Consider the following 117,462-nt stretch of genomic DNA (forward strand, 5'->3'; position numbering starts at 1 on the left):
AAGAAAAAGAAATGCAAGAAAGCAAAGCGACTGTCTGATGAGGCTTGACAAGTAGCTGAGGAAAGTAGGGAAGTGAAAAGCAAGGGAGAAAGGGGAAGATATATCCAACTGAATGCAGAGTTCCAGAGAATAGCAAGGAGAGACAAGAAGGCCTTCTTAAATGAACAATGCAAAGAAATCGAGGAAAACAACAGAATGGGAAAGACTAGAGATCTCTTCAAGAAAATCGGAGATCTCAAGGGAACGTTTTGTGCAAAGACAGGCATGATAAAGGACAAAGAAGGCAGGGACCTAACAGAAGGAGATGAGATTAAGAAGAGGTGGCAAGAATACACAGAAGAACTATACAGGAAAGATCTTAATGTCCCTGATAGCCATGATAGTGCGGTCACTGAACTTGAGCCGGACATCCTAGAGAGTGAAGTCAAGTGGGTCTTAGGAAGCATTACTAACAACAAAGCTAGTGTAGATGACAGTATTCCAGCTGAGCTATTTAAGATCCTAAAAGATGATGCTGTTAAAGTGCTGCACTCAATATGCCAACAAATTTGGAACACTCAACAAAGGCCACAAGACTGGAAAAGGTCAGTTTACATTCCAATTCCAAAGAAGGGCAATGCCAAAGAGTGTTCAAACTACCGTACAATTGTGCTCATTTCACATGCCAGCAAGGTGATGCTCAAAATCCTACAAGCTAGGCTTCAGCAGTATGTGAACCGAGAACTACCGGAAGTACAAGCTGGGTTTCGAAGAGGCAGAGGAACTAGAGATCAAATTGCCAACATTCGCTGGATCATGGAGAAAGCAAGAGAATTCCAGAAAAACATCTGTTTCTGCTTCATTGACTACGCTAAAGCCTTTGATTGTTTGGATCACAACAAACTGTGGCAAATTCTGAAAGAGATGGGAGTACCAGACCACCTTCCCTGTCTCCTGAGAAACCTGTACGAGGGTCAAGAAGCAACAGTAAGAACCGGACATAGAACAACCAATTGGTTCCAAATTGGTAAAGGAGTACGACAGGGCTGTATATTGTCGCTCTGCTTATTTAATGTATATGCAAAGTACATCATGAGAAACGCTGGGTTGGATGAATCACAGGTCGGAATTAAGATTGCCGGGAGAATTATCAACAACCTCAGATACGCAGATGATACCACCCTAATGGCAGAAAGCGAAGAGGATCTAAAGAGCCTCTTGTTGAGGGTGAAAGTGGAGAGTGCAAAAGCTGGTTTGAAACTCAACATTAAAAAAATGAAGATCATGGCATCTGTCCCCATCACTTCCTGGCATATAGAAGGGGAAGAAATGGAAGCAGTGACAGATTTTATTTTCTTGGGCTCCAAGATCACCGCAGACCGTGACTGTAGCCATGAAATTAAAAGATGCTTGCTCCTTGGGAGGAAAGCTATGGCAAACCTAGACAGCATAGTAAGAAGCAGAGACATCACCTTGCTGACAAAGGTCCGTCTAATCAAAGCTATGGTTTTCCCAGTAGCAACGTATGGCTGTGAGAGCTGGACTATAAGGAAGGCTGAGTGCTGAAGAATTGATGCTTTCGAACTGTGGTGCTGGAGAAGACTCTTACGAGTCCCCTGGACTGCAAGGAGGTCAAATCAGTCCATCCTAAAGGAAATCAACCCTGACTGCTCATTGGAAGGACAGATACGGAAACTGAAGCTCAAACATTTTGGCCACCTAATGCGAAAACTCTCTGGAAAAGACCCTGATGCTGGGAAAGATTGAAGGCAAAAGGAGAAGGGGATGGCAGAGGATGAGATGGCTAGATAGCATCACTGATGCAATGAATATGGACTTGAGCACACTCCGGGAGAGAGTGCAGGACAGGAAGGCCTGGAGTGCTATGGGTATGGGGTCACGAAGAGTCGGACATGACTGAACAACAACAACAATAAGACATCTGCCTCGAAGCAGTTTCCACATCCAGGTCTACGTTAGGTCTTCCGTAGTGCTCATTGAGAATAGGAATTGCTCAGTTTGCATCAACTTGCTTTTAGACATATACTTTGCCCTACCCTTTCAAGCTGCATTTCGCACTTAACTGAGAATTTTTGGGAGTTGTGGGGTGGAGGGGTTGGTGATGTTCCATTGAATATATACTCTGCTTAAGTGCAGAGAAAAGTAATAAGGTTGGGATAATGCAAATGCTAAAAAAAAAGTGCATGATAATGAAAAATTGATGAATTTCATTCCTGTATGTGTGTGGGGGTTAGTTTTGTCCTGGTGTACTTTTGCTTTGAATATCTTATCATCAAAACAAGTTAGGTTGAGCTCTGAGCGTGATGAACAGAGGACTGCCTTGAGGCTTGGATATAGGCATGGCAACATTCAGGGCATCACAATATTTTATACAACATTCAGATGTATAAAAAGAGAGAAGAAAACTCCCAGATTTTTCAATGAAGTAAACCAAATTCAGTGAAAAGATGAATTCTCCAATCTCTGTAAATGATTAAAAATATTGGCCTATATTTACAAATTTCGCCTAATTTATTTTGTTTCTGGTAAATATGGGGAGAAGGAAAGATCTGAACAGGGGACGCCCCCCCCCCCATTACCCTTAAGACTAATTCCACAATGGTAGGTAGGCACTCAGCCTAAGCATATTTCATTTCATTTTCATTTATTATATTTCTATACTGTCCCATAGCTGAAGCTCTCTGGGCAGTTCACAAAAATTAAAAACCATTATAATACATTATCTAAAGTAGCGTGGAGGCTGATAGCAACTTCCTCTCATAGCCTCTAGGATCATTTGAAGAGGACTTACTCCTTTCAGGTGGGTGAGAAAATGACCTATCAGGGCACGTGAGCCAGAAGTATACATCAAAATTAAAAGGTCATGCTAGCTATCTTGTGGCCCACTGCACTGAGTATCAAATAAAGCTTTACCATTCCGCAAATAACTCAACATCTGAAGTTATCATTTTCTCTCTGGCAGGCTTCCGAAATCCCCTTGTGACAGATATCTAGGGTCAGATGTGGAAACAGCTGGATCACTTGATGCCAGCCAAGAGAGAGATTAAGGCAATGACTGTGATTTTGAAGGATCTCAGTATGTCTCCTCTTAACTCCACACACTTCACTGATACGCAGTCTTTCCCAGCTGCAGGAATACTCTGATCTGAATGTCTTTTCCACAAAATATATTTTCTGCCTCACGCACACATAGCTACATACAGAGACACAGACACACGTATTCAGGCACATACACAGCAACTCTCCACAAGTAATCTCTATTATCCTGTCAGTTCAAGTTGCTGTCACAACTGCAGTGTGATATAATCTATCTAATCATTGTTTATTTAGCCACAATAGTCCATTTGTTGCAGTGTTGTTTTGGGTTCTGGTGAATGTTAATGTTATGCAGAACGTTTTATAGCTGGGAGTTTTATGCATGTACATCACCTAGTTGTAGAGCACATAACTTGCATGCATAAGATTCCAGACTCAGTCCCCGTCATTGCCTGTTAGAATCCTCTTAGGGTGAAACTACATGTTGTTATTTTTATTTTCTTTTGGCAGAAAAGTCAGCACATGGGACCCAGTCCAGACCAGAAGCCTAGCAGGGGTTGGGGGGTGGGGTAGAAGGGCTTTAATGCTTTGCCCAACTGCAAATTGGGTTCACAGTGGGGGGCAAAGGGTTAAAGGGGGGCCCCTTGCTAGGGTCCCAGGCTGGTCTCCTGCGCTTACTCTTGAATTAAAAAGATGTAGCTGCTAGCTATATCTTTAAAGTAACATGTAGTTTAACCTTCAGGTAGCGGAGCTGGTAAAGATACTGTCTGAGGGCTGAACTATTTATTTTATTTATTGCATTTATACCCCGCCTTTTTTCCTCTTGCAAGGAACCCAAGGCGGCTTACATTATCCTCCTCCTCTCCATTTTATCCTCACAACAACAACCCTGTGAGGTGGGTTGGGCTGAGAGTCTGTGACTGGCCCAAAGTCACCCAGTGACCTTCCATGGCCGAGTGGGGACTAGAACCCGGATCTCCCAGCTCCTAGTTCAACACTCTTGCCACTACACCACAATTTCATCCTGGAATTGAGATCTGAGCACTGCACAAGGCGTGTTCCCTTTTCTGCTACATAACCTCTAGGTGGCAGTGTGTTATAGCAGAATAGCAATGCACAAGCGGAAATCGTGCTTTCTTTCACTTTCAGAATTAAATGCTGCATTTTTCCTGCTCTAAAAAAACTTGCCAAAAGTTAGACACAGAAGCAAAACTGGAGGGTCATGACGCTGTCTGAAGAACCCATAAACAACCGTGAGTAGGGAATGATGACTGCATGATAAATGCTTTGTGTAGAAAAATTCAGAGTCACTGCCCTATGTCCCAGGAAACCTGCACTGATGGCCTCCCTAGCCCAGACTTTCCCAGCATGGTACCCTCCAGATGGCCTTACTGGTGCTGGAAATGGTGGGTGCTGCAATCCAATACATCTGGAGGGCACCAAGTTGAGAAAGGCTGCATTAAACTGACCAGAGAGGAAAGACATAGTTTAACACATCTCTACTTCAAAAATGTGAGCCTCTAAAAGTGGTAATAAAATCGCTGTCATGGAGATGGACAGTGTTTCACGGAGATGTGACCCTGTTTTTTTGAGAAGTGATAGTGATTTTTCTTTCCTTTTTAATGCCATTTTCTTTCCGCCTTGGTTCAATGTGAGTTCCCAGCAGGACTGCTGTACAATGCCATGAAGGTGCACGCTGTGAATGTACAATGCTATGAACCATGGTGCTTTTATTACTAGTGGCAATAGATTGGTCATCAGGGTACATCAGCCCGAGGAGCTGTAGTTCAAGCAAGGCATGGTCAGATGAGGACTATTCTTATAAAATCCATGCATGTGGTGAAATCATATGATCACTCCCGTCAGTCACTCAGCTAATAATCAATGTGGTTTGCATATTTTAAACCTCATCATGCAGTGACGAGTTGGATGAATTTTGAAGTCATCAGACCATTGCCTTGTAACAGGGTCAAAATAAATAAGAATTGGCTCAAGCCGCATCTGGCTACATACAGAGGAACGTGTCAACAAGCTAATGGAAAAACACTAAAAGGTTTGAGAGAAGTTTCCTATAATGCCCTTTAGCAATATATACAAATGGGGTGTTGTTGTTTTTTCCCTTTTGGAGTATTGGAGACGGCATGGTTTTATGGAGGGTGGAGACAGAAGGGGGGACTTAACATGAACTCCCTCACACATTCAGAAGTGTGCACGTAAGCAGCGTTATGGGCATACCAACCTAGTAGGTAACCCTCCAGGTATTTTGGACTTCAAAATCACTGACCATTGGCCATTGTGGTTGGGCCTGATGGGAGTTGTAGTCCAAAACATCTGGAGGGTACTAGGTTGGAGAAGACTGCTATAAAGTTTAGTGAAACTTGTTTGCACCTACATGCTCACACATTTGTTTTTAGGGCAAATAATGGTTATTAAATTCGTTTTCAACCCCATTAAAATATCTTTCTGCTGGGTTTTGTAAGCCCATCCTGCTTAATGAGTGCTGGTGAACAGCTGGATTGAGATCCATAAGATGCTTCTGCACCATTCTGCATTGTGGTGTGGATCCTTCTTGCATGACGAGTCGGATTATTTAGTGGGCACAGTTATCAGTACCACCAATCCCTCCCATTCTTTCCTTCAATCCTAACCAGCACCATTAAAATGTATGTGTGCAAGCATAGCTTATGTTAATATTCACGCAAGTGCTGGACATGGCAGCTCATTTGGGAGCTAGGTGTGTGTGCATGCACACGTGTGCATGCGCAAATTTTGTAGAGAGTACAATCATGCTGTGCTTAGAATGTATACCAATTAGATTCCCCCCCTAAATGGTATCTGACTAATAACTGAATTAGAGCAAATGAGAGTAACACAAAGTGAAAGTTATGTAGGCAGTTTTATCAAAGTTAACATTGCCGAGCAACAGAAGCCTGATTAATTTGATAACAGCCATGTACGGAGCAGGCAGCCAGAAAGCTGCTTCAATTAAAATTGAATTGTGACGAGAAAGCTGTTGTTGTGAGAAAAACTGGTAAATTTCAGGCCTAGTGGGCAACTCCAAATGTTGTTTTCAAGGCAAATTGGAAAACAAGCTTTGCTTTAGTCATCTTTAGTGATCTGTATTTATTTTCACAAAAAGGAAAACAAAATAAAGGTAATTTCATGCACAATTTTTAGCTCATAAAACTAATTGTTTCCCCTGGTAAAGAGCACCTCCAGTTACGATATGAATCTGAGAAAGAAAAATTGAGGGGCCAAGAGTAAGCATAAAATAAAATAAAATAATTTTCCTGATCTTTTCAAATCAAGTGCCTTTTTTTACAAATATGGCTTCTGTAACTATTTCCAATGTTTGGATAACTCAGCAAATCCATTTTACTCACTTTCCAGCTTATGTCTGCTGCATATAAGATAAATGGTTTAAGAGTTCTCCAGATCTTATGAATTATGAAGAGATCTGGCTTAATTTACCACATTTCAGATCAACTCAATGCACGTTTACTCAGAAGTATGTCCCATTGTGTTCAATAGGCGTTACTGCCAAGTAGGTTGTGCACAGGATTGCAGCCTGTGTCTAAAATGATGTTGAACATGGAGAGCAAAACCTACCAAGTCAGCATCACTTTAAGGTTCATAAACTGAGCTATATAAATATAAAACCTTGATACAAACGGATTTTTATATAGAGATATATATAGATATTATCTTCAAGGCACTAACGTGATGGCAGAACTGGGTTGGTATGACATCTTCAGTAATCCCGTTTTCCAAACTTGTGATGTTTTTAGGGACATCATGTGCTGATGGGCAAGTTTATAAGGAAAACATATTGCGTGGGCTGTCCAGTCCTGGGGTTGGCATGCCAAGATAGTTGCCCATCCAGTTGTTTCCATCAGTTGTCCTGGAGGTCTAACGGTTTCCTTTGGCTGTGGATTCATAACACCAGCTGTCCTTGCTCCAGTCTGTAATGGCATCTTACAATCTTGCTTTTGCCATGAAGGTATAGCTGAAGTGCATAGATTACATGAAGTCTTGGCTCTCTCCAGATTTTGTTCCATGTCCCTATGCCAGCAACCCCAGCCGGGTCACTTTAGCAGAGAGGAATGAGTGGATGATGAAGACAATGGTTTTGGGGCAGGAATGAAGATCTAGTTGCTGCAATGAAGGGAAACATTGACAATGATGAGTGGTTTATGCAGAGCATTTCACCTGTAAAAACTGGTCCTTTGCTACAGGTAGTTGTGTAATAAATAGTCAGCAATTATAGAAAATGGAAGCATTTGGGAAATTCATTAACTATCCACTGCATGACGCCAGAGAGGAAGTGGCTGCACCCAAGTTGACAGATAACGGACTGATACAGTTTCTTCTCCAACTTAATGGGAAGAAATTTCAAGAGAAATCTAGAATTTTAGCAGACACTGCAGAAAATTATGAAGGACATAGCACTGAGAGAAAAAGAGAGACTTGCCACTGGGTCCTGGACAGGTAGTAATAATTACAGAACAAGGACATCAGACAGTGTGTGATATTTGCCCATGCTGGATTCTGCTTAGTGTTCCGTACTTATGAAAAAAACACCCTAAATTTTAACCCTAACGTCCATGTGCAGTCCCCTAACTTGTTGGTGTTGGGGGACTTCAATGTACATTTGGAGGCCATCTTTGTGGGGGTGCCTCGGGACTTCATGGAGACCATGGCTTCCTGGGAGCTGCACTCTATTCCAACTGGGCTCACCCATGTAGCTGGTCATGCATTAGACCTTGTGTTTGTTTCCGGAGAGGCGGGGAGTGATCTGGAAATCGGGGGCATATCCACCACCCCCTTGTCACGGTCAGATCACTACTTGGTGGGGTTGGACTTCTTGGTTCCACAACCCCTCTGCAGGAGTGGAGGATCCATTGAGATGGTCTGCCCCAGGCATCTTATGGATCCAAATGGATTCCTGACTGTGCCTGGGGATTCTTTGGAGCATGCAAATGGCCGCTTGGTTGAGACCCTGGTGGAAGGCTGGAATGCTGCAATCACTGGGGCATTAGACTGGGTGGCTCCGAAACACCCTTTCTCCCTGAACAGAGCTGACATGGTTGCGAACTCTGAAGTGGGAGGTGAGATGACTAGAGCGCCGGTGGCAGAAATCTCGCTGCAAAGATGGTCGAACATGGGTTAGAGCTGTAGCTGCAGCCTACCACGTGGCGATATGAGCAGCCAAAAAGGATTTTTATGCCGCCAATACTGCGTCCGCAGAGTGCCATCCCAGAAGGCTGTTCCAAGTGGTCTGGAACCTGGTCGGTCCAGTTGTTCCGGAACCAATAGAGCATTTTAAGGCCTCCTGTGATGAGTTTGCAAAGCACTTTGCAGATAAAATCGACTGGATCAGGAGTGCTATTCTGTGTGCTGTGGATACAGTTAGTGAGTGAGGGGCGGCCAATGGCAGACCAGTTGAGTGGGATTGGTTCCAGCTTCTTCCTTCTGATGAAGTGGACAAGGTGCTTTCATCTTTAAGGCCAACCACATGCTTACTCGATCTTTGCCCATCTTGGCTCAGTACGAGCTGCAGGGAGAGACTCAGGGAGGGGATCAAGGCGGTGGTGACCACCTCCCTCGAGGAGGGAGTGATGCCATCAGCCCACAAGGAGGCAGTGATAAGACCACTGTTAAAGAAGCCCTCCTTGGATACCCAAGACCTAAACAACTTTCGCCCGGTCTCAAATCTGCCATTTTGGGGCATGGTGGAGGATATGAGGAGGGCTCTGCATAGGGGTGAATGCTCCTTCCTTGTTCTCCTTGAACTCTCAGTGGCTTTTGATACTGTTTGACCGGGGTATCCTCTTGGACCATCTGGAGGCGTTGGGCATAGGGGACACCATATTATAGTGGTTCCGTTCCTTCCTCTCTGGCAGGTACTAGAGGGTAGCTCTGGGGGAGGAGACTTCAGACCCTTGGCTGCTCACTTGCAGGTTGCCATAGGGTTCTATTCTCTCCCTGATGTTATTTAACATCTATTCGAAGCCGCTGGGGACTATCACCAGGAGGTTTGGGGTGCAGTGTCACCAATATGCGGATAACACGCAACTCTACCTCTCATTTAAATCCTCACCAAGGTTGGCTGTAGAAACTCTGTCCAAGTGTCTCGAGTCGGTGAGTGGCTGGTTGGAAAGGACTAAGCTGAAACTGAATGCCGACAAAACCAAGGTACTTTTGGTGGGAGACAAGGGGAGGTTGGGGGATGCTGACCTGGTGTTCCATGGGGGTGTGGAAGGACCAGGTCTGCAGTCTGGGGGACATTTTAGACTCCTAGCTGTCCATGGAGTTTCAGGTGTCAGCCGTGAGCTGGGCGGTACTGTACCAACTCCATCTGATACGGTGGCTGCGCCCCTACCTTCCTAACCATCTGCTCCCATCAGTAGTTCATGCCCTGGTCTCCTCTCGCCTAGACTGCTGTAATGCACTGTATGTGGGGTTACCCTTGAAGATGGTTCGGAAGTTGTAGCTGGTGCAGAATGTGGCGGCCTGCCTGATTAAAGGCAGCCATTGGCGAGATCACATGACTCCAGTGCTGAAGGAGTTGTACTGGTTACCAGTTGTTTTTCAGGCCCAATTCAAGGTGATGGTATTGACCTTTAAAACCCTATATGGTTCCAGCGCAGTCTATCTTAAGGAGCACCTCCAGCAATACCAGGGATGCCGTTCAACAAGATCAGCCTCGGAAGGCCTTCTCTCTGTCCCATCAGCCAGGAGAGCAAGGCTGGTGAGGACTAGAGAGAGGGCCTTTTCTGTGGTGGCCCTCACTTTGTGGAATTCCTTCCCTAGTGACCTCGGCCATGCGCCCTCTTTGATGAGCTTCCGCTGGGCTTTGAAAACCTGGCTGTTCAGGCGGGCATTTGGGGTGTTGTTTTGTTTAGTTGACTGTGTTGTATTTTGTGTTATTTGTATTGTACACCGCCTGGAGTGGCTGGGTAGCCGGCCAGATGGGTGGCTAATAAATAATAAATAAATAAATAAAAATCCTGTACTTGGAATACCTTATGCAAATTAAGGTTATCTGCATACGCCAGTTTGCGTAATTTAGTCCTGCACATGTTTTTTGTTTATTCTAGAAAAATTGAAATGGTGGTAGGGCAGAAAGGAAGAAAAGGTTTGGTGATTTGGGGTGGGGGCAAAGGCAGCTGAGAAGGGCAGGGATGAAGCCCCATGAAGGTGATTTAAAGAGCTCTCCAAGGTTCTGGAGACTTGATATCCCACCCACCCCCATCACTGGACACCCCCTTGTCCAGACCCCCTTCTGGTTTTTGAGCCTTTGGCTGAGACTGCCACCATTTCTTTCACACTCGTGAACATCTGGAAAAGTGTTTTCCTTCTCACTTCTCCAAACCCAGATTCAAACAAACCTGAGTGTCATAATTATTTGCTAAGTACAAATGTTACACTTCCAAAAGTCATGTATACACACAGTGCACACAGCCCTGGCTGTCACACTTATCCTCGATAGGAAAAACAGACTTTTCAAAAGCCTATCGGTGCCTTGCCTATCTGAATTCAAAATTATAGTCTTGGACTCCAGGACAGCACATGCCCTTTCTGGGCCTATAGGTGACTTTGAGCAAAGCTCTGTCTGCTCTCATGAGATGGCAACCCCTACAGACCACCATGGCAAATTTGGATCAGATGCCCTGTGGCTTGAGGAAAAAGGCTGAGATCAAACTCCTTCACAGAAGCCCTCTGGTGCAAATTTAAAGAGCCATGGAGGGCAAAATTCCCAATTTACAATGTACCTTTTGTTTGTGCTTTCTGTGGCTGTCTACAAATGTTGCAGCCACAGAGGCAGCAAGGGTGTAGCTCAGCACAGGAGGACAGCACGTTCACCCACATTCCCAGGCAAGGGGAGGACACTGGCCTTGCTTCCAGTGCTGTGCATTGGCCGAGGGATCTTCCAGTGGTATGCTGGGAGCTGCAATTCTAAGACCTCATTCTGTAAATCAGAGGTACCCATCTGGTGACCCCCTCAAGGATGCCCTGACTGATTTCCCTACTGCTTGTACCCTCCACTTCCCCAGAGATCCTCTACAGATGGTTCTTATCACTGCTAGCAGCAAGGAAGGAGCAATCTTCAGGATCACTGGTGTGTGTGGGGGGGGGGGGACCGGAGCAGGCATCACATGGGTCCCTCGGGGACAAAAAGGTTGTGCACTTTTGCTGTGAAGGAACAGGAACTTGAAGGGTCAATGATGAGCTCTCTTCCTTTGAGCCATGGTGTTCTGTCATGTTGCCACCACTTAAAGCTGGGATACAGAACCTCGTACTTGGGGTCTCAATCTGGCCCACCTGGGGCTCCAACCTGGCCCTTTGGGGTTCCCCAGATGGGTACACCCCTTTTCCTGGCCCCACCATGTTTCCCACCGCCACCAATCATTTGGTGGTTTCTCAGCTTTTGTGCAGTCCCGTCCCCCCCCCATTCTAAAAGGTTGAAATGCCTCTCTGAAAGCTTAGTTACCGGCAGTAAGGGCTTTAAACTAAAACAGGCTGGTATCTTTTGCATTTTGGCCCTGCCCCTGTTGCCTTTGGCCCTGCCCACCACTGGATTGTGGGCCCCTGAGGGCTTCTCCGAAACGGAAGTCATCCCTAGGCTGAAGGAGGTTCAGCGCTCCTAACTTAAAGCTTGTACCACTAAGATCACCTGGGTGAGCTCTTGGCCCACTTACGGTCCTGTCACTTCCATCCCTGGATTCTAAACACTCGTTCCCCAAGTCACAGGCCTTTCCCCACCACCCCTCAGTGACCTTTTGTGACATGCAAGTAATGATAGCTAGTAGTAACAAGAGCTTCCCATCACATGCTGTCTTGTGTGCAACCACTTTCTTACGCCATGGTCCTCTGAACACTCAGTACACTCAGTACACTGGGCTCTGCACCCAACAGATTCCATCTTTTATCACTTCCCTGGGAACCTACTAGAAGAGCACAGAACAGAAGCAAAACAGGAAGGGGAACCCACAATCTCTCCTTCTGAGCTGCCAAAGTCCAAGTAAAGCATCTTGGCCCCATCGTCCGAGGACATCTGCAACCTCTCGAAAGGTTGCTGCAGCAGGATGACTTTGGTGAGGCCTGGCTCCAGAGTGGAGATGGTGAAGCCTTTCTCGATGTGGATGGACAACGTACAGTCCCTCCCATTCCATGTGCATGCTGTGGGGGGGGAGAGAAATCAGGTGGAAAAAGGTTATAACTTGGCACTGAACTCTGCTTTCTTGAGAGGGGCTCACTACTCAAGTCACAGAAACCCACTGCAGGGCTGGTGGCTATAAGTACTGCAGGGCTGCTGGCTGTGCATACTGCTCATTTGAGAGCAGTATGTACAGAGCTGGGAAAGCCAAGAAAATGAGCACTTCCTAATGAATGCAGGGATCATTAATGTAAACTACTATTACCTCTTACTCAGGGGTAATAAATAATCCAGCAGATGTGAGCAGAAACTAATGCACAGTGTGTTTTATGATGGGGTGGTAAAGGTAGGATAACTTATCCCACGTTAATCCAATTTACCAGTCATGCCTGGGGGGCTGCTGGACTAAGGAGTGGTGTTGGGACTCTCCAAGACACCCCTATTTCTATGTCAATGCTACAATGCCAAATTGGCAAGTGGGAGTCACTCCCAAGCAGACAGGCCCAAACATTCGTTGCAGTTCCACCAAAAGCGTCAACGGCCAGTGCCCAGGTACAAAGCTCCATCGGCTTCCTGACCTGTTGACACTTCTTGGACACACTCGGCGGCATTGTGGCATCCATCCACCAGCATCCTTGTCCACGTAGCCAGGTCCCGGTGTGTCTCCACACTGAACAGGTGTGTCTCCACACCCTTCTTGGTTCCAGTCCGCAAAGCAAAGGAGAGCTCCGAATCATAGAGAAGAGAGCCCTTGGATGGCCCAGAGTGCACAAGCCTGCATGGATTGAGGAAGAAAAGGTCCTTTCAATGTGAAGCACATCCATGCTATATCCCCACTGTTATATTTAATTATTGTTCAGATTACCACTGAGCCAATTTGAGCCCATTCTGAGTACACACATTGCTATTTGAGGCTGGGGCTGGAATAGTGTGGGAAGCGAACAATTGTGTGTTTATTTTAAGATAACAGTCGGGTAGTGCTGTCCCAGAAGCATGCAGCCTAGGGTGGGCAGGACTGCTTAGATTCAGCACAGGGAAAACAAGGTTTGTGGCTTGGAAAATAAACTGAGCTATAAATAAGCTCAATTTTCTTTATTCCCCCACCCACCCCCAAATTAGAAATAGTTCTGCTTATTTCCTGAGCCAATCTGAGGTTCATAAGTCACCCAACCCCTCCTTTCCTCCCTCCCCAATCCCCACCCACTTTCCTCTGGTTGCTTTTCAATTAACCCATCATGCCTGGGGCTACAAGGCTAAGGAGTAGTAACTTACTTGTCCAAGGCAGCTGTGGTAGTGGGGCTCCAGACGCAGGATGAAGGGAAGAGAGAGATCTATTCTGTCCCCCCACCCCTCATCATGCACACCAGTGGCGAAAGTTTTAGTGTTCTAGAAGAATGCATTTTTTCCAAGGGCTAATACAACAGCAGCGGGTCTGACAGTGTCTGGACCACTACTGCTAACACCACTCCCTAGACAGGTAAGTTGTGTTGAAAGGGAGGAGGATCTGAGATGGGGTAGAACCAGGAATTGTTCTTCCGATCAGATTTTAATCCAAGTCAAAGAAGAATTTGGACACTCACAATGACCACCTCTTCTCTTTAGGTGTATTACAAGTGCTCGATGGCTTATTTGGGGGCCCAGACAACTTTACCTGCATTTGTACTCTTTAAAAGATGCATCAGAGGGAGATACCTCCCGCTACAGATTCTCCGGCCACAATGCTTCACTCATGGAATAAACTTAAAGCCACAGGAGACTTGCCCCTACCAAGTCTGTTCACTCAAACCCACTTTGTACCACAGGATTTTCTTATGCATCCCCTTTTTAAGCAGCTACACTTTAGCCTATGGTGTTTGGGCCAAGTCCACACTATCTAGAGCTGCACCTCCAAACAGAGGAGACTGTGGAATTAGCAAACCAGGCACACACTGCACCTTTCAAGTGGAGGCTGAAACCATGTAGATGCTCGTATAAGTACAACAACAAAAAGTGTAAAGGGAAAACATGACCAAAAATATGACAACATTTTAATATAAATACCAATATGTCACTCAAATTAAAACCAATAAATTAGCAGTCACAAATACCCAATCCTACATCACATACATAGGCTATACAAATTCACAATATTGATATCCCAAATATGTTTTAATCTATATGTTCTCTTCAGTGCCAATATGTGCAGTTTAAGCAAAGGGGATATCCTTCTAGGATTTTGAAACAACCATTGTATAAAGCTAAAAGCAGAATGTTATTAGAGCCCAAGCAAAAGCTTTCCCCCCCAAAATCGGGAAAGGCTTATAATACACCTTGCCTATGATGGACGTACATCACAAATCAGAACTGTGGTTTGTTGTTTTGTTAATTTTAATTTGGCATATGGCTGCTATGGGAGAAACGGATTAATCATCTTGGTAAGAATGCCCCATGTTGGCTTTAGAAAAAAAATTGGGTTGCTCTTTGGGATCTTTACACTAATGTTTTGTATTACGGTTTAACTATATAATAGATATAACAGGGAAAAGACAATTAAAAATCAACATAAGATTTTTTAATATGCTGCAGAATTCAGGAGGGCATACTCCCCTAGCCCTCCCACTTTTTATGCTGTTGTCAGCTGAATGGTGTGGATCTCAGTTTCTGCATATATAATAGCTGTAAGGATTTTCTTGGGTCTTGCAATTTAATTACTGATAAACTGATTCTTTTAATAGTATATATACTTATTGGATGATTATGGTATGGCATATTATCCCAGATATATTTAAGCTTGCATATTTGGTTAAGGGCTTCATTGATTGTTTATCTGTGTATTTTCTCGCACAGAAGAGGACCAGATGGGTCAAAACGCATTTGGGATATCAACATTGTAGATTTCTACAGCTTATGCATGTGATGTAGTGTTGAGTATTTGTGACTGCTAATTTATTGGTTCTAATGTAAGTGAGATATTGGTATTTATACTAAAATTTTGTCATATTTTTGGACGTATATTTTTTCCTTTAAACTTTTTGTTTTTGTGTATTTGCAAGTGGTGGAAGGATAGAGCTGTCAGGTTATTGATTGCATAAGTAAACATGCTATACAGATCCAATGGTTTATTTGTGCATTAACATGCAGTTGCATATTAGCATATAGTGAATGCTTAACCAACCCATGTATTTGTACTGGTTTACAGGGCTGCTTCACACATTATGTTCTTCTAAGGTATACACAGATGAGTTCTTTTTAAGTGTACCCCTAAAAGTGTGAATTCAACGAACATATGTATGTTATCGGACAGGTCAGAGAATTGGGATAGGCCCTATCAAATATACATTTGATGGCAAAGCCAGACTTGTTGCTGCATGAAGCGTGCAGTACCTGCGGACAGGAGCATAATTTTTATTTTGCTTTCTGTTATGGACCAGTCATGTGGGATAATGGCCACTAGAGGTCATTCTAATACCATTTATAACTCCACTTGCTTGACGCTTCATATACCCTACACTGCATAGCAGCTTCTACGCCTCTCTACTATAATACCATCTGCTGTGTTAAGTACCCTTTTCTTCTTCTGAAACCTCCCTTTCTTGCACACACGTGCATACATTCACACACAAGATGTAGCAGATAGCAAAAAAATTAAAATAAACTAAACTCTGGACTCTAGAACTTAAAACTTAAAATAGCTTCTTCTCAGTCTCTCCTAGCCATATCACATCACTTACTGAGGCTGCAATCCTGTACACACTTACCTGAATAAGACCCATTGAACTCAATGGAGCTTATGTCTGAGTAGACATGCATAGGTTTGCACTTTAAAAATGATTCTAACCAAGTCCAAGAAAAAGATTCCACGAAGGGTGAGATTTGACCACATTTAGAAGTGTGCTTACTGAGTTCGGAAGGGCCACGTGTACAGACCAAGCCCTTGAGGTACTCTGTGAAATTGTTCCCATGAAGTGAAATGCATTCTAACACAGCGACAAGTTTAGCCACAAAAGCTAAAGGGAACTACCATGTTTAGAGGCAATACATCTCTGAATACTATAAGCTGGGGAGCAAAGAAAAGGGAGGGAAATTGTCTTCCTCAGTGGAGGCTGGTGGCTCTGATGTCAGTAGGGTGGTGAATGGGTTTCAATCAGAACCAGTCAGAACTCTAAAGGATAGCTCCTTCAGAGTGCTGACTGAGACCTGGAGTGGATTCACCACCCCACTGACATTGGAGCCACCAGCCTCTACTGGTCTTCCTTCAGGCACTGCTGGTTGACTTCAGATGCAACCACTCGGCCACACCGGAGAACAGGATGCTAGACAAGATGGACCTTTGGTCAGGCCTTTTGTTATATGTTGGGGCTAGGGAAGCTGAATCATTTTATTCTAGGAAGAAACTTCCTATTTTTCTTTTATTCATCTTTTCAGACCTTTGACACAAGGGGGCAGTAGAACCTTAGAAAAGCCTCAGAATAGAGCCCCCACCCCACCCCAATATTCTCAAGTTTCTTCTACTTCATTTTAAGGAAATATAGACCACTCCATATGCGGTTGTATGTTATCTTTGGCAGACATACAAATAACTCCTCATATAGAACCACACAGTTGAACAGAACCCAGGTCCTGACATCCTGTTCCCTGTGCCTAAGCAGGATACTTCATATATTCCACAGATAAGCTAACCTACACAAGAGTGCCACAATCAAGCATTGGGAAACTGCCTGGAAAGGAAAGAGGACACAGACAGAGAGAGACAACCTACGCACTACAGGGCAAGACAAGAACCCCAAGAGTCACTAGCCATCAGGGCCACTTAACATATTGCTTATTTTTAGGTGTAGTATTTCTAAGATATTTGAAGTATATACCTGCTGTTTTGCTTGGTTGTTCTTAAGAGATGCTGGCAAATTTCTCCTGAGCCGGGCTCAGAAAGAACTTCAGCATCTCTCCCAGATGTGATTAAGTGCATTAAAAATGATCTTACTGTGGATTAGGAAACTTAAGTTTTTATATTCACTCTTTTGTTCACAAAGTGGTTAAAATCTACAAATTTCAGTGCATTTCTACAAAGCAATTATCAGAGTCTTAAGTTAATCAGTGTCTTTTATTAAAGGATAATTAATCTGACATATTTTTTCAGGAACTCACATGGTCTACAGTTTGTCACTGGGAATGAATTCAAATGCCCAAGTGGCTGCTGTAAACCCAGTCATATCAAAAGTGCATGTGTACTGTTAAGTCTATTGCAGCATGCTTACTGGCTCTCTATGTGGAACCTCCCATTCTGACAGAAGGAATGATTTACAACAGCATGGGAAGGAAAGCAAGATTTGCACTGAGCACCAGTACACGACAGTAGCACTCTATATGGAGTAGTCTCCAAAATGTTGGATTTAGAGCAGCGTTATGTGACTACTTGCTGTGTGAGTCCATTTATAAGAAGTGGGAAAAGCTACTACTTTTTAAACCACTCCAGTTGTAAGACTATTGCTCTGTACAAGCTTTTTCTTCAATGGTGCCAATGAGCTCCATCTGTAGCAACACAGTCTAGACAGTTACAGTAAAAGGATTAGAGAGGCTATGCAGAGCGAAGGAGGTATCAAGTTAAGGAGAATGATGTGCCCTGCAGCCAAGGTTTTGTAACCCAGCTACTCAGAAAGCAGCTTTACCAAACTACAGCCAACAAGAGTCCAATGCAGGGCATAGAGCAGCATGCGTGCTCCGAATTGCAGTTTGCATTACCTGGTGGCTATGAGAGGGAAGCTGTGTGTTGGCTTATTCAGGGCATCTCTGCTTTGTGGGAAACTGCTATAGAAAAGAAGCTCCTTCTCTGTGAGGATGGCAAGGATGTTCTTCGTCCCATCTCCAGGGAGCTGCAGACGAAAGGTAACTGTCACAGAAGCACAGCATGGAGGCAGACACCCAAGTTGCCACATCTAACAGAATAAATCCACTATAAGCAAGATGGTAATTTTGTTCTTGGTTGCCATCTGATGAGAAATGCATTTGAGTAGAGCAACCTTCCCCAGCTGGTGTCCTCCAGATGTGTTGGATTTCATCTTCCCATGTATTGGAAGTTGCAGTTCTATACATCTGGAGGCCACCAGGTTGAGAAAGGCTGGAGGAGAGGGCCCCAATGCACATCAGCTTATTTTGGAGCAAGTCATGCTAAGACTGAACGGCATCAGAATGGTTATATTTATTGCTTGAAAATGTACAAGGGCGCAATCCTGTGCAAGTTTAGACAGAAAAATGTCCTACAATTCCCAGCATGCCCCAACCAGGGCATGGGTGTGGCATGCTGGGAGTTGTAGGACATTTTTCTGTCTAAACATGCACAGGATTGCGCCCTTGTACATTTTCAAGCAATAAATATAACAGGATTGCACCCTAAACTGCTTTCTGGCCTAAAAAGGAAGCCCAATGTGGCTTCTACCATACACAGTCCAAAACATGGTATGATATATAATACATAATACCATCCAATCAAAACAGACACTGTATATTTAAAGGAACAAGTAAAAACAAGGTCAGACTACCCTGAGGTTCTGGGGTAACTATGGCTTAAAGAAGGCTCAGCTCTCTGTTACCTAGAGGTTAAGAGACCCAGATTTACACCATTTGAGAACTGCAGCTGATTAAATTTGCTCCCATTATCCTTAATCTTTGAAATTACGGGGCTGCCAGAGCCTTCTTGATGGTTCAAGCTGTTCGGTGGTGCTGCCTTGGGAAGCAGCAGACTCTCCTTCATTACAGGTTTTAAGTAGAGGTTGGATGGCCACCTATCAGGGGTGCTGTAGTAGTGGATATTTTGCATCAGCAGTGGGGTGGACTAGATGAACTTTGAGGCCCCTTCTAACTCTGTGATTCTGTGAGATGGACGTTTCCTCCCAAATATAAATCAGTGGTGAATTCGGAACGCCAGCTGCTCAGCTGCAGCTCAAGGGAAAAGCAATGTTGCAATCCCAGTGATGGCCATCAAAAACCATTCTGGATTTTGATGTGGATGAAACCCTACTCTGCTATGAACTGAGCAGGCTTGAGTGGATAATGAAGTTAATGTAGTTGCCAAGTTGGTCATATAAAGCCTTCATAAACATAACACTCTATTCGTCACACAACAGCCATAGCCACAAATGGAAGCCATGTGAAATGGATGTTAAGTGAGTTGTTTGAATCCATTCAGTCACCCGTCTGGTTTGATGAGATGATATAAGAACTCCTAAGGCACTTGGTACACCGAAAGGTGACAGCAATCATCATAAGTGTATTAAGAAAATTCTTGATACGGAAACACGCACATAATAATCATTTATCTTCTCCTATATATGCTGCACAAACCAACTAACACAGATGAGGTCACATGGTCTGGAGCTGGGGGGGAGGATTTTGTTCCGCCAGGTGGGCGCAACGTCAGAAATAACGTTGTGACAGAAGAGCACAACTGATCTGTGTATTGTTTTCACAAACAGGACAGATATCGAGCTGTGGGCATGCTGTGTATTCTTTTCCGGAGCATACTACCCTTAAGCTCAAATAAGAGGAGTGTGGTGGGGAGATGCTTGAACACATGGAATTAGAAAAGCTATCATTATGATGAATCTCAGCTATTTTTCATAGGGGAGCATCCAACATTAGTCCTACACAGCGTATGGGGCTTAAGTCATGACTAACTTGTGCCCCAATCATTTCAATGGGTCCACTTTACATAGGACTAACATTGGATATGGCCCATTGCCTCATTTTCCCTAATTCTTCTATTTTTAAAAACCACCGGTAACGTGATCTTTCCAGGAATCCGGGAACCCACCCTGCAGACTGAGTCAGACTGATCCGTCTGGCTCATAATTGTCCGCGCTCACTGTCTGTGGATCTCCTGGGTTTCAGGAGTCTTTCCCAGCCCTACCTGAAGATGCACCTGGGATTGTACCTGGGACCCTCTGCATGTAAGGCATGCGCTCTACCATGGATCTGTGGCCACTCCACTTCTGCTGTTTATTCGGTCAGTCGCTTCCGACTCTTCGTGACTTCATGGACCAGCCCACGCCAGAGCTTCCTGTCAGCTGTTGCCACCCCCAGCTCCCCCAAGGTTGAGTCCGTCACCTCCAGAATATCATCCATCCACCTTGCCCTTGGTCGGCCCCTCTTCCTTTGGCCTTCCACTTTCCCTAGCATCAGCATCTTCTCCAGGGATTGTACCTGGGACCCTCTGCATGTAAGGCATGCGCTCTACCATGGATCTGTGGCCACTCCACTTCTGTTGTTTATTCGGTCAGTCGCTTCCGACTCTTCGTGACTTCATGGACCAGCCCACGCCAGAGCTTCCTGTCGGCCGTCGCCACCCCCAGCTCCCCCAAGGTCAAGCCCGTCACCTCCAGAATATCATCCATCCACCTTGCCCTTGGTCGGCCCCTCTTCCTTTGGCCTTCCACTTTCCCTAGCATCAGCATCTTCTCCAGGGTATCCTGTCTTCTCACTATGTGGCCAAAGTACTTCAGTAACTTTATCACTACTATACAATAACACTGCTCTTGCATAATAACACATTATGATACTTACATGTTTGTCTTTCAAACCAGAACCCTTTTACTGATTTTTTTCTAGTATGAAGACACAAATAAAAAGAACAAGCACGCAAACCATTTTGTGCTTTGAACACAGAAAGCTTCAGGTTTAATTCCCCAGATCTCCACCTAAATATATCTCAGGAAGTAGGTTGGAGAGAACTGCTGCTGGTCAAAGTAAACAATACTGGGCTTGATGGGCCAATGATCTAACCCATTATAAGATAGCATCATATGTTCATGTAACTAAATACACAGGTGTCTGCAGAACTCCAGATCAGCCTTGACAATGAAGGGTGCAATCCTATGCACATTTAGACAGAAAAAGTCCTACAACTCCCAGCATTCCCCAGCCAGCATGGCTTTTTTTTTTGTCTAAACGTGCATAGGATTATACCCCAAGTCAATAGAAAGTACTTGTCCACAGAAATTTTTATCAGCCACCCACCTATATTAGTCATCTGTGGTGTAATAGAAGAAAAGAAACAACTGCTGTAAAGGTACCCTGCCCAGAATGTTGTTGTTTTTTTTTACGTACCACAGGCAACCAGGTGATTGGCTATTTACAAGCCTGCTCCAAGCATTATGCACATTTTAAATATGAGTCTGCAAATTAAGGAAATATACATACTGTGGTATAATTTGACTTTAATCCAATATTGCACAAGAAGATTTCCCCTTGCTCATCACCTCCTCCATGCAGTCCCCTGCACAGCTTTCAAATCTGCTCTAGAGGGTCCCCCAACCCTCTAGAACAGATTTGGGAGGCACATGAGGGGCTACAGGGGAGAGGGAAAACCATTCCGCCAGAAGTTTCTATTCCACTAGTGGATGTCCAGGGTTGGAGACAACTTTCTGAGTGTACAGTTGTTGGCAAACAGCTACATAGTAATAGGTTTTATTTATTTCTTATATTTTTGATCAGCCCAATAACCAATGTTGCCTCCTCCAAGTTGTTTGGTAGCTGCAGATATCTTTTTCCCATGGAGATCAGTGCAATTCAAACCAGAACACCCAGGATTACCTGCTCAGTAAGCCAGCCAATGTGCTTGATATCTCTGCTTCCTGCAATGGTAACTCCAGACTGCAAGGCCCTCAGCTCCTCTTTGACTCTTGGCAGCAGGGCACCGATGTTGCTATGAATGGCGCTGAACCACGCCTGGGCAGATGCTTCATCCTTCGCTCGAAGAAACAAGGGAAGCTGTCCATCTGCTGAGCACACTTCTAGGTATCTGCATGAAGAATTTCCCTTAACGTGAGACTGAAATCCTTCCAGCAGCCAAAACACAAGCTGTCGCAAAGCTTTGATGGGGATGGTTCACACAGGCTCATAATTTCAGGTATAGCCATAATCTGAACTAGGTACCCTGCCTACCTCTTCAGGAAGCAGGGGGATCAGATAATCCTAATATGGCATACTACAGCTTTTGAGTCCTTGCTCTACTAAAGCCTTAGCTTTGGAGACACTGGTACATGTATGTGGTCCCACTGAAAGCCATTTCCCGCTTTGGGGTCTCAAATTTAGCCCAGCAGCAATGCATTTGTAATGCAGGATCAACCCACAGTATTATACTGATGGAATCCACTTATTTGGGGCAGCTAGTAATACTTGGGATTCACACGGCTCATCCTGAGTATTCAAAGTACTTTAATACACATTATCTTGGCAACCCATAGAAAACAGCTCTGTAAGGCAGGCCACTCTTATCATCCCCACACTGTTGATGAAAAACTGAGGCAAAAAAGTGGCCAGTGAGTTCATGGTCACATTAGAATAATAAATATCTAGGTTCACAGCTCACTTTGTTAGCTAGTACACAATACAAGCTCAGTAACTGTTGCTCACATGTCTTTGTATTATGATGCTAATGTGGTTGTAGTTTACTCCTGAGGACATTTTTGTTAACATGTAGATTGCCTAGTGCATTCTGGGATATCTCTGTGTGTACACACGTAGATCTACGTATATACATGCTTTAATTGCCACTAATCTTCGGAATGGTGTGAGGTACAAACAAGTTTAAGTATATAAATAAGAAGGCTATGGATCTAAAGGTTCACATAAGCCCCAGAAACAGAGGGTTGAATACAAGATTTCAGAAAGGCAGTTCACAAATTTTGTTCCATATACCTGGCAAAGCACATGATTCCATGTGACTCTAATACTCACTTTAAGTCCACTGCCTTGCCTTCTTTTGCCTCTGGATTGCATTAATGTTGTATCACAGGGGCGTTGGACTACAACTCTCATCATCCCTGACCATGGACTATACTCATCAAGGTTATCTGGAGGGCCACAGAGATCCCCACCCCCTGCTTTTTCATATAAACAAACATCCCTACAGAGAGCTCATTAGAGCAGCCTTCTCCAATGTGGTGCCCTCCAGATATGTTGGACTACAACTCCCATCACCCCCAGCCAGCATTAGATCATAAACCCACTGCAAAAAAAAATGGGAGAGATGAGGGCATTAGCGGGTTGACTGGGTTACCTGTTTTCTGGATCACTCGGGAGACATTTCCTTGAAATGTAGCACATTTTTAATGGGACGTTCTTCCCTTCCTTGAGGTCTCGGAGGGAGAGGGTAGGAGAAGCTTGCTTCTGAAAGGCTGGTGAAGAGTCCCAACTTACAGTTGCACCAGTTGAGGAATTTTTAAAATAGGGAGAGATCTCCTTCATGTATTTGACTGGAACACAGAAAGAAGTAACAGAGCATTCAGTGTGCAACTGAAGGTTCCCCCCTCTGTAAGTCCAAGCCTGGTTTAAAGATAAAATAAGCAGGGCCTTTGACTGTTAGGATCTCGGCAGCACGCTGAGCAGGCACACAAGTCACCACCGTCTTCGCCACCAGAGAGAGACAAATTGTTTTGTAAAGCTGTGGGATAGTATTGACCCCTAATACCATTTGCTTGTCATGCTATTAAGAAAAGACAGTAATTTGTCTATTATGAAAATACTATGAAAATTAAATATTGGGGTTTTTTTTAACCCCTGTTCTACTTCTTCATGAAAAATGGAAAACAGGCTTTGGTCTAAGCATATGTAGACATGAACAATAACTAAAAAAATTAAAAGCATTTTGTGTGGTTACTTTGACCCCTAGCATCCTATGTGAGAGGTTTTTCATTTTTCTCCGGCATACTAATGACAGCGGAATTGACCCCAAATGCTGTGAAAACAGACACATTAGTTTTTAACTAGATTTTGAAGGGGCGGGGCTGGAAAATCACATGGCAATTCAAACCTCCAGGAATACCTGGAATATGGAATTGTAGGAGACTCACATAAACATTCTATGCATGTTTTCAGCACTGGCAGGGTTAACTTGACCCTAACTATTGACAGAAGGTTAAATTATGGCTCTAGGAAAATGAGGGGAAGGGTCAATTCTCTTAGCCAGAATGTGCATATTGACAAGGATGTTGGTTGGGTATGTTTGTTTATTCACGTAAGAAATGTCTTATCACACCTTTCACCTTCAAAAGTCCTCAAGGTAACTTATAAAAGGTTACAATATTAAAAAGCTAAAAACAAACACAAGCTAGAACAAGTTAAAACAGAACAACCAGCACTACAAAACAGAGCTAAAAGCAGGACTAGTAGCCAACACATCTTAATGGCTATCAGAAGCCCAGGAAAACAATACGGACTTAGCATGGCACCTGAAGCGGGAATTCCACAGACAAGGCCTGTCTTCCAGGCACCAACCACCCAACCTTTGAAGTCAACAGGCCTCTGTTGTTGATAATCTTAGGGTACAATCCTATGCATGTTTAGACAGAAAAAAGTCCTACAATTCCCAGCAACAACGTTACTATTGTTATTATTGACCCCTACAGTCCAGGGCAGGGTCTGAAGGCACACGATTCAGCCGCCTTGCTGAAGCTAAGCAGGTCTGGGTCTGGTCAGTGCTTGGAGGGGAGACCACCTGGGAGCCACAGATAGCCCACCTTGAGTTCCATGATGGAAGAAAGGTGGGATATAAATGGAATAAATAAATAAAAATTATTATTACATTTATATTTCACCTTTTTCCTCTTGCAAGGAACCCAAGGCAGCTTACATGGTCCTCCCCTTCTCCATATTATCCTCACTACAACCCTGTGAGGTAGGCTAGGCTGAGAGTCAGTGACTGACCCAAAGTCACCCAGTGAGCTTCATGGCCAAGTGGGGACCAGAATCCAGATCTCCTGAGCCCCAGTCCATCATTCTTAATCACTACACCGCACTGGTCTCTTGCTTGGGTGATGTAGGACTTCTTTGTGTCTAAACATACAGAGGATCGCACCCTTAACTGATGGAAAAGCTCATATGGGAGCAGGCAGTCCTTTAGAGACTGAGTCCCAAGCCATTTGGGCTTTAAATATTAGTCTGAATTGTGCCTAGAAGAAAAACCCTGAGAGCCAGAGAAAATTTTTAAGTAGTAGGAAAATGGTGAGGCCTAGTTAACAACCTGGCAGCCATATTTTGGACTACCTGGTTTCCAAATGCTTTTCAAAGGCAGCCCCACATATACAATAAATAGTTTGAAGTGGCTGTGTGATTACTGCTGCTTGAGCACACACAGCAGTGACGTCATCGTTTCAAACTCAAGCACCTGCAAGCAAACCTCTACTGACACAACAAACTTCCTGCAACCCTGTGGTGCCATGGTAAATATAGACTTGAGTTTCTAGCAGCATACATGGTGAATCAATTACACAGTGAATTTATCATATGCCAAAAACAAAACTCTGCCCGGATCTATTCAACCCACATTCTCAAAATGCCAATATGATTATACAAATACGCCAGATGGCAACTAACCCTAAACCTCTTTCTTTCGCTTTATGCCAAAATCAATATTGATAAAAAAAAAAGTGGTTGCTGCCTTAATAAAGTCTATTGGAACCATTTTTCATAAAAATGATTTGTCCCAGATTGCTCCTCTTTCTAGTTGGTGGCATCCTCATTCGAACACACAACCTTTCTATTTGGTGCACCTCTGGATGCGCTATTCAAAAGGATTTTGCCTGCCTCAAATACGCCATGTGCTTGTGCACCAGTAAAATGCACGTCCCATGTTTTTGTCATATCCAGGCAGGTCGTGTGTCTTTAGTGCGCTTTGTGGTTAGCATGTTCTTTGTACGTACTGAATGCTGTGTGGCATGCCTCCCAGGTGCTGTTTCTGAGGCAGGAAGGACACTGGAGGAATGGCAATAGGATACAATTTCAATGGAAACTATTTCAGATAGAAGTCACTGCTCCTGTCCATCTGTAAATTTGGCCCTCAAAGCCGAGCCCACAATTCTCCACATGCCACTCTGCGATCAGTGCAGTTCCTAACGACTATTTAAAGTGATGAGGGGCATTGGGAAGAAACCGGCAAAGCTGGGCAGATATTTGACAGTGTGCTAACTAGATTACTTTTTACACTTGTTCCCAATACGTCGGATAAATGTTCCCGCCTGTGCAAGCTGTTCTCTGACCACCAGCCAACAGGCATTTCAAAGGCACTGGGATGCCAGCCAAGATTGTTCCAAGTGCGGTCTAGTGGGAGCCTCTGTCACTGCAATGGATCCACGGATATAAAGGAGAGAAAAATAGCTTGTTTATGCAAAGCTATGCACTTCTGTTCATATTAACTAGAAGGGGGACATCACACAGTGGAAAATGGGTATTCAGGGAAACTGTGTCTCCAGCACCTGTGGGGGAATGTTTGTAGCATTCTGGCTAACAGACTGAGCGACAGATCAGAAACTCCTCCTTTGGAGTCTTGCTCTGGCAAGAATTCATGAAGTGGCCTTAAAGCCCTGACCTCTCAGACTGTCTTCGCACAACACAGTAACCCATGCTCAGTGGTTGAGTCTGGGTTGTTTGTTGAACCGTGGGTTAGCACGTTGTCTGAACCCAGGGCCCCATCTACACAAGCTTTTTACTCCGGGGCGGCTGCGAGTCGAGGTCCCTCGGGACAGACAACGCAGTTGCCACTTCACAGCCATCTGTAGCTTTCTCCTGGAAAATGCAGAGTTCCAAGGAGGCATTTTTCTGCGATGTTTCTCATTTGCTGTGGGTTTCCCTGCAGTTGCAAGCTATCTGTCCCTTCCCCAAACCGACTTCACATTTTGCAATGGGTGTGTTGTAGACGTGCACAGTGCTCTGTGACACCCCTTTACACCCTCCGTCCCTTTGCAGCTGTGCAGTTACAGAGGCACAGAGGGGCGTTTTCATTTATTTAATCACACTTTCGCACATTTTTGCAGCATCATATCTTCACAATGGTTGCTTTTGGACTCAGTGCCCAAGGGCTGGGGGAGTCTTGGGGGAGGACCAACTTCGCTCTGGCTACCATTTCAGAACGATGGGTGGGCACATACTGCTCACGCTTGTGAGTGCGAACCATCACGAGATTCTCAGGCTGGGGAACTGACAAACAGATGGTGTGGAAATGAAGAAGCAAAAATAAAGACACAGTGGAGTCTTTTAGGGAAGCCTGCAGTAAATTGCGAGTGTATACCACCAGAAGCTAATGTGAAGCTGCAATGCTGCGCAGTTGCAATGGAGCGAATGGTGAAAGCGGTGCCATGTGGATGGGGCCCAGGACATTTTTCGCAGGGTGGCTTGCTAGCCATGCAGCGTGGCTTATTTTTCTTGAACATGCCAACATGAGAACCCATGGTTTGTTGTTGGGTTATTCAAGGTGGTTCACAACTCACACTGCATGATTAACAAGCCACCCTGTGGAAAATATCCTGGGTTCAGACAACAGGCTAACTCACAGTTCAACCACTGAAACTGGGTTAGCGTGTTGTGTGAACAGCCTCTCAGTCTCAATCCCCCATTTACTCCAGGGTGGTAATACATATCCACCTTATGAGGCAGTTGTAAGAACGTCAAAAGAATGTCTGCAAAGTGCCTTGAATACTCAAAAAGCGCTATATAAATGCTATTATCATTGTTATTTCTTCTTGATGAGCGTGCCAATGCAAAGACCATCAGGATTCCTAGGGGCTACATGTTTAAAATTCTGACTACAGGACCCACAGCAGCTAAGAAGTATCACAGGGAATGCGGAAGACAAAACATTTCAGTGCATGTTCCAGGTATTGTTTAAGTGACATTTAGTTGAAAATTTTACATCCCATCTACGTTCAGTGATTCCCAAGACATTTTCTCAGAAGCTGCGCCAAAGGCTAAACAGGTAATATGTGTTTTAAACAGAACTCTGGCTTTCCTCTTCAGCAACAGGAGTTGCTGTAGTAGCAACAAACTTCAAAGAAAGCACTTTCTTCTTTGCACATACCTTCTTTGGAACACAGCCAGGCATATCAAAGGCAAAATTATTGAGAGATGCAGACAACAAAATGGCCACTCAACAAAGCAAATGGCATTGAGACTATCCACATGAATGGAAATTATTCAGTTGTGGTAGCCACTGAATAATTAAGACAAACCTGTGCTGAATTCTGCATTCAGTGGTTTTCAAGAGTACAAACTGCACTCAACAGCCCGCACACTAGTCAACATAAAGTTAGGATACTTGATCCATAATCATAAAGAACACAGAAATGTGAAAATAAGGTATTTGTACCATGATATTTTTTAATCACATTTGAACCTTAAAGGTTCAAATTTAAATTAAATTAATTTAATTAAAAGGTTCAAATTAATACACTTCATTAATGGTTCTGGAGACCTCTGTCCTTTTGAACACCGCATGTAATTATGCACAAGTTACGGCCATTGTGCTGGCCGCTAAGACCAGGACTCCTGTAATTTTGCAGCTCCCTGTCTTTTAACGTATCCATTTCCCAAACCATATGCCTGTGTGTTCCATGCTTAATGGAGCCTTTTTGCCATTGGCTAAAATATTCTTTAGAAATAACCAAACTGAAGTGCAACCCCCCCCAAAAAAAAACCTCTCCCCAAACCCCCAACAACCTTAGATCTGTGCCCAAATCTGCAATCTTGAAAATGGAAACAACTGTATGTAAAAAAAACATCAGTCAGCCAGCCTGGAGCCTTGTACTTTGTAGCGCCAAACAAACAATTTTAGAGCAGAGGGAATCTGGCCTGCTTTAACCAAATAATAATGCCGTTTCTGAAGTGGTAGGGACCTGGCCAATGACTCAAGCTTTCTTCAGATTAACTCAAATGTTTCCATGTGCTGCCATTTCCTTTGGAGTTGCATAGCTTCAGCTTCATAGCACGTGGCAGAAAGGACAGTTTCACTCTCTGGTCTAGTTAGAAGAACATTCTGAAGAACTGCTTCTTCAGGCTGTAGCAGAGAATTTGTTCCCCTTGGACGAAATCTGTACACTGCAAGGTTGATTTACTTTCAAATGTTCAAATGCTTGTAAATGTACAAACATCTCACAGGAAAGCAAAACAAAACACCACAAGGCCTGTGTTCCTGGAAGAACACTCTGCTTTAGTATATTGTTCTCATGTTCAGAAGCACATTGCCAATAGTTGTTTCCTTCTCCTCGAGCTGCATCAGCCATGCTCTTATACATACTGCAGGATCTCTCAAAGATAATTTGTAATATTGTTTTAAAGCCCACTGAATCACATCTCTCTGCTGGAGTATCAATACACCCAAGGGAAAAAAAATCATGTAATTTTTTGAACTCTTCTTTTTGCCCTGCCAGTGGCCTATACTGCCATTATGTCTTTTAAAACCCTCATTCATACCGAGTTAATTCCTATAGCTTACAGACATGTTCTTAAAGAGACAGGAGAAGGGGCAGGTGAAAATTTTGGCAGCCATGTTGGTAAGATTTGGAGCATGTAGAGTGATGACTCACCAGCTCAACTCCACCCCCTCATTTGCCAGTCTTCTTTACCCTCTCCCCATTCTCCACTTTACAAAGTGCAGAGGGAGGGAGAAACAGACAGAAGTGCCTTCAGTCAGAGCACAGAGCTTTCTCTCTGGCATCCCACCCTCCTCCTTTAGAGAGATGTGTGGGAGGAAGTGCTGGTTTTGACCTTTAAAGCCTTAAATGGTTTGGGACCAAGTTACTTGAAGGACCACCTTCTCCCATATCAGCCTGCCCACACTTTAAGATCAGAAAGAGAGACCCTTCTCATTTACCCACCCATGACAGCAGTCAGGTAGGTGATCACATGTGAGAGGGCCTTCTCTGCAGTGGCCCCACGCCTTTGCAACAAGCTGCCATCAGAGGTCCGCCATGCTCCATCATTGCAGACTTTTAAGAAGGCCTTGAAACCCTATTATTTTACCTTGGCCTTCTCTTGATATGAGTGCTATTGTTGCTGTTACTGCTGTTAACATTGTTGCTGGTTATATTGTTGGCTTCTATTGTTGTTTTTATTGCTTTAATGTTTTTATCACTTTTAATATTTTAACTGTTTTTATGTATTTTATTGTTTTAAGTCACCTTGGGAGGGCTTCTTCCCTGAAATATTTTAAATAAATAAATAAATAAATAAAGGAATGACCAAAGCAAGGGAGCAAGAAGAAGGCTTCAGCAGAAATGTAGGAGGATGGCAGCCCATGACTTGGCTCACTGCCTACCCCAGAACCCTCCAGAACTGCTCCTCTCCTCCTCACTGTCTCTGCCAGTTCATTTTTCCTCTCTGAGTGAGTGACTGAGCAGTGACAGGAGTGAGGAGGAGCAGCAGCCTCTGCTCGCCCTTTCCCTCTGGGCATCCATGCGGACTAGGCCCAGTGAACGGACAACGGTTACAGTGGTGAGGAGAAAGGAAGCCCACTGAGCACAACTTGTCCTATGTCGCTCTGAAACTGGCACTGCTAAACCGCACACTCTCAAGGTCAGGCCATACTATGTGCAGCAGATATGGCTGAGAAGAGGCCATCTTTATGTTTTTAAAGACACATGTCTCCACTTCAAAAACATCAGGATGTTCAGCAGGAGAGTTGCCTTAATGACCAGCAAACTCATTTGCTGTGCAATGTGAAACTCTACAGAGCACAGCGCCTGCATTCCTCCGCTACACTGTGTGTTTCATCTTTTGGCACCCTTACACATGAGTGGCAATTATTGGCCTCGTCCAGAGGCAACACTTAATTAAATGCTGTTCATCCCAACCTGACCCTACTGGCCCGACTTTCACCTCTGCCTCACCCGAGTTTGATTTATATTATTGCTGTCCACCTTCAACCTCTCTTCGGAAGCTCCTTGGAGGAGTTATGCCATCCATTTGTGGATTCTTTTGAAACATGCTCTACACAACCCACTGCTGTAAGTATGGTTGGCAAATTTTTAGCAGGCGCTTTCTCCTGCACTTTTAACAAAAGCTTGATCTGCAGACATTGGCTGGTTTGAATACTTGTCTTTATGCCCCTCACCCCCCATCTCCTGATTTCTGCAGATCAAGCTGTTCCTAGGGGGCACAAGAGCAGGCCAGTCCTGTTCTCGGCAACCATGACTATAAAATCAACCTGGGTCTTCCACCCAGTAGAGCTGCTTTGCATTTCACAACTAGCCTGGCAGTCACAGGTAACCAGGAATTCCACGCAGGTAAGTGAGGGGGTTGTTGGTGGAGGATCACTCTGTCCCTCCTCTACCAGTCTGTTTGGTTAACAGAGGATGCTGTCCCACTCCTCCACCAGTCCAAATTGTAGAAGGCTTTCCTCTTTCTTTCTTTCTTTCTTTCTTTCTTTCTTTTTGTACTAAGAGGCTAGTAGCCTGTGTTTTATTGCTAGTCGCAGAGACAGGCTAGTAACTTCTGTGGGCTTACTTATAAGACAACGCTGGAGATATGTGGGCCTTGCACAGTGGGCCATGAAGAGTTAATTCCCTTCATGGGTGGTTTTTGTTTCTACCTTCAGGCATACTCTCTCCCTGTTGCTCCAGAGCCTCTTTTGAGCCTTGCATACCAACAGGCAAGCCACCTTTAGGAATGACAAGCACAGGCTGACACTTAACCAGAGAATGGAACCTTCTATAAAAGGATAACACCACAGTTTGCAAAAAGCTGCTGCTGGATTGAGTTTCATAACTGAAGCCTCAAGTCCCAGAGCCTGGGTGGGAGTGAAGTGGATGGGGGATGGCAGGGGAAGGGCGAAGGGGGGGGAGAGGGGGTAAGGATCCTCATGTTCTTTGCCTTATGCTATAAATAGCAGCCTCACTCTTTCAGACATTTGATCTTTCCTCTGATTTCTTCCCAAGTCATTAATCCAGGCAGACAGTACTTGCCAATGATGATTACAGTGCTTGGAAACTAATTGGATTTTTAAAACACACGCACAATTTTTAAAATCAGAATGGAGTCAGATGCATGCACAAAAATTTCAAGCCTTTGGAAAAGAATTGTTTAACTGCCACAGAGGGACCTAAGATTCCATTCCACTTGTACACCTCATAAATCAAGAGATCAGCAGAAATATATCAGCATAAAACAGGCATGCAGGATGACAAGATCAAGCTCTTTCTAGACAAAGGCTTATTCAGACAAAAACAGGAGGTGCAGGTTGCAGAGTGGGGTGCTTATCATGTACACATCAATACTCCAGCTAAACTGTACTAGTAAGTTGGTGAATGCAGATGTCACAATGGTGTATCTGAGCTTCTGTCTACATATGCTAGGATGTTATGCAAATTAGGTGATCTACAAAGAAATCCTTGGAAACAGCCAGATTGAATCTAGGATAGGAATATGAGAATTGTTGCTGGGTTAGACTAAGGTCCATTTAATCCACCATTCTGTTTCCATCAGCAGCCAACCAGATGCCACTGGAAGCTCAACAGTAAGGAATGATGACAATAGCCATCTCCCATTACTTAGGGGCAGGGTACCTCTGAACACAAAATCTCCATTTCACCATCATGGCTAATAGCTATTTTGTCTAGGAAGCCTAAAGGCTACTACCAAATTTGCCCCAAGTTTTGCATTACATGGACTTCAGCAGCATCCATAACAGCTACAAATCTGTGAAGTGGGTGCCAAATTTCAAATTCAGTACAGTGTCTTTGGGATACTCTACTCTTGGTTATTATGAATAGGAAACGAAGTCCATTTTTGGATTTGATTTACAGGGCAGATGACACCCACACATCAAAGACTAGGTCACTAGGACTACCCATGACCAACATCTAAAAAATTGGAAGACAAATTCACCATTGAAACTAACAGTGTTCCCTAATGCTGTGATACACCAACTGAATCGCAATGTAAATGGGAGTTTCAACCTCCCTGCTCATTAATTTTTTATTGGAGAGCTCACAACATCTCTCAGCAGTTTCTTGAAAAGCAGCTCAGAAACTGCACAAGTGACTGATCCTTAAAATCGATCATTTCCCTAACTGGTCTGTAGTGAGCACTACTGCAAGCACAAAGCCTGAAGGCATCCACTGATACTATTAATTCAGAAGCGTGGGTTTCCTAAACACAAAATGCCAGATTTAAAGCAGACTATAAAAAGCATTGTGTTTTAATACACGATACTGTTTCTGAATGGAAACATTATTGTTAACTTTACTGATTCACTTCCCGAAGTCTCATAGAAAAATATGTCACAAGGGCTGTGATGACGGTACATTCATGTTCATATTGTGTCACTGAGCAATCATAGCATTATTTAAGTTCCATAGGCTGGTACAGGTGGGCTCAGGGTTCCCACCACCCCCATGACTGCCTTTACTTATTTTTTTTCATCTGACAGCAATGGGAAGTTGTGGCAAGCACACACTGGTGGGCTCCACAAGAGGAGGTAAACAAGTAATGAAACAAAACACCATCACGCAGTTCCTCTAATGTACAAAAGTGATTGTTGGTTGAAGGTATGTCCGGAACTCCAGGTGTTAGCAGCCTGGGGGCTGGAATTAAATCACTGCTGCCAAGCTTAATGAACTATTTCTATGTTGGGCTCTCATGTGGCTCTTGGAGACTGATATGGGAGGTGAGTGAATCCCTTTTTAGTGAAACTGTTTCACTTCCCCTATTATGCCAGTACTTTCTGCTTCCGGGCTCAATTTGAGGTGCTGATTTTGGCCTTTAAATCCTAAACAGCTGGGAACCCGGCTGGCAGAAGGATGGCCTTCTCTTGCATGAACCTTCCCACTAGATAAGATCTTCTGATGCCCTTCACCGGGTGGCCTTACTGCCCGAGGTCTGTGGGGTGGTCACCGGAGAAAGGGCCTTGTTGTGCTAGCACTCAGACTGTGACACTCTCTCCCAAGTTATGTTTGCCAAGCACCTTAATTAGTACCCTTAAGGCACCTGGCTGCCTAGTTCCCTGAAGCTTTTAATGGCATCTGGTTACTTTATGGTTTGTTTTGCCACTGAATTATCTGCTTTTACTTAGAGTTTTGTCTCTGGTTTTACTTCTTTTTAGTACTGCAGTTGGGCTTTTGTTTTTACATCTGTTACTGTTAGCTGTGTTGAAGCTTTGGTTGGACACCTTGAGGCTCTGGCAATGGTTGGATATAAATTTTGATAGAAATTATTTATGATGAAATATAAAGGTAACCCACAGCAACCGCCAATCAGGGTCAGGCCTTAGCTAGTTAACTGCTAATCAACACTGCAAGTATGCTTCAGTGGTTTCTTCACTGTTTCCAGTGCATCTTCTATAAGATTCTATCATAAAAATCATACTAATCCCAATATGCCTTCATTGGGAGCAAGCTCCCTCCAAGGAAGTTAGCCTGCAGCCCAAGATGAAGTAATCCCAGCTGCAGAATGATGGAATTTGCCTTGTGGAGCCATTTACACAGACCTCTCTTAATGCATACCAGGCTGGTAATTCTGGGTTTTATTCCCGGTGCCGTTTTCTAACTAATCCATGTTGCTAGGCACTTAAAAAGATTTGGGGCCCAGGCCCATAGGGCAGAAATCAGATTTATTGCAGCATATGCAGTTGTGGACTAGAGCCCACTTTGTTAGATGCATGAAGTGTTATCCTCAGTGGGCAGATTATAAATAATTACACCCCCCCCCCCACAGACAACTGGGGATAGAAACAGGCTCTAGTCCACAAAAGCTACCCCTCCAGAACTGACTCATAAGACCATCTTAAAAGTATTGCAGGCTGCAATCCTATGCCTACATACCTGAGAGTAAGCCCCATTGAACTCAATAGGCTTTTTAACTTTTAGGTCAAAAAGTATAGGATTGCACTGTCAATCTCCTGTCCTAACAATTACTTCATTTTAAAATCCCCATTAAATGTAAGTTTATTACATCAATGTAATAAAATTAAAGATGTAATTTATTACATCTTTAAATATAAACATGTATATTAATGTAGATGTATTTTAAAAGTGCGTAATTGTAATATCTGAGCTGGAAGATCTAAGTTTGGTAGACTATTATTTCCAAAACTTTAAACAGTATTGCCAGATACAATGCTTTAAACTTTAAAGTGCTGTATCTGGCAATATTGAAATTACTCACCTTTATGATGTTTTCTGTAGACTGAGAGATAGTTACATATGCAGGCTGAATTTTACCTGAACCCAGAGAAAGAGATGGTGAACTATTAGATTTTTTTACATTACTGCAAAAAGGAGTGGCAGGTTTAAGGGACGAATAATGGATTACATTTTTATGGTATGACATGTTTTAACTGTAGGAATCATGGTATTTTAGATGTCCCATCACCCCATCATTGCTAGAACATGTTCTATGATAGGGGTGGGAAGACTTCAGCCTTGTCAGATCTACTTTATTTTTTATGCGTGGTTGGATTCAGAGACTCAGTTTAGTTATGAAAAACTGAAATCAATGGGACTCTTCTACATAGAAACATAGGAAGAGGTCTTATACTAAGTCAGACCATCAGCCCTGGTGCACACCATTGTGTCACCCCCCCATCCCCTTCCCATGTTGCACCCCTGCCATTTACCCTTATCGGGTTGTCCTCGCTTCCCTTTAGCCATGTTATGCACCCACTTCCACTTACTGTACCTGCGTTGCACCCCCTTCCTGCATTGCATCCCACCCTCTCTTCAGAGAGCTAGCTCGGGCGAAATGCCTGCCTCAGAGGAGGTCCTTCCTCAGAGCCAGGCATGGGAGAAGTGTCCCAGGAGATTGCCCCCCTCAGAGCCAGTAATTTCAATGTGTTTGGCTTTCTGAAGAGCTGTACCAGCTGCTTTCTTGGCTGATGTGGCTATTCAAAGGGTGGCTGCTCCAGAGAGCCCTGCCAGCCATTCTCTCACTGCAGCAAATGCCATGGTGGAAGAATGGATGGTAGCGCTCTCGAAGCATCCTCTGAAGCCAGCAGCGCAGGCCCTCCTGGTGAGGATGATGGCAGGAGGGAGTGGCACAGTTCACTGCTCCTCCTGCTTTGTTACCTGAGGCAGAGGCTCCATCCCACCTTATGGGAGGGCTGGCCCTACAGGCCATTGGTCCATCTAACCCAGCATTATTGACACTGACTGGCAGCGGCCCGTTCAATGTTTCAGGCGGGATTCTTTCCTAGCCCTGAGAGCTGCTGGGGATCAAACCTGGGACCCTCTGTATGCAAAGCATGTGCTCTACCACTGAGCTATGGCCCCTTGCCCAATACTCTAAGCATGGCTAAATCTGGAGCCAACCCCAGAACTCCAAGATCCTCCAACCAGAACCAGGTGCAAAAGACATACCCTTAGAATTAAAAGCAGGGTGCCTCTGGGCACATTTTGAGCCTAGGAATTTGTTTTCTATACCAGAACTAAACTGAGCTCACAGTCCTTTCACACCAAAGTCTACTCCTGGTTAGCCCAAGCTCTCTTCAGCAGCCTAAATTAGATGAAAAATGTTGTTTAACTGAGAGTCAAAAATCCTTGCCAATCTGCTGCAAATTACCCCAAGACCTACCAGTAAATCCTGATCTAACTTTTGCCCATCCCTACTCTATGATCTCATCATTTAGGGCATTAATGTGCACTTTCAACACCTTCCCAATGCAATAAAGTCCTTCTTTCAACACCTTCCCAGTGTAATACCAGGGATGGCTGGTGTTTCTGGGCAGGAGGGACAACGAACATCCAAGCCTGGCTATGTTCTCCCTCCCCCCACTTCCCTTGCTAAAACTTACACTGTAGTAGCATGTTGCCTAGCAACTCAACCCTTGTGTAGTGTCCACCTGGCTGCTGTTACCAAGTATTTTTCCTCTGCCCAGCTTCACTATCTTCGTTTGCATATGCACGTGCGCGCAGCTTCACTATCTTCGTTTGCATATGCACGTGCGAGGCACGCAAGCACAGAAGAACTTCCCCATGAAAGACAGAGGAGGGGAAGGAATTGGGGAGGCCTGCCTGGGGCAACCTAACCAGCGCTCCTCCTGATAGGGAGCAAGTTCGGGGGGGGGGGAGAGAGGAAGCCACATTGCCCAGAAGCCTCCTAGCCAATCAAAACAGAGTTGGGGGGGGAGAAGTAGAAGGGGCGCTGGCTGGGCAACACAGAATTGTTCAGAGGATGGGCCAGGCAGCCAATGAAAATGGCTGTGGGAATGACTGGGATAGCTTTCACTTTCTCTTTCACTTCTCTTAATGCCACAGATCAGGTGCTTCTCTTCCCCACTTCTTAGAGGACTAATTTTTCATTAAATTCAAAACAATAAGTGTGTGTGTGTGTGTGTGTGTGTGTGTGTGTGTTAGAAAGAGAAAGAGAGCACATGCCTGTCTTGTTAGTGAAGTTCTTTTTCTTCTGTGTTTTCTGCCCAGCTGAGAAGAGCCAGCCAAACTCTCATGTAAAGGTTATTTCCCCTTTTATTAGGGGGGTGGGAGGTGCGATGGGGTGGGTAGGGTAGCTGACTGTTATTGCTGTGGGGCAGTGCATTTTTTCTAAGATATGGTAGCTGTGGGTCATTTTTTATTTTGTCTGAGCAAGATGTGGTGGCTGTGGGTCATTTCCTATTTTTTTTCTGAGCAAGATCTGGTGGTGGTGGATCATTTATTATTTTTCCTGAGCAAGATCTGGTGGCTGTAGTGTGGTGGTTGTGGGGCAGTAGCATTTTTCCTGAGCAAGTTATTGCAGTGGGCTTGGGAATTTTTATCAGACACATTTCTGCCCACTGCAGTATCTTGCCTGGAAAAAAAATGCTCCTGCCCCACAACCACCAAATCTTGCTCAACAAACAAACAAACAAACAAACAAGCAAGCAAGCAAGCAAGCAAGCAAGCAAGCAAGAAAGAAAGAAAGAAAAGTGTGTGTTTGTGTGTGCTTAGCCATGTGCTTAGGTGGGTCTGGGGTTGCAGGAAAATAGCTCTTTCTTTTTTAAAATGTATTTCAGTTTGTGACTGCATGGAGGAAAAGCAATGGATGCTTTGTTGCTTTTGTGTAGGAAAATTAGACGTTATTAGTCCCTTGACTCCGCCTCAGGTGATCTGCTCTCCACCCCACCATTTATGAGCTGCTACTGTGGAATAAATACTGTATTTCTTTCCATATCCTATATTGCATAGTACACATGAAAGGGAATTGTGCACACCAGCTTTTGGGGGATGGAGGTGTCACAACATGTGAGATTTTGAGAGACAGAAAATACATGGCTGTTCCCCACACACAATGTGCCCTATCTGCAGGAATGAAGTACATATTGCAATTACACTGTGAAGGTGGAGAAAGGACACTATTGTGTGGACTGTGGAGCACTGGGGCACAGGGTTGGACACAGAACTCTTTTGGGTTGACACTGCAGATAAGTCTCAAGCACTGAGCATTCAGAAACTCCATCCACAAGACTTACTGCAGGAAGGATTTTGCTTAAAAATGCTAATCGTAGTACCGAAGAGGGAGGGAAGTGGAGTTAATACTAGTATTACTTTCTTTTTGATTTCACAGTTCTCCTTCAGGCAAAACATTCCTTACTCTGGGGAATGGGATATATGTATGTATGTATATGTATATGTATATTCTGACTGGGTCTAGCATTGGAACACTGGGAAGTGGACCTCAAGCAAGCTGATTCAGCAGGACCTCACCTCCCCACCCCTCTCCTCTGTCACTGTGGCCTCCAAGAATGTCCCCGCTACGCCTGGGAGCCTGCCCGCCTTTGTTGAGATGTGCCATCTGCAGAACAACTCCCACTCAGTAAAAGCTAAGAAGTTCTATAGTTAGCATGAAACATCTCTATGGACTAGCTTATCGTATGCTCTGCAATCAATACCCACTGTTGTGTACATTCTGCTCTTAAACAAAATAATAAACCAAAATTCAGACTTTAGCTGACTTGGGGGATGGCTGATCCAATGCATGTGTGTGTTTGTCAGCCAAATTTTTCCTTTATCCTTTGGTAGAGCACCAGGGGTGGAGGTTAGAAGGCAGTGAGAGCAGAGTTCGGGGGGGGGGGGTCGGTTAGACCAGGTGGGCAAAGGCTTCCCCAGGGCACCAGACCCAAATATAAGCCCTGTTCCTCCTCCCTCCCACATAAGCATCCTAGTCGATACAACCAAAGTTCCCTCTGAACCTCCCGCTGCTCTTAGTTAAACCTTTTCCTTCAGGCATTGGCTTATGCCGAGGAAGTGGGCTTTGTACACAGCTGGATTCTGAAATGGCTGGGAATCCACACATGGAATATACCTAGAGGCTACAGCAACCCTGTGAAGTTGCTCTACTGTTGCTCCTAGCCAGACATTTCTGATGGAATTAATAGATTAACGGATAAGAGGATGGCAGCGGACTGCAGCGTAATTGGATTTCAGCAAAGCATTCGATACACGTGTCATGAAATCTTAATTGAAAAGCTAATTGAGATGAGCTTGGATAAGGAAACTGTCATGAGAGCTGAAAAGACAGTAAACACAGGGTCTCTAGAGGCAGCAAACCATCCACACCCAAATAGCTGCCCAGGCAGGAGTTTTAAGACTGTATGTAGCTGGGGCTGTTATTAGCAAGAGGATTATTTGTATCTGAAAGTGCAAGAGCAGAAACAGTACACATATACATTTTAGATGTATTCAGCTGGGAGCCATCTATTCATAGAGTGTCTGTTTGGTGTAACCGACAGAGTGGTGAGCATGGAACAGGGCATCCTGCATTCAACTCCTTGCTTTGTTAGGAAATTAACTTGGAGGCCTTAGGTAAATCACACTTTTTAAGCTCAACCTACCTCATAGGGTTGTTGTGAAGATAAAAGTCAGAAGGGCAGGATACAAGCAAGTCAAGCAAAGTAAGCTTTTAAGAACCAAAAGGTCATGATAAGAGTTCAGCTGTCAGTTTCCCATTTTTCTAAGCTTTTATCCGGCAGTTCTAGTTCAAAGATAAGATGGGGAGAAGCATAGTGATGGTTGGAAAAGCCCCACATCCTCGGCACCAAGAGCCATCAGCACCTGCCCCAATCTAGGTTGCTGAAGGAGCATCTTCCCAACCGACCCTGTCCTCAGGGATGAGACAGGCAGCCTGACTCACTTCAGATCCAGTTTTTAAGCAAAATTTTGAGGGAACCTCCTCTGCCCCAGTGAGACCAGGGCCCTCTAATGGAACCACCATTCCTTGAGGATGGTCAAAGCAGCTGGTCAGTCTCTCTCATGCACATGAATGATGGTTATGCAAGTGTTGTGCATCTCCCTAAATTTCATTAGAGCCTGGCCAGTTATACCTGTTTGGCCCCTCAGTTATTTGCATCAGAAGACCTCTCCCCACAACATAATTTCAAAAAATGGAAAAACTTGGCTGAGAAAGCAAGGATGAGAAAGTGATGAAACCAGACGTTTTACAATTCACCTTGCAAAAAGGGTAGCTTGTTCCAACGCAGGACGACAACCATCCTATCCTCCACCCCCCAAATCATTTGACACAGGTGCAAAAAGCTTGTTTCATTCATTTCATTCATTACCTAGAAGTTACTGAAACACAGAAAGCAGCTTGTGGAAAGGAGAATGATTAATGGGAAGAGGTGGCAATAAAATTGGACATATATAAAGAGTAAATCAGTTTGCAGTATAAAGGAATAACAAGCCTTGGTAGATGTGGGAAGCAAAAGAAGAAAGGGATTATTTGGTGTACTACACTGGGACCTGCTAGGAATAACACGCTTAAATTAAGAAGAGAAAAATCAGACAAGAAGGAACACCTTCTGGCAGCAAAATAAAGGATATGAAACAGTTTATTAAGGGAGTTAACTGAAAGCTGTCATTTTGGACATTACAAAAAATTGAATAAAAAGGTCCTGTAGGCACTTATCCTGCCTGCACAGCAAGGACTGGTAGAGACTAAATCATTTATTTATATAGTGCAAAATCCAACGGGGTGCTTATCCCCCGCCAATTCTCTTGCATCTTGCCAATTCCTGTCCATCAGTGGCGCCCACCACTTGTGGAACGAAGATTTAGCGTTTGGGGGCAGCTGGAAATGAGTGAAAACGCTTGTTTCTGGAACACGGCAGGTTGGCTTAGCTCACGTAAAGGGAGCTCTGCCGACCCGTCTCAATTGTGAAACAAGTATCTCTGCTCATTTCAGAGCTTCCTCTTGGAAGTGCTAAATCTCTGTTGCACAAGTGGTGGGTCCTGCTTGTGCAGCAGAACTGGCAGGGTCCACCACTTGCACAACAGAATCTGCAGGGCACAAGAGAATGGGATTCTGCCCATAGCATTTTAACTATGGAATGTGGGTAGTATTTTTTATTATTTCTTCATTTGATTTATTTGATTTGAACCCCACCTTTCTACCAAACAATAGCACTCAAGGCAGCTCAGGTGCAATTAAAACAGTAAAACAATACATTAAAATACAACATAACAATTGCAGAATAAAAAATAATTTAAAAAGCACCAACCCAATCTATCGCAAAAGAGCTTCCAGTTCCCATTACTAAAGTTCATGATTCTGCCGCACCTGCATTCCCACATGTGGGGAGGACTGTCTCCTTTTCAGTACATGTTAACACAGATACATCCCTTAAAAAAATGTCCTGGAGTGAAGAGACAGACACCTACAGAGCAGAAAAGCCACAGCCATGGGAATGCATTGCAGGATAGCTCCAAGTGCTGTGCTTGGGAGGGCAAGGGCAGCCTTGCTCCTACAAGGGTCAGTTTCTTTCTCAATGGCCCAGTTCAGACCTAACATCCCTGATTTGCTAAACTTTATCATGGGGCCCATACACGCTCCCACCCCCTCCACACAATGCCAGTCAGCTTAAATTACACTCCCCATTACATTCAAAATGGGGAACATAATTTACTATCCCATTTATGGTTTAACATAGTTTAAGAGCCCAGTTAGTAAGGCAACATTAAACCACAATTTCCCATTTTGGATGTAACAGGAAACTGTAGCTTCACGTAACTGTAACCAGGACAGGTGACCAAGGGAGGAGACAGGGCCGAAAACTCATTCCCAGCTTGCTAAACCATGGCTTAGCAAGCTGGGACCATTACGTCCAAAAGGGTCCTTTCCCTTTGTCTACAGAAATCCAGAGGAAATGCCTGGCAAGGAAAACTATTCACTCTGATAGAGAGAGCCACCCAGATCCAGCAAGGGAGATGTGCGAATGGGGAAGCAGGCTTCTCCACGCAAATTTCCCTGCCGGATGGGTAATTGCCCTCATAGATCAGGTGGAGCTACACATTGCACGTGTGCATCTAGATTTACAGATTCGGAGACAGCATCCTATACAACCTTCCCACTGCAGGCTGTTGATGGAAAAGCACCTTCTCATCTATTCTCTCAGGTTCCCACCTGTTGTGCATGACTGTGGCTGGATGAGAACCATCAAGTTGTGGAATCAGAGTCTCATCACCTTAGTTTGCCCAGGAATCATCGACACAGCAGCCAGAAATGCAGCAATGGATTTGGTTTTGAAGGATCAAAACAATAAGGGACATAAAGATTTTTGCTTTGCAGCACTTTTATTAAGCCTTGCCAATTATTTTTGCAGTGAAATTGCATGCTATCTGAGCAGACTGATTATTTACATACATATTAAAATACTCCAGTACACTGCATAGCCTCATTGCTGCTGATTAGCATAATTCTGGAATTGGGTTTATTTTTTTATTAATTAACATTTAAAGAGAGGGCAGGCTATGAATAGTCAAGAACAATCAGAAATATGTCCACAATATTCACTATTTAGGTCACATCTAGCGCAAAGCTAGGTCTGTTGCTCCAAAGCTCTTTAGATCTTGAATGCACTGTTGCCTAACCTCTATTATATTTCTTAAAGGGGAGCTTTTGCACAGGTCCTGGGGTACCATAAAGACTACCACTTCCATGGCCTAAATGGTTTTCCTTGCCAGACTTAGTGCAAAATCATGTACCCCATATAAGTAAGTGAAAGCGGTTTGTATGTCTTGGTAGGGAGCTAATAAACAGGGTTTTCCCCATGGAAATGGGGAGAAAGAAAAAATGAATCAACATACCTCCAATATAATTTTTCTGCTCCCATTTTCTTAAACTTGAAACAAGAATTTTGTAATTTAGAGCTGGAGAAAAGTGGCAGCTATATATTTAAAACAAAAATAAATAATTTATTCTCTTTAGAAAATTCCCTCAGACTCTTCCTGTTTAATTTTTCACTGTCCCAAGTAGCAACTTCCTGCAAATAAGAACTTGCTAAAATGCAAGTATGTACGTACACATACAGAACAAAGTGCATTTTTTGAATAGCTATATACTTTGCAAAACAAAAATCTCTGCCCAATGAATCACATCTGGATAACAGCTGGAAGCCCATGTAGGCTGCAGCATGACTGTCATACAAGATCAGGGATTTGGGTTTTATGAATCTCTCTGTAGCATTGCAGTGTCATTTTCCCCTGCATTCCAGAATATGAGACCGTATAGCATTAAAATTCATGATTCATGATGCTTGAACTGCACATTAATTTTTCACTATGGATTTTGCTACACTTTATGCGAGTATTTACATTCTGCCTTGTATACAGAAAACAAAATGAATCATTATAAAGATTTGGGGGCAGGTTTTGTACTGGTTTAATGTTGTTGTTGTTTTCTTGCTGGAGTGTAGAACACTAGGAGCGTATCTCTTGCGTATCCCATGTGAAGCTCCATTACATTCAAAGGAGCTGGCGTGCCCTTCAGCTCCAAATAAGCCTTTAGAGCTTTAGCACATGAAACGGTACCTATGCTTTTCTGATTGTATGGATGTCTTCACTCCAGCCAAGCATGTAAGCCAAATCCTTAACTTACTGAGCAAAGATGGCTCTAGAGACATTGCTGAGAGGTAAGTTCTCTCAAAGTTCAAGGAGCTGTGATGGCCAGATGGTGAAGGAATTTAAATATATCCCAGAACTCCCCCCCCGGTCTCACACTTTTATCTACCCAGATGTGCATGGCTACCAGACCATTACATGGAAAGTCAAAGACAGCTAAAAGTTGCGGCTCTCTATGGCAGTATTGGCTGATAGACTCAGGATTGGGAGGAGACTTGTATCCATGTCTTAATAGTCCAGTCCTACGCATGTTTACTCAGAAGTGCATAAGAACATAAGATGACCCATCAGACCAAAGGCCTATCTATTTCAGTATTCCCTTTGCCACAATGCCCACCAGATCCCACTGGGAAGCCCACAAGCAGAACATGAATGCAATAGCACCCTCTCCCTCATGTTCTCCAGCAACTGGCATACTGACTTTGCTGCCTCCTATACTGGAGATCATATATAGCCCTCATAACTGGTAGCCCTTGATCGCCTTATCCTCCCTGCATTTGTCTAATCCCCTTTTAAAGCCATCCAGGTTGGTGGCCATCACTACTTCCAAACATGTAAATAACCATCTATTTTATCTTATTGCAATGCCATGATGCAGTTATAGTTATGATTACACAAGTATAGGGAAGGGCCATACCTCTGTGGTAGAGTATCGGCTTTGCATGCAAAAGGTCCCAGGTTCAATTCCTCACATCTCCAGGTTGGGCTGGGAAAGACCCCCTTCTGAAACACTGGAGAGTGACTGCCAGTCACTGCAGAAAATACTGGGTTAGATGAACCAATGCTATAAGGCAGCTTCCTATGTTCAGGTCCTCACTGAGGCTAGCAAAGAAACTGGCATAAAATGATTTGTAGTCATGGACTGCTTATAAGGAAGTAGCAGGGTTTTTTAATTGCTTTTTTAAAAGAACTTATTTTTATTGATCTTAAGCTTATAAAAACATACAAACAATAACATATCCAATAATCCAACAGCTGATTAGATGGATAGTGTGCTCAGTCTGTGTTACAATTAATGAATTCCTTATCATTTAAAAATCTCTGTCTCATCATGTTGCTGTATTTCTTTCAGCTCAACATATCTTTCCATAAATTATCATGTGCTGTCGGTGGTTTCAGTCTGTCCTTATTTTCATTTGCATATTGCATAAAACATCACCATCATTGGTATGTTGTCTTTCTGCCCGTTTTTGTTTTATCCGTTTTTTCATCAAAGCAATTGTCTATAACCTTTGCTTCCATAGATCTATTGATATTTCTGAGCTTTCCTTCCAGAACCTTGCTAGTTCCAATTGTGCAAAATGGTGCTGCAAGCAAAAGATACAAGTGTAAGTTCAGTTGCAGTGTAGATAGCCCTAATTTATTTGTAGCCTGCCCTGTCTCTTTGGCTCAAAGTGAAAGGGGGCAGGGGTTGTCTTTTTATGTAAATACTATAGCATATCAGCAATGGTAGCTGTAGGTAAGAAAAATCTCACATAAAGCCTCACATGACGCAACAGATGTTAGAGCAGCCCCTAAAGCGTATTTAAGGCACTGTAGGGCTAAACCTGTGAAAAAAAGAAGAAAAAGAATCATGCAATCCCACCATATGTTAAGCCTCTGAAAAGGGGGGGGGGGTCAGGGTCAGATTAGCTAGTTTCTACTGCTTTGGATGTAATTAAAAGTCACAGACTAGTCTAACATTTTAAGATCCAGTTCAGCATTTAGGCTGCTGCCCTCTATATACTGTACCATTCACACTGCTAAGTGAAAGACATTCTACACACGCTCAGAGGGACACAAACCTTCACACATGAATGTTACAGTGAGATGGTCTGCAATGAACAACTAAAAGAGGGCTGAGATTTGATGACTGTTTTGCTCCTCCTGACTTCTCCTTTCCATGAACCAGCTTACTCCTGATTCCTCATTGTAAATAGAGTGGGCGATCCCAGATTCATTTAGATTAGGGTGGACAGAGATTTCTTGTCTATGTCACTTTTGCATGGGTTGACCCATATGTCTACTGCAGAAATGGGACAGAATGAAATGCACATTTAATAAAGCACATGAAAAATTGCATTTAAATACTATTTAAATATTTATTTATTTATTTATTTATTTCATTTCTATACCGCCCAATAGCCGAAGCTCTCTGGGCGGTTCACAAAAACTAAAACCAAACAACACACAATAAAACAATTTAAAATATATAGAACATTAAAACCACAATATAACAATACAACCACAATAAAACCTAGCAGCAGTGCAGGAGTTTAAAATACAGATTTAAAACAGCAAAGATAAAAATTTAGAAAGCTAAAATGCCTGGGAAAATAAAAAGGTCTTCACCTGGCGCCGAAAGGAGTACAATGTAGGCGCCAGGCGAACCTCACTAGGGAGCTCATTCCAGAGCCGGGGTGCCACAGCAGAAAAAGCCCTCCTCCTAGTAGCCACCCGCCTCACTTCCTTTGGCAGGGGCTCACGGAGAAGGGCCGCTGATGATGATCTTAAGGTCCGGGCAGGCACATATGGGAGGAGGCAATCCTTCAGGTAACCTGGCCCCAAGCCGTTAAGGGCTTTGAATGTTAACACCAGCACTTTGAATCGGGCCCGGAAATGGACTGGCAGCCAGTGCAGCTGGAAAAGTACTGGCGTAATATGAGCTCGCAGGCCAGTCCCTGTTAACAATCCTGCTGCCCTATTTTGGACCAGCTGAAGTTTCCGGACCGTTTTCAAAGGCAGCCCCACGTATAACGCATTGCAGTAATCCAGACGAGAAGTTATCAGAGCATGGATAACTGTAGCTAGGCTATCTCTGTCCAGATAAGGGCGTAGTTGGTATACCAGCCTAAGCTGATAAAAAGTGCTCCGTGCCACTGAGTTCACCTGTGCCTCAAGTGACAGTTCTGGATCCAAGAGCACCCCCAAACTACGAACCTGATCCTTTAGGGGGAGTGCAACCCCCTCCAGAACAGGTTGAATATCACCTAGCCGGGCAGACGAACCACCCACTAACAGTACCTCCGTCTTGTCTGGATTGAGTTTCAGTTTATTAGCCCTCATCCAGTCCATTACCGTGTCCAGGCACTGGTTCAGAACAGCCACTGCCTCACCTGGTTTTAATGAGAAAGAGAGGTAGAGCTGGGTGTCATCCGCATATTGATGGCACCTCAGCCCACACCTCCAGATAACCTCCCCCAGCGGTTTCATGTAGATGTTAAACAGCATGGGGGATAAAATAGAGCCCTGTGGAACCCCATGGCACAATTGCCAGGGCACAGAGCAATAATCCCCCAGCACCACCTTCTGGAATCGGCCATCCAAGTAGGAGCGGAACCACTGTAGTGCAGTGCCTCCAACTCCCAACCCAGACAACCTATCCAGAAGGATACCATGGTCGATGGTATCGAAAGCCGCTGAGAGGTCCAGGAGAATCAACAGGGTCGCACTCCCCCTGTCCCTCTCCCGGCAGAGGTCATCCCTTTGAATATTTCAATCGTATTCTCTCACAATTCCTCAAGCTTCCCTAATTTACATCTCACTCAACTTTTCTACTGACTGCTCTCACCTCTCGCTGTTTACATTAAATGGCTGGGGATACAACGAAGAAAGAGGAAAAGGGGTACAGGGAGGGAAGATTGTGGAACAGGGATTCAGGACAAACTTACTCCGAAGTTCCCTTCCCACAGTTCCTTTCCCAAAGGAAAGTTCCTTTCCTCTTGCAGGGAAACTGGGTGGATTACTGCTTGCACATTTCCCCTTATGCCTCCGCAAGAAAAGAGGCTAGAGACGTAGTTTAAAAGAAAAGGCTAGAAATTAAGGATGTGCGGCTGGTGTATCTCTAAGGAGACCTGTCACGTTTATACAAGGAATGTCAGAGCTTTGCATGTTCCAATGCCCATTGCTGTTGAGATTTCCCTTTAACAGCTTGGAAAATGGAAAGACAGAAAATTCTGTAAATCTTAATGCATGTTGTTATTAGTGTGTTCAAATCTGTAAGAATATAAACCTCTTCTGCTGCAAGGTGATGGACAATCAGGCCTCACTTACAATGCAGACCGCTTGAAGCACTTTGATCTATTTTTCCCATGGCTGCTTCTTCTCAATCTAATATACGTGGTACTTCAGAGAGCCAACGTTCAGCAAAAAAAGTCAGTGCCTCTTCAGATGGGCATTATGCCAAGCAAACACCTTTACAGTTCAGTTAGTTTAAAAGCTTGGAGTGACCCATAAAGCTCAGAAGGCCCAATCATCCATAGACCACAGGCCAGGCCATAGGAGCTCTGACGGATTCACATGGCCCTGTTCCCGAGCATGGCAAACTGTATATATTAAGGGTGTGGTGGAGAAGTGTGGGCATGGCCACCTGTCCTGGTAAAGTAGCAGCCTCACATTTTTGCTGAGGTGAGTAAATGCTATAGATGCACATACATTCCAAAGTGCATACGCCCAGTAATGTACGATACTTACCTCTCAAAAATCAGGAGGTATAAACATTCTGTTTATAGTTCGTGGTGCTATAATAGTCCCTTAGTAATCCTTTTATAAGCCAGAGCTGTTTGCTTTTATTACTTTATTCCCCCACCTCTACTTATGTTCCCTGCTTTGCTTCCTGACAAGTAATCTAGCAGCTCAGGTTCAACCAGACTTATCTTAGTTCTCAAAGGCAAGGTCTTGAAAGAAGGTCTGTGTTGACCTGGTTGGTCAACTTCCTGTGGTTTATTTTAAATTAGCTTGCCCAGAAACTGACTTGTCTTGTCAACTGGTTTATACTGTGATCTAAGCTCTTGGACAGTTTATCTTAATTGCCAATAACATTTTTAGGAAGGCAAAAGTTTATTCTTAACCACAGTGAAGAGAATAAGAGTGGACTACATGCATACTCCCTCCTCTTCACCATGCCATTCTTAGGAACTAATTCCCCTTCCACTTAGCCACAGTTAACAGTTCCATAGGTATGAAATGAGTTGTTTATTAGTGTAATGATGTACTATTATAATGATGTATTGGTATGCTTTTTTGTTTTTGTTTTGTTTTTGTATTGCTGTTTTGTTAGGTGCTTTTTTATGGAAAAGCGGTATAGAAATTAAATTATGACGACTAGTTTTAAATAAATGAAAACATTTAAGGGAAAATAAATTTTAAATTGTGGAAATGTTTGTCTTTTTCTTTCCCTTTTACCTAGTTTACTATCATTTGTTCCAATACTGCTTCCGCAACTCCCCCCACCCCTGCCTTTTAATGACTGCTTTCTTTTTCCATAGGCAATCGCAGCCATTTAGGCATCCCAAACTGAACAGGATGACAAGATCCAGTTACGCAGCCTGCCAGATGTGCCTATATGATGTGTCACTAAGGCCAAAAAAACCTAACCGGGAGTGAAGGAAATGGCATGATTCCTCCAGCCAAGTCATGGATCACACAGTGAACAAATTGGCCTCACATCACTATATAGCCAATCAGGTTGAGCTAGGTGCAGACATCACTGATGGCAAACAAAGTCAATTGTTTCCTGAATAGCGATTGCTTTTAAAGCAAGCAGCAGCAACAACAAAAGGACTGTGGGTAGTTGTTTATTTAGTACATTTATATCCTGCTTTTCTTCCATGATGGGACTCAAAGACAGCATACAGGTGGTTTCCCATCCTGGCACTCACCAGGCCCAGATCTGCTTAGCTTCAGCAAGTGACTACATTAAATGCCTTCAAACCATGCTTTTCAGCACTGGCAATAATGTTCATGAAAAGCAAGAATTGCTTTCAACTCAGTCTTAATGGCAGGGATGGGGAACATGTGGCCCTCCAGATGTTGTTGGACTGCAACTCCCATTAGCCCAGCATAGCCAATGGTGAGGGATGATGGTACTTGCAATCAAACAACATTGGAGAGTCACATGTTCCCCATCCCTGCTTAACAGTTTCCCTCCTAGCCTGCAGTTGCTAACCAGGTTCAAACTCAGATTTCAAGGCCAGGAATCCTGGTTAGCCGTAACTGTCTTAACACTCAGTGCCAATATAAGGGAGGGGAAGGAGGATTCACATTCAAGAGGAGAGAGGCTAGTGGAGAAGTCTAGCAGCCTACTCCCAACCCATTGTTGCAAGATTGACAAATGTTACATCTACCCCAGGCCTGAACAAAATTTACTAAGAAGGGGGAGGAAGGTTGGAGGTGTCTGGATTCTACACTCTCAGAGATACTCAACACAATCATGGAATGAAACAATGCAACTACAGACTCACTTAAGTCTTCTCTAATGGCTTATTCAGCAGTTTAGCCTAGTCAATAAAACTAAGTTATGAATGGATTCCCAAAACATGCCACTAGCAGAGCCTGACTAGCCCTTTAACAACAGAACTTTCACTTGGATAACATTCAAAACAACAGGCACATATATACATTCAATAATTAATAAAGGATCAATAGGGAAACAGTCTTGTTAAACAGATGGATGAATGTCATCATAGCCTACTGAAAGTGGCCTTTGGCTCCTTCCAAAAATAAGTGTGTCCGCTACCAGTTACACTTGATTCACACAGGAGATATGGAGAAAGACAACAAAAGTGTAAGGCCTCAGGCCTGAACCAAGCTATTAGTAGTTTTAGAGGGGCTTAGATGCCCCATAATGCTCTCTGACTTTGGTTCAGAAGGCTGCTGTTTTCCCTAACAGGCCTCTTGATTTACCAGGATGAATCAAAGAGTGATAAGGCAGCCTCAAGCACGTCTTATCAGGATGTGCCTGGGAAGTGAGGCTATGTTTATGCCAAGCTGCAGGTGGCTGTGCTGAGAATCAAGCACTGCTAGTCTATGCTGAGAATGAACGCTAGTGGGCGCTTGCTGCTGTCATGCTGCCTCACTGCTAACATGTATGGTATAAAACGCATTTTACCCCATGGCTCTTGGTTCAGAGAAGCTATCTGATCCAACCATTGGGTACGCCCATGTGCTGATTGTACTCAATAAAGTATATCCTTGTAAGTAAACCTGGATGTGATTTATCACTATCTTGGCACCTCTAAATTAAGAGTTCAAAGTCTACTGCAGGGGCAACACAAAAAGGGCTGGAATTAGAGTCCGCACCACACACAGGAAACTCTTGCTTATCCTAAAGCAGAAGCAACGATTCTAAGATTCAAATACCCCATAGGTTTTTGTTGGATCCCTGAGGAACCTAGCTTTCTAATTCCAAACCAAGACATTTATACGTCTCTACACCTCATGGTTGTACAACTAGTACTTCTGCCATCACACTTGCAAGTCTGAGGGCCAGAAGCAACACTCTGCAAACCATGTATAACCTCACCTCCCCCCCAACCCTGAAAACAAAACTCAGTAAAAATATATTTGCTTGGGAAATCTGAACCCTTGCTAGATTTAGATTTCTGCTTCCAGAGATTAGATCAAACTTAATTCAGTCAAGTACAGAGTTCTGGCTTGAAGCCACAAAAAATGAGAAGTTTTTTTTATTATTATAAAGCCAAGTTAATTTTCATTGCAATTTTAAGAATTTCACAGTTCTGAGCTCCAAATTCAGATTTGAAACTGTTTTATCATTGTGTTTGACCTATAGTTTTTAGGCATATCAGGAAGAGACTTGTACAGTATGGCACTTTTTCAGAGCAATATTCAACTGAAGAAGTCTTATAGGTCAGGGGCTGAGGCAGGGCACTGAGCTTTGCCAATTACTTTCTGTTCTATTTTAGGGCAAGCCCCTTTGCAGCTAAAGCCCAATCCCAGACTATCCCATTTCCAAACTGTATACTTTGCCAAGGGAACTACACACACATGTACATTCTCTGCTAGCAAGTTTCCAGAGCTAGCTAGAACAGAATGTTGGACTAGATGGATCTATATCTGATCCAGCAAAGCAATTACATTCTTGCATACACACTTCTGGCACAATCTAAAGGCAGGCAGGCAGGCACACTTATGGCCAAAGGAGATGAGATGTAAATTGTGTGAAAGCAGTTAACGCACACTTCGTTATGTAAATTGCAGGGAGGAAACTTGAGCAGGTTGGAGAATGGTGTGGTGTAGGAAGGAAGAATTTAACTCCTTTCTCTTTCCCTGCCGGTCTCACTTCTTTAAAAATCCACAAACCATCTAAAAGCTAATTTTTAAGTAATTATCCTGAAAAATAATTTAAAAACTAATGTAATCTTACTGAGCCCCAGCTGATGTTCATAAGACATCAAGGACTACTTTGATATAAGTGGTTTATAGATTACAGCAGTAGGCATTTTATTAGCAAGTTGCACATGGGTTCAGTTAAGATGGTCTCTCTGTAGCAAAGTAAAAAAAGGGGGGGAGGGGTGTCCCTGAATAGTCATCATACAGATCAGCTTCAGTTATTCAACCAAGGAAGCCAAATGAAGGAGCCTGCAAATCTTTGCTTTCTAATTTTTGAAAATATTGGTTTTGTTAAGCGATATCCTGCAATCACGACAGCTTCCCTCAATGACAGAGTTCTACAATTTCCTTATTTCTTGGCACAAGTATCCATGCCAGTGGTATTGAACCAAAGCCTTCCTCCACATGGAAAAATCAAGCAGATATGCAAAAAAAGATTGAAAGGAAAGGAGCAACAGCAGCACAAGAGAAGCTCTGTATGGTTTAACTTCTTTGACAGAACATTCCTTGCCCCAGTCCAAACTCATGTTCATACAGCTGTCAGAGTTCATGTGTAGCGGTTCTTTACTTTACATATTTATTTCCTGCCCTTCAGTTTAAGTGTCTGAGACACAACAACAAAAATGGGAAAATCTTCAACAGCCCGCCACAACAGAAACACCAGCACAAGAATAAAAACAGCAGTTATTATTTGCAGCATAATACCAATATCATTTGTGTTTAAGACACCTAAGAAAATAAAAAGGTTTTCACCTGGCGCCTAAATGACATCGGAGTAGGCACAATTTGAGCTTCCCTGGAAAGAGCATTCCATAAACAGGGCACCACAACCAAGATGGCCATCTCCCCTACCTTCAGCGGTCATGGATCAGTGATGTTGTCTGGGTAGGGCTTTGGAGCAGAAGTCCAGCCCCCCCCCCCCCCACTCAGCAGAATGAGCAGGAGGGACCACAAATGCAGCAGGGCTGATGTACCATATTTTGAAATAAGTGATGTAACAGACATTACTAAGTGATGTAAAAAGTGATGATATACATAATATACATTTTTGAAATAAATGATGTAATATACATAATATACATTTTTTTAATAAGTGATGTAATATACACTACCACTTAAAGTGTGTGTGTGTGTGTGTGTAAGATCATTAAGTCCAGAGTCTAAACTTACCTAACAGCACCACTGCCAGGAACATCCACAGGAGTGACTCTGAAGATGATCTCATTATATGGGCAGGAGTGTGTGTATGTGTGTGTGTGTGTGTGTGTGTGTGTATGGCAATTCTTTAACTACCCAGGTTCCAAGCCATATAAGGTTTTATGTAAATACCAGCACTTTGAATTCTGCTTGGAAATTAAATTGTCAACCAGTGAGACAAATTCCCAGTGGCTGGGTCCAGTCTGCAGTTTCGCGACTGTATTTTTAGACAAGCTGTAGCTTCTGAACAATCTCCAAAAGGCAGCCCGTACATATAATGAATTACAGTATTCTAGTCTGAAGGGTGCCAGAGCTTGAACAGATGTGATCAGGCCCTCTCCATACAGGAGGGAATGTAGCTGGTGCATGAACTCAATGGTTGAAAGGCGCTTTGTGACACCGAGGCCGCTTGTGCCCCCAGTGACAAAGCTGGACCTATGAGCTCCTGTAACTAGGAATCACTTCCATAATAAAGGCAAAAAGGAGGACAATACAGACAGCAGCAGAGAAGTTCGAAATAGCACCAAGTGTGTCACTGTTCACAGATCATATATTTTGCAGCACCAGATGGAACTATTCCTACTTGTACCTGATGGAGTTTACTCTGCAATCTGATAATTACTTCTTTTTATATATGCACACACACAAGATGCAATCTCCTCTTTTAAGTCCCACTAATTTCAACTGCAGAGATTTAAATACATGTGTCCTATTCCACCAAAATCAGTGGGTATTTTTAAAAGCTTAACTTTGGGTTTTTGTAAGGTTTTCTTTTTTTTAGAGCATTGAGACTCTGTTAGTCTTGCTGGTAGGCATGGATTAATTTGAAAAGAAATAAAATATTAAAGAAAAATGATCCCAGGAGACAGGCCACAATTGTTTTTAGCAATCCCAGCTAGAGAGTCATCGACAAGACAAGCAGGTTTTCATAACAAGCAAAGATCAACTGATCCCTCTTCTAAAAAATGGAGAAAGCACTTTTGGACAGGAAAAAGATTGAGTCAACATACAAATTAGACCCAGCTCCAGGGGAACCAAACACTTCAGACTGATGAACTAAGTTTTCATATTGGTGCTTAAACCAGAGTTGCTTGTACTACTCTACTGCATATTTACATCCAGGTCATGTAGAGATAAGTGACTGGCACAATTAACACTGGGATTCTAAGTTCTATGCATCCCTTACTTATTTAAGCTTAGGAGGCTTTGAAATCACCCCATTCGAAGACATATCAGATATATCAGGAACAGTGTGGGGTAAGAGGTTCTGATTAGTCAAAATTCAAACAATTCTTTTTTTAAGGGTTTATGCAAAGGACACAAATTCAGACTTGTAGGGAAACATAAAAATGCATCTTACATATACACAATGATTTAGCTTTAGAGATGAAAAATGCCAAATCGGAGCAGAATATGAGGAAGTTACTGAAATACAGCAGTTTTTTCAAAATCCTTTTCTCCTGGAGATACACAACTTTTCTTAGTTATGAACACATCCTTATTGTACACTAGGCGGTCAAATCAGTTCTTCAAAACTGAAGCGAAAAAGTAGCAGACATAAGAGAAAACACCTCTATAGAAACAGGACTCTCTACAGTATGTGGATATGACCCATATGGTGTGTTCATTTTATTTATTAAAATATTCCTATTGTGCCTTTAAAAAAACTAAGATCATGGCATCTGGCCCCATCACTTCCTGGCATATAGAAGGGGAAGAAATGGAAGCAGTGACAGATTTTATTTTCTTGGGCTCCAAGATCACCGCAGACGGTGACTGTAGCCATGAAATTAAAAGACGCTTGCTCCTTGGGAGGAAAGCTATGGCAAACCTAGACAGCATAGTAAGAAGCAGAGACATCACCTTGCCGACAAAGGTCCGTCTAATCAAAGCTATGGTTTTCCCAGTAGTAATGTATGGCTGTGAGAGCTGGACTGTAAGGAAGGCTGAGCGCCGAAGAATTGATGCTTTTGAACTGTGGTGTTGGAGAAGACTCTTACGAGTCCCCTGGACTGCAAGGAGGTCAAATCAGTCACTCCTAAAGGAAATCAACCCTGAGTGCTCACTGGAAGGACAGATACTGAAGCTGAAGCTCAAATATTTTGGCCACCTAATGCGAAGAGAAAACTCTCTGGAAAAGACCCTGATGCTGGGAAAGACTGAAGGCAAAAGGAGAAGGGGACGGCAGAGGATGAGATGGCTAGATAGCATCACTGATGCAATGAATATGGACATGAGCATGCTCTGGGAGACAGCGCAGGACAGGAAGGCCTGGCGTGCTATGGTCCATGGGGTCATGAAGAGTCGGACACGACTGAATGACTGAACAACAAAAATTGTGCCTTTCCATCCATGTAGGCTAACATAGGTGTGGGCAGAAAGTAGATCTCCAGATGTTTTGGACTTCAACGCCAAGCATTCCCGGCAGGGGTTTCTTGCAGGGGTTTCTGGGAGTCGAAGTCTAAAACATCTGGAGATCTACTTTTTGCCCAACCCTGGATTAACAAACATAAAAATATACATCCGTAAAAAACAAAACACAAGGGGCAATATACTATACTGCCACTTCGCCTCTGCTAGTTCTGTTGTGCCAGCAAAATGGACTGCTAGTGCAATGGCAACTAGCAGTTCTTAAAATTAGCAATACTCATTTCCAGAACGGAGCAGGTCAGCAGAGCTCCCTTCTTATAAGCTCCGCTGACCTGCCCCTTTCCAGAAACAAGATTGCCACTTTTCAGGAACTGCTAGTTCCTGTCGTGCTAGCAGTTTGTTCAGCAAAATTCAAAAAGAGAAGCAGAAGTTCTTTAATTTCTTGGGTTTTTCCCTCAGTAATATGGAATGGCACTGCTGGTATTTCATCTAGGTATGAAATAAGAACATACATAAGCCTAGTATTTAATTAGACATTCCCTTAAATATGTAATGATCAAAGATCTAGGCCTGATTCGCATGTAACAACAACCCAGAGTATAGGTTGTCATTTAATTTATTTATTTATTTACAATGTTTATATACCACTCCATAACTAGAACAGATTTCGGAGCAGTGAACACAAGAAATAAAACAGTAAAAGAATAAAAAGACTAAAACACAATATTAAAATTATATTTGTTTAACAACACAATGCCAATAAAAACCGTAACTGGTCAATTAAGGAATGCCTCCTGCAACACTGATGCATTCAGGAGGTGCTGGAAACAACACAGTGTTGGTGCCTGCCTGACCTCCAGGGGCACAGAATTCCGAAGACAGGGAGCTGCCACACTGAAGGCTCTTCTCCTGATGGACTCTGATTGGGCCATAGGTCCATGTGGAACCACCAGGAGCAAGCCCTCCGATGACCTCAGTAACAGGGCAGGTTGGTAAGGGAGAAGGCACTCTCTCAGGTATCCTAGACCCAAGTTGTTTAGGGCTTTATACACTAGTACTAATATCTTAAGCCTGGTCTGGTAGCAAATAGGCAGCCAGTGCGGTTCCCTCAGCAAAGGAGTTACATGCTAGAAAGGGGCAGCTCCTGACAACAACCAAGCTGCTGAGTTCTGCACCGGCTCCAGCTTCCGGAGCAGCCTTAAGGGCAGCCCCACATAGAGTGCATTGCAGTAATCCAGTCCTGAGGTTACTGGTGCCTGTACCACCGCGGCCAAGCCATCCCTGTCCAGGAGAGGCCACAGTTGGTGAACCAGCCGAAGCTGGTAAAAGGCACTCTGAGCCACCATGGCTGCTTGGGCTTCCAGCAACAATGACAGATCTAGGAGCACTCCCAAACAACGGACCTGATCTTTCAGAGGGAGTGCAACTCCATCCAGAACAGGCAATAAGCCTATCTCCTGGACTTGGGAACCACTCACCCAGAGGGCTTCTGTGTTGACAGGATTCAGTTTCAGTTTATTGGCCCTCATCCAGCCCATTACTGAGTTCAGGCACTGGTCCAGTACTTGTACAGCCTCTCCTGATTCAGATGTCACAGGGAGATAGAGCTGTGTGTCATCAGCATACTAACAGCACTTGGCTCCAAATCCCCTAAGACCGCTCCCTGCAGCTTCATATAGATGTTAAGTAACACTGGGGACAAGATGGTACTCTGTGGAACCCCATAGCTCAACTGCCAAGGGGCCGAGGAACAGTCACCCAATGTTACTCTCTGAAATTGGCCCTGCAGGTAGGGATGTACGAAAGGCACTTACCTTTCGCGGATTATGTTGATGGGGGGGGGAGGCGCTCTGTCCTCCCCCGGAATCCTGGACGGGGGGGAGGCGCTCCGTTCCTCCCCCCCCCGGAATCCTGGCCGGCCAGCTGTGCTCCGCAGGGATTCTGCGGAGCCGCCGGCCGGCTCCGCCAGCAACCAGACATCCGGCCGCTGGCTAGCAGGGACGCAAATGGCGGCGGCCGTAGCCGCCACCGTTTGCGTCCCTGCAGTCAGCCGTGATAGGCTATGTAAATGTTTACGTAGCCTATCACGTCTGACTAAAAAAAAAACAACAACGCGCATACGCAAATGGCGTTCCTTATTTTGGCACGTCAAGATTTACGTAGACTAAGACGGCGAAAATAAGGGGAACGCAAATAGCGTAGCGGACGCTACGCTATTTGCGTTCCCCTTATTTTTGCCGTCTTAGTCTACGTAAATCTTGACGTAGACTAAGACGTGCCAAAATAAGGAACGCAAATGGCGGCGGCCGTGGCTGCCGCCATTTGCGTACGCGCATTGTTCTTGTTGTTTTTTAAGTCAGCAGTGATAGGCTACGTAAACATTTACATAACCTATCACGGTGTTTTTTTTAAACTTAGCCTTGATAGGCTACGTAAATCTTTACGTAGCCTGTCACGTGTTTTTTGTTTTTTTTAACTGGAAATGGCGGCGGCGGCAGCTGGTTGGAAGACTGTCCGCCGCCGCCGCCAGAGCCGCCGCCAGGAAGATCCGCCCCAGGTAAGTCTCGTCCCGAGGGGGGGCGGGGGGCAAACTGTTCCGCCACCGATTTCGGGGGGCCGAATGCGCTGGCATTCGGCCTCCTCGAGATCCGTGGCGGAATTCTCCGACATCCCTACCCACAGGTAGGACTGGAACCACTGTAACACAGTGCCTCCAATACCCATCCCAGAGAGTCGATCCAGGAGGATACCATGGCCAATGGTATCCAAAGCTGATGAGTGATCGAGCAGAATTAACAGGGTTGCTCTCCCCCTGTCCCTCTCCCAATAAAGGTCATCCATCAGGGCAAACAAGCCTGATTCAGTCCTGTAACCAGGACAAAACCCAGACTGAAATGGGTCTAGATAATAAGTATCCTCTAAGACTCCTGGCAGTTGTTCCACTACTACCCTCTCCAGAACCTTCCCTAAAAAGGGGATATTTGCAACTAGGTGGTAGTTGTCTAATAATATTGGGTCCAGAGTGGGCTTCTTCAGGAGCAGTTGCACTACCACCTCCTTAATGACAGCAGGGACCACCCTTTCCCAAAGGGAAGCATTCACCACACTCTGGACCCACCTGGTCATACCCTGCCAGCTAGCTTTTATTAGCCAGGAAGAGCAAGGATCGACAGGGCACATAGTCAGTCACATTGCTGCAAAGCACCTTGTTCACGTCCTCAGGCTGCAACAACTGGAACTGTTCCCACAAAATCGGGCAGATGGTGGCGTCAGACACCTCGACTGGAACTGCGCTAACAACAGCATCATGGAGGCCATGAAGTACTGAGCTGGAGCTCCAGAGACAGCCTGAGAGTGGAAGTTGAAGTCACCCAGAACTACCGTCCTGGGTTCCTCCAACACCACACTTGAGACCACCTCTGCCAGCTCTGTCATCAGCAGCATCCCCAATCTGTCTCTGTGGTCCAACACCAGGTGCAGCCCCTCAAGGCCTGCTCCAAGGTGGAGTGGTTTCCTGGTGACAGAGATGGAGGTTCTATGAATCATGGTGACTCTCCCCTCCCCTGGCCCTCCAACCTATGTTGGTGCTGCACCGAGTACGCAGGTGGACAGAGCTGAGTCAGGTCAACCCCACCCAGCAGACCCACCCAGGTCTCAGTTGCACACACCAGATCAGCCTTCTCATCCACGATGAGGTCATGGATGAGTGCGGTCTCATTGCGGACCAACCTGGCATTAAATAGCAGCAGCACAAGACAGGAGGGCACAGTGGATGAGCTACCAGGAACATGAGAGCTAGAGAAGAGGGGTAGGAGGGGGACAGTGTATAAACATGTGACCCATTCTACTGTAATGTCCCAACCCCCTCCTCCTACCATATCTCCTTCTGCCACAAGTCACTGGGATAGAGGTACCATCTCCATGGATCCCTGTATTTTCTAAGCACATCCTTGCCACAATATTTTTATTTTATTGTATTATATACAATAGAGCTTCCCACACACTTTCAACACCCACTTACAACCCAAACATACCGTCAACCATTCAAACTCACATACTCCATTCATTCAGTCAATCACTGACAGCCAGCCTAACACAGTCACAGACAATAGTTAATGGAAATAACCAGCCACTGGTCACATAAAGGACATCAGGCTTGCCAACCCAACAGCAAATTATTTCTGAGTCATTCAGCACTACTTCAGGAGGTTCATGGGCACTCCATCTCTCACCTGGAGTATTACAGTCACTTCTTCCCGCTGTCTCTCACCCAGAGGGAGACCAGCTTCTAGCCACCACAGGCTCTCACCCTGGGCAGAGGAAGCATTTGTGACACACAGACTCCCTAACCCCTGTCTCTCACCCAGGGTGGGCAACTGCTGAAGGTAGCTGCTTTTATAGAAGACCCCTGCTCTCACCCAGAGAACCTCCACACACACACACACACACACACACACACACAACAGATATTAAAAGGCACAAGCAGACGAAGAGAACCCATGGTTTGTTGTTGGGCTGTGAACTTTGGGTTGTTCACAACCCATAGTTAAACCACAGTGCAGGGTTCACACATAATGACAACCCATGATACAACAACAATCCACGATTCAATGACAACCCATACTCAATCCATACTCTGGGTTGTCATTATGTGTGAACCAGCTCATAATGTTGGAAGCAGATATTGGCCTGGTTTCCAAGTAATGCCAACCCCTGTTTTATTTAAACCATGGCTTGTTGCCCTACCCAGGGTTTGTCAGGCAAATGATCAGACAAACCATCACTTGTTTTCCTCAGTCACTGGGTTGTTTGTTTCCCTTCCCCTTCACCCACTCCTTCCCTGTATCCTAACTGTTTTTGCAACATCACAGTACTGGCATGTGAAGAGGCTGGATTTTTTTTTTCCGCTCTTGCCTGCTGACTCTGTAGTATGGTAAAAAAACCCACAATCCTGGGTTCACACTTAACAACAATCCATGGTTTAAACAATTCACACAGTTCACAACCCAACAACAAACAACGGGGGGGTTGTGGGTTTTTCATGATTAAAAGCCCATACTTTATAGAATCATAGAATAGTAGGGTTGGAAGGGGCCTACAAGACCATCGAGTCCAACCCCCTGCTCAATGCAGGAATCCAAGTCAGAGCATCCCCGACAGATGGCTGTCCAGCCTCATCTTGAATGGGTCCAGTGTGGGAGAGCCCACTACCTCCCTAGGTAATTGGTTCCATTGTTGTATTGCTCTAACAGTCAGGACATTTTTCCTGATGTTCAGCCGGAATCTGGCTTCCTGTCACTTGAGCCCATTATTCCGGGTCCTGCATTCTGGGATGATCGAGAAGAGATCCTGGCCTTCCTCTCTGGGACAACCTTTCAAGGACTTGAAGAGCACTAGCATATCTCCCCTCAGTCTTCTCTTCTCAAGGCTAAACATGCCCAGTTCTTTCAGTCTCTCTTCATAGGGCTTTGTTTCCAGTCCCCTGATCATCTTTGCTGTCCTCCTCTGAACCCTCTCCAGCTTGTCTGCATCCTTCTTAAAGTGCGGTGCCCAGAACTGGACACAGTACTCCAGATGAGGCCTAACCAGTGCTGAGTAGAGGGGAATTAGTACTTCCCGGGATTTGGAAGCTATGCTTCTATTAATGCAGCCCAAAATGGCATTTGCCTTTTTTGCAGCCACATCACATTGTTGGCTCATATTCAGCTTGTGAGCTACAACAATTCCAAGATCCTTCTTGCTTGTAGTGTTGTTGAGCCATGTATCTCTCATCTTGTAACTGTGCATTTGGTTTCTTTTTCCTAGGTGCAGAACTTGGCATTTATCTCAATTAAATTTCATCCTGTTGTTTTCTGCCCAGTGCTCCAGTCTATCAAGATCACTTTGAATTTTGTTTCTGTCTTCCAAGTTATTAGCTATCCTGCCCAATTTTGTGTCATCTGCAAATTTGATCAGCATTCCCTGCACTTCCTCATCCAAGTCATTAATAAAAATGTTGAAGAGCACTGGGCCCAGGACTGAGCCCTGCGGTATCCTGCTAGTTACCTCTCCCCAGTTTGAGAAGATCCCATTGATAAGCAGTTAATACATAGTTCTGGGTTTGCATGTAACGGCAACCCATGATTCAACAAACATGTGAATGTTTGTCATTACATGTGGATCAGGTCATTTTTTACTACACTGAAAATATAGATTCCTCTGTAATTCTTTTTTTTATGCAATAATGAAAAAAAAGAATGAAACAAAACCAAATAAGAGGAGCAAGCAGATACTCAGTTACCACCTGGGCCAAAAACAATATCTAACCCTGTATAGAACAGTGTCCCTCTGCTGACAGAAGGCTCTTTGAACCAGCAGAGGAAGACAACTTTCGGCGATTCCGCCTTCTTCCTGCACCATCTCCCATTCCAAAGGTCCCTCAACCCTCTGGAGTATGGGCTGCAAGGAGGGAGCACTGGCAAAAAAAAATGTCCCCCCGCCCCCGCATTCCACTGCCAGATGCCTCTACTGGATCAAAGCCCTTTCCATCAGCGGAAGGACACCACTGGCTGTTTAACCCATGCAAACCGCATCTAGACTCTGCATCTGAAAGAAGGCAGGGAAGCAACCAGATATTCTAGAGGTATTCCAGACCAAAGAATTCTATAAAGTGGCATCACCACTAAGAATGCCCTGTCCCTCATACCCACTATACCTTAACCAGCAGTGGGATGCAGTGCTAGACCTCTGATGAAGATCTAAGCATGCAAGTGTGTTTGTAGGGAAGGAGGCAGTCGTTCCGATAACCAGATCCTAAACGCAATTTGGATAACAATAAAATCTTCATCTCAAGACTGATTTTTGAACAAAAGCCAATGTAATGTGTAAAGGAGATAAGAGCCAGTAGAGGGGAAGTAAAATCGTTAAGAGTGAAATATAAAATAAAAACCTCCATCGGTGTCAGTCTTGTGAGGAATGGGAAATAAAAGGAAAAAGAAAGTGAAACAATAGATGACAATCATGATTTGGATGGAGACCACTCCATTCCAGAAGGCTGATCTGCCAATTCAAACATGGCTCCGGACAGATAACATAGTTACACCACAGCACAACAAACATCAGAGTCGGAATATTATATAAAGCATTTACCCCATGCTCATATCAGTTAGTGGCTACCAGCCTGACCGGCTTGGGGAAGGTGGTACCCTTGTTTCTAGCCTGGGTATAAGAGCTACCATGGCCACAGCACATTATTAAAACAATCACTGAAATGATAGGGTCAAACAGTATATATGGATATATTTTACAAGCTTGTGTTAGAGCTGTTTTGATAATAGTGGATAGAGTTCGTGACAGGCAAGGAGGTCACTCTTAGTTAGAGGTCAGGCTCCATGGTGTGTGGGCTGACATAATTAACACTGCAGAGAGAGCTGACTCAGCCTTATTTTTCAGCTTAGGGCATTTCATTTTGGATATGCTGAGGTCTCTGATGCATCTGGAAAACTTTTGAGCTAATTGAAAAAACATGTGGCTGGCACAGAAGCCTGCAAAGCATGCTTGAAACAGAGTTGGAGGAGAGACTCTCTGCTCCCAAGGAGTATGGAACTAGAAACAAGCCAAACAAGGAGCCCATTTCATGAATAAGAGGTCCCTTTTAAAAATAATGCTGGGTAGACTCACAAGATCTATTTAGACTCAAATGCAACTTAAAGCTAAACACAGATAATAGTTTTTCAGAGAGCGATGATCAGTGCTCCTGTTGTGTTCTCATGACATCCCACATCTGTCTCTGATAAACAGGTTCTTAGACTAGCAACAACAGCAGCACAAAAGAAATGTGTGAACCACAATGGGAAATGAAACCTCTTATCCCTACTTCCAATGTTCTTAAAAGCCACTGTCTTTCTCCAGCTTAATGCTGATTTTGTGCTGTGCATATAATTACACAATGAATCTGTGGCAAATTGTGACTGTGTGAGGAAACATACACCATAAATATTCAGAACATTCATCCATACCTGTCCACTACCCAATTACCATTGGGACAAGGGTTTAATCTGGTCATAAATTTAATTGGTGCAAAAAGGCACCACTTTTTGGGGCAAACAGGCCCTAGTCCTTGGGTAAAGGAGGTCATTCCTTGGCAATTCCACAGTTATGCTTCAAAGGGCTTTTAAAAAACTACAATCTCAAATTTTCCAAGGAACGCCACTATGACACTTCGCAGCAGGCGTCTATTCCAAACTATGCTAGTTTATAGTTTTGCTTTATATAATGGCATGCACTTTAGAGATTATATTTCTTCTCAACAGCCAGGTCTTCAGCCCCTGCATGCGATCTTGCTTCTTCAGTATTTATGACTGAAATTCAAGGCCATAAAAGGCACTCTTTGTCCAGTTCACCACTGTAGAGTTCTAAGGCAGCCACCCAGCCTGAGAGGATGGAGGAAAAGTACCCTGTGTCCATCTTAGACTGAAATCCTATACACACCTACCTGGCAATAAATCCTATTAAATTCAATGAGGCTTCCTTCTGAGCAGACAGGCTGTTTAATTAAATGTAAATATATGCACATTTCAAAGTGCCCTTTAAGTAGCATGGAGAATGACAGGTTGAACAAGTTCTGTCTTTAAAACAGGAGGAAAAAATCACAGTTTTATGTCTGCCAGGTGGCAACTCTCCCAAGCCAATTCCACAATAGAGCCAACTCACGGAGCTGTTTGTGTTCCGTTTCCTTCTTTAGAAGAGCAAACATCGCTCTCCTTGCAGAGTTGCAGGTTGCTTGAGAGAAGCAAAGGCTGCAACCCGCTTCCATCCCATGGGTTTGGACTGGGAATATCAGTAGACGGCCCATCTTTCCATGGCATCAGCATCATCGTTGCTTTTCTTTAAGCTCTGGCATGAATGCAGATCAAAGCTACAATGCCAGAAAGTGTTGCTGATTTAAATATTGTCTGAAGCAGCTGTCCAAGTCAGATGTTGGTGCTTCTGGGAACCTGTACATTCTTCCCTTCAGATTGCAGCTTTGTTTCTGGGGGGAAGGGAGAATCCCTTATACGTATAATAATGGGTGGGGAACTGCATGAGAGGCTATGAAGAGCAGATGGTAAACACCCCACTGTGCCAACTCTAACAATAATATTACACAAGCAGCTTTGCCTTAGAAGTAAGCCTAAAGAAACTGCTTGGCCTAAAGTTAGACTCAAAGTGGCAGCAACATTTGGATTTGTAAAAGATGATGGACAGTCACTTGCTTTCTCCAGCTGCCTTACACAGGCCTATTCATAACACCGGTTCTGCTTCTGCCACATACCAGTCACACACACTTGAGTCTCATGCAGCTGCATTTCTTTGTCCAGCACCACTGCATTTGGCTACTCTGAACAGCATGACACATTGTCAGTACGGAACCTCCCCTTCTAGAAGTAAGAGTACTGGCCCACTGCTACCACTTGACAAATTCTCTTCTGCTACCCTTTGCCCCCAAGTATTCCAGGGTAACTTTGTTGCTGCAGCTTAAGTTGCCAGCTCTGATTCACATGGGTATAAATTTCATCCAAACCACACAGGATGAGTAACAATGTCTCTAATTTTCTTGTTAAATAACAGGAACAACATTTCACATTCTCCCAAAGCTAAGTAAATAGCAAACCAGAATGCACAGACACTCTCACGCCTGCTCTCCTCAAGCCCACATTTGAATCTGGGATCTCCCAGTCTCAGGCCGGCACTTTAACCACCACCAGGTTATTACACCTACAACTGAATAGAAAGGAGGAGTAATAAGGATACAGTAAGCTTCCATCACTGATCAGGAGGAGAACAGGAGTTGAACAGGTGGAGGAGCTTGGCAGAATGGAGAAGAATGGAGGAGAACCATGGAGGCTGGGAAGGGAAATTTGCCAGTCTCCTTAACTGCAGAAGGAGAATTTACAGAAGGAGAGTTTACCATTCTCTCCATGGAGGAGAATGGCAGGAGAGGCTTAGCAGTCCTAACTTAACAGGAGGAGGAGGAAGAGCAATAAGGATACAATAAGGGTACAATCCTATGCATGTTTAGGCAGAAAAAAAAGTCTTACAACTCCCAGCACTCCTAGTTGTAGGACTTTTTCTGTCTAAACATGCATAGGATTGTGCCCTAAGCCTCCCTCACTGAACAGCTACAGACAGATGCTACAGGCACAGCAACATTGATGGTAACCCATGATTAGGGAAGCAGAAACTACTCCAGACTTTTGTTAAAGCAGATCAGGAATAAGCCAGTCCAAGGAGCTCAAACTGAAGATATATCTAGAAGCCATTTCCCTGACTGGACTACAGATTGGACTACAATACCCCTTGCTGTAGATTTTTTCCAAGCATCCTTACTTTCTTGCCATCCTCCTCCTTTTGTTACCATTGCTAATCTCTTCTCATGCAGGGTTTCTCCAAGGCAAACCCAAGGACCATGCACAGATCATTCATGCAAAACTTACACAGCTGGAAATATTTGAGAAGGGGAAAACTGCTGCTGAGCATAAGTCTTCAGCCAGTAAGGCCTGCCAAGTAAAGTAAATACACGCACACACCCCAAATATGCCGCTTTATGCAACATTCCAAAATGCTACAGTCTGTGATAGCAAGATATCAGATGGTTTCTCCTCATTTTAAGCTCACAACAATTGCTTTGAAACTGAGCTTTTATATTTCCAAAACCCCCCCTAAGGGGGATGCTTTCACCACACTTTAAAATGTCCACTTTATTATGCTGGGCATGACCTCTTACCAGCTATAATTTATCATTTGTGATACAGTTCCAAACCACCACCCACTAACATAATATGTGAACAAGGTAACACAACTACAAAGACTGTTGCATTCAACTTAGGTTATGCATCCCTGTGCCACAACCAAGGACACTACACCTGGGGGTAAAGACATGTGTCCACTCCAAATTCCGCATGGGATGACTGTGCAATGTGCTCACACTCAGGATCTGACTAACGGACATCTTGATATGGATGTTATCAGGATGTCCGTTATCAGGACATCCATGGTTAGATTAGCAAGGACTTCAGAGTGTTACAGTGTCTGGCTTGGTGCATTTATACAAAGTATTGCATTATTATTTGCCAGTGCACTGTAGAAAGGTCTTATGATCTATTTGTGGCTCACAGATGAAGTAGCTTTGTTGGATCAGACCAAGAAGGCCCCAGGTTCAATCCCTGGTATCGCCAGTGTTGGCCTACAACTCCCAGAATCGCCCAGCCAGCTATAGGAGTTGTAGCCCAACATATCTGGAGAGCACCAGGTTGGGGAAGGCTAGTGTAGACAATACTGGGCTAGGTGGACAAACAGTCTGATCTGGTATAAGGCAGCTTCCTAAAAAGCTCATCTAAGCCAACATCCTGTTTCCAACAGGGTCCACCCAGATGCATCCAGGATCTCACAAGCAGGGCATGATGGCAACAGCCCTCCTCTGGTATTCAAATGCCTTCAAAGATTATGGTTCCATTTCACTGACATGGTTTGGGGGCAGATGTAGATGGAGTTGCTGCCACTCTATCTTCCTTTTCCCACTGTTCCTCATCATACCTGTGTTAATGCAATGACATGTTTGGGCACTATGCTAAGCTAAACATTACAAGGAAAATGGGAAGAGAGACATATAGCAGATGCAGCTCCATGTCTCTCATCATAACATCTAGTTCCACCCTTTGATAGACTCATCTCCATGAATTTGCCTAATCCTTTTAAAGGCCATTTAACTAGTGACTACCATCACATTGCAGTCTATACAGCATAGGATTGTCTATTGTGATGTCTACTGGGCCTTCTCAAAGAACACTTTTTAGCCTTCTAACACAAATCAACCTCACATCCAAGTAGTCGCCCTCCTACGTTTACATGGATTAATCTCTTCAGCTTTGCTTTCAAACCAGAAGCTAACTTTTTAAAAGTTTCCAGCTCTAACTAGCATTGTCTTTTGGCTACAAAATAAAACAGAAACAAAGGAAGTGTTGTACCCAGCTAGCAGCTTGAAGAAGCAAAGTTCAGAGGATCGAAGAGAAAGAGGTTTTGTGTCACAAGATCAGCAGGGAAGAACAGCACATTCCACACAAGGACGTGTGGTTCTGTGGGCTCTTGGGGCAGGAGGAGGGAAAAAAAGAAAGGGGTGAGAGAAGATCAACAGAAATAGCTGAGCATAGCTAAAAATCAAATTGGACTCAGCAGAGTCTGGAAAAGGAGTGCAGAAGCAAACTGGAGAGTGGGTGAAATATACAAGAGTGGCTACTGAAGCAATGGACGTAGTAGAACCTAGAATATAACACAAAACAGAGTCCTCTTTCGGAAGGGCTACAGTTAGCTAAGATGACTGGCAGGAATACATGAACACCGCCACCCCTGGCTCAAAAATGGTCAGGATTTTTGTGAACATTCCCTTATTAGAGACCTTTTGTGAGTAAACAAATTGAATGTGACTTTTTTCCTGAGCTGTCATCCCAATCCCCCCTTGAAGGGCTGCTCCTGAGAAAACCACTATTGGAGGTGAAAAGCCACTGCATGAGGTGGACCCTTGGGAAATGAGAATCCCCTGATGTGGGTAGGCTTTTAATTCAGTTCAGTTTTATTCTTTATAACTCTATGACATTGAAATATAAGGATAGGCTTTTGTTCCCCAGGAGCAGCCCTTCAAATCACCCCCCTACGCAAACCAATGGAGACATCGGTTTGCACAGGGAGGTGATCTGAAAGGTTGCCAAGTGAAACAGGATGTTTCTTTGGGACACACAGAAGTTCACAAGCTAGAAGAAAGCTTTCAAAGCAAATGGGATTCATCCATAGGCTGGGTGTTAAACAGCAAAACAATTAGAAAGGGAAATTGCTTTGTCAGGTTGGTGTTCACCCAGCCAGCATGCCTGTCTTTCAATGCCATGAAGCAGGACCTTGGCTAGTTAAGGATGACTCTTCTTTCTTTCTCCGAGCAATGCTGCCTGGATCAAATTAAAAGGTACTGTTTCTCATGCTCTGTGTTTCCTGTTCTGTTGGAATGACAACTTTAAAAAGGCATGCATTGAAGTATTTTCCAGCCTGTACACAGGATTGTCACAATCATTATGCTAGTGCATTTAATTTGGGACTGGTCTCAAAGGACTTGCAGATAACACTTGATTCTTAATTTAAAAAGAGAGGGAAAATTCACATTGATTTACAAAAAAGGAAAGGCCATGGGCAACATATAGCTGCCCAAATGCATGTGGTGCTCTGTTGAGGCCCACAGGGTCTTTTAGAAATCCTGACAAATAAAAATTAAGGTGGGGGGATGAGCAGAGTTTCAACCTATAAATCAGGGCTAGGCAACCTGGTGCTCTCCAGATATTTTAGACTATGCCTCTCATAATCCCCAGCCAGCATGGCCAATGGACAGGGATTATGGGAGCTGTAGTCTAAAACATCTGGAAGGCACCAGGTTGCCTACCCCTGCTCTAAATCAATTGAAATGTGTTCTTCAAAAAAAAAAGTCATTGGGTAATGGTACCTATAAAAATGTAGATGGGAGGACCATCTCAGAAGAGGCACACAGAAAGAAATGCCTCTTCTATGACGGTGCCTGCTGCAAACATATACCTGCACCATCCAAAAAATGATCAAACATTATTATGCTTTTTTCTTCAGATTTAACCAATGGATCAAACTGATTTAAAATCAACTGACATTGCTTTAATTGGGTGACATACTTAGAAATTAATCCTCCTTGTTCCAGTGACGTGATGGAAAGGGTAGTTGTGGGGAGGTGGGAGAAAAAGGTCAGAAAATCAATCATGTATTTGAGCCTGCAAGCTGTCTTTAAGATTCCTAGGACTAACTCAAGCTCTCTCATGTTGGACAACATCCATAATACCACCAGTAAAATAAAAGCAACATGCTAACCAACAGTAATTAAAAGCATGAGCATATGCACAAATGTGTCATGCAAATCATATTAATAACATGTAATAACATGCAAACTTGCAGCTGCTTCAAGCTCATGATATATTTCTGCAGTGGGGCTAAATAAATCCTCCCTGCCAATACAGTGCATAAGAACAGAAGAACTATGTGAGATCAGATAAAGGCCTACCTAGTCCAGCATTTTGTTCCCACAGTAGCCATCCAGGTGCCTATGCAAAGGTCACAAGCAGGGCATGATTGCAGTAATACCCTCTCAGGCATGCTCCCAAGCAACTGGTATACAGAGGAATACTTCCTCCAAAACTGGTGGTAATATATACCCATCATGACTAGTACTCATTGAGTCTTATCTTCTATTAAGGGCACAATCCTATCGATTGTGCCCTCAATGATCGGAAGTCCTCAAACTTGGAGGCTTCTAATCATCTAATGTAGGGCAGGAGGAGTAGCAGAGGCGAACTTCACCTCCCCATCCTTGTGCCCTGCTTTTTTTTTTGCTAGATGGCTTTTTTTGCCCATCTAGCTGGGGCGTTTCGGAGGGGGAGTGAAGGAGGCTGGAGAGGCCTCAGGACAGTTTATATCCTGGCTTCTCCAGTCTCCTCCCCTTCCCTCCCCCCAGAACACCCCCTTTTCCCCATCTTCGAGGTTGCTTTTCCAACCTTGGAAAGCAGCCAGGACAGTTCTTTCCATACCACCTGCGAGGGAGCAGGGGAGGGAGGGGCAGATCTCCAACTCCCCCTTCCAAGGTCGGAGCACTGTCTCTGACCTCGGAAGGGGGAATCTGAACAATACTATCGCCCCTCAGATGATGTCTAGGGGTCACAGGATTCTTCCCTAATTTGTCTAACCTTCTTATAAAGCTGTCGAAGATGGTGGTCATCACTACATCTTGCAAATTCCATAGTTTAATGACCTGCTGTGTAAAGAAGTACTTTATGTAGTGTGATTCTCCAGTAATGCTATAGGCACCCACTCCCACTCCCCAGCATGAAGTCATCCAAAGGTAGTTCAGGATTTACAACACACAGCTGTGCATGTCTACTCAGAAGCACTGCTGAGTTCAATGGGGCATTTGTTGTTGTTGTTCAGTCGTTAAGTCGTGTTTCACTCTTCGTGACCCCATGGACCATAGCACGCCAGGCCTTCCTGTCCTCCGCTTTCTCCCGGAGTGTGCTCAAATTCATATTCATTGTGTCGGTGATGCTATCTAGCCATCTCATCCTCTGCCGTCCCCTTCTCCTTTTGCCTTCAATCTTTCCCAGCATCAGGGTCTTTTCCAGAGAGTTTTCTCTTCGCATTAGGTGGCCAAAATATTTGAACTTCAGCTTCAGTATCTGTCCTTCCAATGAGCACTCAGGGTTGATTTCCTTTAGGATGGACTGATTTGACCTCCTTGCAGTCCAGGGGACTTGTAAGCGTCTTCTCCAGCACCACAGTTCAAAGGCATCAATTCTTTGGCACTCAGCCTTCCTTATAGTCCAGCTCTCACAGCCCTACGTTGCTACTGGGAAAACCATAGCTTTGATTATACGAATCTTTCTCGGCAAGGTTCTGCTTCTTACTATGCTGTCTAGGTTTGCAATAGCTTTCTTCCCAAGGAGCAAGCGTCTTTTAATTTCATGGCTACAGTCACCGTCTGTGGTGATCGTGGAGCCCAAGAAAATAAAATCTGTCACTGCTTCCATTTCTTCCCCTTCCATATGCCAGGAAGTGATGGGGCCAGATGCCATGATCTTCGTTTTTTTAATGTTGAGTTTCAAACCAGCTTTTGCACTCTCCACTTTCACCCTCAACAAGAGGCTCTTTAGATCCTCTTCGCTTTCTGCCATTAGGGTGGTATCGTCTGTGTATCTGAGGTTGTTGATAATTCTCCCGGCAATCTTAATTCTGACCTGTGATTCATCCAACCCGGCGTTTCTCATGAGGTACTCTGCATATAAGTTAAATAAGCAGGGCGACAATATACAGCCTTGTCGTACTCCTTTACCAATTTTGAACCAATTGGTTATTCCATGTCCGGTTCTTACTATTGCTTCTTGGCCCTTGTACAGGTTTCTCAGGAGACAGGTAAGATGGTCTGGTACTCCCATCTCTTTCAGAATTTGCCACAGTTTGTTGTGATCCGCACAATCAAAGACTTTAGCATAGTCAATGAAGCAGAAACAGATGTTTTTCTGGAATTCTCTTGCTTTCTCCATGATCCAGCGAATGTTGGCAATTTGATCTCTCGTTCCCCTGCCTCTTTGAAACCCAGCTTGTACTTCCGGTAGTTCTCGGTTCACATAATGCTGAAGCCTAGCTTGTAGGATTTTGAGCATCACCTTGCTGGCATGTGAAATGAGCGCAACTGTACGGTAGTTTGAACACTCTTCGATATTGCCCTTCTTTGGAATTGGAATGTAAACTGACCTTTTCCAGTCTTGTGGCCACTGTTGAGTGTTCCAAATTTGTTGGCATATTGAGTGCAGCGCTTTAACAGCATCATCTTTTAGGATTTTAAAAAGCTCAGCTGGAATACTGTCATCTACACTAGCTTTGTTGTTAGTAATGCTTCCTACGGCCCACTTGACTTCACTCTCTAGTCTAGGTTTGCCATAGCTTTCCTCCCAAGGAGCAAGCGTCTTTTAATTTCATGGCTACAGTCAAGTTCAGTGACTGCACTATCATGGCTGTCAGGGACATTAAGATCTTTCCTGTATAGTTCTTCTGTGTATTCTTTCCACCTCTTCTTAATCTCATCTGCTTCTGTTAGGTCCTTGCCTTCTTGGTCCTTTATTCATGCCCGTCTTTGTACAAAATGTTCCCTTGAGATCTCCGATTTTCTTGAAAAGATCTCTAGTCTTTCCCATTCTATTGTTTTTCTCGATTTCTTTGCATTGTTCATTGAAGAAGGCCTTCTTGTCTCTCCTTGCTATTCTCTGGAACTCTGCATTCAGTTGGGTATATCTTCCCCTTTCTCCCTTGCTTTTCGCTTCCCTTCTTTCCTCAGCTACTTGTCAAGCCTCATCAGACAGCCACTTGGCTTTCTTGCATTTCTTTTTCTTTGGGATGGATTGAGTTACTGCCTCCTGAACAATGTTACGGACCTCCTTCCATAGTTCCTCAGGCACTCTGTCTATCAGGTCTAATCTCTTAAATCTATTCCTCACCTCCAATGTATATTCATAAGGGATATGATTTAGGTCATACCTGAATGGTTTCGTGGTTTTCCCTACGTTCTTCAATTTCAGCCGAAATTTTGCAAGAAGCAGCTCATGATCTGAGCCACAGTCAGCTCCAGGTCTTGTTTTGACTGACTGTATACAGCTTCTCCATCTTTGGCTGCAAAGGACATAATCAATCTGATTTCGATATTGACCATCTGGTGATGTCCATGTGTAGAGTCGCCTCTTGTGCTGTTGGAAAAGAGTGTTTGCTATGATCAGCGTGTTCTCTTGGCAAAACTCTATTAGCCTTTGTCCTGTTTCATTTTGTACACCAAGGCCATGCTTGCCTGTTATCCCGGTGATTTCTTGACTTCCTACTTTGGCATTCCAATCCCCTATGATGAAGAGGACATCTTTTTTTGGTGTTAGTTCTAGAAGGTGTTGTAGGTCTTCATAGAACCGATCAACCTCAGCTTCTTCGGCATCAGTGGTTGGGGCCTAGACTTGAATTACTGTGATGTTGAATGGTTTGTCTTGGATTCGTACTGAGATCATTCTGTCGTTTTTAAGACTGTACCCCAGTACTGCTTTTCCCACCCTTTTGTTGACTATGAGTGCTACTCCATTTCTTCTAAGGGATTCTTGCTCACAGTAGTAGATATGATCATCACCTGAATTAAATTCGCCCATGCTTGTCCATTTTAGTTCGCTGATTCCCAAGATGTCGATGTTCAATCTTGCTATCTCATGTTTGACCACCTCCAACTTACCTTGATTCATTGATCTGACATTCCAGGTTCCTAAACAATATTGTTCTTTACAGCATCGGATTTTCTTTTTACCACCAGACACATCCACAGCTGAGTGTCCTTTCGGCTTTGGCCCAGCCCTTCACTCTTTCTGGCGCTACTTGGAAATTCCCTCTGCTCTTCCGCAGTAGTATATTGGACACCTTCCGACCTGAGGGGCTCATCTTCCGGCATCATATCTTTTAGCCTTGTGATACGTTCCATGGGGTTTTCTTGGCAAGAATACTGGAGTGGGTTGCCATTTCCTTCTCCAGTGGACCACATTTTGTCAGAACTCTCTGCCATGACCTGTCCGTCTTGGGTGGCCCTGCACGGCATAGCTTATGGCTTCACTGAGTTACGCAAGCCCCTTTGCCACAACAAGGCAGTGATCCATGAAGGGGTCAATGGGGCATACTTCCAAGTAAATGTGCATAGAAATGCAGCCTTCGTTACCTTTGGATGAAAGAGGATTTGAGGCGTATGATATCTTTGTACCATTTGTTTTATTTATATATTTTAGAAGTGCATTTGCTCAGCAATAACCCAGAACAAAATCTAACATAAAACTAGATTAAATAAAAGAAACAAGGTAAAATTGAATAAGGCAATCCAAAATATGATAAAGAACATGGATGTCCATAAAGTTGTGTTTTGATTTCACCAAAGCCAATCCAGAAGTGGCTAATTTCAAGATACCATTTCAATTGTTAATCAAGAACAGAAAAAATGATTTCCTGCCATTTGACCTTTCTAGTTGTCACATTCTCAGTTAGAGAGCAGCAAAAACTGTTTTACAAACAGTCCTGCTGATAGAATGGAAAGTTATGAACTCTTCCATCTAGAACCCTTGACATCATCAAAAAAATGTGTAAGTCTTTCTCATAGACAATGTCTTACCGACAGTTTTATGGAGGTCAGGTCTATCTACAGCTTTATGGGACCTCTCTGTTCAGTGGCGGTATGCCACCAAGTAAATACTCATAAGAACAAAGGAAGCTGCCTTATACTGAGCCAGACATTGGTCCATCTAGCTCAGTAATGTTGACATTAAATGACAGCAGTTCTCCAGGATTTCAGGAAGGATTCTTTGCTAGCCCTAACTTGAGATGCAAGGGATTGAATTTGGGACCTTCTGCATGCAAAGCAGGTGCTCTACCATTGAGCTATGACCCCTCCCCTTCTCCTTAGGGCAAGGAGAGGAATAGCAGAAAAGGGTTACAGCCTCCCAGCTCTGCAGTGGGCTTCCCAGGAGCACCTGGCTGGCTATTGTGGGAGGGTGGATGCTTGGCTAGACAGACTATCAGCATAGTCTGATCCAGCAGGTTAATTCTTATGGCAATGAAATAGTTTCCCAGGCCATCTAATCCTGTTTTCTTCTAGAGCAATTGTAACTGAAGCTCTAAGAGGGTCAATTTTCTTCAGCCTGTCCTTGAATTCTAGTTTGGCAACAGGTTTTATTTTTTAGAAACAATTTCAGTCGTTTATAAAACAAACCAGTGCTATCAAGTTTTTAAATATTTACTACATCAAAAACAAGAGACCTTGACTCTACACAGTGTGCTGAGGCCATAGTAATGAATAAGTTGAACCAGTCTCTGATGCCTTACCAAATTTGGCCACAATTAATTGAATTGGCTCAGAGAGGGAAGCCCATGACGACACACGACATCTCCTTGCTACAGCACGGATATTTGAGATGGGGACGCCTGTGCACACAGCCTTCTTTGTGTGTAGGCTTCCTCACCTAAGACAAGCATGGTCGGGGGGAGCTACGCATCATAGGGGGTGGGGCCAGAGGCACAGCCCTGCAGCCCCTTTCTACATGTTTTGCCTCCTTCACAGGAGTAATGTCTGGGTAATCACATTTCTAGTACAGGCACATCTCTGAGCCAAAAGCTACGGATGTGCATCTTCCCTTCCTCCCTTTTCATTTTGTGTGTGGAGTTCTTTCTTTAAGATCTAGCCTATAGAAGAGTTCTGTAGAACCTGAAACCTTGCTCACTACTTCATGCATGTTGGCTGGGCCTAATAAAGGTATTAAGCTTACTGTTCCTGTTTGGATGAGGATCTTGCTGTTTGTTAATGTTGTTCCATGCTCCCCACCTCCCAGAATCATAGTGAGAAGCCCAGGAGCAAGACTCAAGTGTTTCACTTCCTCTGGAGCAAGCACTGGAGACTTATGGTGGCTTTGCAATATTTGTTTTATTTTACAAATATACAAGTAGAGCTTTTTGGAAGCAAGCAGACTGTCAGGAGTGCCCCAGCTGCCTCTTGCAGTCCCCACCAATAGCCAACTCAGGACACAGACAACGAGGAATTCTTTCCAAGACTTTATTCCTTTATTACTTTATGACTTTTTCAGAATACTAGTTGCTAGCGCCAAAGCAAGGAACAGCACTGGGGAAAGATAGCTGAGTAGCCTAAGCTCCAGGTAAGGCAGTTGGTCCCCATTTGAAGGAGAATCACAGGAAGACCCTGAACTTATGGGCTGGGGAGAGATCCTCCCTCTTTCCCTTGGGTCCTCGGGACGTGACCGTTGTTTGAGTGCCAAATGAGCGCTATGCCTCCTTTCCGCGCCCTCCATCTGTCGACGCTCCCTGCATCTGCGCCGAGCATCCAGAAAGCCCCCTTCCGGCGCTCTCTCACTGCCAGGGTCACTATCTATCCCAGGAATGCTGGCAGGAGGAATCTCTGCCAGCTGCTGTGCTTGTGAGAGATGAGCGAGCTCCTCTCCCACGGATTGCTGTTCTTCCTCAGAATCAGAACTGCTCTGGGGCTCTATTGGCTCAGTTTCCAGCCTGACACAGACTCCTAACAAAGGCTGCAAAAGAGCATTAAAGAGCCATTGCTTTAGCACTTGTCATATCTGACTCTGAAAGCAGTAGGGATGACTTGTCGGACCAAGAGCTCGACCTGGTAGAGCACATGCTCCCTGACGTTAGTGTGACCCCAGGCACCTCTGACATCAGGGGAGAAGGTGCACTGGGCCTGTCAACAGCAGTGGACTCTGAGGGACCCCTGAGGACTGAAACTCACCTGTAGTGGCAGAGGAGGAAAACGAGAGCCATGCAGCCCTTGAGCACGCTGACTCACGCCGAAGGTGGAGGCACAGGCTGCCATATGCAGACAAAGCATACACCTCAAGAACTGTAGTAACTGGACTCCTCATGAGTAAAGGGCTACTGAGGAGGACTTGCAGCTGAGCCTTTGGGTGGGGCTCTGGAAGCTCTGGCTATATCAGCTCTCAGTTAGAACTTGAGAGCTGCTGGAAACACTTCTCAAGTGCCTTGTATCCCTGCTCTTGCTTTGTCACTGTACCTCCATGCTACTGACCTTGGACTCCTGCTTGATTCTGCTTCTTGGACTGCATTTGTTTTTGACTACTCACCCATGCTTGGACTTTGGCTGTGTCTCAGAACTTTCTTTTGGAATTAACCCTCTTACTTGTTAATCCTGTGCCCTTGACCATTGCCTGTTTCCTGACTACACTTGCCTTCAACTGCTCTCTTACTGGAATATTATCTCTGTGCTTGACCATTTGCCTGTATATTGACTTGGCATTGAATGTGCCCCTTAATTTACCCTAACACTGAGTCTGATCTAGGCAAAGCAGGACAGCATCCTCCTTCCCTAAAGCTAAAAATAAGGTGTAGCCATCTCCAGCTCAAACTCTTTACTCTCTGCCTGTCTCTAAATTCAAACAGCAGAACTGGCTCCAAACTGTTTCGCTGTCCCAATCCTGTCACTAGCTAGAAGAGTATCATCTTTCCAATCTCTGATGGATGGGGATTGCATTCCAAAGTCTTGAGAAAAGTTCAGAGCTATCAAGGAACGCTACTATCCTTTTGTTCAAGTTGCTGAACATTCATCAGTTGCCCATTTATAATAATAAAAATGACCAAACGTTGTAACAGTACAATGGAAGTAGGGAATTTCCTCCTGGTGGTTTATGATGGGAGAATGGCATGCTTTAGTTATTGGGCACCCATCAGCCCCTACCAGTAATTACCTTTGGAGAGGGACAGATTGCTTTGTCCGTCTAAGTCAGGGGTGGGGAACGTGTGGACCCCAGATATTGTTGGATACAACTCCCATCAGCCTCAGCCATCATGGCCAATGGTCAGGGATGATAGGAGTTGTAATCCAACAACACCTGGAGGATCACAGGTTCATCACTCCTAACTTAGACCCCCTGCTCTTACTGTTCAGTATACATGACATCTCAAAGTAAAAGACTGTATTAATGGAAATGGGATTAGCAGATAATACTTTGTTTTTATCCTGCCTATCCTTTCTCCAAGGAGTTCAGAGTAACGTACATGGTGTACCAGCTCCATATACCCTGACTCCATTTTATCCTCACAACAACTTTATGAGATAGGACAGACTGAGAGATGGTGACATTAGTCCAGGCACTCCATAATCTTCATGGCTGAGCAAGAACTGAACCCATGCCTCTCTCCTCTAACACTGGCTCTCTTTACTTTGGTGTCCAAGGTTCACATCCCAATTTAGCAGGGAATTTACATTTTCTTTCCTTTTAAAAGATTTGGATATAATGACCAGGTTCAGATGAGATGCCACAGCTCATCAGGGGTTATTTAACCCACGATGAGCCGTGGCATCCACGGGCACCAAGTTACACATCCAACTCCTCCTGAGGGGATTGCTGTGTCGTACAAATCCGGTGAGTGTGGATTATGCAAGGATTTGCATAACTCATCATCTGTTTTACAGTTATGCGAGGGTTGTTTAACCCTCACATAACTAATGCTCGCTGGGTTCACACGACAACACCTGAGGAGAGGTTGTATATTCAAAATGGCAGCCACTTGCACCCTGCATGCATCACAGCCTCACCGTGGTCTGTTGTGTTGTGCAAAAAGCCCCACTGCATAAGCAAATGAATGTCACATTCTTTTAAACAAGGGAAAGCTATTAAATACAGACAAAGCAAGTCTGGTTGCTATGGCAACAATAAACTAGCCACCTTAAAGTAAGAAGTCCCATAAAAAGGAATAGCGGATTTTAAATTAAGAATCATGTATGATACACAAGCATTAGATAAAACAAAGGTCTAAGTTGTAATAGCTACTATGGCAAACTCCACCACCCTTTTAAACAGATCTCTACCCTCTCTCTACAGCTCTTTGTTTCTGTGCTACAGAAAGTAGTCCTGTCAAAAACAGATGACAAGAATCTACCACTATTTATAAACCTCAGGTCCCTAATCTGTAGAACAGGAAATGTAAAAACATTCTTCATAAGAGTGCAGCAGCAAAGACAAATGAATGAATGGTTCTATATCATGTCTGCAAAAATGAAGGAAGATGCAAGTAAGTAGTTTTGAAACAGAACTGGAGCTCAGCATGGCAGGTTATGTAGATCAGGGGTGAGCAGAATCTGGTTCTGGTTATCTGGTTCTACTTATCCGACTCTGGGCAATTTGCAGGAGATCACCAGGGATTTCTGACTCTCAATAGTTTAAACAACAGCAACAAAAATTACTCCCACCTGCCCACCTACTGCAAATTATACTGCTGAAATGAAGGTAACCAGGATTGAATTGTCATGTGGAAGGGCTATGAGTTCTGTTCAGCTCTGATACTCAAAACAAATGCCCGAGCACAGAATTCTTTTATTCTAAGTGTATGTCTTTTGCACCAGGCTATGGTTGGTGGATCTCAGGATTCTAGTAGAAAACAAAGTAGATCCTGCAAGCCTGAAGTCTGTCTACCCCTGATATAGAATCAAGGGATTGTGTGTCAACTGCAGGGTGTTTAGTATCATTTCTGCTGATGAAACAACATTGCTCCCATACCCCATTACAAGTTGCTTTCTAGATTCAGGAAGGGACCAAGTCCTGGTCCGAATCTGAGTCTGTTTAGATCCATTTCACCTGGCTTTATTTCACATACACAGCAGGAGACATCAACATTTATCTATGAAGGTTTAAATTAGGAAGTTGCTGGATATGGTATTCCGTGAGAGTAGGTTCAAGTCAACACAAACTTCAAGCACCCACCACCCTTCCTCATTACTTATTTTGGAAAAGATGGGACAGGGGGAGGAGGCAAGCGGCTGCTCCAGGCCCACAGTGGAGTGTCCATTCCTGCTAGGGATGGCACTATGAATCCCAGCATCCCCACTGGGAAAATGATGCTATTCATGTCGATTTTCACGAGGAATGCTGGGACTTCGAGTCCCATCCCCAGTGACAAAGGATGCCCTGCTAAGGATCAGGAACACCGACACTACCTTCCCCTGCCACAGGTAAGCTTTCAGGCTCCTGGTGAGGAGGAGAAAGGAGAGGCAATAGAGAGGAACACTATCAACCCTTTTCTGAATGCGTGAACAAAGTGCTTGAAAAAGGTTCAAGCTCTTGCAAGCATGCAAACTAAATGTTTAGTAAAGTCTAACCCATTTTAGGTAGATCTTAAAAAATATACTTACACATCACTCTGAATACACTAAGCTTCTTCACACAATTTTTCAGATATCCGACAACTAAACAAAGTATCTTTCAAGAAATAAAACTCATAAAGGGAAGGGCAGGCACAGTACTATTGGGCTCACACAGGCCAGTGGGAGGGGGAGAAGAATTTACAGATTTTTCAGCAAGTACATTTACTTTACAGTTGTTCACAACTGTTTGTGGCAGTGCACATCTCCTCCAAATATGATCTACAATCCATTTGGGTCTCCCTCAGGTAATAAGATGAACTCTGGAGAAATCAGGGCAATAACAGACTCATCTAATTCTCCTGAAAAAATACAGGCATTGTTAAACAAAAAAGGGTCTCTCTAGAATCTCCTTCCTGTAGCTGATTAGACACACACACTGGTCAATAAAGCATTACTGGTCAACTTTAGTTGCCTGGGACAAACACAATACGATACATTCTGCCCTTACTGGACAGTCACTCCCCATCTGATTACCACCTAGGAGGTTAATCTTGTCATTATTTGGGAGTTCATTGCAGCAGCCAGCTTCCTGATTTTTGAGTTTGTCAGGATCCAACTCATCACAAAAATGAGAAGAGAAATGTATCTGCTGTGGCCAGGTGATTCCAGAGCTAAATCTGATATTCCACGTTTAACAAGGGCCGCATCTCAAGTTGACTTAAGAGAAAAAGCCTATAGTTACTCTTTTTCTTGCAAAGGTGTTGAGTTGGCAGATTTTTATTGTAGGGGGGAGGGAGGAATCACAGAGCAAGCACCTGCAATTAATCTGTTAAAAAGAGATGCACGGATTTCTAGTTCTAAGGATGAGCAGATAGGATGACACAAGCAACCATGTATTTTTATGAGGAATCAGTATGCAAATCTGCAGGCAGAACAGTTCCATTTCTGAGGCTTTTTCAGACCTGCCAGTGCAGACTGTTAGTTACAAAAGCTGGGTGCCTCCATACTCCAACACAACTGGTATATGTGGAGAGAGCCACAGGATAGAATCTCATGGTTCTGATTGGAAAGAAGCAAAATGCCTATCATATTTTAAGTCAAAGCACTTCTCTCTCTGCAATATTGATTTAAACACTACTCATCATCGAACATAGGATCAGCTGGCTTTTGTTTCCATGAATCTGGGGAAGGGGAATTAGAAATGCTACTCACATGTGCAATACACAGAAACAAATTCCTGTTGGTACTACTGGGCCAAAGTTGTTAGAAACATAAAACAGGACTTCCTCAACATCTCAGCCATTTGCAATATAGCCTGCTTACCTTCCAAAACCACTTCCTTGCCAGTCTTCTTCAGGGCCTGCACTGCCTCATCATGTGTAGCATCAGAGAGGTCAGCACCATTGACAGAAAGGATAGCATCTCCTACAAACAGTGCCTCCGTCTGATCTGCTGCTAGCCCCTTAAAAATCTTGGAGATCAGGATGGGCATTTTATTCTCCCGACCACCTTGAAAGAAAGGCAGAAAGAAAGCCGTCAGATATTGTGCTTATAAGGAACACATAGAAAGAAGCAGCACATGACCTAATAGAATATTAATGGTGTGTGACCCTTCCCTGCTTCCTGGTTGAAGCTCTGGTTAAAAAATGCCCCACGTACTAACTGTAAAATTCTTTTGGTTTGCTTTATGGACCAGAAGGAGGAGCTCCAGCTGTGTACAGGTGCAGGTGTGGGGATCAGGTGCACCATGATGTGGCCAACATATGAAATGCATTTTTATCCCTATTACATTTCCTCATTTTTAATTGACAACACACGTTCAGTGTGATAAAAACACTTCAAAAGCTTGTAAGCTTTACGTAATAATTAGAAAAACCCTCAGTGTTGTTTAAATACATGTTTGCTTATCCTGCCCGGCCTAAGTAGAAGACAAATAGTCTGACCTGGTAAAGGCAGTTTCAGACATCTAAGTGTACATAGGATTGCAGCCCAAGAGAGGAGGATGCTTCCAGGGTGAAAGCCTGGACAGATCGAGACTGGCAAGGTCAGGCATTTCAGACCCACATGACCTGGGAAGGGCCCACAGTGCTGCCATTTTCACTTTGCACAGAGAACTCAAGAAAGTCAGAGGCAGAACAGGAGAATTCTTGTTTTACCTGCCCCAACTCTTCCAGGTTAAGGGGCCAGGGGAGGGCACCTTACCAAACAGCTTGCACTAGGTCAACCTTCCCCAACCTAGCACCCTCCAGGTGTGTTAGACTACAACTCCCAGTATCCCCCAGGGAGCATGGTTAGCTGGAGATGCTGGGAGTTGTAGTCCAACACATCTGGATGGTGCTAGGTTGAGGAAGCCTAGTCTTGGTACTGTACTCATCTTCTAGCCCAACACACTCCTTTCTGGAAGGTTTCCAACATTCTCAGATAGCTCTCCTCTCCGGAGTATCCGATATCTGATTAGTTGCTTTCACAGTATGGTTACAAGGGAAAGACACTGCTGACGTCAAACTCCGCACATGGCTCCATATTTCAAAACACCACCGCTGTGGCATAGGACTGGATAATGCAGAAGGGATACCCACATGGCACAGATATCAGATGAACTGGTTCTAATGGACATACTGTTTCACTGGTTTCAAAGGGGGAAATACTAATTTGTATGTCTGTTTTTAGATGGTTTTCAAATGACTCGCAGAGTCTATACACAAGGTTGTCATGGAAGATACATTTCAATTGTTTCTTGACATCCTCAGTAAACTGGGAATGCTCTGCTCCCTACAACCCCAAAATATGGGTAGTAAATTCAAAGACCTTGAAACATGCCATATTGCATCTAAGAACAAAAGAGCCCTGCTGGATTGGGGCAGGATGATGATGATGATAATAATAATATAAAATAATGTTTCACCTGTGCCTGCTGCAGCTTGCATATACAAAAGGGTGGCTAGCGCATGCTGTGAAGCCCTGCAGGCTAATTAACCCATGGTGCTTCCTGCCCAGCTGATGGCTTTGGGAAGCCCACATGTAGGGTTATGAAGGTGATGATGACCTTTGTTCTCGGCATCCAGCATTCAGAGATATGCTGCCTCTAAAACACAGCACAGCCTTCCCCAGCCTGGTGCCCTCCAGATCTTTTGGATTACAACTCCCATAATTCCTGACCATTGACCATGCTGGCCAGAACTGATGAGAGATGAAATCCAAAACAGCTGGAGGGCACCAGGCTAGGGAAGGCTGACCAAAGTTCCATTTATTTTATTTCCTAGGTTCTGAATACAACACTAATCAGCATAACAGAACCCTAACTATACCAAACCTGAATATAGCTCTCACACACAGAAAGATGGCATGCTTTGTTTTGTATGCACAAAGTGTTTTTAAAGACGAGGTCTACAGGTTACTCTAAAAAGTATTAGAAAACAGAGTTACCAGAATTCTATACAAATGCTCTGTTTGAAGGCATCTGCATAAAATGAGTGTATGCCTGCACATTTAGTGATCACATTACTAGAAACTACTCCACACTAGCTGATTTCAGGCAGTCATGAAGTCCAACTGCATCATCTTTAAATCATTTAAGGTGCAATCCTATGCATGTTTAAACAGAAAAAGAAGTCCTACAACTCCCAGAATTCCTCAGACAGCCATGCTGCCTGGGGAATGCTGGGAGTTGTAGACCCTTTTTTTTGGTCTAAAAATGCATAGGTTTGCACCCTTAATATCACTAAATAGATTACACAGGAGTAGCCACATTAATCCATTGCAACAAAATCAAAATGCCTTGTGGCACCTTAAAGACTAGCAGATCTATTGCAGCATAAAATTTTGTGAACTAGAGCCCACTTCAACAGATGGAGAAGCCTGAATAACATCAACTCCTTCACCTGCCACTGATACTTAAAGGCCAAATTAACTATTAGTACTAGATATAGGGATAAATTTGTTTCTTCTACAATCACCATTACAACCCCCCTCAAAATCCCAAAAAGATACATGTTCCCCACAAGGTGTGCTGTCTCCTCTAATTTTGAAGGTCAAACATAGTTTAGCATCACAATAGCTTAAAGAGCACCATCTGAGGGATCCTGATTCTTCATAATTATGCCACCATGACCTACTCATTACCCATGGCTTAGTTCACACAACACAACAACCTATACTCAAAGTTGAGTATGGGTTGAGTGTGGGTTTTCACTGAACTATGGGCTGTTGAACCATGGGTTGTGTTGTATGAACCCAGCCACACTAACAAACCATGGTTTGTTAACTATGAACAACCCAAAGTGCACAACCCAGCAACAAATCATGAGTCCTTTTCATGGGTTGTTTGTAGTTAACACACCATGGTTTGTTAGGGCGGATGGGTTCACACGACACAACCCACATTTCAACAACTCATGGTTCAATGACAATGGTTCCACCCATATTCAGCCTTGAGTATCAGTTGTCATGTTGTGTGAGCCCAGTCACAGTCAGTTTTCACATAACACTATGCCACCATGGGTTAATTAACCTGCGAGGCTTCACAGTGTGCACTGGCGGTCATTTTGTATATACAAGCTGCGGGTGGCACGCATCATGGCTTGTCATGTCATGCGAACCTGGGCAGCATGCATTACGCAAGGGTTAAATAACCCCTGAATAAGCCTAGAACAACTCATGCCAGGCTTCCCGATATGCACCAGCAATCATTTTGAATATGCAAGCCGCACCACGAAATCCCACAGGTTAATTAAGCTTCCGTGGTTTAGCATCACATGTGAACCGGTCCACAGAGTCTTCCATCAGGCTTTCTCTTTGTATGCAGATCTCACAGGTGTCTTTTGCATTTCTAATATGTTCAGTTCAAAAAACCTTCATTGACTGGAACATATATATGCCTTTTAAAAATACTCTTTCTTTTTAAGATTGCATTAACATTCACAAGAAATACACTGCAGACTAAAAAACGGTTTATGCGAGAACATGGAAAACAGACATACTTTTACATCAGGAAACTTTATATCTGTGCCTAGCCCAACAGCAGATATACAAACTAACAGTGAATATACAGAAATAAAGAGGGTACATGGTACAGGTGACAATTCCTAGAACTTTCTGCAATTTCGATTTTGATAGCATCATCTATTACAGAAGTGCTTTTCCAGGATACAGCTTTACCCTTTTAATAGCACAATCCTATGTGTCTTACTCAGAAGTAAGTCCCATTGAGTTTACTGTCATTCACACTTCCAGGGGCTGTCTTCACGAGCAATTTAGTGCTAAGTTAGAGCAGTCTGAATTCCTTCGTGACAGATGACGTTATCACCAATCCATTGCCAACCAGCCTCTTCCCTCTTGAACAGCCACATTTTCCGAAACTCCTTTTACTCTGACTTTTTTTTACTGAAAGCAGCTCCCTGGTAGTTTTACCCACCACATTAAATCCTGGGTGTACCTCTGTGACCTGGCCAAGGGGGTGGGATGCCTCATTCCCTCCTTTCCCCAATGGAAGTAGCTTTTCCCAATGAGAAGATCTCCAGGAGCACAGCAGTGACCCCTCACATTACTGCAGTACTGGGGACACTCATTCACCTTAGGTAGCCTGATCCTCCCCCTTCTGTGCATGTTTACTCAGAAGTAAGAAATAAATCTCGCTCCCCTGCAGTGAAAGGGTTAAAGTTACTTTACTAACTTGCCCTAAAGTGCTCTTTCCTTCTCTCCAGAAAGGCGGGATTGGAAGCAATAACTCTGGGGCAAAGTGCTGGAATGGGCAAAATTGAGGGGCTGAGCCACTCTCAAGGGGCCCTTCAGATGTCACACTCAAGAACCGGGGATTTTGGCTTCTTCAGGGAAATCTGCACGCATGGGGAAAATTAGTTGCTCTCCATTCATAATAATGGAGGCAGGGGGGAGCCTGGACAGGAAACAAGCCTCTCTCATCAGTTGAGCAGCCCCTGCCAGTTTGATGACATTCAGTTCTACTTCCCACAGTCCACCCAGAAGTATGTTCCTTTCAAGTGCTGCGTGACCCCTGAAAACCAGATTCTAAAGGCATGGTACACTTGGCTTATCTCACTTCATGTGTCCCTGACGAAGCAAAGCCGATTCTATGAATATCCGTGTAATAGTGCAACATGTTTCTCATTCTGTTGTAGTGAAGATCCACCCCCCACCCAGGTAAGTGTGTAAAGGATTTCAGCCTAAGTCTTGATTAGGAGCATGTATTGTTTCCTTCCCCTTTTGCTCACCAGCTGGGATGGATTAGAAAAACTGTATGCTAGGGAGCCTGTAATTTCAAGGCCCACATTCTGATTTTACAGGAATAGTTACAATTTTTAACCAAACGCATGTTTGGAATGTACAGCATACAAGCTGTTTGCACCAACTCACAAAGCATGCAGCCATAATGACGAAGAGTCCAGTTGTGCCAAAACATTTGTCCAAGTTCAACTTCAAACCTAACAAACTTCCTATTTGCAAGTGACATTTCTAGGGTTGTGAGGAATGCTAGCGAGTCCTTTAAGGATAAGAGAATATCACAAAGTTGGGCTCATGCACTTGCTAGTAAGCATTGGATGTGTTCCCAGAGTTTTCTTGACTTTGATAATAATAACAGACAACTGACCTCTTATGGGACTATTCACAATGTAGAAGTAAAATACATGCATGGGGTTTAAAGGCTTCTGATGCCAAACTGCATGATAAAGATTTATCCCTGTCCATTACTCGAAAGTTCAGATTAGCTTCTTTTAGACAATCATAAAGCCTACCTGCATAGTCTTCAAGTGATTTAGGCTGCAATCCTTTATGCACTTACCTGGGATTAAGTCCCACTGAACTCAACTGGACTTACTTCTAAGTAGATGAGTAGATTGCGCTGTTAGTGTTGTTTTACACTTGAAGTTTTCCTACATGTAAATAATCCCTTCATAGAAACAGTTTTTAATATGATGTAGCTTTTAACATTAGTGACATACCACATAAAATCCAGTAGTAAGAGGTTGAGGTTTGAAGCCCACCTTGTCTTAGAAATCAAATCAATGTGTTTTGTTTTTAAATTGGAACCTAAGGGTCACATTTTGCAGATCACAATACATATAAGAAGAGAGAAGAAGGCTGATAAACATTAGAATTAAAGACAAAATTCAGATGAAAATAATCAAGATCAGGTAGCTATGTTGGTCCAGTTGTAGAACATTTGCAGGGGTGATTATTTTAAAAAGTCATGTATTACATCAACCAGCATTTGGAATAATGCATGTGAACTTCAGATTAGGCAGAATTCTTCCTCGGGTGGGGTGTCTAAGAAATGTCTTCGTCTGAAAACATGTGCAAGTTCCTCAGATGCCTAGAATCGACCAAAAGGAAGAATCCAGCCAGCACTCCTGCCAAGTTGTTCCTTTCAAACTTTCATACAGTTCCAATTCCTTAAGGGCAGCTGTGCAGCTCCAGCAGTGACTGCAATTAATACCCTCCCTAGCTGCTTGTGATCTTCAAGTGGGACTTTCCTAGAACACTTCTCTCCTCCCCACTCCATCCAGTCTTTCGGAAGCGTAAACGAAGAGAACTGACTTCGGGGGATATATTTGCAAGGCTAATCACAGGGGACAGCTCAAGTTCGTGAAATGTCATCTTCCCCGCCGCAGGGCAAGGCAGGGCTGGGCAATATTGGGCGCCCAAAAATAGCCAATCCCAAAGCCTGGAGACCAAAGTGGCGGCTCGACTGCAGCGGGAAAAGCAGCTTTGGCTACGACGGTCTCCTCGTGCCAAAAGGCAGCAGGTTGAGACCTGGGCTGGAGAGAAAACAAAACTGCTCTCAAAGTTCGCCAGAGCGGCGAGCAACGCAGGCTGGCGAGCCACGGGGCCCGACGCCCATCGCCGCCTCCCCACTTACCCTTGATGCTGATACCGAGCCCCCCCACGTCCTGCTTCACGATCCGCACCGTGCGCTTGATGTTAGTGAGCGAGTCCGGGACGAGGGCGCACGGCTCGCCGCCATTCAGCTGCACCGGGCTGGGCGGTGGCTGCAGCGGCTCCTCGGCGCCCTTGCCGCTGGGGCTGACGCTCAAGAAGTCGTCCGAAAGAGTGACCAGGACCCGCAGCCACTGATCGCCCGGCGCTCGCAGCTCCAGCAAGCCGCTCTTGGGCGCTCTCCGGCCGGCCGCCATCTTCAGCGCATTCCTCGAGTAGCCGCCGCTACGCCGCCGCCGCCGCCTCCTCCTCCTCTCGGCTGCCTGGAGCCGGGACGCGAAGCGAGGAAGTACCGACCAGGCGGCCGAGCGAGCAGCCACCACCCGGCGCTTCCCCGCCCACGGAGCCGCCCCTGGACCCTCCCCTCCAGCCCCAGGAGGAGGGGCCGCCGCCAACGTGGGAGGACTCGGCCGTCGCGCGGTGCCGCCCCGTCTGGAGAAACACCCCGGGCTCGTTTCTCGTAGGCCAGGAAATCTCCAGAGCGCGGCTGTTCCCATTGCTGTGGAAAGGGGGCACCTGAGCCAGAGCGGTGGGCCTTCCCGCCACCTCTTAGCTGCGAGACCTGCCCGCCACGGCCCTCTTTCTCAGGCGCTCTGCCTATGGGCCGCCGGTGCCATTCAGACGCCGCTTGTCCAGCCTACTGTCACATCACGTCTCAGGAAACCGGGGGAGGGCTGGGTCTGTTGCGGCAGTTTTTATGGGCAGGGCTCCTGTATATCAGCTAAACGTCATGACAGGCTGAGGTATAACAGGTAACGTTTTCCTCAAATCCCCAACGTGGGGAAAGGCTTTACCTGCTGGATTGGTTTCCTGCTGTTAAAGGCTCCATAGTGCTTCGGGGGGGGCGGGGCGGGGCACTAGTGACCCATTGGGCTACAGCTTGTGGCTATCTCTGCCTTTGGAAACGTCTGAAAACTTTAGCTGGGCCCAAAATAGGGACAGCAGGATTGTTTGAGGGATTGGCTGGTCCGATCATATGACGACCCTGCTTTGGGATCCGCTCTGGCTTCCACCCAGTTTCCGGGCTCAGTCCAAAATCCTGGAATTAATCGTCAAAGCGTGAAATGGCTTGGCGCTAGGTGACCTGAAGGGTTGTCTCCTCCCATATATATACCTGCCTCAATCGTCTTCAGGGGCCCTCTTCCGGCAGGGTGGTTCTCCCAAATGAGGTGAGGTGGGTAGCTACTAAGGAGAGAGCCTTTTCAGTGGTGGTGGCAGCAGTGGCAGCGGGCTAGTTTTGGAGTGGCCTCCGTAGAGAGCTTCACCAGGCACCTACATTGTGGTCATTCCAGCACTTGTTTTATTTTCCCAGAGTTTTTCATTTTGAGAATATGTTTTAGTGCTTTTTAGACCTTGGGGACTACTGTTACTGTTTTTAATTTGACGATATTTTTAAATGTTTGTTTTAAATTTTATGTTTTATATTAATTTTTTTTATGGCTTTACATTTTTTCTGTACACCATGTAGAGAACCTGTTGATAATGGGTTCCCATGAACCTCTACTCAGCAGTGGTTAGGCCTCATCTTGAGTACTGTGCCCATTTCTAGGCACCACACTTTAAGAAGGATGCAGACAAACTGGAAAAGGTTCAGAGGAGGGCAACGAAGATGATCAGTGGACTGGAAACTAAGCCCTATGAGGAGAGACTGAAAGAACTGGGCATGTTTAGCCTTGAGAAGAGAAGACTGAGGGGAGATATGATAGCGCTGTTCAAGTACTTGAAAGGTTGTCACAGACAGGAAGGCCAGGATCTTGATCATCCCAGAGTGCAGGACACAAAATAATGGGCTCAAGTTACAGGAAGCCAGATTCCGGCTGAACGTCAGGAAAAACTTCCTGACTGTTAGAGCAATATGACAATGGAACCAATGACCTAGGGAGGTAGTAGCTCTCCCACACTGGAAGCATTCAAGATGAAGCTGGACAGCCACTTGTCAGGGATGCTTTGACTTGGGTTCCTGCATTGAGCAGCGGGTTGGACTCGATGGTCTTGTAAGCCCCTTCCAACCCTACTATTCTATGATTCTAAAAAAACACACTTCCCCACTAGAATGGGATCTCCTCTGGATCATTCAGTTTCCTTCCTTGGGTGTACTGCTGCAGGCAGATGGATGCCCAGCCTTCCAACATTTGTCAGATGAAAATAGGCACACTCGTTTTATATTACTTACCCAAAAGTAGCTCTCCAGTGTGCCATAGCAAGGGTCAAGAGCAAGTTGCTTCCATGAAATCCTGTGGCTGGCACACCCAACTGAAGAATTTTTGAACTTCAAAATTGACTTTCCCTTACCATCTTTATAACAGAGATAGGAGAAAAGACATTAAAAAAAATCTTAGAGCTGGTGTGGTGTAGTGTTTAAAGTGTCAGATGAGGACTGAGGAGACCTGGGTTCAAATCCCCACTCAGCTATGAAGCTAACTCGGTAACCTTGGGCCAGTCACTGCCTTGCTGGTTGTTCTGAGGGAAACACTGCTCTGAGCCCCTCAGAGGAAAAGTGGGGTAAAAAAAGTCATGTCATATATTCCATAAACAACACAGTTCATTTTTACAACACCAGAAATCGTGTTGTGTCACTAGGTTTCAGGGTCTATGCTATCAAAGTTATTCACTGTGGTACCAGAAAGCTTGCTGGTATTCTACCAATGAAATAAGCACATTCGGAACATAATGTGGTCATCATGTTGTTGTTGTTCAGTCGTGTCCGACTCTTCATGACCCCATGGACCATAGCATGCCAGGCCTTCCTGTCCTCCACTCTGTTTCGGAGCGTGCTCACAAATTCAGATATATCAGCTATTTAGCTTTGTTCAGAGGCTCTGTGCCACTATTGGAAAGAAGCTCCGTACAGCAAAAAAGAGGCAAGCCTCAAAATAGTGCAAAACATAGGAGGAACTTTAATAAAAATGTCAATTTCCTGGCCTGTTTCTGTGGAAACCTTTAGGGGCACAAAAACATTCTTTTGTTGGAATATTCTAGCAGGGCAACATACCTCATCACCACTTTAAATTCCTGAGGCAAAATGAGGCAAATTGGAATGGGTTTGAGTTGTCAGAAACTCCGAATGTTGGAGAAATCCACAATAGATTCAAATGAGTTCATATTTCTATGAATCTGACCTGCAGATCTCACAGTAGACTGGCTTTTTCCGAGTTGGCAGACTTTTTTACTTTTTTTTTTTACAAATGAGCCCTTGCGCTAATGTGCAATTGCGCAAGTGGAATGACATTCTCATACAGCTCTGAAAAACTGATTCTGTTAATGAGTGGATGACGGAATAAAAGACTCCAGACAATCCACAAAACACAGATATGATAGATTTAAATCTGTACATCCCAAGTCCCAGAAGACCATAAGCATAGGAGCACTTTAGGAACTGTGGTGTCAGCAAATTCATCAGCAGAGGGCCAGTTTGGTTCTTTGTCTTGGGGCCATGTCCGTTAATATTGTTTACCGTGCAGACAGTTCCTAACAGTCTTTCAAGTAATTCAGTCCCAGCACAGGGATTTCTGTACTTGCTTCTTTTATGGGGTCTTGTGGATCTTGTGTATTGAGCATATAATAAGCTCTCTACCAGCTTTTTCATGGCCTTCTAACCTGCTAATATGCTTCTTTGTCCTGCCAGCACTTTCCACTGCTTGACAAAGTGGTGATAGATTTATTGTCACAGCAGGACATGAGCCGTGGAGCTATTTGCTATTATTGTGCTATAAGGTAACTTTAGACTCTCCACCAAATGGTTTGGGGGGCATTTACCTTAGGTGCCCCTCCTGTCAGCTGCCTCTAAGTGTTCGCTGTTTCCTACCATATGCCACATATATGGGCAGCTGTCTCTTCTTTTGCAACTCTCTCTCCCATGCATCTCCTGAGGCCCAAACTAGAGATGTGAGAGATCAGTGACTGGATCTCCCAACATATTTTACTTTTGTTAAAAGTAGCTGTGGGGGAGGGTGATCTAATTTAAAGCTGGGGCATTAGAGAGAGGAGGTTAACTACTTCCCCCACACCATTTAACTATTTAAGTCCCACATCCCTGGAACTGCTTTGCCACAAGTGTTGTTGTTGGTGAATTATTGGTACAATACAAGCAGTTATGTTTTCCTTTTCTTTCTTTTTTTATAATCCTGACTTTTTTTTTGAAATAACATTTTAAAAATAAAGGTAACCAAAAGAAGAACATACATGATATAACTTCACTAAAGAAACAAAGGAATTCGCTAAGTATAATTAGGATGCAATCCTATGCATATTTAGACAGAAAAAAGTCCTACAGCTCCCAGATGCTTGCTGGGGTGTGCTGGCAACTGTAGGACTTTTTTCTGAACAAACATGCATAAGATTGTGCCCTTAGGTCTATTACCAATATTCTTGTGGAACGGTTACAATGAAACAGCCTATCTAACAAAAGAGTGAAAATGCAAACTATACAGCATATATAAGTGTGTTAGTGTGTGTGTGTGTGTGTGAGAGAGAGAGAGAGAGAGTCAGAAAAAATATAGACTGGTTTACTTGGATGGAATTTGATCAAAGATTATACTTAGAAGTTCCCACCTCCCTCTGTAGCCAATAACAGGGGGATTTGCATCAGCAAATCAGTGTTTGGGGAAATAGTTAATCCTCCTCTCCCACTCCCTGCACAGTGGTCCCTCCCATGATTGCTTTTGGCAAAGCAAAAGACATCACAAGATCCAATCATGTGTCTCCTGTGTCACATGTAGTTTGGCTTTCAGGAACAGTAACAATAAATGTCCAGATTTGAAGAAACATCATTAGCTGTTGAAACACCAAAAGGCACTGTGGATGCATTTCCTACACACACACAAGGTGTATGACCATTTTAGGGCTACCTTAGCAGCAGTAGCAATGGCTTCTTTTTTTATTTTTTTAAAATCATAATAAAGCCCCCCACTGCCATCTTCTCCAGTGTTTTAAATGAAAACTGATGGTTAGAGTTCATACTCTGTCTGCTACTCTCTTCCCCCACTCCCACCAAGAGATCCAGCCAGTGATACGGATTTTCCGGAAAAATTTGAACTGGAAAAATTTCCAATGCAAATTAGGCTAATTTGCATAGGAAATTTTCCAGTTTGTATCAGAAATTTTTTCAACACGTTGGGTTAATTTGCATGGGCCATTTGCATACAAAAATGTACAGTTTGCATTGAAAAAATGTTCTGATGCCCTAGACCAGGGGTGGGCAACATGTGGCCCTCCAGATCTTTTGCTCTACAACTCCCATCTGCCCTCGCCATTGGCTATGCTGGCTAGGTCTGATGGGAGCTGAGGGCCACAAACATCTGGAGGGCCACAAGTTGCCCACCCTTGCCGTTCAGTCGTTCAGTCGTGTCCGACTCTTTGTGACCCCATGGACCATAGCACACCAGGCCTTCCTAATTTAGCATGTTTATTGCATCTGCACTTACTAAATAAAAAAGCTAACAAAATGTACCCCATCTAGGTATTGAACACTGTTGACACACTAATTAATTTTAGTAACCCAGAGAATTGTGCATGATATGCTGGCAACCATGCATCTATTTCAACTCTATTCCACTTAGGTTGTTGGGGTACCTTCAGTTTCACTATCACTATTTATTAGTTCCATTTCACTCTGAGACATTTATGTATTTCAACGACAGATATGTATACTAGGATAATCAACTGGAAAACATTATTTACAACTTTGAAATTGCCAAGCTTGCCTTGTATTGTATTTAGAATTGGCATACATTCATTTTTACTAATGAACTTATGAGATGGAAAATTTTCTGCAGAAAAATAAAGCACCGGAAATTTTTCCATGGAAAAATTAGGGACCAGAAATTTTTCCAGAAAAGTCTTTGTTTTGAAAGATTTTCCAGCCCACTTCACTGGATCACTGGGTGGGAAAAAGGAGAGTGGAAGCCCCCCTTCCTACTCAGTGACATTTAAAAGTAACATTTTTAAAAGTGACGTTTTTAAGAGTGACATTTAAAAAGTGCTGAGTTTTATTTTGTTTTTAAATGAGCTGTTGCTGCAGTTGATACTGCCCCAACTAAGGTAAGCATCCCCACATCTGAACCAGGAAACTGGTTGTCCACCCCTCTAAAAATCCCCCCCCCCAAAACCAATTTCCCATCTCCCCCACTTGGGGGAGAATCAATACAGACTTTGTTTTAAGATGCATGTTATGCTGCATTCTGAGGCATTTGCTTACAGAGCAGAGGCTGTCTGTTCAGGGTGCTTCCACTACGCTTAGAATGTCTGCCATTTTGGCTGCTCCCGGGATGGCCTGTTGCATCCTGCCCTTGCTACGACTGATCCCTCCTCCTTGAAACTCCCCTGCCCCTGGCACAGGCTCCTTCCAAACAGAGTACCAGGCTGTCTCTCCACCAGATGCTCAGTTGAGAAGTGTGGGAGAAAGAAGAGGAGTCAAATGGAGAGATAAATTACAAAGGATGCTGGGAAAGGTAGTTTTTCCTTTGAAGCTGGGGTGGGGGAGAGGTCCTGGTAGGTATTTTTATACCCCAAGTCCTGCCCTAACTGGCTATTACATTAGGAGACAGAGTTTGAACTTGGACTTTAGCCAGTGATCACTCAACTTCAGTTCCCCATATGTAAAATGGGAATAATTGCTCATCTCCTAATTGCCCTGCTCTAAACAGTGTTGTATGTTTGGGGTTTTGGACAGGAGAAGATTAATGGGGCCAAAATGCCTGCAAATGTTCTTTGATCATCCATGGCAAAAGTGCTGGTCACAATCTTTGTTAGGAAATTACAGGTAATGGTCCAAGAAGATCAAAGGATGTTTCATCCTTAATTCCCCCTCTAGTCAAGAGGAGGGGGCAAGATAGCTGTGAATGGGGAACAACAGCCTGCAGTTCTGCATCAGAGACAGCTGAAATTTGGGCTCTGTGAGCTAACAGCAAGTTGCTGGCTCCTCTCTCTCGAAATCTGATCTGGGAGCAATGGATTTAGGCCATGTGGTGCTTTATTTTTTTTTGCCACCTGTGCTCAACCTGTATATTTTTAAACAAAAATATTACAAAGTGCCAATAAGCCTCCAGTCACCTCCTTCCAAAGGAAACCAAACTTTGGTATGTGTTGCACCCTTGGAACTGTTCACCATTTGGAGAACTGGAGTCAACATAACAGTACATTTTCTTAGAAGCCCACATGCACACGCGCATGCACACACACACACACTCCATGGAACTTACTTCCTAGGGCCAGCTGTGGATATGTTTCTTAAACATGCTCTTGCCAGTTTGGCCATAAAACCAAAACTTTGGCTATAAAGCAAGGGTGGGGGGGAAGTTTTTTATACTAAAAGGCAGGGCTGGCCCTACCCTTAGGCAGAATGAGTCAGCCACCTCAGGCGGCAGATGCTGGGAGGTGGCAGCAAGCTGTTGGAGAAGAGAGCTGTGGGCCATTTGGCCTGCTCTGTGCCCCCTAAGCTAGCCTGCTGCCTTCAGGTGTGGTGGAGGATGCTGTCCCATCACCACTGTTGAAGAAAGATTTAAGCTTTTGTATATGGAGTGAGAGGGGACGATGTCTTGGCCTTCACTTCAGGCAGCAAAATGGCTTGGGCCAGCCACGCTAAAAGGAGTATGCAGGAAGGTGAAACCCTCCCCGCTTTATCCTCAACACACCATGCTCCACTGTGTTGTGTGTTCAGACTTTTCTCCCTGCTGGCTCACTTCCAAGCTAGGGAAAATGTCTTAAAGGAATGGAGTGTGGAGAGTACAATGTCAGGGAGGGATTTTTGTTCCTTTTAGTGGAAAAGGTTAGACCCCCACCCCCACTTTATAGCTGAACTGGCAAGCACCTGTTTAAAAAACACATGTTTGTCTCCTTGTGACTATGTCAAAGAGTGTGGCCTAAGGGGCTTTCTTTGGAGTAAGCCCCATTGAACACACCAGGAGTTACTTCTGCATAAGCACAATAGGATCAAGCCATAAAAGTATGTTACCTGTATGCTTTCTCCCTTTGGAGAAACAGCAGTTTCAGGAGAACAAAAAAAGGATGGGGGGGGATAACTTCTCGAGTGCTGTTCTGATTGGATTTGGGGGCTGAGGGTGGGACTGTAGCTGCTATTAATGCTCCTTTTTAAAGTGGGAGATCTGATCATGGATCTCTGTGTCACACATAGTTTGGCCCTTAATGTTTGGTGCATGGCTGCTAGACATGCAAATATGTTTGAGATGAGGATGGGGATTGGTCTAACTGGCTGCGGATGTCAGAAAGACACTGACTGTTCCTAAAGCTGGGAAACCAGTGCTGTTCCTCTATCTACAGTCAGGGCCAGAAATATTGGAACAAGGATAACTGTTTTGGCAGTTGGCCTCTGTACACCACCACATTGAAGTTGAAAGGAAACACACCCAGATGGGAGTGAAGTCAGGACTTTCAGCTGTAATTCAAGGGGTTGGACAAAAGTGGGGCACTAACCATTCAGGAAGTACAGCCAGTGGCATACACACACACACATTGTTGGTGGCTCATAAGTAATGGAACTAAACCAACATCATTTCAAACTTAAGGATTGCCTTTAATACCTGGATGAAAATCCTTTGCAGTCAAAGACTGCCTGAAGTCTGGAACCCATGGACATGACCAAATGCTGAGTTTCCTCCCTCAAGATGCTTTGCCAGGACTTCCCTGCAGCTGCCTTCAGCTGCTGCTTGTTTGTGGGCCTTTCTGCCTTCAGTCTTGTCTTCAGTAAGTGAAAAGCATGCTCTATTGGGTTGAGATCAGGTAAATGATTTGCCCATTGAAGAACATCCCACTTCTTTGCCTGGAGAAACTCTTGGGTAGCTTTTGCTGTATGTTTTGGGTCATCATCCATCTGTGATATGAAGCAGCATCCTATCAGTTTGGCAGCATTCGGCTGAATGTGAGCAGAAAGTATAATCCTATACACTTCAGAATTCATCCTGCTGCTTTTATCAGCAGTCAGGTCATCAATAAACACCAGTGACCTGGTTCCATTGGCAGCCATACATGCCCATGCCATAACACTGCCTCCACCATGTTTGACAGATGATGTGGTATGCTTTGGATCATGAGCTGTTCCTTTCCTTCTCCATACTTTTCTCTTCCCATCATTCTGGTACAAGTTAATCTTGGTTTCATCAGTCCAAAGAATCTTATTCCAGAACTGGGCAGGCTTTTTTAGGTGTTGGCTAGCAAAAGCTAATCTGGCCTGTCCTTGAGTGTTACCAGTGGTTTGCACCTTGTTATGAAGCCTCTGTATCTACATTCAGAAAGCCATCTCTTGACTGTAGATGTTGACTATGACATGCCTACCTCCGCAAGAGCATTCTTGACCTGGCTAGATGTTGTGAAAGGGTTCCTCTTCACCATGAGCAGAATTCCGCAGTCATCCACTTTAGTTGTCTTCTGTGGTCTTCCAGGCCTTCTGCTGTTGCTGAGCTTGCCAGTTAATTCCTTCTTTTTCAGGATGTTCCAAACTGTTGTATTGGCCACTCCCAATGTTTTTGCTATCTCTCTGATAGGTTTATTTTGTTTCCTCAGCCTAATGATGGCCTCCTTCACTCGCATGGACACCTCTTTGGACCTCATGTTGGGAGTTCCAGTGAACAGCTCCCAAATGCAAATGTAACACTCAGAACCACCTCCAGGCCTTTTCTCTGCTTGATTGGTCATGGGGTATTTTATTTATTTTATTTATTTATTACATTTATATCCCGCCTTTTTTCCTCCAAGGAACTCAAGGTGGCGTACATAATCCTCCTCCTCCATTTTATCCTCACAACAACAACCCTGTGAGGTAGGTTGGGCTGAGAGTATGTGACTGGCCCAAAGTCACCCAGTGAGCTTCCATGGCCGAGTGGGGACTAGAACCTGGATCTCCCGACTCCCAGTCCAGCACTCTAGCCACTACGCCACACTGGCTCTCTGGGCACACTGGGTACCCAGGAAACAGGCCACACCCGGCCATGCAGCTGCTTGTCAGCCATTCGTTCCATTACTTATGATCCACCAACAATGGGGGGGGTGTGTGTGTATGCCACTGGCTGTACTTCCTGAATGGTTAGTGCTCCATTTTTGTCAAACCCCTTGAATTACAGCTGAAAGTCCTGACTTTGCTCCCATCTGGGTGTGTTTCCTTTTAACTTTAATGTGGTGGTGTACAGAGGTCAACTGCTAAAACAGTTATCCTTGTTCCAATATTTCTGGCCCTGACTGTAGTTCCTTGGCAGGCAGGAGCATGTGGGGAGCTCTCTGGTAAAAGGTTGCAGGTCTCTCACCTTCCCCATTCAGCTTTCCTACAATACTTCTCTTGTTCATGCAGGCAAAGTGGTTCAGGAGGTGACAGATTGTAGATATGTGAGCCATTATTATAGAATGGGAAAACAGGTGCCCCTTAATATGACTCCATCCTGTCTTCTAATAGTCCTGGATGCCACAATGTACATACATACACTGACATAGCCAGTTTTTCAGGCTATCATGCAATTTCAGATTTGCAAGTAAACAAGGTTCTGCCTTTTATCCATCTTCCTATTTTGATACAACAGTACAGAAATCATCAACTTGCTTTTTATGTTTGTGATCCCCACCCCCACCCTGCTTTTTTTTCTTTTCTGGAAGACTAAGGGTACCAAAATAACTGATGCAACATGAAATGTGCACAAAGCTGTTTCGAAATTCTCTCTTCTCTTTCACCTGAAAGTCTGAACCGTGATCTCCTTTGAAAATCTAGTCCCAAACCCTTTCTCTTTCCCACTCAGGTGACAGTGAGAGACCTTTCAGAAGGGCTTAGATAACTGCAAAGTTTTAATACAGTGGGGATTTTAGTCTTACTATCAATGCATTAAAGGAAGACACTTTTTACTAAAAATGTCATTCATATGGTTAAAGCAAAGGACTGTCAGCCAACAGGCACATTTGCTTAGGTTTAAGATAATGCTTTATAAATAAACAAATTGAATAATTTTGATACATGGAAAGGGTATTTCTGTGGATTTCTAAGGGATTTCTGTTGCATTGGAAATGTTGCCTACTCAGAAGTAAGCCCAATTGTTTTCAATGGGGATTACACCCCAGTAAGTGTTATAGGATTGCAGCCTAAAGGAATAGGCTGTGTCCTGGTCTATATATTTCTCAGCATTCTATTTCGGTTGCAGGTAGTATGATTTCCTGAGAAGGAGCGGGCAATAAAATGAAGTTGTTATATGCAAAGGAACAAGCCCAGCTTTAAAACAGGTGATTCCAATGGTTATTGCAAGGAACTGGTGTCAGTTCCTCTAAATCAAATAAATAATACATTTTTCAAGCTGTCTCATGGAGAAGATAGGATACATTTGCTTTGTGGCCCTGGAACTACTTATTCCCCAGAATTACCATTGACTTCAACTACAATAAATAAATGAGGGCAGAGGGGCACTTACAGAGTACTTTTGCCATTTAGGTTATGAGTAGTGGATAGAGCTACTTATTAGTGACTGAGGGTGCAATCCTATGCATATTTAGCCAGAAAAAAGTTGTACAATCCCCAGCATCCCTCAGCCAGCATGGCTGGCTGGGGCATGTTGGGAGTTGTATGACTTTTTTCTGGCTGAACATGCATAGGATTGCACCCTGAGTTTGTTTCAGGGCTGCTGTCATAAATGGAAGAAACTGGATAGTGTGCTTAAGGGCACAGTATGCTAACTGTGTACTGTCCTATGAACACATCCCGGCTTCAAGGCTCCCCTTTACATCTCTTTCCTTGACTAGAGAAATCCCTGCTACAGACTTGCACCATGCCGGGGAGCTGTACAATGACCCAGTTGAATTACCAAGACTGGTGTGAAGCCTGAATTCTATACTCCAGGCATGACACAGCCATCACCAGGTGCACTCCAGATGTTTTGGACTGCAACTCCCATCAATGCGGCTGGCTGGGAATGAGGGAATTGCAGCCCAACACATCTGGAGGGCACTAGGTTAGGGAACGTGGGCTTAACACAACACAGCATTGATCAGCAATTGGCAGACATAGGGCCAGTGGAGGCTGGTGGCTCCAATGCCAGTGGGGCTGTGAATGTGCTCTGGGTTTCAGTCAGAACTCTAAAGGAGCTATCCAAGGTGCTGATCCCAACCCCCCCAAATAGGTTCAGCACCTTGGATAGATCCTTTAGAGTTCTGACTAGTTATGCCTGAAATTCAGAGTGGATTCATTGCCGCACTGACATCGGAGCCACCAGCCTCCACTGCCTAGGTCCAAATCCAGCCCCCTGGAGGGTACTACCTAGCGCCACATTTGCAAGTGAGAATGCATGTGCAGGGAGAAATGCCTGTGACTGATTGTCCAGTTAAATGAGTTGCTAAACAAAATTTAGATTCAACATTATGATGACTTATAGAATCATAGAATAGTAGGGTTGAAAGGGGCCTACAAAGCCATCAAATCCAACCCCCTGCTCAATGCAGGAATCCAAGTCAGAGCATCCCCGACAGATGGCTGTCCAGCCTCGTCTTGAACGCCTCCAGTGTGGGAGAGCCCACTACCTCCCTAGGTAATTGGTTCCATTGTCGTATTGCTCTAACAGTCAGGAAATTTTTCCTGATGTTCAGACGGAATCTGGCTTCCTGTCACTTGAGCCCATTATTCCGTGTCCTGCACTTTGGGATGATCGAGAAGAGATCCTGGCCTTCCTCTCTGGGACAACCTTTCAAGTACTTGAAGAGCGCTATCATATCTCCCCTCAAGTCTTCTCAAGGTTAAACATGCCCAGTTCTTTCAGTCTCTCTTCATAGAGCTTAGTTTCCAGGCCCTGATCATCTTTGTTTCCCTCCTCTGAACCCTATCCAGTTTGTCTGCATCCTTCTTAAAGTGTGGTGCCTAGAACTGGACACAGTACTCCAGATGAGGCCTAACCAGTGCTGAGTAGAGGGGAACTAGGACTTCCCGGGATTTGGAAGCTATGCTTCTATTAATGCAGCTCCAAAGAGCATTTGCCTTTTTTGCAGCCACATCACATTGTTGGCTCATATTTAGCTTGTGATCTACAATTCCAAGATCCTTCTCGCTTGTAGTGTTGTTGAGCCACGTATCCCCCATCTTGTAACTGTGCATTTGGTTTCTTTTTCCTAGTTCTCTTTATGCACATCTCAGTAATACAGGGGTTCCCCCCAGCAGGATATTTCTCGGTGAGCTCTAGTTTTTTTCACACCACAAGATCATCTGTCATGATTGCAGATTTGTCTTCTGTTTACTCCGGCCTCCTTTTTCTCTGTTGACTCCACTCTAGATTAGGGATGCTGGAGAATTTTTTTGTGGTTTTCACAGCTCCCAGACTAATACATGGATCGGAATGCAGTTATCGTTTGGTTTTTGTACTTCTTTTTTATCATGAAATTTTATTTTGAAATAAAGTTAACAAAATAAAGCCAACAAAAAGAACATACATCATACTAAAATCACTAAAGAAACAAAGGAATTCACTAATTATAAATCTTAGTCTATAACTGATATCCTTATGGAACATCTACAATAAAACAGCATATGTCGGAGCTCAATACCTAATGAAAGTAAGAGAGCAGTCCTATGGCCTCTAGACAGTGTCTAAAGGGCCATAGGATTTTTTCAGTTTCTGGGAACCAGGTTTGGAGCCAGGGCTCCGAGCTTAGTTCCCAGAAACCATGTTCCCCAGAAACCAGTCCCTCCCCCGCTGCCTCATAGGCAGCATGGTTGTTCCCCGTCTCCACGTTCACAACTACAGCACAGTGTGGGTGAAAAGGGGATGTTCCCGGGGGAGGGAAGGAGACTGTGGAAGCATCCTTATGACACCTCCTATGTGCCATGAGGCCTCCCCCAGCCCCTGTTCCAAGGTCCCCAGGTAGGCAGCCAAAATCAGCTGTCTAGCTGTAAACAGCAGGGTGCAGGGTGGCCGGAGCATGGAGCAGAGGATCCCCTCTGTACTCCGCCCACCCTGCATTGGATAGTCATCTGCCTCCGAGTTCGGAGCTGGCCATCTATCCCAATAGGACTGCATCCTAAAAATACAAGTTATACAACATATAAAAGGAGCATGTGCACTTCTCTGAATATTGTGATACAATTCTTGGTTCAAACAAAATACCAAAATGTATCAAAAATATGTGTTTTAGACTAAAATGCATTAAAATGCATATTTTAGGGTGAAACATGTACAAAAATGTATTTTGTGAAAAATGAATTCAAAAATAATGTGATTTTTGTGCTTTAAAAAAAAAAATGCAGATTGATGGAGAAACAGGACAAAATGGACCTATAAAGGAACACATCTGAAACCAACACAGACCAGAAATAGATTGATCGGTCCATCCATATTCTTGAATGTAAGCCCATTGGGGCAGTGCCCTGTCCTCTCACTCTTTGTAAAGTGCCAGCTTTCTTCTCCAGGCCATGGCGGTCTTTGAAGGCCTTGAAGTAAAACCTCCATGTAAGAAAATTGATGATGATAATAAAACTTTTTATTGTTTCAACCAATGGTTACAACAAGCATACAAAAACATAGATGGGTAAAAATCAGATAAAACATATATTACAGATTTTTGATCATTCTGCAAGGTCAAAAAATTTACTCTATAGCTTTGGGCTCCAAAGGCAAAATTGGCCAGTACCAGAAGAATTTTCTTATTATGACATGTAAACAAAAAATCAGACCAGATGGACTTTTTCTCAAAAAATGGATCTAGATACCTGGGACAAATTTGGGAAAAGATAGAACAATAGAACAGATAGTGAGGCAGGTCCTCCACTTTGCCACTATGACAACTAACTTTGCCACTAACCCTTGAAGTAAAACCTCCATGTAAGAGAATTGACAGATTACATCATTCACTTCCCCCTCTCTCAGCACCATCAGTCATTCAGTACCAAGGGGATTGGCATGTGGGTCACAGAAGGAACTCCCATTTCACAGATTAAAAAGAGGAGGAAAACTGGGTAGAAGTGCCACACATGAACATATGCAATGGGTTTATACTGAGTGAAGCTCCTGGTTTGTTGAGCCTAGTATTGTCCACACAGGGGTGGGCAACTTGTGCCCTCCAGATGTTTTAGCCTAGGAAGTTGTAGGCTAAAACATCAGCCCTAGCTAGCATAGCCAATGGTGAGGGATGATAGGAGTTGTAGGCCAAAGCATCTGAAAGGCCACAAGTAGTCCACTGCTGATCTAGCTTGCAGCAGCTCTTCCAAAGCTTCAGGCAAAGGCCTTTTCCTGTTTGCTTGAGACCCTGTCACTGGAGATCCTAGGGACTGAAGTTGGGACCTTCTGCAAACAAAGCACAAAATCTATCACTTAGCTACAGCCCCACGCAACAACTGCAGCAAGGTCCCCACCCCACCCATACATTATGTGTGGACTGGATAGTGCATCATTGCCTTTGAACTGAGACCTGCAGAATGGATCTGCTAAATACATAAATAAAATTATAAGCCACCCAGAAAATATATTGAAAAGCAACATCTCACTCTATTAGTGAATAAACAAATTAACAAACAAATAAGATGAGGTAGGGGGTGTTTTGAAATGCTGATCTGGGCAAGCCTTTATTCCACATTGCAATGCCATGGTAGTATAGTCATGGCTCTTGATTGAAGAACTACCTGTTTGTGGATCAGTGTGGACTGGCAGATGGCCCACTAAATACCAAACCTTGGTGGAATTCTTCGTACATTGTTATCTCTAATGCAACGATCTACTTCTCTCATTTAGGTGTATTTCACACATTATGCTTTTTAGGTGCGCACCTGAGATGGTTTTAAATGTGCTGCCCAAAGCGTAAAGTTTGAATGTGGTAAGCATGCATTTGCAGACTCATGTTTCATATGCATGTGCTCACTAGGGGGGTAGTATTGGCTGTATCTCCCCTGCCGTATGTACACTCTGCGGCAAACTCAGGTTTGCTGTTGAGTAAATGTGAGTGAATCCCCCTTGCCTTTCCCTAGGCAGAAAAGGCCTGGGCTCACTGCCACCTTCGAGGAAGAACATGCCAGAGTGGGCTGTCACATTGCTTTGTGCATTATTGGAAGGTGCTTGATTCTACATAATGATGGGTTTCACAAAGGCGATGTACAAAACTGAGGGAGAGATCAGAAAGATGCATCAAAATACATCTCTCAACAACACAAGGAAACATTCTTCATTCCCCTTTCTTCTCAAGAAGCATGCTGAGAGAGAGAGAAGGAGTGCAAGAACCAGTCCTGTTCAGGAAAGGACATCCTGCAAATAGGAATGCTCCATTCCCTAAGCTTCTTTTAGCTGTGCATCTTAAATCTAGCTAAAAGATCATACTGACTCTTCAGCAGTAACATTTTATTAAGTTCTTCAGTATCACAAAAAAATTGAACAACTAAACATTTATTTGGGAACTCCCACCCTGCAACCCAATATGTGAATTTCCTACCACCCCTCAGCTGCCACAGTTCTCAGGATGTTTTGAGTGATGAAGCACTGATGGTGCCTTTTGTGTAGAAAGAGCGGGGGCGGGGGGGTGCCGGAATAGGATCTTAAGAGTACTGGAAAAATCTATAGTAAAATATTTATTATTCATATACATGTATTCTTTATCAAGAATAAATCTTTGTCAGTTGGGATGTCTGTGGGCTCCAAGCTCCATTCTGGACAAAATATCTTTAGCCTGCTGTTGAAGTTTAGAAGTTTTGACATGAAGCAAAACATCATCGTTGCCTTGAGGCTCCCTCTGCTGGTCTGAAATACCATGTTTAACAGAGGATAGGCTTGAGAATGACTGATTACCCAACAATATCACTATGAGTTCTATACCTATGTTATCCATCACAGCTGGTGCCAGTGGAAGTTTGGGTTGTTATAAACATTATATACTGCATACCAACTTCCCTTTATAACATTGTGGAATTCATGCATAACTGGTAGTATTGTTTTCTTTCTGGTGACAGAAGTGCCTGTTGTTAATTATTATTGTGTAATAATTTTTAATAAATCCCAGTGTGGTTGAGTGGAGAGAGCATTGGGCTTGAACTAAGAAGACCTAGGCTGAACCTTCACTCCACTAGGAAGCTCACTGGGTTACTGTTGCAATATTACCTCTCAACCTACCTCACAAGTTTGTTGTGAAGATAAAATGGGGTAGACCCATGTACATCTCCTTAAACTTCTTGGAGGAAGGCTATGATTTAAGTAAATAACACGTTTTTTACATTCCTGTTTCATTAATCTACACTACACTGTCTAAATCATTTCCATTTTACAAACAAAGAACCCAAACTAAAATAGACTTGCTCAAGGTTTCTCAAGACATTCAGGCAGAGGAGAGGTTTGGTTTTCCCCTGATTGGTACTAGCTGTTGTGTACTCTAGGGGTGGGGGGTGGGAAATGACAACCAACTGAGTACCAGACAGCAATGTGGTAGAGCCAAAATGAATATTTGTGAATGTTCAAAATTCTCTCTTATATATGATTATTATAGCAGCAGTTCTCAAAAGGCATGCCAGAGCACACTAGTGCACTGTCAAAGGGGGTGAGAAGTGTGCCTTGAAAAATTAAGCTACGTAAACTGGCTGGGACATAATGGGAGTTGTAGGCCTTTTTTCTGTCTGAAGATGCTTAAGATTGCACCCTTAGTTGGATGTGTTCACCACTCCATGCTGGTTGGAGCAGGGAGGTCTTTTAAAGCATTGATGGACTCTGCAGAACATGATGTATGAGCAGAGGCATCTTTCTGATAGACTGAGGAAGGACACACCTGGATTCCCTTATGGAGTCTGTGCTACAGAATCCCAGAAGCATCACCATTGCCCAGAAGGCAGGGTCCCATCTCTGGCTGACTGGAGAAAGGTGAGAAAAGAACACAGGGAAACAATGTTAACTGCGTTGTTCTAAAGTTGATAGGAGGATGACTGCCTATTTGTCTGAGCACTTAGCTGATTGAGGGGCAAACTAGATGTTACATTATTCACATCTTTAGTTCTCACATTTTGCTTTAAAAAAATAAGTACCTGGCACAAGGGTCCCCAAGCTGGATTGAGACCTTGGCATAGGTGGCTCTAAATTTAAGCCTTTGGAATCATCACCCCCGCCCCGCCCCCTTGCCTTCTTTTCACAAGAGAGGAAAGCTCCCTTTGGTACCATTGGGTGATTCGGACGGGGACCATGGCAGGGGGAAATGCTTAAAGCCTCCTCCCCCATGTCACTGTCCTAATCTGGTTCTCCCCTTGCACGGGCTTTTTTTTTAAGCAAGTGTACCAGGGCTGAAGACATGAATAATACCGCTTCTTCTTTGGTCTAGAGAAATCTATCGACCCTCTCTTTTTCTGTGTATCTTTTTGAGTGCAGAGTGAAGCGTGCTTCCAGTTTTAATCCAGAAAGACACCGCGTATCAAATATTTGGGGAACATTGTATTCTAGGTACAGAATCCCTGCCCTTTTGTTTTGCATCTCATTGCCCTATGCTTTAAACTGACATGCACATGCAAAGAAGTAAAAAAGCTCCACTGTTGTTGGGTTTTCAAGAACGAAGCAGGACATGTTGACAACTTCGCACTGGATTGTGGCCTTGGCAAATGTTGTAGATGTTTACATCATAGTCAAACAGTCCAGTGACTTGGTACATTTCTGATTAGATTTATTTAAACATCTAATCACACATGTGGAATTAGTGCTGTCTCCATGTCTTGTGATGGGTGTTGGGCAAAATTACCTGCTAGAACTACCAAATGAAATGCGAGGAATGTCATAACCTCTGTGGGTTAGGATTAATTTGACATTATGTAGAGTATTAAATTGGAAGGCCCTTATCCAATTTAAAACTGGATAAGGTATTAAATCTTATAATACCTTATAAGTATTAATACTGAGTGAGATCCATTTGCTGATATTCAGAATCAGATAGAGATCCCCTTCAGGGATTGCTAGTGCTTCTCGTGTTGTGGAAATAACAGTTTAACCATGTTTCTAGTAAAAACTCACACCTGCGGTACTGTTTCAGAACAAGATGCACCTACTGAAATTCTTTCTTCTGGTTCCATTAAATAGTTAGGGAGATGTGCCATCTATTACATATGATCAGGCTGGTCACCAAAGATTTTGTTTAAATAGGATGTGCCTATTTGACCCCATCTCCTAAAATTGGGGCACAAGCAACTCAGGAAGGGACTTGGCCAGGGCTTGCAGGAACTGGCCCCTGTAAACTTCAGTTGAGTGGCGTGGGGGAATCCTCAGCTTATCTCTGAGTAAAGGAATTCCCTTTTGCACTGCTCACTATGGCGTTCCTTCCTATTCCCAGTGAGAATACCTCTTCAGTAAGGCCTTTCCCACAGCAGGCAACACCTTCCACACACAGTCAGTCTGCCACCAGGACCTTTAGGCTCAGGTCTAACCCTTTTGACTTTTGACTAAACCCTCAATTTAACTCTTCACAAACCCAACACAAATCCCATCTCTGTTTTGAACCCTATTTGACTCACACAAGCACAGCATCCAGCTAATATAATATCACACATATCTCACTCACTCAGCCAATCATCTCACATATGCAAATACCCCATTCCTCCTGTCACTCGTCCCACGCTTACTCTAGATATACTCACCATAAAACAAATAGAGTTATAACACGAATACACATCTACACCTACAGTTCGTAATATATGTACATGTAATGTCACACTCATCCTCTGACGGAGGGTGAGCAGTGAAAAGAGGAATCCCTTCATTATCTCCAATTGGAGATAACATAGGGGTTCCTTTCCTCCCAGGGGAAGGCCTTGGGAAGGTGGAGGGGCTTGGCAAGGGCAGAGTGTGGGGCCTGCAGATGGTACTCAACCCTCCATAGGCCAGAGGTTGTCCTGCCCTGTCCTAGATGGATTGAATTCTGGAAAGCAGGATTTTAAAATGCATGGATTATAACCCTTTACCAGCACAAAGAGAGAAGTGTGTGAATCAGGTTGGTTACAAACTAGCGCAAAAACATCATTTTTTCTTCTTCTCCCTGCACTGTTCCTTCTTTTTATATTTGTTTTGTTTTGTTTGAAATTTTACAATAAAAATGAATTAATTGAAAAAGCTAGAGCAAAAACAATATTCAGAAAAAAATATCCTCAAGCAAATTCTTCTGCTTGAATTTACTTGCAAAAATTTGAGTTTATATTCTCCTGATTTATTCTCCCCACCCCACACAACATTTGCAATTGGCTGTATAGGCTTGGGAGGAGAGGTGTAAAAATGTTGAATCTGGCCAGGTGATACTTAACATCGTTGCTACAGAATTTATCAGCAAGACATAAGATGTAGATGTCAGGAGCGCCCTAGCTGCCTCTTACAGTCCCCTCCAATAGCCAACTCAGGACACAGACAACAAGGATTCTTTCCAAGGCTTTATTCCTTTATTACTTTATGACTCTTACAGATACGAATCACTAGCAACTAAGCAAGGAACAGCACTGGGGAAAGATAGCAGAGTAGCCTAAGCTCCAGGTATGGCAGTTGGTCCCCATTTGAAGGAGAACAGTGGGAAGACTCTGAACTTATGGGCTATGGAGAGATCCTCCCTCTTTCCCTTGGGTCCTCAGGATGCAACCGTTGTTTGAGTGCCAAACAAGCGGAGCGCCTCCTTTTGGCACCCTCCATCTGTCGCCGCTCCCTGTATCTGCGCCAAGCGTCCAGCAAGCCCCCTCCAGCGCTCTCTCACTGCCAGGGTCACTATCTCTCTCAGGAATGCTGGCAGGAGGAATCTCTGCCAGCTGCTGTGCTTGTGAGAGACGAGCGAGCTCCTTTCCCATGGATTGCTGTTCCTCCTCAGAATCAGAACTGCTCTGCGGCTCTATGGGCTCAGTTTCCACCCTGACAGTAGATATACTTTTTTTTTTAAAAAAAGTAGTAGTCTTCAAGGTTGAACTTCAAAAGTAAAGTCTGACCATTCTTAGAATTCAAACAATTGAATTAAAGTGCTGGGATGCTGCCACATTTTGTGTGAAGTTTCATTTCAGTTTGAATTACAGCTGAAGCTGTAGGTTCTCAGTATTTACTACGTGTGCTGTGACAAATCAGTCCTTAGAGGAGCCTTCCCCAACCTGGTGCCCTCCAAATGTTTTGCAGTATAACTCCCTGAATTCCTGACCATTGGCTGTGCTGGCTGGGGCTGATGGGAGTTGAAGTCCAAAACATCTGGAGGGCACCAGGTTGAGGAAGGCTGGCATAGCCTGAGGCCTGCATCCCGGCAGCCTGCCTCTCCTAAGGTGCTTTCCACCTTCCCTGGCTGAGTCATGTAGAGGAAAAATGACCACAAGTCATGGATGGAGCATATATATGGTAGTGTGTAGTAGAACAGCACCGTTTTGTACTGTGCAATTGACTGATGGAACACACTTGTCAAAATGTGTGTGTGTGTGGGGGGGAGATACACAATTTAAGGCTGCCAGTAGAGGCCAGCCGAGAGCTATTCAGTGAGTAGAAAGTGTGTGTGTTGGGTGGGAGGGAGTCTGGGGAGACTACATTTAAGACAGGTAGGAGCCTATTACTTGGGGATAGAATTCATGAGCGTATGCATGAGGTTGGGCAACCTTTTACAAATGCCATATAGGACCCTTAAGGAAAAGTTCCTGAATGGCTCTCTAGGTATATATAACTCACGAAGAGTGTGTGTAGAACCAGGGCTGGCCTTTCCAATAGACAGAGTGAGATAGCTGCTTCAGGTAGTGGATGCCGGAGGAGAGTGGAGATGAGGTGTCAGAGGACAGAGCTGTGTGTACCTCATGTTCTGTCCTGAGCCCCCAAGCTAGCCTGCTGCCCTCCAGTGCAGTGGAAGATTGCTGTCCTATCACCAATGTTCAAGTTAGATTTGACTGCCAGTGTGGTCAGCTTCTGTACCATTTTGGTACCAGAGACATTTTGTCCTTTGCCTCAGGTAGCAAAATGTCTTGGGCCAGCCCTGTGTAGAACAGACTTCCAAAGAAATGAAGCGATTTGTAAGTCACAGAGGAATAGCCGTAGTAGCCTGTTGCAGCCAAAACAGCAAAGAGCCTTGTGGTCAAGGGCATTATAATTATTGCTATTGTTATTATTATTATTATTATTATATTTGTATTTGTATCCTGCCTTTTTCCCTCTTGCAAGGAACCCAAGGCGGCTCACATGGTCTTACAGCTCTCCATTTTTATCCTCACAACAACGCTGTGAGGTAGGTTAGACTGAGAGTCGGCGACTGGCCCAAAGTCATCCAGTGAGCTTCACGGCCAAATGGGAACTAGAACCCACATCTCCCAAGTCCCAGTCCAACACTCTAATCACTACACCACACTGAGATTATGGCTGGGAGACTTGCATCTTTGGACTCAGAGGCACTTTCTGTTTGTGGTACACTGCAGTTAGGGTGAAGTTGTTGATTCACATGGAATGCGGGGCAGGTGCGCAGTTAGGACAAAGCGATTCGAAGGAGGACAGTCCTTCTGTACCTTTAATAGTTATGCAAAAGAAAGAATGACAGCAGGCGCAGCACATGTTCCAGGATTGAGAAATTCTATATTGACATTTGTCTTCCACTATTGCTGCACATGTCCAAAGTCTGACACCTGATACTGAAAACTAAGGTTGCCATCTATTTCTCTGGCAAGGCTCCTGTGACATTAATATGGGCATGATGGGCGGTTAGGGTATCAGCTGACCTGAAAAGAATGGCCTGGCTTTGGTGCCTTTAACAACAGCGTGGTGTGCAGAAATCATCAGGTGAAGCTTTTTACAACATGGAGATTATAATTATCAACAGATAATATCTGTATATCAAGCTACTGTTACAGGCACAGAGCTACAGTGGCTGGTTGAAGAACTGGCAACCCTAGTGGGGATAACCTATTAGGTTCTTTGCAATCCCATCTTTCTATATTTTAATGAACATAGAAAATGCCATTTATTATCTCTTCACCATCTAGGATTGCTGCTTTTTTCTTAACAGAGGCACTGTGCCTTTAACGTATTTCCTAGCAGGCAGAAACACAACAGGTGCAGCTTTCCTGCCACAAAATTGTAGCGATGAGGACATCTGCCCTTACTGAATTTCTGTCTGTCACAAAGCTGTTAAAGAACAAACGCTTTAGGGGGAGAGACAATGGCCCTACTTCTATGCCCAGTTGAACTGATGCTGAAGCTACATAGTCCATTGGGCCCAACAAAAATTGATCTGCTGTAAGAGACCATCACCTCAACATGCTGTGGATGGCAGCATTGTTGCACAACTGAAGAATACTTGGTTTGCTTGGACATGCCAGATGAACTTGTAACCAGCGATGCAACCCAATTTACAGCAGCAGAATTTCAGTCATTATTGACATCTTACAACTTTTGCCATCATTACCATTAGTCCTCACCACCTTCAATCAACCAGAGTGGCAGAGATCGTTGTATAGACTACAGATAAAATCTTGGGACAGAATGGCCCACATATTGCTCTTTTAAGCTACAGGTCAACACTACTGATAGCTACAGGATATAGCCCAGAATAGTTGCTTCTGGGAAGACCTCAGAACACCTGTTTGAACCCTAGAGAAGAATCTCATCCCAAAGTGGCCTGACCTGGAAAAACCACCCTCCTTAGATCACCAAGTTATGAATATTTCTATAACTGGCATGATTCAGTGCACTTTAGGGCTGGAAGGTATCTGGGGTGGGAAGTGGGGGGGAAGTGTCATGCATCATCTCAGGGATGGGACTAGAGGTACAGCCCCACAGATCCTTTCTGCATACTTTGCCTCTTCATACATGTATCCTGAATTATATCTGAGTGTGGTCAGGATAGGCTGGTCATACTTTGTTCCGCTTTACAGAGCTTTTCTACCCAAGGCTGTTAATCACTGTATCTACTTTTGCTTTTGTCACAGAATTGAGATCCGAGCTGTACACAAAGAGCTTTTCCTTTCCCCCTTCATAACCTCTAGGTAGAGCTGTGCTATAGTGGAATAGTGCAAATACGCAAGTAGAATCAGCGCTTTCAGAAATAATACCCCATTTTCCCTTTTCTAAAAAAAAAAAACGGGAAAGTGCTCTGAAAAAACAGAAGGGGAACTGGAGGATCATGTCGTTGTCTAAAGAACCCATAAACAACCATGAGTAAGGAATCACAAGTGCACAGTAAATGCCTCATGTACAAAAGCTCACAGAGGACAGTCCTCTCTTTGAAGGCATTGTCTATTTGAAGTAGGGATGTTGGGAAATCTGCAATGGATTCAAATGAGTTTAGATTTCTATGAATCTGACCTGCAGATTCTGCCAGGGACCAGCTTTTTCTGAGTCACATGGATTCTCAACTTGTGGACCTGGTTTTTTTTTATGAGGGGGGGGGAATTACACTAATGCGTTTTAGTGCAAATGCACATTTGCAAACAGGAAGGAAATTCTCATACAAATATCTGATTCCATCAATGAGCTGACAACAGAATGAAAGATCCATGAAACACAGATAGAACAGATTTAACAAAATCTGAGCATCCCTAATTTGAAGGGTGTCTGGTGAAAGTCCACTTTAAAGATGAAGAGCCATAAGAAGAGAGAACAGGCAAGGACCTTGAAATTGCCCATCAACAGTTAGTACCTGGACAGCAGGCACCTGGTCAGAGTCTTACTCACTATGGTGAGATGTATTGTATTTCTCTTTAAATTGTAATTAATATTTATAAATTTGCATATATACACACCTGTATTAGCATGTGCAAGTTTTAAACAAATCAACACCCTTTTTGCCCTTTTCTTTGCTGATGCGTTTCTTGTGCCAATGCATAACTTTTTGTGGCAAGGCCACCTTAAGTCAGGAGTCCCCTGTTGCTATTCTGTTCTTGTTGGAGAGAGACAATAAAGTTCTGGTTTAGCCTCCTGACTGGTGTTCCCTTTAAGCCTCCCACAACATGACACAGCCTTAGACTGTCCCACAGCCTTGTGACTAGGTTCCCGTGAGGCACACAAGTGCAGGATGTTATGTAACGTCTCCCAAAGTGCCAGTCACCCTCCCTCCGTATGTGCCACTCGATCCAGAAATAATAGCAGAGAGCCTGAATGTATTATTTTTAAAATGGGGGTGGGAGGAAAGGAGGGGAAAAATCCCTCTTAAAATATTCTTTTGTTCCTTTTAAAACAGATGTTTTCATTTGCCGCTCACTAGATTTCATCCAAAGCAATTCCCTGGTAATTTCTTCAAATCACAGTAATTACCTCATTACTTTGATATTAATAGAATTCATATGGCACAGAGCAGCTAATTGAAATTAGCCCACTGCTGTCTTTGCTAAGGGGAGATTTGTAGGCTCTGAAAGTCAAGGCTTAGCAGATAATGAGGAGTTGTCTGCAATCCTGCAGTGGGCTCGAAAAGGTTCTTTCTTGGATTTGGAAGGTAACACATCTCCTGTTTTGGGAGGGAAATTGTTTTTAAAATGCTTTTTCCTAGAGTAGCCTTCCCCAGTCTGGTGTCCTCCAGATGTGTGGGACCACAACTCCCAGCATCATCCCCAACCAGCATGGAGAATGGGAGCTGTGATCCAGCACATCTGGGTTTTTAAAAGTGGTCCTTATTGATTTTTCATTTATAATTGCATTGCCAAGCTCTGTTCAGTAGCAGGAGGGGTAAAACAAGAAAAACTGAAATACAGATGCACAAATTGAGGATTCCCCCCCCCCTTCAAATCTGAAGTGTATTGATGCTAGCTGTTTCCATAACCCCATGTCCCTCCCCAATCCCATTTCTTTATCTAACAATTCAATTCCCAGGAAATGTGACCATGGTATACGTACATGGACCCAAAATGGAGTGGGAGGATGGAGGCAAATAATTTGTGCCCTTGCAGTATTGCAGCAGAGTATTCATGATTAATGCAGCAGAGGATTACCAAACTGGGTTTCAAGTGGCTGAGGATTTTAATTGGCAAAGCTAGAACTCATCTGCCTGTGAGAAATTGTGGAGGGAGCGGGGGGGGGGGGAGCGGAGGCGATGAAGATTCCCATCCTTTCCTCTTCCTTCCCTCTGTCTACAGGCATCCCCATCCATGAGGTGTGTCTTCTGAGGTGACTAACGGGGACACAGAGTGGCTGCTCTATTCGGGATACCCTTAGGCTGGGCTAAGGGTAATGGTTGCTGGCCCCTCTGTAAGCTGTCTCTTGCAGAGCCTCAAGCCGTCTCAGCTCAGGAACTGCCTGGGCTTGCTGCTGTGCCCACAGTGGCCAAAGACCACTGATGGGTGTTGGCCAGGGCTGGCCCAAGATATTTTGCTGCCTGAGATGGAGCAGCAAATAGCAACCCCCTCCCCAAGTCAGTGTGCATAGTACCCAAAGCCGGCCAAGTTATTTTGGCGTGTGAGGTAGGAAGTCCCATAAGCACCTCTTTCTATCCCTGTAAAATACAATAACAACTAATTAAGTAAGTAATAATTTGCTGCCCTGTCATGACACCCCAAACCTGGTGCCTGAGGCAGCTGCCTCATTCTGCCTAACGACAGGGCTGGCCCTGATGCCAGCAAGTGAATGCCTACTTCTTCCCAGCCTTACACACTTGATCCACTCCTTTCCCAGCCATGCCCATTCCTTGTACAAGTGATCTAGGTGCCAAGAGGGTCCTGGAGATGGAGGAGGGGGCACTACTATTAATGCACTAGTTACAGGCCCCATTTTGTCTGGAGAGAGAAATGCATGATTCGAATGCCACCAAATGTATCTTTCTGCAAGCCTATTGGCAATATACTATAAGTAGTAGAGGGTATCATAGAGACCCAAGGCCTGTCACCCATGCTGAACCCTGCAAACAGCCACCTTGGTGGATGCACATCTGGATGCTGTGGTTGCTGTTAATGTAAAACTTCCCAGTCTGGGTTAACCACAGTATAAAATAGCTATAGGGTAGAGTCCCAGTTAATCTGAGACTGCTCTTGTCACTCAGAAAATGGACAAGCATTTTATAACTATCTGAATTAATTGTTACTTTCTAAAATGAGAGGGAAATAGAATTACCGTATGATGGGTGGGTATAAGCCAGACTTCCCTGACCTGGCACCCTCCAGATGTGTTAGACTACATTTCCCAGCATGGCTGCCTGGGGATGCTGGGAGTTATAGTCAATACACCTGGAAAGTGCCAGGTTGGGTAAGTCTGGTGTAAGCTATATGTGATAAAACAGTAGCATTATGATTGTTTAACAAAATCAGAAGTAATTGCTTCCAGGTAAACGAGGCCTCAGAATGTTTCCACAAGATTTGTGGCATAGCTGCAAAATGGCTCTGGCTATCACATCTCCCCGAAGCAAACTTGTTTGCTTCTTTTTTAAAATTACCTCTGAATTGTAGCCAAAGACCTGTTGTCTGGCCAGGGCTTCTGTCTTTTACTTAGGATCAGCGTGAAGAATGGTACTGGTGTCTAATCAGAATAAACAGTGTCCTTTTTCTCCACTCCCCTTCTGGCAACACATCCTTCATGGGGTGGGTGGTGGGTGGGAGGGAAACCATATTGTGGTTCTCGATTTGAATACATGTGCTTTTCTGCTCCCCCTGCCAGGTGACCTCACTGGGTGTGAACACTCTTGGCAGCGTGGCCGGGAGGAGGACAATGACATCTGAAGTTTGCATAATTGGACAGATTCAGCTTCTTAAGCCAAATGTATTCATTATCTGCCTTGGCCACAAAGGCGTCGCATTCGCTGAACATGATTGTCCAGACGTCCCCACCTCCCCTGAGACTGTCTGCTCCCCACCCCTTTATTTTCAGAGCCTTGATTGAATCCTGCATTTCCCCCAACTCTGCCAGGCACCAGCAGCTTCTAGGTATCTTCTGGAGTTACAGAGGGGATCATACATGGAACAGCTTTCACCCCACCTGCTCCTCTAGTCAGATGGCAAATGACCCTTGAGATAAAGGGTCTGGCCACTCTGCCACCCTTCTTCCTCTGTGCTTTGCCCTGACACATGTCTCTTTAACCTCTTTCTTGAGGCCAGCTGCTAGGAAGGCACCCTCCTTTGTCATGATTAATAGGGGCCTGGGTCACATGATTAAACAGACACATCTCTCCATCTGGTCCATGGTCCCTTGTTTGTTTGAGACCCTGTGCCCTCTCTGAAAATGATATTAACCCCAGCAGTATAAGGCAACCCCCACCCCTCCTTCAAACTGCCTTGCTACTGAAGACAGCCTCCAGGAGTTGGAGAACCAAACAGCCCCCACTGGGCATTGGCTCCATCAAAGTTCATGGCTAACTTCACCTTGCCTAGTTTGCAAAGATGGAGATGTATCATTGCCACTTGATGTGGTTTCATGAGGGCAGCTCTAAGCCCTGACATTCCCTTTGCCTGACTGATGGTGTGGTTGCCCTCTCTGCTATTCACGTTGCCTTGCAAATGGTTTCATCAGAGCTACTGCAGTTCTCTTCGCTTCCTGCCTCTAATGAAATGGACAGCGTCCACCAAAGCTTGTACCAGAATAAATGGTTAGTCTTTAAGGTGACATAAGACTCTTTGTTGGTTTTGCTGTTCTCTTACAGGTCCTTTTTTGAGTGAGCCACTGTGTGGCATTGTGGCTGGAGTGCCTGACTTGGACTGGAGAGACCCAGGTTCAAATCCCCACTCAGCCATCAAGCTCACTGGATGACCTTGGACCAGTCATAGGCCTGTTCCACATGTACCTCCAATTCGTGGATTAAACAACCCATGAATTGATAGGGCTGCCTCAGAACAAGCGAGTGTCTCCTCCCGCCTGCTCTCCACCTCCCCTTTGCATCCAGTTTCGGAAACAAAGTGGATGTTTGTTGCTCATGACATCAGAACCCAGCACTCTGGGTTATTGAGGGTTAAACAGCCCAGAGTTTTAACCTGACAATAACCCAGCATGCCAGCATCTGACATCACAACTAACAACCCAGACACAGGGCGTTCCTGGGTTGTTTTGGAAAGTGGGTGCAACGCAGAAGGGGCGGGCAGGCAGGAGGCAGTGCATTCGCTTGCCCCTCGTCCTGACAACCCATGGGTTAAACCACCCATATGCCATTGTTATGCGCAAACCTCTCAGCCTAACCTACCTCACAAGATTGTTGTGAGGATAAAATGTGTGTGGGGTGGCGGGATGGTACCATATACAGCTCCTTGGAGTTAAGACAGGATGTTAATGTAAAATTTATTTTATTTTGTAACTATATTGTGTAAAACTGATGCTTAAAAACAAACAAAACCCAGAGCTGTACTGTGCTGCTCTGCTTGCATTGTCCTCTGTGGACATTTGTGGGCAGTTAGCTGGAGGTCTCAGCGCAGGGGCAGCCTTGCAGAACTTCTGCTGTGCCCATCAGTCTTTCACATACCTTCCAGGTGTTAGGACAATTGTAACTAAGCCTAAGTATGTACATCTGAAGAGAACACATATTCTTCCCCAGGCTGTAAGCAGCTCAGGGCAGGGACCTGTTCTCTAATTCTTTATAAAGTGCCATGCACATAGATGCACATAATGCATATAGTGTTGTTGTTCAGTCGTGTCCGACTCTTCGTGAACCCATTGACCATAGCACGCCAGGCCTTCCTGTCCTGCGCTCTCTCCCGGAGCGTGCTCAAGTCCATATTCATTGCATCAGTGATGCTATCTAGCCATCTCGTCCTCTGCCGCCCCTTCTCCTTTTGCCTTCAATCTTTCCCAGCATCAGGGTCTTTCCCAGAGAGTTTTCTCTTCGCATTAGGTGGCCAAAATATTTGAGCTTCAGCTTCAGTATGTGTCCTTCCAATGAGCACTCAGGGTTGATTTCCTTTAGGATGGACTGATTTGACCTCCTTGCAGTCCAGGGGACTCGTAAGAGTCTTCTCCAGCACCACAGTTCGAAAGCATCAATTC

General features: G+C 44.2%; 1 protein-coding gene across 1 annotated transcript; it reads right to left on the minus strand.

Moving 5' to 3' along the window:
- Positions 1 to 5,913: 5,913 nt before the first annotated feature.
- SNTA1 (syntrophin alpha 1) lies at positions 5,914 to 87,940 on the minus strand. The gene is made up of 8 exons (XM_084853836.1): positions 87,603 to 87,940; positions 81,053 to 81,238; positions 23,229 to 23,424; positions 21,761 to 21,968; positions 17,915 to 18,045; positions 12,775 to 12,971; positions 12,032 to 12,219; positions 5,914 to 7,191 (listed from the first exon to the last, which is right to left on the minus strand). Exons 1-8 carry the CDS (start codon positions 87,874 to 87,876, stop codon positions 7,099 to 7,101), a joined length of 1,473 nt encoding a protein of 490 aa, XP_084709962.1. The 5' UTR covers positions 87,877 to 87,940; the 3' UTR covers positions 5,914 to 7,098.
- Positions 87,941 to 117,462: the final 29,522 nt, after the last annotated feature.

The sequence above is a fragment of the Heloderma suspectum genome, chromosome 4 (genome assembly GCF_057233095.1).
Source record: "Heloderma suspectum isolate Gila_16-S chromosome 4, 16-S_ref, whole genome shotgun sequence".
NCBI classification, from domain to species: domain Eukaryota; kingdom Metazoa; phylum Chordata; class Lepidosauria; order Squamata; family Helodermatidae; genus Heloderma; species Heloderma suspectum.

Coding starts and splice junctions, on each gene's coding strand:
- SNTA1 (XM_084853836.1), bottom strand. CDS start 87,876: ATGGCGGCCGGCCGGAGAGCGCCCAAGAGCGGCTTGCTGGAGCTGCGA. Junction 21,969..23,228: donor CCGAGTGATCCAGAAAACAG/GTAACCCAGTCA, acceptor TTCTTCATGCAG/ATACCTAGAAGTGTGCTCAG. Junction 12,972..17,914: donor TTCCCTCTCATAGCCACCAG/GTAATGCAAACT, acceptor CAATCCATGCAG/GCTTGTGCACTCTGGGCCAT.